Source organism: Pseudorca crassidens, unplaced genomic scaffold, assembly GCF_039906515.1.
Source record: "Pseudorca crassidens isolate mPseCra1 unplaced genomic scaffold, mPseCra1.hap1 Scaffold_48, whole genome shotgun sequence".
Lineage (NCBI taxonomy): Eukaryota > Metazoa > Chordata > Mammalia > Artiodactyla > Delphinidae > Pseudorca > Pseudorca crassidens.
The window spans coordinates 3,099,646-3,243,824 of NW_027136300.1; positions in this window are offsets into that span (position 1 = coordinate 3,099,646).

Genomic DNA, 144,179 nt, shown 5'->3' on the forward strand with positions numbered 1-144,179 from the left:
TTCTCGCTATTCCTGTTCATCTTCCGCAGAAATTGCAAACTGGGCCAAACAGGAGGTTAAAGGGACTGACTCTCCAAGTCGGGAGGGTGTTAGTAAAGCGTCTGGAATGTTGCATCCGAGTACCAGGGGAGGAAAACTGAGACATATTTGAACACGTCTCCCGATCACATGGTTGATCATACTCTAGGTTCCACATGCATGTTTTAGCTGAAGGAAGAATACCTTAAACCTGGGTAGTTGAAACCCGTGGAATGGGTACCATGCAATATGACTTCAAAGGGTCTTCATTTGCTCACCGAACCTCTCCAATCCTATCACTGCTGCGTTTATGCCCCTGTACACATGCTTGATTCTCTTTTGGAGACATAGCAATCCATAGGTTTTAAGATACTTACTAGTCAGGTACGTTCTTAGGCGTTTAATATGGGGTGTTGAGTCCATTTCGTTGAGCAAGGAGTAGCTCTTGTCTATTCCATATTTGGCTTAAGGAACTTTATCTGTGCTCATTTCAATGTCTGGTTTTATGCAGCACCCCAACTCACCTTTCCCCTTAAGCAAGCATAAGTTGGTTTTCTAAATTTGAGACCCTGTTCTGTTTTGGAATTCAGTTCCTGTGTAGCCAAGTTTACATTCCGTGTATTACTGATATCTTATGATGTTTCTTTTTCTGTGTGACTTATTTCAGTTAGAATCATCGTACCTGAATCCACTCATTATGCTGCTAAGGGCCTGATGACATAGATTTCATTGCTGAGTGATACTGCATTGTACGTAAGTACCACAAGTTCTTTATCCATTTTTCACTTTCTGTGATATTGAACTTGTACGGTAAATGAGGTTCTTGTAAACAGAGGCGTCCCAAACTTTGGGGTGGCTGTGTCTTTTTGATTTTAATTTCCCTAAGCTATAGGACCATAAGTGGAAGTGCCCTAGGCTCTGTTGCTTTGTTTTTTAGATGTTTCAGGAAACACCATACACTTCTCCCGAGTGTCTGTTGGCAATTTACATCCCGCCCATCAGCATAACAAGGCTCCCAGTTCTCCATGGCCTGTCCTGCCTTTCTGGATTTTACACTTTTTTCAGATGGCCCTTTTGACCGGGGGGAAGTGAGACTTCATTGTAGTGCAGATTTCCTTTGCAAGTTTGCTTGGTTGGCCAAAAAGGGCGTATGCGTTTTTTCCTGAATATATTCAGGAAAAAACGCATACGCCCTTTTTGGCCAAGTGCATCATTGTGGACGTTCTGCCTCTTTTCCTATGCTTTCAATGCAATTCCAGTCTACCTCCTGAAATCGGTTTCCTGCAATTCTGCCCCGCTTTCAAGTCCTCTTGGCAGCCTTACTTCAGTATATTTTTGGACGATAGCTGTCATTTATAACTCTGCAGGTTTGTGAATTACAGTGCCCCTGAGCTCCTTTCCTCAACTCGCTTTCTTTTGAGCTGGCCGCAACACCGCAGGATGGCTTCAGGCCCTAATCTGGTTCCGGCACGGCACGCTGAGCCTTTGGTTAATTGCTCTTCCTCGTGCGAAATGAGAGTTAAATTTGCCCGTCCAGACACCTCCAGCTAGTCTCTCATTGGTTCTCGCTATTCCTGTTCATCTTCCGCAGAAATTGCAAACTGGGCCAAACAGGAGGTTAAAGGGACTGACTCTCCAAGTCGGGAGGGTGTTAGTAAAGCGTCTGGAATGTTGCACCCGAGTACCAGGGGAGGAAAACTGAGACATATTTGAACACGTCTCCCGATCACATGGTTGATCATACTCTAGGTTCCACATGCATGTTTTAGCTGAAGGAAGAATACCTTAAACCTGGGTAGTTGAAGCCAGTGGAATGGGTACCATGCAATATGACTTCAAAGGGTCTTCATTTGCTCACCGAACCTCTCCAATCCTATCACTGCTGCGTTTATGCCCCTGTATACATGCTTGATTCTCTTTCGGAGACATAGCAATCCATAGGTTTTAAGATACTTACTAGTCAGGTACATTCTTAGGCGTTTAATATGCGGTGTTGAGTCCATTTCGTTGAGCAAGGAGTAGCTCTTGTCTATTCTATATTTGGCTTAAGGAACTTTATCTGTGCTCATTTCAATGTCTGGTTTTATGCAGCACCCCAACTCACCTTTACCCTTAAGCAAGCATAAGTTGGTTTTCTAAATTTGAGACCCTGTTCTGTTCTGTAATTCAGTTCCTGTGTAGCTAAGTTTACATTCCGTGTATTACTGATATCTTATGATGTTTCTTTTTCTGTGTGACTTATTTCAGTTAGAATCATCATACCTGAATCCAGTCATTATGCTGCTAAGGGCCTGATGACATAGATTTCATTGCTGAGTGATATTGCTTTGTAAGTAAATACCACAACTTCTTTATCCATTTTTCACTTTCTGCGATGTTGAACTTGTACTGTAAATGAGGTTCTTGTAAACAGAGGCGTCCCAAACTTTGGGGTGGCTGTGTCTTTTTGATTTTAATTTCCCTAATCTATAGGACCATAAGTGGAAGTGCCCTAGGCTCTGTTGCTTTTCTTTTTAGATGTTTCAGGAAACACCATACACTTCTTCCGAGTGTCTGTTGGCAATTTACATCCCGCCCATCAGCATAACAAGGCTCCAGGTTCTCCATGGCCTGTCCTGCCTTTCTGGATTTTACACTTTTTTCAGATGGCCCTTTTGACCGGGGGGAACTGAGACTTCATTGTAGTGCAGATTTCCTTTGCAAGCTTGCTTGGTTGGCCAAAAAGGGCGTATGCGTTTTTTCCTGAATATATTCAGGAAAAAGCGCATACGCCCTTTTTGGCCAAGTGCATCATGGTGGACGTTCTGCCTCTTTTCCTATGCTTTCAATGCAATTCCAGTCTACCTCCTGAAATCGGTTTCCTGCAATTCTGCCCCGCTTTCAAGCCCTCTTGGCAGCCTTACTTCAGTATATTTTTGGACGATAGCTGTCATTTATAAGTCTGCAGGTTTGTGAATTACAGTGCCCCTGAGCTCCTTTCTTCAACTCGCTTTCTTTTGAGCTGGCCGCAACACCGCAGGATGGCTTCAGTCCCTAATCTGGTTCCGGCACGGCACGCTGAGCCTTTGGTTATTTCCTCTTCCTGGTGGGAAATGAGAGTTAAATTTGCCCGTCCAGACACCTCCAGCTAGTCTCTCATTGGTTCTCCCTATTCCTGTTCATCTTCCGCAGAAATTGCAAACTGGGCCAAACAGGAGGTTAAAGGTGCTGAGTCTCCAAGTGGGGAGAGTGTTACTAAAGTGTCTGGAATGTTGCACCCGAGTACCAGGGGAGGAAAACTGAGACATATTTGAACACATCTCCCGATCACATGGTTGATCATACTCTGGGTTCCACATGCATGTTTTAGCTGAAGGAAGAATACCTTAAACCTGGAGAGTTGAGACCCGTGTAATGGGTACCATGCAATATGACTTCAAAGGGTCTTCATTTGCTCACCGAACCTCTCCAATCCTATCACTGCTGCGTTTATGCCCCTGTACACACGCTTGATTCTCTTTTGGAGACATAGCAATCCATAGGTTTTAAGATACTTACTAGTCAGGTACATTCTTAGGCGTTTAATATTGGGTGTTGAGTCCATTTCGTTGAGCAAGGAGTAGCTCTTGTCTATTCCATATTTGGCTTAAGGAACTTTATCTGTGCTCATTTCAATGTCTGGTTTTATGCAGCACCCCAACTCACCTTTCCCCTTAAGCAAGCATAAGTTGGTTTTCTAAATTTGAGACCCTGTTCTGTTTTGGAATTCAGTTCCTGTGTAGCCAAGTTTACATTCCGTGTATTAGTGATATCTTATGATGTTTCTTTTTCTGTGTGACTTATTTCAGTTAGAATCATCGTACCTGAATCCACTCATTATGCTGCTACGGGCCTGATGACATAGATTTCATTGCTGAGTGATACTGCATTGTACGTAAGTACCACAAGTTCTGTATCCATTTTTCACTTTCTGTGATATTGAACTTGTACGGTAAACGAGGTTCTTGTAAACAGAGGCGTCCCAAACTTTGGGGTGGCTGTGTCTTTTTGATTTTAATTTCCCTAAGCTATAGGACCATAAGTGGAAGTGCCCTAGGCTCTGTTGCTTTGTTTTTTAGATGTTTCAGGAAACACCATACACTTCTCCCGAGTGTCTGTTGGCAATTTACATCCCGCCCATCAGCATAACAAGGCTCCCAGTTCTCCATGGCCTGTCCTGCCTTTCTGGATTTTACACTTTTTTCAGATGGCCCTTTTGACCGGGGGGAAGTGAGACTTCATTGTAGTGCAGATTTCCTTTGCAAGTTTGCTTGGTTGGCCAAAAAGGGCGTATGCGTTTTTTCCTGAATATATTCAGGAAAAAACGCATACGCCCTTTTTGGCCAAGTGCATCATTGTGGACGTTCTGCCTCTTTTCCTATGCTTTCAATGCAATTCCAGTCTACCTCCTGAAATCGGTTTCCTGCAATTCTGCCCCGCTTTCAAGTCCTCTTGGCAGCCTTACTTCAGTATATTTTTGGACGATAGCTGTCATTTATAACTCTGCAGGTTTGTGAATTACAGTGCCCCTGAGCTCCTTTCTTCAACTCGCTTTCTTTTGAGCTGGCCGCAACACCGCAGGATGGCTTCAGGCCCTAATCTGGTTCCGGCACGGCACGCTGAGCCTTTGGTTATTTCCTCTTCCTGGTGGGAAATGAGAGTTAAATTTGCCCGTCCAGACACCTCCAGCTAGTCTCTCATTGGTTCTCCCTATTCCTGTTCATCTTCCGCAGAAATTGCAAACTGGGCCAAACAGGAGGTTAAAGGTGCTGACTCTCCAAGTGGGGAGAGTGTTACTAAAGTGTCTGGAATGTTGCACCCGAGTACCAGGGGAGGAAAACTGAGACATATTTGAACACATCTCCCGATCACATGGTTGATCATACTCTGGGTTCCACATGCATGTTTTAGCTGAAGGAAGAATACCTTAAACCTGGAGAGTTGAGACCCGTGGAATGGGTACCATGCAATATGACTTCAAAGGGTCTTCATTTGCTCACCGAACCTCTCCAATCCTATCACTGCTGCGTTTATGCCCCTGTACACACGCTTGATTCTCTTTTGGAGACATAGCAATCCATAGGTTTTAAGATACTTACTAGTCAGGTACATTCTTAGGCGTTTAATATTGGGTGTTGAGTCCATTTCGTTGAGCAAGGAGTAGCTCTTGTCTATTCCATATTTGGCTTAAGGAACTTTATCTGTGCTCATTTCAATGTCTGGTTTTATGCAGCACCCCAACTCACCTTTCCCCTTAAGCAAGCATAAGTTGGTTTTCTAAATTTGAGACCCTGTTCTGTTTTGGAATTCAGTTCCTGTGTAGCCAAGTTTACATTCCGTGTATTAGTGATATCTTATGATGTTTCTTTTTCTGTGTGACTTATTTCAGTTAGAATCATCGTACCTGAATCCACTCATTATGCTGCTACGGGCCTGATGACATAGATTTCATTGCTGAGTGATACTGCATTGTACGTAAGTACCACAAGTTCTGTATCCATTTTTCACTTTCTGTGATATTGAACTTGTACGGTAAACGAGGTTCTTGTAAACAGAGGCGTCCCAAACTTTGGGGTGGCTGTGTCTTTTTGATTTTAATTTCCCTAAGCTATAGGACCATAAGTGGAAGTGCCCTAGGCTCTGTTGCTTTGTTTTTTAGATGTTTCAGGAAACACCATACACTTCTCCCGAGTGTCTGTTGGCAATTTACATCCCGCCCATCAGCATAACAAGGCTCCCAGTTCTCCATGGCCTGTCCTGCCTTTCTGGATTTTACACTTTTTTCAGATGGCCCTTTTGACCGGGGGGAAGTGAGACTTCATTGTAGTGCAGATTTCCTTTGCAAGTTTGCTTGGTTGGCCAAAAAGGGCGTATGCGTTTTTTCCTGAATATATTCAGGAAAAAACGCATACGCCCTTTTTGGCCAAGTGCATCATTGTGGACGTTCTGCCTCTTTTCCTATGCTTTCAATGCAATTCCAGTCTACCTCCTGAAATCGGTTTCCTGCAATTCTGCCCCGCTTTCAAGTCCTCTTGGCAGCCTTACTTCAGTATATTTTTGGACGATAGCTGTCATTTATAACTCTGCAGGTTTGTGAATTACAGTGCCCCTGAGCTCCTTTCTTCAACTCGCTTTCTTTTGAGCTGGCCGCAACACCGCAGGATGGCTTCAGGCCCTAATCTGGTTCCGGCACGGCACGCTGAGCCTTTGGTTATTTCCTCTTCCTGGTGGGAAATGAGAGTTAAATTTGCCCGTCCAGACACCTCCAGCTAGTCTCTCATTGGTTCTCCCTATTCCTGTTCATCTTCCGCAGAAATTGCAAACTGGGCCAAACAGGAGGTTAAAGGTGCTAACTCTCCAAGTGGGGAGAGTTTTAGTAAAGCGTCTGGAATGTTGCACCAGAGTACCAGGGCAGGAAAACTGAGACATATTTGAACATGTCTCCCGTTCACATGGTTGATCATACTCTGGGTTCCACATGCATGTTTTAGCTGAAGGAAGAATACCTTAAACCTGGAGAGTTGAGAACCGTGTAATGGGTACCATGCAATATGACTTCAAAGGGTCTTCATTTGCTCGCCGAACCTCTCCAATCTTATCACTGCTGTGTTTATGCCCCTGTACACACGCTTGATTCTCTTTTGGAGACATAGTAATCCATAGGTTTTAAGATACTTACTAGTCAGGTACATTCTTAGGCGTTTAATATGGGGTGTTGAGTCCATTTCGTTGAGCAAGGAGTAGCTCTTGTCTATTCCATATTTGGCTTAAGGAACTTTATCTGTGCTCATTTCAATCTCTGGTTTTATGCAGCACCCCAACTCACCTTTCCCCTTAAGCAAGCATAAGTTGGTTTTCTAAATTTGAGACCCTGTTCTGTTCTGTAATTCTGTTCCTGTGTAGCCAAGTTTACATTCCGTGTATTACTGATATCTTATGATGTTTCTTTTTCTGTGTGACTTATTTCAGTTAGAATCATCGTACCTGAATCCACTCATTATGCTGCTACGGGCCTGATGACAGATTTCATTGCTGAGTGATACTGCATTGTACGTAAGTACCACAAGTTCTTTATCCATTTTTCACTTTCTGTGATATTGAACTTGTACGGTAAACGAGGTTCTTGTAAACAGAGGCGTCCCAAACTTTGGGGTGGCTGTGTCTTTTTGATTTTAATTTCCCTAAGCTATAGGACCATAAGTGGAAGTGCCCTAGGCTCTGTTGCTTTGTTTTTTAGATGTTTCAGGAAACACCATACACTTCTCCCGAGTGTCTGTTGGCAATTTACATCCTACCCATCAGCATAACAAGGCTCCCAGTTCTCCATGGCCTGTCCTGCCTTTCTGGATTTTACACTTTTTTCAGATGGCCCTTTTGACCGGGGGGAAGTGAGACTTCATTGTAGTGCAGATTTCCTTTGCAAGCTTGCTTGGTTGGCCAAAAAGGGCGTATGCGTTTTTTCCTGAATATATTCAGGAAAAAACGCATACGCCCTTTTTCGCCAAGTGCATCATTGTGGACGTTCTGCCTCTTTTCCTATGCTTTCAATGCAATTCCAGTCTACCTCCTGAAATCGGTTTCCTGCAATTCTGCCCCGCTTTCAAGTCCTCTTGGCAGCCTTACTTCAGTATATTTTTGGACGATAGCTGTCATTTATAACTCTGCAGGTTTGTGAATTACAGTGCCCCTGAGCTCCTTTCTTCAACTCGCTTTCTTTTGAGCTGGCCGCAACACCGCAGGATGGCTTCAGGCCCTAATCTGGTTCCGGCACGGCACGCTGAGCCTTTGGTTATTTCCTCTTCCTGGTGGGAAATGAGAGTTAAATTTGCCCGTCCAGACACCTCCAGCTAGTCTCTCATTGGTTCTCCCTATTCCTGTTCATCTTCCGCAGAAATTGCAAACTGGGCCAAACAGGAGGTTAAAGGTGCTAACTCTCCATTTGGGGAGAGTTTTAGTAAAGCGTCTGGAATGTTGCACCAGAGTACCAGGGCAGGAAAACTGAGACATATTTGAACACGTCTCCCGTTCACACGGTTGATCATACTCTGGGTTCCACATGCATGTTTTAGCTGAAGGAAGAATACCTTAAACCTGGAGAGTTGAGAACCGTGTAATGGGTACCATGCAATATGACTTCAAAGGGTCTTCATTTGCTCGCCGAACCTCTCCAATCTTATCACTGCTGTGTTTATGCCCCTGTACACACGCTTGATTCTCTTTTGGAGACATAGTAATCCATAGGTTTTAAGATACTTACTAGTCAGGTACATTCTTAGGCGTTTAATATGGGGTGTTGAGTCCATTTCGTTGAGCAAGGAGTAGCTCTTGTCTATTCCATATTTGGCTTAAGGAACTTTATCTGTTCTCATTTCAATCTCTGGTTTTATGCAGCACCCCAACTCACCTTTCCCCTTAAGCAAGCATAAGTTGGTTTTCTAAATTTGAGACCCTGTTCTGTTTTGGAATTCAGTTCCTGTGTAGCCAAGTTTACATTCCGTGTATTAGTGATATCTTATGATGTTTCTTTTTCTGTGTGACTTATTTCAGTTAGAATCATCGTACCTGAATCCACTCATTATGCTGCTACGGGCCTGATGACATAGATTTCATTGCTGAGTGATACTGCATTGTACGTAAGTACCACAAGTTCTTTATCCATTTTTCACTTTCTGTGATATTGAACTTGTACGGTAAACGAGGTTCTTGTAAACAGAGGCGTCCCAAACTTTGGGGTGGCTGTGTCTTTTTGATTTTAATTTCCCTAAGCTATAGGACCATAAGTGGAAGAGCCCTAGGCTCTGTTGCTTTCTTTTTTAGATGTTTCAGGAAACACCATACACTTCTCCCGAGTGTCTGTTGGCAATTTACATCCCGCCCATCAGCATAACAAGGCTCCCAGTTCTCCATGGCCTGTCCTGCCTTTCTGGATTTTACACTTTTTTCAGATGGCCCCTTTGACCGGGGGGAAGTGAGACTTCATTGTAGAGCAGATTTCCTTTGCAAGCTTGCTTGGTTGGCCAAAAAGGGCGTATGCGTTTTTTCCTGAATATATTCAGGAAAAAACGCATACGCCCTTTTTGGCCAAGTGCATCATTGTGGACGTTCTGCCTCTTTTCCTATGCTTTCAATGCAATTCTAGTCTACCCCCTGAAATCGGTTTCCTGCAATTCTGCCCCGCTTTCAAGTCCTCTTGGCAACCTTACTTCAGTATATTTTTGGACGATAGCTGTCATTTATAACTCTGCAGGTTTGTGAATTACAGTGCCCCTGAGCTCCTTTCTTCAACTCGCTTTCTTTTGAGCTGGCCGCAACACCGCAGGATGGCTTCAGGCCCTAATCTGGTTCTGGCACGGCACGCTGAGCCTTTGGTTATTTCCTCTTCCTGGTGGGAAATGAGAGTTAAATTTGCCCGTCCAGACACCTCCAGCTAGTCTCTCATTGGTTCTCCCTATTCCTGTTCATCTTCCGCAGAAATTGCAAACTGGGCCAAACAGGAGGTTAAAGGCGCTGACTCTCCAAGTGGGGAGAGTGTTAGTAAAGCGTCTGGAAAGTTGCACCCGAGTACCAGGGGAGGAAAACTGAGATATAATTGAACACGTGTCCTGTTCACACGGTTGATCATACTCTGGGTTCCACATGCAGGTTTTAGCTGAAGGAAGAATACCTTAAACCTGGAGAGTTGAGACCCGTGTAATGGGTACCATGCAATATGACTTCAAAGGGTCTTCATTTGCTCACCGAACCTCTCCAATCCTATCACTGCTGCGTTTATGCCCCTGTACACATGCTTGATTCTCTTTCGGAGACATAGCAATCCATAGGTTTTAAGATACTTACCCGTTAGGTACATTCTTAGGCGTTTAATATGGGGTGTTGAGTCCATTTCGTTGAGCAAGGAGTAGCTCTTTTCTATTCCATGTTTGGCTTAAGGAACTTTATCTGTGCTCATTTCAATCTCTGGTTTTATGCAGCACCCCAACTCACCTTTCCCCTTAAGCAAGCATAAGTTGGTTTTCTAAATTTGAGACCCTGTTCTGTTCTGTAATTCTGTTCCTGTATAGCCAAGTTTACATTCCGTGTATTACTGATATCTTATGATGTTTCTTTTTCTGTGTGACTTATTTCAGTTAGAATCATCATACCTGAATCCACTCATTGTGCTGCTACGGGCCTGATGACATAGATTTCATTGCTGAGTGATACTGCATTGTACGTAAGTACCACAAGTTCTTTATCCATTTTTCACTTTCTGCGATGTTGAACTTGTACTGTAAACGAGGTTCTTGTAAACAGAGGCGTCCCAAACTTTGGGGTGGCTGTGTCTTTTTGATTTTAATTTCCCTAAGCTATAGGACCATAAGTGGAAGTGCCCTAGGCTCTGTTGCTTTGTTTTTTATATGTTTCAGGAAACACCATACACTTCTCCCCAGTGTCTGTTGGCAATTTACATCCCGCCCATCAGCATAACAAGGCTCCCAGTTCTCCATGGCCTGTCCTGCCTTTCTGGATTTTACACTTTTTTCAGATGGCCCTTTTGACCAGGGGGAAGTGAGACTTCATTGTAGTGCAGATTTCCTTTGCAAGCTTGCTTGGTTGGCCAAAAAGGGTGTATGCGTTTTTTCCTGAATAAATTCAGGAAAAAAGACATACGCCCTTTTTGGCCAAGTGAATCATTGTGGACGTTCTGCCTCTTTTCCTATGCTTTAAATGCAATTCCTGTCTACCTCCTGAAATCGTTTTCCTGCAATTCTGCCTTGCTTTCCATGCCTCTTCATAGCCTTACCTCAATATATTTTTTGAAAATAGTTGGCCTTTATAACTCTGCAGGTTTTTGAATTGCAGTGACCCTTAGCTCCATTTTTCAGCTCTTATTTTTGTGATCTTGCCTCATACCACAGGATTCCTTCAGGCCCTATTCTTCTTCTGGGGCACCTTGCTGTGCCTTTGGTTTATTCTTCTTACTGATGTGAAATTAGAGTGACATGTGCCCATTGAAACCGCTACAGCTAGTTTCTCACTGGTTCCCCCTATTCCTATTCATCCTCCGCACTAACTGCAGACTGTGCGATACCAGAACTTAAAGGCATTGACTCTCCATGTGGGGATATTTTTGGTAAAGCGGCTGGAATGTCGATCCGGAGCCCCAGGAGAGGAAAAATGAGGTGCGTTTTAGAAACCTTTCCCGATCATATGGTATACCAGTCGCTGGGTTTCCCAAGCATGGTTTAGCTGTAGGAAGATTCCCTTCAACCTGGAGTGTTGGGACCCTTGGAATGAGTAGCATGAAGTATTGCATTAAACTTTTGGCAGTTGCTCACCAAAGCTCATCAATCCTCTCAGCCCCAAGTGTCCAGCCTTATGTCTTATCCAGCTGTGGGTTTATATGTGGTCAATCCAGGTTGCATCACAGCCCCTGAGCGAATTTTGTAAGAATTTTTCTCTCTTTCATTGTTTCTGCGTTTTGTTTTTAAAATTTATTTCTATAATGGGGTTTAGCTCATTTTCACTGCTGTGTTTGTGCCACTCTGCACACACTTGATTCCCTTATGGAGATATATCAATACATGGGTTGTAAGATTCTTATTACTCAGATATATTTCTCTGCGGTGTATAGGGTGTGTTGAGGCCAGTTCATTGAGCAAGGTGTAGATCTTGTCTAATACCTATTTGGTTTATTGAACGGTATCTGTGCTAATTTCAAACTCTGGTTTTATGCATCACCCCACCTCTCCTTTCCCCTTAAGCTGAAATAAGTGTGTTTTCTAAATGTGAGACACTGTTCTGTTCTGTAATTCATTTCTTGTGCAGCCATATTTACCCTCCCTCTATAAGTGATATCTTATGATATGTTTCTTTTTCTGTTTGACTTATTTCAAGTAGTATTATCGGACCTAAATCCACTCTTTATCCTTCTACTAGCCTTATTACATTGATTTCATGGTGAAGAGATATTCCATTGTACATAAGTACCACATCTTCTTTATCCATTGTTCTCTTTCCTGGGATATTTAAGGTATACTGAAGTTGAGGTTCTTGTAAACAGAGTAGCCCTAAACTGTGGTGTGCTTGTGTCTTGTTGATTTTTAGACTTCCCTAGATATACTCCCATGATTGGAAGTGTCCTATGCTCTGTAGCTCTGTTTTTTAGATGATTTAGGAACCACCATACACTTCTCCAGAGTGGCTCTCAGCAGTTCACACACTGCCCATCAGCGTATAAAGGCTCCCTGTTCTCCATGGCCTGTCCTGCATTTCTGGTTTTTACAATTTTTTAGGATGGCCCTTTTGACCAGTGGGAAATGAGACTTCTTTGTTGTGCACATTTGCATTGCTTGCTTGCTTCGTTGCCCATAAAGTGCGTATGCGTTTTTTCCTGGATATAATCAGGAAAAAACGCATACGCCCTTTTGGGCCAACTGCATCATTGTCGAAATTCTGCCGCTTTTCATGTGCTTTAAAGACGAGTCCAATCTATCTCTTGAAATCTGTTTCTTGCAATTCTGTCTTGCATTCAGATCCTCTTCTTTGCCTTACCTCAACATATTTTTGGACGTTAGTTTTCATTTATAACTCTGCAGGTTTGTGAATTGCAGTGACCCTGAGCTCCATTTTTTAAGTTGCTCTTTTGTGAGCTGGCCTCAAACCCGCAGGATTGCTTCAGGCCCTATTTTGGCTCAGGCGAGGCGGGCTGAGCCTTTTTTCAATTCTTATTCTTAATGGGAAATTAGAGTGATATGTGCCCGTCCAAACCCCTACAACTATTCTCTCATTGGTTCCCCGTTCATCCTCCTCACAATTTGCAAAATGTGTGAAACAGAAGTTGAAATGTGCTGATTCTCCAAGTGGGGAGATTCTAAGTAACGTGGCTGGAATGGTGAACAGGAGCACCAGGAGAGGATAAATGAGCTGCATTTTAGACACATCTCCCGATCACATGGTGTACAGTCCTCTGGGTTTTCCATGCATGTTTTAGCTGTAGGAAGATCCCTTGAACCTGCATATTTGGGACCCATTGAATGGGTACCAGGTAGTATTACTTTAAAGGGTGTGCATTTCCTCACCCAACCTCACATTTCTCTTAGCGCAAACAGTTTCCAGCCTTATGTCTCATCCTGCTGTGGGTCTAGATGTGTTCAATCCATGTTGCATCACCGGCCCTGAGGAAAAGTTGTAAGAGGTTTTCTCTGTCTCTCTGTCGTTTATTTTTTTCAATTTATTACTATATTGGTTACAGCTGATTTTCAAAGCTCTGTTTCTTGCTGCTGTACATCCACTTGATTCACGTACAGAGAGACATCAGTAAATTCTTTTTCAGATTCTTACCAGTCGTATATATTCTTTTCCGGTGACTTGAGTGTGCTGAGTGCAGTTCTTTTAGCTACCGTGTAGGCCTTGTTGATTATCAGTTTGGTATTTGGAATGGTATCTTTGCTAATTTCAACCTCCTGGGTGATGCCTCACCCCTCCCCACCTTTCCCGTTTAGCAGCCTTATGCGTGTTTTCTACATATTTGACTATGTTTTTGTTTTGTAATTTATTTCATGTGTAGCCATTTTGGATTCCACCTTTAAGTGATATCTTATGATATGTGTCTTTTTCTTTTTGAATTATGTCACTTAGAAAGATCATACGTAACTCCTCCGGAGTTGTTACAACTGGCCATATTTCATTGATTTCCAGGCTGAATAATATTCCACTCTACCTAAGTACCACATCTCTACCCATTTTTTCCCTCCAGAGACATTTAAGTTATATCCTAGTTGAGGATCTTTTAAACAGAGAGGGGGTAAACATTGGGGTGCCTGTGTCCTCTCGATTTTTGTTTTTCTCAAGATATACGCCCATGAGTGCAAGTGCCCTATGCTCTGTAGCTCATTTTTTAGATGCTTTAGTAAACACAATACACTTCTCCAGAATGGCCGTTGGCAATATACATTTCCACTATAAGTCTCACAGGGCTCCCTCTTCTCCTTGCCCTGTCCTGCATTTCTGTTGTTTACGCTTTATGAGGATGGCTCTTCTGACTGATGTGAAGTGATATCTTTTGTAGTATTGACTTCCAGTGCCCACCTGTTTGGTTGGCTAAAAAAGTGTATGCCCTTTTCTTGAATATATACAGAAAAAAACGCATACACCCTTTTTGGCCAACTGCAATGTTGGCAATGTTCAGCTCCTTTTCTTGTGCTTAATGGCGAGTCCTTTCTACCTCCTCAAATCCCTTTCCTGCCATTCTCCCTTGCTTACAAGTCCTTTTCTCTGACTTTCCTCAAGACATTTTTCAGTGATGGATATTTTCAACTCTGCAGTTTCGTGAATTTTACTGCCCCTGAGTTCCATTGTTCAACTTGTGTTTATGGGAACTGGCCACAAAGCAGCGGGATTTCCTCAAGCCCTATACTGTTTCCATGGGCAACCCTAGCCTTTGGTCAATTCGTCTTCCTGATTGGAAATTAGAGTGACATGTGCCTGTCTGAACACCTAGGACTTGTCTCTCATTGTTCCTCATCCTTCCGCTTCATCCTCTGGACAAATTCCAAACTGTACGTAACAGGATGTTGACAGTGCTGACATCTCCAAGTGGGGAGACTGTTAGTAAAGACGCTGGAGGGGTGAACCCGAGCACCAGGAGATGAGGAGATGAGATGCCTTTTCCAAACTCTTCCCGATCAGACGGTATACCATCCTCTGGGTGTGACAGACATGTTTTAGCAGTAGGAAGAGTCCCATTCATGTAAGGAGAACACCAGGGCTTTTTCAAAATCAGTGTCTCCCCGAAACCCAAACTGGGGAATTTTTTAAGCTACGGCTACACATATGTTCATTAAGGGCCTTGGGAAGTAGGCAGAGTCCAAACTTTAGATGATTGAAGTCTTCAGGGTCAGAAGCACTCACCACCAGCTTCCCTTAGGTTACACTTTAACTGTCATTGATAGATGATGTCAATAAAAATATCTATTCTTTTTCAGATTATTTCCCCTTATAGGTTATTGCAAAATGTTGAGTGTAGTTCCCTGTGCTATACAGTAGTTCCTTGTTGATGATCTATTTTATACATAGCAGTGTGTATGTGTTAATCCCAAACTGTTAATTTATCCCTCCTCCCACCTTTCCCCTTTGGTAATAATAAATTATAAGATTTTATACTTCTCAGAAATGGGGGAACTGAAAGAGAGGTATCATTTTCAATGGAAAAGCATTTAAAACAAGATTGAAGCTTTAACCAAGATTATTAGATGTACATCCTTGGAAAGAAATCACTTCGTTTCTCTAATATTGACCTGACAAATAAGACAAACCTTTTCACTGAACTTGCTTATAATAAAGTGATGGAAATATCAAATGGAAGTGTTAGAAACATCTTATTTTACCCGAGCCTTATACACTGTTCTATGTTAACTACAGTTTGGCTCACACATCTGTTCTTTGAGGTTACAATAGTCTCAATTTCTGTTACTGATCCTCCAGAGTGGACCCCAACAAGTGTCCCCCTGCCCAGTGTCATTGGGGCCAACAGATCGAGACTGAGTTTGGTTCACAAGCAAAGGAAACTTTACATTTTGATCAGAGAATGGAGAGGTGAGAGCATGCACTACCCCGTGGGCTGTGGGCTGGGCTGCTGTGTAGAGATCCTGTCAGAGTCAGTGGGAGGGAGGGGGCGGAGCTCTCGAGGGCCAGGTTGGCTGCAGCTCAGGCTCTATATCGTGGAGTCTGCACTGGGCCCCAGGAGCTGAGGTGTCGACCCAGCCATTCTGCACTAGGAAATCTGGTCTGAAGTGCCGGGTGTGGAACCTCTGCATGCGGGACCCTAGGAGCACGTGAAATTAGACAAAGCACAAAGGATAAAAAAGGTTAGACTTGACTTTATTGCCCAGATTCTATTTTTATCTCCCAGGGATTTTTAATGGGCTTTGCTGGGGACAAACCCCTCCTCTGCCTTTTGTCCCGTTCCTCATTCTTGGAGTGCTGAGGGTGCAGACACTTCTTCTGTAACTGCTGAGTGCTGAGTTGGGAACCCTAATACCCGGGGGCGAGGGTCAGAGCTTCTCCCCAGCAGCCTCCAGGTGACGTTGATTGTCCCCAGGCCCCCTGCCTCCCTGCTCGTCCACCTGAGCACCAGCATTGGAAGTGTTATAGATTCTAATGACCTTTAAGGGTCCAGGAAAGAGATGTGCAGAGACGCTGTGGGGGCCGGTTTCACCCCGCCCCACATTTGTTCGGCCACCTTAGGCTGACCGTTTCTGCCAGCCTAGATGCTCTGACCAGTAGTCTGCGCTTTCTTCAATTAGGCCCCTGAATTAACGTACAAACAGCACCAGGTGTCAGAGCCCTGCCCGCTCAACTCCCAGACAGTCCAGGGTCAGTGGTGATCAAGGACCATGATGACCACTGAGTCAACAGCCTTTTGAAGTAAACAGGAGTCCAGCCGGTCTTATTGGCCACCATCATCACGGTGTCTGTAGGCTTTTCTATGGTGACAGTGTGATATACGGTTCCCCCGCCAAGATTATTAGCTCCCCTCTGGGTGCAGTAAGTCCTGCAAGCAGTAGTCTACTCTTTTGGGACACACTCTTGTTGTTTTATGAGAGAAACTCCAGGTCAAGTGATGTTCACACGAATCGTCATGGTGCCCTGTTGCCCCCGGTTATCTCTCTGGATGTTGGAGTTGGAGGGCCTCCTCACTCGAGGTCGGTGTGCCCACGGAGCGAACCCTGCAACTTCAGGGCATGGTTGGTGGTTAGGATCACCACGTGGGGTCCTTTTCCCTTAGGAGGGAGGTGGCCCTTTGGGCTGCTGATTTCCAGGTTTTTAGATACCGCCAGTATCTTGGCCAGATGCGGCAGTGGGCCAAGCCCCTTGGTGACCGTAGTTTATCCTACCTGGATGGCATTCTTGCATTGTTCCATTTCAAGTGGTCCCAGTTTTTGCACTAATTCTCCAATGGCGATTCACCTTTCACCGGGAATGTAAAGGTCAAAGGGTTTAGCTAAATTAGGGAGTTCCAGGGCAAGGGTCTGAATTGACTGCTCTTTCCATTCTTGAAAGGCCACTTCTGGATTCTATTCAAAAGGATCATCATCTTTTCCTTTCAGTGTTTCATATAGAGGCCCAGCTAGTAGACTGTAGTTAGGGATCCAGAAGCAGCAAACCCTGGCCTCCCCAGGAACCCCTAAGCTGTCTTCTAGTTTTAGAAAGGGGTAAGGCTGCAAATGGTTTCTTCCCTTTCCTGGGATGGGCTTCTCCGACCTTCTGTGAGAATGAAGCCCAGGCAGGTCACCGCAGTCTGTGATATTTGAGCTTTTTCTTGGACAACTTCTATCCTTTATTGGCTTGGTAGTTCAGAGGCCTCCTTAGTAGGGCTGGCGATCAGAATGTCGTCTGCGTACTGAAGGAGGGTTTCCTTTTCCAGAGGTAGAACTTTTAGGTCTTTAGCTAAGCTTTCCCCAAAGATGGTGTGGGAATTTTTGCACCCTTGGGGCAAGACGGCCCGGAAGTATTGTTTTAGTTGTATGTTGAGTCCTGCCACTCACAAGCCAAAATTTCTTGTGACTCTGGGACTAATGGAATACAAAAGAAGGCATCATTGAAGACTAATACAGAATACCATGTCCTGGTGGTTGGTAGAATGACCAGCAGGGTGTAGGAATTAGGAGCAACTGGAGGTATATCCTCGGTGGCTTCACTGACTGTCCTGACATCCTTTACCAGGTCCCCAGCAGCCCATGGGGCTCTCGTGGTCAGACCAATCCCAGAATATGGAGCTCACCTGGGCAGGTACCCCACCCCCACCCCAGCCCACGGGGCTCTCGTGGTCAGGCCCTTCCCAGGATACAGAGCTACCCTTGCAGGTACCGTGGCAGGGCTGGGCACACAGGAACCGTGCACATAGCCCTCATTGCAGAGCACCCCCAGCTCACCTGTCAATCAGAGCTGGCACAGAGCACCTCAGAGCAGGACTTGAACTAACAAACAGCAGCTGCGACAGGTCTGTGACCCTGGGCATCACTCTGTGCGGCCTCCCTCCACCTGGTCTTCCAGAGACTTCCACTGCACCCGGGGCACCAGGCCTCTGTCTCCAACCACCACCCACCCCTCCTCTCCCTGACTCCTGGGTTCCTCTCATAAGGAGAGGGTTTTCTTGAAGTTGTCTCCCACTCATGGGCCAGATAAAATGATTAGAAAATAAGCCAAAGCTGCAGCCCCTTGTCTATCCTGACTCTCAGGAGCCCACACCGGTTCCTTGGACCTGGCCGGTTCAGCAAGTTCCATTTTCTGCAACTGTGAGCCCCTGAGGGGTGATGATTGGCTGACCTGGGCAGCCTTACCGTGCGGGCCAGCCCTCCCCAGGTGTGCCTGGGTTGAGATCAATATAAATACCACTCCAGGCAGCAAGAGCCCCTGCAGCCGTGCCTGACGCCATTTTCTCTGCCCTGTCAGCAGTCTCGGGGCTGGGCTGGTGGGAGGGAGTGAGAGGCCACGGCTTTGTGGGTGGCCCACTGTGAGTGGGGCTCTGCTGGACTTTCTGCAGCATTTGCCAGGCTGCCACCTGCTAAAGAAGAGGATGTGTCACCCATACCTGCTGCTGGAATTTCTCCCTGGGCAGAGGTGAGGAAGGAAAAAAGCAGTGGGGGCAGGGACAGGACGGGTATCTCAGGCAGGGAAATGGAAATCTTCCAGAAGAGCACCCAGGGCCAGGACCATCCTGGCTGGCCTGCAGGCACCAAGTCGGCCGGCATGCTGTCACTCGTGTGGCTCTATGGCCCTTCCTCTAGGCTTTCAAGTCCTTGTATATATTCAGGTGTTTTACCTGGGACGGGTGGGAATAGTTCAGCAGCAACTGGCCTGGGGCTCAGCTCACGTTTACTCACAGATGCCTCGGCACGGTGCCCCAGCTTTGCAATGAGGACGCTTGTTGCGTGGGGGCTGCTGGCTGAATGGGAGACGATTCCCCACCACTGGCCAACTTCAGAATTGTTTACAACTGGAGCAAGTGCCCTGATACGGTTTTCCTCTGTGGAACTGGTGGGTTCTGTGTTTTTTTTCTCTTTTTCGTTTTTGGTTCAAGGTAGATTTTATTCCTCTTTTTTGTATTTACAGATATAAGCATGGAAATAATTTATTCATATAAATACATGTATGTGAAGGGAATAATTGTTTTTTCTGTTTTATTTTTTAAATTTTATTTCTTTTTAATTTTGAATTTTATTTTATATTTTTATACAGCAGGTTCTTATTGGTTATCTATTTTATACATATAAATGTATACATGCCAATCCCAGTCTCTCAACTCCTCCCACCACCACCCCCCCAACAGCTTTCCCCCCTTGTTGTCCATACATTTGTTGTCTACATCTGTTGCTCTATTTATGCCTTGCAAAATGGTTAATCTGTACAGTTTTTCTAGGTTCCACATATATGCATGAATATACAAGATTTGTTTTTCTCTTTCTGACTTACTTCACTCTGTATGACAGTCTCTAGATCCATCGACGTCTCTACAAATGACCCAATTTCATTCCTTTTCATGGCTTAGTAATATTCCATTTTATATATGTACCACTGCTTTATGCATTCGTCTGTCTGTGGGCATTTAGGTTGATTCCATTACCTCGATATTGTAAATAGTGATGCAATGAACATTGCGGTGAATGTCTCGTTTTGATTTATGGTTTTGTCTGGGTATATGTCCAGTACTGGGATTGCTGTATCATATGGTAATTCTATTGTTAGTTTCTTAAGAAACTCCATATTGTTCTCCGTAGTGACTGTAACAATTTATATTCCCAACAATAGTGGAAGAGGGTTCCTTTTCTCCACACCCTTTCCAGCATTTTTGTTTGTAGATTTTCTCATGATGCTCATTCTATCAGGTGTGCGGTGATACCTCATTGTTGAGTCCATTTTGTTGAGCAAGGGGTAGGTCTTGTCTATTACATATTTGGCTTATTGAATGGTATCTGTGCTAATTTCAAACTCTGGTTTTATGCAGCACCCCAACTCACTTTCCCCCTTAAGCAAGCATAAGTTGGTTTTCTGAACTTGAGACCCTGTTCTGTTTTGTAATTTAGTTCATGTGTAGCCAAGTTCACATTCCGTGTATTAGTGATATCTTACGATGTTTCTTTTTCTGTGTGACTTATTTCAGTTAGAATCATAATACCTGAATCCACTCATTATGCTGCTACGGGCCTGATGACATAGATTTCATGGCTGAGTGATTTTGCATTGTACATAAGTACCACAACTTCTTTATCCATTTTTCACTTTCTGCGATATTGAACTTGTACTGTAAACAAGGTTCTTGTAAACAGAGGCGTCCCAAACTGTGGGGTGGCTGTGTCTTTTTGATTTTAATTTCCCTAAGCTATAGGACCATAAGTGGAAGTGCCCTAGGCTCTGTTGCTTTGTTTTTTAGATGTTTCAGGAAACACCATACACTTCTCCCGAGTGTCTGTTGGCAATTTACATCCCGCCCATCAGCATAACAAGGCTCCCAGTTCTCCATGGCCTGTCCTGCCTTTCTGGATTTTACACTTTCTTCAGATGGCCCTTTTGACCGGGGGGAAGTGAGACTTCATTGTAGTGCAGATTTCCTTTGCAAGCTTGCTTGGTTGGCCAAAAAGGGCGTATATTAGGAAAAAACACATACGCCCTTTTTGGCCAAGTGCATCATTGTGGACGTTCTCCCTCTTTTCCTATGCTTTCAATGCAATTCCAGTCTACCTCCTGAAATCGGTTTCCTGCAATTCTTCCCCGCTTTCAAGTCCTCTTGGCAACCTTACTTCAGTATATTTTTGAACGATAGCTGTCATTTATAAGTCTGCAGGTTTGTGAATTACAGTGCCCCTGAGCTCCTTTCTTCAACTCGCTTTCTTGTGAGCTGGCCGCAACACCACAGGATTGCTTCAGGGCCTAATCTGGTTCCGGCACGACATGCTGAGCCTTTGGTTAATTCCTCTTCCTGGTGGGAAATGAGAGTTAAATTTGCCCGTCCAGACACCTCCAGCTAGTCTCTCATTGGTTCTCCCTATTCCTGTTCATCTTCCGCAGAAATTGCAAACTGGGCCAAACAGGAGGTTAAAGGCACTGACTCTCCAAGTCGGGAGAGTGTTAGTAAAGCGTCTGGAATGTTGCACCCGAGTACCAGGGGACGAGAACTGAGACATATTGGAACACGTCTCCCGATCACATGGTTGATCATACTCTGGGTTCCACATGCATGTGTTAGCTGAAGGAAGAATCCCTGAAACCTGGAGAGTTGAGACCCGTGGAATGGGTACCATGCAATATTACTTCAAAGGGTCTTCATTTGCTCACCGAACCTCTCCAATCCTATCACTGCTACGTTTATGCCCCTGTACACACGCTTGGTTCCCTTTCGGAGACATAGCAATCCATAGCTTTTAAGATACTTACTAGTCAGGTACATTCTTAGGCATTTAATATGGGGTGTTGAGTCCATTTCGTTGAGCAAGGAGTAGCTCTTGTCTATTAAATATTTGGCTTAAGGAACTTTATCTGTGCTCATTTCAATCTCTGGTTTTATGCAGCACCCCAACTCACCTTTCCCCTTAAACAAGCATAAGTTGCTTTTCTAAATTTGAGACCCTTTTCTGTTTTGTAATTCAGTTCCTGTTAGCCAAGTTTACATTCCGTGTATTACTGATATCTTATGATGTTTCTTTTTCTGTGTGACTTATTTCAGTTAGAATCATCATACCTGAATCCACTCATTATGCTGCTACGGGCCTGATGACATAGATTTCATTGCTGAGTGATATTGCATTGTACGTAAGTACCACAACTTCTTTAGCCATTTTTCACTGTCTGCGATATTGAACTTGTACCGTAAACGAGGATCTTGTAAACAGAGGCGTCCCAAACTTTGGGGTGGCTGTGTCTTTTTGATTTTAATTTCCCTAAGCTATAGGACCATAAGTGGAAGTGCCCTAGGCTCTGTTGCTTTGTGTTTTACATGTTTCAGGAAACACCATACACTTCTCCCGAGTGTCTGTTGGCAATTTACATCCCGCCCATCAGCATAACAAGGCTCCCAGTTCTCCATGGCCTGTCCTGCCTTTCTGGATTTTACACTTTTTTCAGATGGCCCTTTTGACCGGGGGGAAGTGAGACATCATTGTAGTGCAGATTTCCTTTGCAAGCTTGCTTGGTTGGCCAAAAAGGGCGTATGCGTTTTTTCCTGAATATATTCAGGAAAAAACGAATACACCCTTTTTGGCCAAGTGCATCATTGTGGACGTTCTGCCTCTTTTCCTATGCTTTCAATGCAATTCCAGTCTACCTCCTGAAATCGGTTTCCTGCAATTCTGCCCCGCTTTCAAGTCCTCTTGGCAGCCTTACTTCAGTATATTTTTGGACGATAGCTGTCATTTATAACTCTGCAGGTTTGTGAATTACAGTGCCCCTGAGCTCCTTTCTTCAACTCGCTTTCTTGTGACCTGGCCGCAACACCGCAGGATTGCTTCAGGCCCTAATCTGGTTCCGGTATCACACGCTGAGCCTTTAGTTAATTCCTCTTTCTGGTGGGAAATGAGAGTTAAATTTGCCCGTCCAGACACCTCCAGCTAGTCTCTCATTGGTTCTCCCTATTCCTGTTCATCTTCCACAGAAATTGCAAACAGGGCCAAACAGGAGGTTAAAGGCACTGACTCTCCAATTGGGGAGAGTGTTAGTAAAGCGTCTGGAATGTTCCACCCGCGTACCAGGGGACGAAAACTGAGACATATTGGAACACGTCTCCCGATCACATGGTTGATCATACTCTGGGTTCCACATGCATGTTTTAGCTGAAGGAAGAATCCCTGAAACCTGGAGAGTTGAGACCCATGGAATAGGTACTATGCAATATGACTTCAAAGGGTCTTCATTTGCTCACCGAACCTCTCCAATCCTATCACTGCTGCGTTTATGCCCCTGTACGCACGCTTGATTCCCTTTTGGAGACATAGCAATCCATAGGTTTTAAGATACTTACTAGTCAGGTACATTCTTAGGCATTTAATATGGGGTGTTGAGTCCATTTCGTTAAGCAAGGAGTAGCTCTTGTCTATTACATATTTGGCTTAAGGAATTTTATCTGTGCTCATTTCAATCTCTGGTTTTATGCAGCACCCCTACTCACCTTTACCCTTAAGCAAGCATAAGTTGGTTTTCTAAATTTGAGACACTGTTCTGTTTTGTAATTCTGTTCCTGTGTAGCCAAGTTTACATTCCGTGTATTAGTGATATCTTATGATGTTTCTTTTTCTGTGTGACTTATTTCAGTTAGAATCATCGTACCTGAATCCACTCATTATGCTGCTACGGGCCTGATGACATAGATTTCATTGCTGAGTGATATTGCATTGTACGTAAGTACCACAACTTCTTTATCCATTTTTCACTGTCTGCGATATTGAACTTGTACCGTAAACGAGGTTCTTGTAAACAGAGCCGTCCCAAACTTTGGGGTGGCTGTATCTTTTTGATTTTAATTTCCCTAAGCTATAGGACCATAAGTGGAAGTGCCCTAGGCTCTGTTGCTTTGTTTTTTAGATGTTTCAGGAAACACCATACACTTCTCCCAAGTGTCTGTTGGCAATTTACATCCCGCCCATCAGCATAACAAGGCTCCCATTTCTCCATGGCCTGTCCTGCCTTTCTGGATTTTACACTTTTTTCAGATGGCCCTTTTGACCGGGGGGAAGTGAGACTTCATTGTAGTGCAGATTTCCTTTGCAAGCTTGCTTGGTTGGCCAAAAAGGGCGTATGCGTTTTTTCCTGAATATATTCAGGAAAAAACGCATACGCCCTTTTTGGCCAAGTACATCATTGTGGACGTTCTGCCTCTTTTACTATGTTTTCAATGCAATTCCAGTCTACCTCCTGAAATCGGTTTCCTGCAATTCTGCCCCGCTTTCAAGTTCTCTTGGCAGCCTTACTTCAGTATATTTTTGGACGATATCTGTCATTTATAAGTCTGCAGGTTTGTGAATTACAGTGCCCCTGAGCTCCTTTCTTCAACTCTCTTTCTTGTGAGCTGGCCGCAACACCGCAGGATTGCTTCAGGCCCTAATCTGGTTCCGGCACAGCACGCTGAGCCTTTGGTTAATTCTTCTTCCTGGTGGGAAATGAGAGTTAAATTTGCCCGTCCAGACACCTCCAGCTAGTCTCTCATTGGTTCTCCCTATTCCTGTTCATCTTCCGCAGAAATTGCAAACTGGGCCAAACAGGAGGTTAAAGGCACTGACTCTCTAAGTCGGGAAAGTGTTAGTAAAGCGTCTGGAATGTTGCACCCGAGTACCAGGGGACGAAACCTGAGACATATTGGAACACATCTCCCGATCACATTGTTGATCATACTCTGGGTTCCACATGAATGTTTTAGCTGAAGGAAGAATCCCTGAAACCTGGAGAGTTGAGACCCGTGGAATGGGTACCATGCAATATGACTTCAAAGGGTCTTCATTTGCTCACCGAACCTCTCTAATCCTATCACTGCTGCGTTTATGCCCCTGTACGCACGCTTGATTCTCTTTCAGAGACATAGCAATCCATAGGTTTTAAGATACTTACTAGTCAGGTACATTCTTAGGCGTTTAATATGGGGTTTTGAGTCCATTTCATTGAGCAAGGAGTAGCTCTTGACTATTCCATATTTGGCTTAAGGAACTTTATCTGTGCTCATTTCAATCTCTGGTTTTATGCAGCACCCCAACTCACCTTTCCCCTTAAGCAAGCATAAGTTGGTTTTCTAAATTTGAGACCCTGTTCTGTTTTGTAATTCAGTTCCTGTGTATCCAAGTTTACATTCCGTGTATTAGTGATATCTTATGATGTTTCTTTTCCTGTGTGACTTATTTCAGTTTGAATCATCATACCTGAATCCACTCATTATGCAGCTTCGGGTCTGATGACAGAGATTTCATTGCTGAGTGATATTGCATTGTACGTAAGTACCATAACTTGTTTATCCATTTTTCACTTTCTGCGATATTGAACTTGTACCGTAAACGTGGTTCTTGTAAACAGAGCCGTCCCAAACTTTGGGGTGGCTGTGTCTTTTTGATTTTAATTTCCCTAAGCTATAGGACCATAAGTGGAAGTGCCCTAGGCTCTGTTGCTTTGTTTTTTAGATGTTTCAGGAAACACCATACACTTCTCCCGAGTGGCTGTTGGCAATTTACATCCCACCCATCAGCATAACAAGGCTCCCAGTTCTCCATGGCCTGTCCTGCCTTTCTGGATTTTACACTTTTTTCAGATGGCCCCTTTGACCGGGGTGAAGTGAGACTTCATTGTAGTGCAGATTTCCTTTGCAAGCTTGCTTGGTTGGCCAAAAAGGGCGTATGCGTTTTTTCCTGAATATATTCAGGAAAAAACTTATACGCCCTTTTTGGCCAAGTGCATCATTGTGGACGTTCTGCCTCTTTTCCTATGCTTTCAGTGCAATTCGAGTCTACCTCCTGAAATCGGTTTCCTGCAATTCTGCCCCGCTTTCAAGTCCTCTTGGCAGCCTTACTTCAGTATACTTTTGGACGATAGCTGTCATTTATAAGTCTGCAGGTTTGTGAATTACAGTGCCCCTGAGCTCCTTTCCTCAACTGGCTTTCTTGTGAGCTGGCCACATCACCGCAGGATTGCTTCAGGCCACAATCTTGTTCTGGTACGGCACGCTGAACCTTTTGTTAATTCCTCTTCCTGGTGGGAAATGAGAGTTAAATTTGCCCGTCCAGAAACCTCCAGCTAGTCTCTCATTGGTTCTCCCTATTCCTGTTCATCTTCCACAGAAATTGCAAACTGGGCCAAACAGGAGGTTAAAGGGACTGACTCTCCAAGTGGGGAGAGTGTTAGTAAAGCGTCTGGAATGTTGCACCCGAGTACCAGGGCACGAAAACTGAGACATATTTGAACACGTCTCCTGATCACACGGTGGATCATACTCTGGGGTCCACATGCATGTTTTAGCTGAAGGAAGAATCCCTGAAACCTGGAGAGTTGAGACCCGTGGAATGGGTACCATGCAATATGACTTCAAAGGGTCTTCATTTGCTCACCGAACCTCTCCAATCCTATCACTGCTGCGTTTATGCCCCTGTACACATGCTTGATTCTCTTTCGGAGACATAGCAATCCATAGGTTTTAAGATACTTACTAGTCAGGTACATTCTTAGGCGTTTAATATGCGGTGTTGAGTCCATTTCGTTGAGCAAGGAGTAGCTCTTGTCTATTCCATATTTGGCTTAAGGAACTTTATCTGTGCTCATTTCAATCTCTGGTTTTATGCAGCACCCCAACTCACCTTTCCCCTTAATCAAGCATAAGTTGGTTTTCTAAATTTGAGACCCTGTTCTGTTTTGGAATTCAGTTCCTGTGTAGCCAAGTTTACATTCCGTGTATTAGTGATATCTTATGATGTTTCTTTTTCTGTGTGACTTATTTCAGTTAGAATCATTCTACCTGAATCCACTCATTATGCTGCTACGGGCCTGATGACATAGATTTCATTGCTGAGTGATATTGCATTGTACGTAAGTACCACAAGTTCTTTATCCATTTTTCACTTTCTGTGATATTGAACTTGTACGGTAAACGAGGTTCTTGTAAACAGAGGCGTCCCAAACTTTGGGGTGGCTGTGTCTTTTTGATTTTAATTTTCCTAAGCTATAGGACCATAAGTGGAAGTGCCCTAGGCTCTGTTGCTTTGTTTTTTAGATGTTTCAGGAAACACCATACACTTCTCCCGAGTGTCTGTTAGCAATTTACATCCTGCCCATCAGCATAACAAGGCTCCCAGTTCTCCATGGCTTGTCCTGCCTTTCTGGATTTTACACTTTTTTCAGATGGCCCTTTTGACCGGGGGGAAGTGAGACTTCATTGTAGTGCAGATTTCCTTTGCAAGTTTGCTTGGTTGGCCAAAAAGTGCGTATGCGTTTTTTCCTGAATATATTCAGGAAAAAACGCATACGCCCTTTTTGGCCAAGTCCATCATGGTGGACGTTCTGCCTCTTTTCCTATGCTTTCAATGCAATTCCAGTCTACCTCCTGAAATCGGTGTCCTGCAATTCTGCCATGCTTTCTAGTCCTCTTGGCCGCCTTACTTTAGTATAATTTTGGACGATAGCTGTCATTTATAACTCTGCAGGTTTGTGAATTACAGTGCCCCTGAGCTCCTTTCTTCAACTCGCTTTCTTGTGACCTGGCCGCAACACCGCAGGATGTCTTCAGGCCCTAATCTGGTTCCGGCTCGGCACGCTGAGCCTTTGGTTAATTCCTCTTCCTGGTGGGAATTGAGAGTTAAATTTGCCCGTCCAGACACCTCCAGCTAGTCTCTCATTGGTTCTCGCTATTCCTCTTCATCTTCCGCAGAAATTGCAAACTGGGCCAAACAGGAGGTTAAAGGGACTGACTCTCCAAGTCGGGAGAGTGTTAGTAAAGCGTCTGGAATGTTGCACCCGAGTACCAGGGTACGAAAACTGAGACATATTTGAACACGTCTCCCGATCACATGGTTGATCATACTCTAGGTTCCACATGCATGTTTTAGCTGAAGGAAGAATACCTTAAACCTGGGTAGTTGAAACCCTTGGAATGGGTACCATGCAATATGACTTCAAAGGGTATTCATTTGCTCACCAAACCTCTCCAATCCTATCACTGCTGCGTTTATGCCCCTGTACACACGCTTGATTCTCTTTTGGAGACATAGCAATCCATAGGTTTTAAGATACTTACTAGTCAGGTACATTCTTAGGCATTTAATATGGGGTGTTGAGTCCATTTCGTTGAACAAGGAGCAGCTCTTGTCTATTCCATATTTGGCTTAAGGAACTTTATCTGTGCTCATTTCAATCTCTGGTTTTATGCAGCACCCCAACTCACCTTTTCCCTTAAGCAAGCATAAGTTGGTTTTCTAAATTTGAGACCCTGTTCTGTTTTGGAATTCAGTTCCTGTGTAGCCAAGTTTACATTCCGTGTATTAGTGATATCTTATGATGTTTCTTTTTCTGTGTGACTTATTTCAGTTAGAATCATCGTAACTGAATCCACTCATTATGCTGCTATGGGCCTGATGACATAGATTTCATTGCTGAGTGATACTGCATTGTACGTAAGTACCACAAGTTCTTATCCATTTTTCACTTTCTGTGATATTGAACTTGTACGGTAAACGAGGTTCTTGTAAACAGAGGCGTCCCAAACTTTGGGGTGGCTGTGTCTTTTTGATTTTAATTTCCCTAAGCTATAGGACCATAAGTGGAAGTGCCCTAGGCTCTGTTGCTTTGTGTTTTAGATGTTTCAGGAAACACCATACACTTCTCCCGAGTGTCTGTTGGCAATTTACATCCCGCCCATCAGCATAACAAGGCTCCCAGTTCTCCATGGCCTGTCCTGCCTTTCTGGATTTTACACTTTTTTCAGATGGCCCCTTTGACCGGGGGGAAGTGAGACTTCATTGTAGTGCAGACTTCCTTTGCAAGCTTGCTTGGTTGGCCAAAAAGGGCGTATGCGTTTTTTCCTGAATATATTCAGGAAAAAACGCATACGCCCTTTTTGGCCAAGTGCATCATTGTGGACGTTCTGCCTCTTTTCCTATGCTTTCAATGCAATTCTAGTCTACCCCCTGAAATCGGTTTCCTGCAATTCTGCCCCACTTTCAAGTCCTCTTGGCAGCCTTACTTCAGTATATTTTTGGACGATAGCTGTCATTTATAACTCTGCAGGTTTGTGAATTACAGTGCCCCTGAGCTCCTTTCTTCAACTCGCTTTCTTTTGAGCTGGCCGCAACACCGCAGGATGGCTTCAGGCCCTAATCTGGTTCCGGCACGGCACGCTGAGCCTTTGGTTATTTCCTCTTCCTGGTGGGAAATGAGAGTTAAATTTGCCCGTCCAGACACCTCCAGCTAGTCTCTCATTGGTTCTCCCTATTCCTGTTCATCTTCCGCAGAAATTGCAAACTGGGCCAAACAGGAGGTTAAAGGCGCTGACTCTCCAAGTGGGGAGAGTGTTAGTAAAGCGTCTGGAATGTTGCACCCGAGTACCAGGGGAGGAAAACTGAGATATAATTGAACACGTGTCCTGTTCACACGGTTGATCATACTCTGGGTTCCACATGCAGGTTTTAGCTGAAGGAAGAATACCTTAAACCTGGAGAGTTGAGACCCGTGTAATGGGTACCATGCAATATGACTTCAAAGGGTCTTCATTTGCTCACCGAACCTCTCCAATCCTATCACTGCTGCGTTTATGCCCCTGTACACATGCTTGATTCTCTTTCGGAGACATAGCAATCCATAGGTTTTAAGATACTTACCCGTTAGGTACATTCTTAGGCGTTTAATATGGGGTGTTGAGTCCATTTCGTTGAGCAAGGAGTAGCTCTTTTCTATTCCATGTTTGGCTTAAGGAACTTTATCTGTGCTCATTTCAATCTCTGGTTTTATGCAGCACCCCAACTCACCTTTCCCCTTAAGCAAGCATAAGTTGGTTTTCTAAATTTGAGACCCTGTTCTGTTCTGTAATTCTGTTCCTGTGTAGCCAAGTTTACATTCCGTGTATTACTGATATATTATGATGTTTCTTTTTCTGTGTGACTTATTTCAGTTAGAATCATCATACCTGAATCCACTCATTGTGCTGCTAAGGGCCTGATGACATAGATTTCATTGCTGAGTGATATTGCTTTGTAAGTAAATACCACAACTTCTTTATCCATTTTTCACTTTCTGCGATGTTGAACTTGTACTGTAAACGAGGTTCTTTTAAACAGAGGCGTCCCAAACTTTGGGGTGGCTGTGTCTTTTTGATTTTAATTTCCCTAAGCTATAGGACCATAAGTGGAAGTGCCCTAGGCTCTGTTGCTTTGTTTTTTAGATGTTTCAGGAAACACCATACACTTCTCCCGAGTGTCTGTTGGCAATTTACATCCCGCCCATCAGCATAACAAGGCTCCCAGTTCTCCATGGCCTGTCCTGCCTTTCTGGATTTTACACTTTTTTCAGATGGCCCTTTTGACCGGGGGGAAGTGAGACTTCATTGTAGTGCAGATTTCCTTTGCAAGTTTGCTTGGTTGGCCAAAAAGGGCGTATGCGTTTTTTCCTGAATAAATTCAGGAAAAAAGGCATACGCCCTTTTTGGCCAAGTGAATCATTGTGTACGTTCTGCCTCTTTTCCTATGCTTTAAATGCAATTCCAGTCTACCTCCTGAAATCGTTTTCCTGCAATTCTGCCTTGCTTTCCATGCCTCTTCATAGCCTTACCTCAATATATTTTTTGAAAATAGTTGGCCTTTATAACTCTGCAGGTTTTTGAATTGCAGTGGCCCTTAGCTCCATTTTTCAGCTCTTATTTTTATGATCTTGCCTCATAACCACAGGATTCCTTCAGGCCCTATTCTTCTTCTGGGGCACCTTGCTGTGCCTTTGGTTTATTCTTCTTACTGATGTGAAATTAGAGTGACATGTGCCCATTGAAACCGCTACAGCTAATTTCTCACTGGTTCCCCCTATTCCTATTCATCCTCCGCACTAACTGCAGACTGTGCGATACCAGAACTTAAAGGCATTGACTCTCCATGTGGGGATATTTTTGGTAAAGCGGCTGGAATGTCGATCCGGAGCCCCAGGAGAGGAAAAATGAGGTGCGTTTTAGAAACCTTTCCCGATCATATGGTATACCAGTCGCTGGGTTTCCCAAGCATGGTTTAGCTGTAGGAAGATTCCCTTCAACCTGGAGTGTTGGGACCCTTGGAATGAGTAGCATGAAGTATTGCATTAAACTTTTGGCAGTTGCTCACCAAAGCTCATCAATCCTCTCAGCCCCAAGTGTCCAGCCTTATGTCTTATCCAGCTGTGGGTTTATATGTGGTCAATCCAGGTTGCATCACAGCCCCTGAGCGAATTTTGTAAGAATTTTTCTCTCTTTCATTGTTTCTGCGTTTTGTTTTTAAAATTTATTTCTATAATGGGGTTTAGCTCATTTTCACTGCTGTGTTTGTGCCACTCTGCACACACTTGATTCCCTTATGGAGATATATCAATACATGGGTTGTAAGATTCTTATTACTCAGATATATTTCTCTGCGGTGTATAGGGTGTGTTGAGGCCAGTTCATTGAGCAAGGTGTAGATCTTGTCTAATATCTATTTGGTTTATTGAACGGTATCTGTGCTAATTTCAAACTCTGGTTTTATGCATCACCCCACCTCTCCTTTCCCCTTAAGCTGAAATAAGTGTGTTTTCTAAATGTGAGACACTGTTCTGTTCTGTAATTCATTTCTTGTGCAGCCATATTTACCCTCCCTCTTTTTCAGATTCTTTTTCAGATTCTTACCAGTCGTATATATTCTTTTCCGGTGACTTGAGTGTGCTGAGTGCAGTTCTTTTAGCTACCGTGTAGGCCTTGTTGATTATCAGTTTGGTATTTGGAATGGTATCTTTGCTAATTTCAACCTCCTGGGTGATGCCTCACCCCTCCCCACCTTTCCCGTTTAGCAGCCTTATGCGTGTTTTCTACATATTTGACTATGTTTTTGTTTTGTAATTTATTTCATGTGTAGCCATTTTGGATTCCACCTTTAAGTGATATCTTATGATATGTTTCTTTTTCTGTTTGACTTATTTCAAGTAGTATTATCGGACCTAAATCCACTCTTTATCCTTCTACTAGCCTTATTACATTGATTTCATGGTGAAGAGATATTCCATTGTACATAAGTACCACATCTTCTTTATCCATTGTTCTCTTTCCTGGGATATTTAAGGTATACTGAAGTTGAGGTTCTTGTAAACAGAGTAGCCCTAAACTGTGGTGTGCTTGTGTCTTGTTGATTTTTAGACTTCCCTAGATATACTCCCATGATTGGAAGTGTCCTATGCTCTGTAGCTCTGTTTTTTAGATGATTTAGGAACCACCATACACTTCTCCAGAGTGGCTCTCAGCAGTTCACACACTGCCCATCAGCGTATAAAGGCTCCCTGTTCTCCATGGCCTGTCCTGCATTTCTGGTTTTTACAATTTTTTAGGATGGCCCTTTTGACCAGTGGGAAATGAGACTTCTTTGTTGTGCACATTTGCATTGCTTGCTTGCTTCGTTGCCCATAAAGTGCGTATGCGTTTTTTCCTGGATATAATCAGGAAAAAACGCATACGCCCTTTTGGGCCAACTGCATCATTGTCGAAATTCTGCCGCTTTTCATGTGCTTTAAAGACGAGTCCAATCTATCTCTTGAAATCTGTTTCTTGCAATTCTGTCTTGCATTCAGATCCTCTTCTTTGCCTTACCTCAACATATTTTTGGACGTTAGTTTTCATTTATAACTCTGCAGGTTTGTGAATTGCAGTGACCCTGAGCTCCATTTTTTAAGTTGCTCTTTTGTGAGCTGGCCTCAAACCCGCAGGATTGCTTCAGGCCCTATTTTGGCTCGGGCGAGGCGGGCTGAGCCTTTTTTCAATTCTTATTCTTAATGGGAAATTAGAGTGATATGTGCCCGTCCAAACCCCTACAACTATTCTCTCATTGGTTCCCCGTTCATCCTCCTCACAATTTGCAAAATGTGTGAAACAGAAGTTGAAATGTGCTGATTCTCCAAGTGGGGAGATTCTAAGTAACGTGGCTGGAATGGTGAACAGGAGCACCAGGAGAGGATAAATGAGCTGCATTTTAGACACATCTCCCGATCACATGGTGTACAGTCCTCTGGGTTTTCCATGCATGTTTTAGCTGTAGGAAGATCCCTTGAACCTGCATATTTGGGACCCATTGAATGGGTACCAGGTAGTATTACTTTAAAGGGTGTGCATTTCCTCACCCAACCTCACATTTCTCTTAGCGCAAACAGTTTCCAGCCTTATGTCTCATCCTGCTGTGGGTCTAGATGTGTTCAATCCATGTTGCATCACCGGCCCTGAGGAAAAGTTGTAAGAGGTTTTCTCTGTCTCTCTGTCGTTTATTTTTTTCAATTTATTACTATATTGGTTACAGCTGATTTTCAAAGCTCTGTTTCTTGCTGCTGTACATCCACTTGATTCACGTACAGAGAGACATCAGTAAATTCTTTTTCAGATTCTTACCAGTCGTATATATTCTTTTCCGGTGACTTGAGTGTGCTGAGTGCAGTTCTTTTAGCTACCGTGTAGGCCTTGTTGATTATCAGTTTGGTATTTGGAATGGTATCTTTGCTAATTTCAACCTCCTGGGTGATGCCTCACCCCTCCCCACCTTTCCCGTTTAGCAGCCTTATGCGTGTTTTCTACATATTTGACTATGTTTTTGTTTTGTAATTTATTTCATGTGTAGCCATTTTGGATTCCACCTTTAAGTGATATCTTATGATATGTGTCTTTTTCTTTTTGAATTATGTCACTTAGAAAGATCATACGTAACTCCTCCGGAGTTGTTACAACTGGCCATATTTCATTGATTTCCAGGCTGAATAATATTCCACTCTACCTAAGTACCACATCTCTACCCATTTTTTCCCTCCAGAGACATTTAAGTTATATCCTAGTTGAGGATCTTTTAAACAGAGAGGGGGTAAACATTGGGGTGCCTGTGTCCTCTCGATTTTTGTTTTTCTCAAGATATACGCCCATGAGTGCAAGTGCCCTATGCTCTGTAGCTCATTTTTTAGATGCTTTAGTAAACACAATACACTTCTCCAGAATGGCCGTTGGCAATATACATTTCCACTATAAGTCTCACAGGGCTCCCTCTTCTCCTTGCCCTGTCCTGCATTTCTGTTGTTTACGCTTTATGAGGATGGCTCTTCTGACTGATGTGAAGTGATATCTTTTGTAGTATTGACTTCCAGTGCCCACCTGTTTGGTTGGCTAAAAAAGTGTATGCCCTTTTCTTGAATATATACAGAAAAAAACGCATACACCCTTTTTGGCCAACTGCAATGTTGGCAATGTTCAGCTCCTTTTCTTGTGCTTAATGGCGAGTCCTTTCTACCTCCTCAAATCCCTTTCCTGCCATTCTCCCTTGCTTACAAGTCCTTTTCTCTGACTTTCCTCAAGACATTTTTCAGTGATGGATATTTTCAACTCTGCAGTTTCGTGAATTTTACTGCCCCTGAGTTCCATTGTTCAACTTGTGTTTATGGGAACTGGCCACAAAGCAGCGGGATTTCCTCAAGCCCTATACTGTTTCCATGGGCAACCCTAGCCTTTGGTCAATTCGTCTTCCTGATTGGAAATTAGAGTGACATGTGCCTGTCTGAACACCTAGGACTTGTCTCTCATTGTTCCTCATCCTTCTGCTTCATCCTCTGGACAAATTCCAAACTGTACGCAACAGGATGTTGACAGTGCTGACATCTCCAAGTGGGGAGACTGTTAGTAAAGACGCTGGAGGGGTGAACCCGAGCACCAGGAGATGAGGAGATGAGATGCCTTTTCCAAACTCTTCCCGATCAGACGGTATACCATCCTCTGGGTGTGACAGACATGTTTTAGCAGTAGGAAGAGTCCCATTCATGTAAGGAGAACACCAGGGCTTTTTCAAAATCAGTGTCTCCCCGAAACCCAAACTGGGGAATTTTTTAAGCTACGGCTACACATATGTTCATTAAGGGCCTTGGGAAGTAGGCAGAGTCCAAACTTTAGATGATTGAAGTCTTCAGGGTCAGAAGCACTCACCACCAGCTTCCCTTAGGTTACACTTTAACTGTCATTGATAGATGATGTCAATAAAAATATCTATTCTTTTTCAGATTATTTCCCCTTATAGGTTATTGCAAAATGTTGAGTGTAGTTCCCTGTGCTATACAGTAGTTCCTTGTTGATGATCTATTTTATACATAGCAGTGTGTATGTGTTAATCCCAAACTGTTAATTTATCCCTCCTCCCACCTTTCCCCTTTGGTAATAATAAATTATAAGATTTTATACTTCTCAGAAATGGGGGAACTGAAAGAGAGGTATCATTTTCAATGGAAAAGCATTTAAAACAAGATTGAAGCTTTAACCAAGATTATTAGATGTACATCCTTGGAAAGAAATCACTTCGTTTCTCTAATATTGACCTGACAAATAAGACAAACCTTTTCACTGAACTTGCTTATAATAAAGTGATGGAAATATCAAATGGAAGTGTTAGAAACATCTTATTTTACCCGAGCCTTATACACTGTTCTATGTTAACTACAGTTTGGCTCACACATCTGTTCTTTGAGGTTACAATAGTCTCAATTTCTGTTACTGATCCTCCAGAGTGGACCCCAACAAGTGTCCCCCTGCCCAGTGTCATTGGGGCCAACAGATCGAGACTGAGTTTGGTTCACAAGCAAAGGAAACTTTATATTTTGATCAGAGAATGGAGAGGTGAGAGCATGCACTACCCCGTGGGCTGTGGGCTGGGCTGCTGTGTAGAGATCCTGTCAGAGTCAGTGGGAGGGAGGGGGCGGAGCTCTCGAGGGCCAGGTTGGCTGCAGCTCAGGCTCTATATCGTGGAGTCTGCACTGGGCCCCAGGAGCTGAGGTGTCGACCCAGCCATTCTGCACTAGGAAATCTGGTCTGAAGTGCCGGGTGTGGAACCTCTGCATGCGGGACCCTAGGAGCACGTGAAATTAGACAAAGCACAAAGGATAAAAAAGGTTAGACTTGACTTTATTGCCCAGATTCTATTTTTATCTCCCAGGGATTTTTAATGGGCTTTGCTGGGGACAAACCCCTCCTCTGCCTTTTGTCCCGTTCCTCATTCTTGGAGTGCTGAGGGTGCAGACACTTCTTCTGTAACTGCTGAGTGCTGAGTTGGGAACCCTAATACCCGGGGGCGAGGGTCAGAGCTTCTCCCCAGCAGCCTCCAGGTGACGTTGATTGTCCCCAGGCCCCCTGCCTCCCTGCTCGTCCACCTGAGCACCAGCATTGGAAGTGTTATAGATTCTAATGACCTTTAAGGGTCCAGGAAAGAGATGTGCAGAGACGCTGTGGGGGCCGGTTTCACCCCGCCCCACATTTGTTCGGCCACCTTAGGCTGACCGTTTCTGCCAGCCTAGATGCTCTGACCAGTAGTCTGCGCTTTCTTCAATTAGGCCCCTGAATTAACGTACAAACAGCACCAGGTGTCAGAGCCCTGCCCGCTCAACTCCCAGACAGTCCAGGGTCAGTGGTGATCAAGGACCATGATGACCACTGAGTCAACAGCCTTTTGAAGTAAACAGGAGTCCAGCCGGTCTTATTGGCCACCATCATCACGGTGTCTGTAGGCTTTTCTATGGTGACAGTGTGATATACGGTTCCCCCGCCAAGATTATTAGCTCCCCTCTGGGTGCAGTAAGTCCTGCAAGCAGTAGTCTACTCTTTTGGGACACACTCTTGTTGTTTTATGAGAGAAACTCCAGGTCAAGTGATGTTCACACGAATCGTCATGGTGCCCTGTTGCCCCCGGTTATCTCTCTGGATGTTGGAGTTGGAGGGCCTCCTCACTCGAGGTCGGTGTGCCCACGGAGCGAACCCTGCAACTTCAGGGCATGGTTGGTGGTTAGGATCACCACGTGGGGTCCTTTTCCCTTAGGAGGGAGGTGGCCTTTTGGGCTGCTGATTTCCAGGTTTTTAGATACCGCCAGTATCTTGGCCAGATGCGGCAGTGGGCCAAGCCCCTTGGTGACCGTAGTTTATCCTACCTGGATGGCATTCTTGCATTGTTCCATTTCAAGTGGTCCCAGTTTTTGCACTAATTCTCCAATGGCGATTCACCTTTCACCGGGAATGTAAAGGTCAAAGGGTTTAGCTAAATTAGGGAGTTCCAGGGCAAGGGTCTGAATTGACTGCTCTTTCCATTCTTGAAAGGCCACTTCTGGATTCTATTCAAAAGGATCATCATCTTTTCCTTTCAGTGTTTCATATAGAGGCCCAGCTAGTAGACTGTAGTTAGGGATCCAGAAGCAGCAAACCCTGGCCTCCCCAGGAACCCCTAAGCTGTCTTCTAGTTTTAGAAAGGGGTAAGGCTGCAAATGGTTTCTTCCCTTTCCTGGGATGGGCTTCTCCGACCTTCTGTGAGAATGAAGCCCAGGCAGGTCACCGCAGTCTGTGATATTTGAGCTTTTTCTTGGACAACTTCTATCCTTTATTGGCTTGGTAGTTCAGAGGCCTCCTTAGTAGGGCTGGCGATCAGAATGTCGTCTGCGTACTGAAGGAGGGTTTCCTTTTCCAGAGGTAGAACTTTTAGGTCTTTAGCTAAGCTTTCCCCAAAGATGGTGTGGGAATTTTTGCACCCTTGGGGCAAGACGGCCCAGAAGTATTGTTTTAGTTGTATGTTGAGTCCTGCCACTCACAAGCCAAAATTTCTTGTGACTCTGGGACTAATGGAATACAAAAGAAGGCATCATTGAAGACTAATACAGAATACCATGTCCTGGTGGTTGGTAGAATGACCAGCAGGGTGTAGGAATTAGGAGCAACTGGAGGTATATCCTCGGTGGCTTCACTGACTGTCCTGACATCCTTTACCAGGTCCCCAGCAGCCCATGGGGCTCTCGTGGTCAGACCAATCCCAGAATATGGAGCTCACCTGGGCAGGTACCCCACCCCCACCCCAGCCCACGGGGCTCTCGTGGTCAGGCCCTTCCCAGGATACAGAGCTACCCTTGCAGGTACCGTGGCAGGGCTGGGCACACAGGAACCGTGCACATAGCCCTCATTGCAGAGCACCCCCAGCTCACCTGTCAATCAGAGCTGGCACAGAGCACCTCAGAGCAGGACTTGAACTAACAAACAGCAGCTGTGACAGGTCTGTGACCCTGGGCATCACTCTGTGCGGCCTCCCTCCACCTGGTCTTCCAGAGACTTCCACTGCACCCGGGGCACCAGGCCTCTGTCTCCAACCACCACCCACCCCTCCTCTCCCTGACTCCTGGGTTCCTCTCATAAGGAGAGGGTTTTCTTGAAGTTGTCTCCCACTCATGGGCCAGATAAAATGATTAGAAAATAAGCCAAAGCTGCAGCCCCTTGTCTATCCTGACTCTCAGGAGCCCACACCGGTTCCTTGGACCTGGCCGGTTCAGCAAGTTCCATTTTCTGCAACTGTGAGCCCCTGAGGGGTGATGATTGGCTGACCTGGGCAGCCTTACCGTGCGGGCCAGCCCTCCCCAGGTGTGCCTGGGTTGAGATCAATATAAATACCACTCCAGGCAGCAAGAGCCCCTGCAGCCGTGCCTGACGCCATTTTCTCTGCCCTGTCAGCAGTCTCGGGGCTGGGCTGGTGGGAGGGAGTGAGAGGCCACGGCTTTGTGGGTGGCCCACTGTGAGTGGGGCTCTGCTGGACTTTCTGCAGCATTTGCCAGGCTGCCACCTGCTAAAGAAGAGGATGTGTCACCCATACCTGCTGCTGGAATTTCTCCCTGGGCAGAGGTGAGGAAGGAAAAAAGCAGTGGGGGCAGGGACAGGACGGGTATCTCAGGCAAGGAAATGGAAATCTTCCAGAAGAGCACCCAGGGCCAGGACCATCCTGGCTGGCCTGCAGGCACCAAGTCGGCCGGCATGCTGTCACTCGTGTGGCTCTATGGCCCTTCCTCTAGGCTTTCAAGTCCTTGTATATATTCAGGTGTTTTACCTGGGACGGGTGGGAATAGTTCAGCAGCAACTGGCCTGGGGCTCAGCTCACGTTTACTCACAGATGCCTCGGCACGGTGCCCCAGCTTTGCAATGAGGACGCTTGTTGCGTGGGGGCTGCTGGCTGAATGGGAGACGATTCCCCACCACTGGCCAACTTCAGAATTGTTTACAACTGGAGCAAGTGCCCTGATACGGTTTTCCTCTGTGGAACTGGTGGGTTCTGTGTTTTTTTTCTCTTTTTCGTTTTTGGTTCAAGGTAGATTTTATTCCTCTTTTTTGTATTTACAGATATAAGCATGGAAATAATTTATTCATATAAATACATGTATGTGAAGGGAATAATTGTTTTTTCTGTTTTATTTTTTAAATTTTATTTCTTTTTAATTTTGAATTTTATTTTATATTTTTATACAGCAGGTTCTTATTGGTTATCTATTTTATACATATAAATGTATACATGCCAATCCCAGTCTCTCAACTCCTCCCACCACCACCCCCCCAACAGCTTTCCCCCCTTGTTGTCCATACATTTGTTGTCTACATCTGTTGCTCTATTTATGCCTTGCAAAATGGTTAATCTGTACAGTTTTTCTAGGTTCCACATATATGCATGAATATACAAGATTTGTTTTTCTCTTTCTGACTTACTTCACTCTGTATGACAGTCTCTAGATCCATCGACGTCTCTACAAATGACCCAATTTCATTCCTTTTAATGGCTTAGTAATATTCCATTTTATATATGTACCACAGCTTTATGCATTCGTCTGTCTGTGGGCATTTAGGTTGCTTCCATTACCTCGATATTGTAAATAGTGATGCAATGAACATTGCGGTGAATGTCTCGTTTTGATTTATGGTTTTGTCTGGGTATATGTCCAGTACTGGGATTGCAGTATCATATGGTAATTCTATTGTTAGTTTCTTAAGAAACTCCATATTGTTCTCCGTAGTGACTGTATCAATTTATATTCCCAACAATAGTGGAAGAGGGTTCCTTTTCTCCACACCCTTTCCAGCATTTTTGTTTGTAGATTTTCTCATGATGCCCATTCTATCAGGTGTGCGGTGATACCTCATTGTTGAGTCCATTTTGTTGAGCAAGGGGTAGGTCTTGTCTATTACATATTTGGCTTATTGAATGGTATCTGTGCTAATTTCAAACTCTGGTTTTATGCAGCACCCCAACTCACTTTCCCCCTTAAGCAAGCATAAGTTGGTTTTCTGAACTTGAGACCCTGTTCTGTTTTGTAATTTAGTTCATGTGTAGCCAAGTTCACATTCCGTGTATTAGTGATATCTTATGATGTTTCTTTTTCTGTGTGACTTATTTCAGTTAGAATCATCATACCTGAATCCACTCATTGTGCTGCTACGGGCCTGATGACATAGATTTCATTGCTGAGTGATACTGCATTGTACGTAAGTACCACAAGTTCTTTATCCATTTTTCACTTTCTGTGATATTGAACTTGTACGGTAAATGAGGTTCTTGTAAACAGAGGCGTCCCAAACTGTGGGGTGGCTGTGTCTTTTTTATTTTAATTTCCCTAAGCTATAGGACCATAAGTGGAAGTGCCCTAGGCTCTGTTGCTTTGTTTTTTAGATGTTTCAGGAAACACCATACACTTCTCCCGAGTGTCTGTTGGCAATTTACATCCCGCCCATCAGCATAACAAGGCTCCCAGTTCTCCATGGCCTGTCCTGCCTTTCTGGATTTTACACTTTTCTCAGATGGCCCTTTTGACCGGGGGACGTGAGACTTCATTGTAGTGCAGATTTCCTTTGCAAGCTTGCTTGGTTGGCCAAAAAGGGCGTATATTAGGAAAAAACACATACGCCCTTTTTGGCCAAGTGCATCATTGTGGACGTTCTGCCTCTTTTCCTATGCTTTCAATGCAATTCCAGTCTACCTCCTGAAATCGGTTTCCTGCAATTCTTCCCCGCTTTCAAGTCCTCTTGGAAACCTTACTTCAGTATATTTTTGAACAATAGCTGTCATTTATAAGTCTGCAGGTTTGTGAATTACAGTGCCCCTGAGCTCCTTTCTTCAACTCGCTTTCTTGTGAGCTGGCCGCAACACCGCAGGATTGCTTCAGGGCCTAATCTGGTTCCGGCACGACATGCTGAGCCTTTGGTTAATTCCTCTTCCTGGTGGGAAATGAGAGTTAAATTTGCCCGTCCAGACACCTCCAGCTAGTCTCTCATTGGTTCTCCCTATTCCTGTTCATCTTCCAAAGAAATTGCAAACTGGGCCAAACAGGAGGTTAAAGGCACTGACTCTCCAAGTCGGGAGAGTGTTAGTAAAGCGTCTGGAATGTTGCACCCGAGTACCAGGGGACGAGAACTGAGACATATTGGAACACGTCTCCCGATCACATGGTTGATCATACTCTGGGTTCCACATGCATGTGTTAGCTGAAGGAAGAATCCCTGAAACCTGGAGAGTTGAGACCCGTGGAATGGGTACCATGCAATATTACTTCAAAGGGTCTTCATTTGCTCACCGAACCTCTCCAATCCTATCACTGCTACGTTTATGCCCCTGTACACACGCTTGGTTCCCTTTCGGAGACATAGCAATCCATAGCTTTTAAGATACTTACTAGTCAGGTACATTCTTAGGCATTTAATATGGGGTGTTGAGTCCATTTCGTTGAGCAAGGAGTAGCTCTTGTCTATTCCATATTTGGCTTAAGGAACTTTATCTGTGCTCATTTCAATCTCTGGTTTTATGCAGCACCCCAACTCACCTTTCCCCTTAAGCAAGCATAAGTTGCTTTTCTAAATTTGAGACCCTTTTCTGTTTTGTAATTCAGTTCCTGTTAGCCAAGTTTACATTCCGTGTATTACTGATATCTTATGATGTTTCTTTTTCTGTGTGACTTATTTCAGGTAGAATCATCATACCTGAATCCACTCATTATGCTGCTACGGGCCTGATGACATAGATTTCATTGCTGAGTGATATTGCATTGTACGTAAGTACCACAAATTCTTTATCCATTTTTCACTGTCTGCGATATTGAACTTGTACCGTAAACGAGGTTCTTGTAAACAGAGGCGTCCCAAACTTTGGGGTGGCTGTGTCTTTTTGATTTTAATTTCCCTAAGCTATAGGACCATAAGTGGAAGTGCCCTAGGCTCTGTTGCTTTGTGTTTTACATGTTTCAGGAAACACCATACACTTCTCCCGAGTGTCTGTTGGCAATTTACATCCCGCCCATCAGCATAACAAGGCTCCCAGTTCTCCATGGCCTGTCCTGCCTTTCTGGATTTTACACTTATTTCAGGTGGCCCTTTTGACCGGGGGGAAGTGAGACTTCATTGTAGTGCAGATTTCCTTTGCAAGCTTGCTTGGTTGGCCAAAAAGGGCGTATGCGTTTTTTCCTCAATATATTCAGGAAAAAACGCATACGCACTTTTTGGCCAAGTGCATCATTGTGGACGTTCTGCCTCTTTTCCTATGCTTTCAATGCAATTCCAGTCTACCTCCTGAAATCGGTTTCCTGCAATTCTGCCCCGCTTTCAAGTCCTCTTGGCAGCCTTACTTCAGTATATTTTTGGACGATAGCTGTCATTTATAACTCTGCAGGTTTGTGAATTACAGTGCCCCTGAGCTCCTTTCTTCAACTCGCTTTCTTGTGAGCTGGCCGCAACACCGCAGGATTGCTTCAGGCCCTAATCTGGTTCCGGCACAGCACGCTGAGCCTTTGGTTAATTCTTCTTCCTGGTGGGAAATGAGAGTTAAATTTGCCCGTCCAGACACCTCCAGCTAGTCTCTCATTGGTTCTCCCTATAACTGTTCATCTTCCGCAGAAATTGCAAACTGGGCCAAACAGGAGGTTAAAGGCACTGACTCTCTAAGTCGGGAAAGTGTTAGTAAAGCGTCTGGAATGTTGCACCCGAGTACCAGGGGACGAAACCTGAGACATATTGGAACACATCTCCCGATCACATTGTTGATCATACTCTGGGTTCCACATGCATGTTTTAGCTGAAGGAAGAATCCCTGAAGCCTGGAGAGTTGAGACCCGTGGAATGGGTATCATGCAATATGACTTCAAAAGTTCTTCATTTGCTCACCGAACCTCTCTAATCCTATCACTGCTGCGTTTATGCCCCTGTACGCACGCTTGATTCTCTTTCAGAGACATAGCAATCCATAGGTTTTAAGATACTTACTAGTCAGGTACATTCTTAGGCGTTTAATATGGGGTTTTGAGTCCATTTCATTGAGCAAGGAGTAGCTCTTGTCTATTCCATATTTGGCTTAAGGAACTTTATCTGTGCTCATTTCAATCTCTGGTTTTATGCAGCACCCCAACTCACCTTTCCCCTTAAGCAAGCATAAGTTCGTTTTCTAAATTTGAGACCCTGTTCTGTTCTGTAATTCAGTTCCTGTGTAGCCAAGTTTACATTCCGTGTATTACTGATATCTTATGATGTTTCTTTTTCTGTGTGACTTATTTCAGTTAGAATCATCATACCTGAATCCACTCATTGTGCTGCTAAGGGCCTGATGACATAGATTTCATTGCTGAGTGATATTGCTTTGTAAGTAAATACCACAACTTCTTTATCCATTTTTCACTTTCTGCGATGTTGAACTTGTACTGTAAACGAGGTTCTTGTAAACAGACGCGTCCCAAACTTTGGGGTGGCTCTGTCTTTTTTATTTTAATTTCCCTAAGCTATAGGACCATAAGTGGAAGTGCCCTAGGCTCTGTTGCTTTGTTTTTTAGATGTTTCAGGAAACACCATACACTTCTCCCCAGTGTCTGTTGGCAATGTACATCCCGCCCATCAGCATAACAAGGCTCCCAGTTCTCCAGGGCCTGTCCTGCCTTTCTGAATTTTACACTTTTTTCAGATGGCCCTTTTGACCGGGGGGAAGTGAGACTTCATTGTAGTGCAGATTTCCTTTGCAAGCTTGCTTGGTTGGCCAAAAAGGGCGTATGCATTTTTTCCTGAATATATTCAGGAAAAAACGCATACGCCCTTTTTGGCCAAGTGCATCATTGTGGACGTTCTGCCTCTTTTCCTATGCTTTCAATGCAATTCCAGTCTACCTCCTGAAATCGGTTTCCTGCAATTCTGCCCCGCTTTCAAGTCCTCTTGGCAGCCTTACTTCAGTATATTTTTGGACGATAGCTGTCATTTATAACTCTGCAGGTTTGTGAATTACAGTGCCCCTGAGCTCCTTTCTTCAACTCGCTTTCTTTTGAGCTGGCTGCAACACCGCAGGATTGCTTCAGGCCCTAATCTGGTTCCGGCACAGCACGCTGAGCCTTTGGTTAATTCCTCTTCCTGGTGGGAAATGAGAGTTAAATTTGCCCGTCCAGACACCTCCAGCTAGTCTCTCATTGGTTCTCGCTATTCCTGTTCATCTTCCGCAGAAATTGCAAACTGGGCCAAACAGGAGGTTAAAGGGACTGACTCTCCAAGTCGGGAGAGTGTTAGTAAAGCGTCTGGAATGTTGCACCCGAGTACCAGGGTACGAAAACTGAGACATATTTGAACACGTCTCCCGTTCACACGGTTGATCATACTCTGGGTTCCACATGCATGTTTTAGCTGAAGGAAGAATACCTTAAACCTGGGTAGTTGAAGCCAGTGGAATGGGTACCATGCAATATGACTTCAAAGGGTCTTCATTTGCTCACCGAACCTCTCCAATCCTATCACTGCTGCGTTTATGCCCCTGTACACATGCTTGATTCTCTTTTGGAGACATAGCAATCCATAGGTTTTAAGATACTTACTAGTCAGGTACATTCTTAGGCGTTTAATATGGGGTGTTGAGTCCATTTCATTGAGCAAGGAGTAGCTCTTGTCTATTCCATATTTGGCTTAAGGAACTTTATCTGTGCTCATTTCAATCTCTGGTTTTATGCAGCACCCCAACTCACCTTTCCCCTTAAGCAAGCATAAGTTTCTTTTCTAAATTTGAGACCCTTTTCTGTTTTGTAATTCAGTTCCTGTTAGCCAAGTTTACATTCCGTGTATTACTGATATCTTATGATGTTTCTTTTTCTGTGTGACTTATTTCAGTTAGAATCATCATACCTGAATCCACTCATTATGCTGCTACGGGCCTGATGACATAGATTTCATTGCTGAGTGATATTGCATTGTACGTAAGTACCACAACTTCTTTATCCATTTTTCACTGTCTGCGATATTGAACTTGTACCGTAAACGGGGTTCTTGTAAACAGAGGCGTCCCAAACTTTGGGGTGGCTGTGTCTTTTTGATTTTAATTTCCCTAAGCTATAGGACCATAAGTGGAAGTGCCCTAGGCTCTGTTGCGTTGTGTTTTACATGTTTCAGGAAACACCATACACTTCTCCCGAGTGTCTGTTGGCAATTTACATCCCGCCCATCAGCATAACAAGGCTCCCAGTTCTCCATGGCCTGTCCTGCCTTTCTGGATTTTACACTTATTTCAGGTGGCCCTTTTGACCGGGGGGAAGTGAGACTTCATTGTAGTGCAGATTTCCTTTGCAAGCTTGCTTGGTTGGCCAAAAAGGGCGTATGCGTTTTTTCCTGAATATATTCAGGAAAAAATGCATACGCCCTTTTTGGCCAAGTGCATCATTGTGGACGTTCTGCCTCTTTTCCTATGCTTTCAATGCAATTCCAGTCTACCTCCTGAAATCGGTTTCCTGCAATTCTGCCCCGCTTTCAAGTCCTCTTGGCAGCCTTACTTCAGTATATTTTTGGACGATAGCTGTCATTTATAACTCTGCAGGTTTGTGAATTACAGTGCCCCTGAGATCCTTTCTTCAACTCGCTTTCTTTTTAGCTGGCCGCAACACCGCAGGATTGCTTCAGGCCCTAATCTTGTTCCGGCACAGCACGCTGAGCCTTTGGTTAACTCTTCTTCCTGGTGGGAAATGAGAGTTAAATTTGCCCGTCCAGACACCTCCAGCTAGTCTCTCATTGGTTCTCCCTATAACTGTTCATCTTCCGCAGAAATTGCAAACTGGGCCAAACAGGAGGTTAAAGGCACTGACTCTCTAAGTCGGGAAAGTGTTAGTAAAGCGTCTGGAATGTTGCACCCGAGTACCAGGGGACGAAACCTGAGACATATTGGAACACATCTCCCGATCACATTGTTGATCATACTCTGGGTTCCACATGCATGTTTTAGCTGAAGGAAGAATCCCTGAAACCTGGAGAGTTGAGACCCGTGGAATGGGTATCATGCAATATGACTTCAAAAGTTCTTCATTTGCTCACCGAACCTCTCTAATCCTATCACTGCTGCGTTTATGCCCCTGTACGCACGCTTGATTCTCTTTCAGAGACATAGCAATCCATAGGTTTTAAGATACTTACTAGTCAGGTACATTCTTAGGCGTTTAATATGCGGTGTTGAGTCCATTTCATTGAGCAAGGAGTAGCTCTTGTCTATTCCATATTTGGCTTAAGGAACTTTATCTGTGCTCATTTCAATCTCTGGTTTTATGCAGCACCCCAACTCATCTTTACCCTTAAGCAAGCATAAGTTGCTTTTCTAAATTTGAGACCCTGTTCTGTTCTGTAATTCAGTTCCTGTGTAGCCAAGTTTACATTCCGTGTATTACTGATATCTTATGATGTTTCTTTTTCTGTGTGACTTATTTCAGTTAGAATCATCATACCTGAATCCACTCATTGTGCTGCTAAGGGCCTGATGACATAGATTTCATTGCTGAGTGATATTGCTTTGTAAGTAAATACCACAACTTCTTTATCCATTTTTCACTTTCTGCAATGTTGAACTTGTACTGTAAACGAGGTTCTTGTAAACAGAGGCGTCCCAAACTTTGGGGTGGCTGTGTCTTTTTGATTTTAATTTCCCTAATCTATAGGACCATAAGTGGAAGAGCCCTAGGCTCTGTTGCTTTGTTTTTTAGATGTTTCAGGAAACACCATACACTTCTCCCGAGTGTCTGTTGGCAATTTACATCCCGCCCATCAGCATAACAAGGCTCCCAGTTCTCCATGGCCTGTCCTGCCTTTCTGGATTTTACACATTTTTCAGATGGCCCTTTTGACCGGGGGGAAGTGAGACTTCATTGTAGTGCAGATTTCCTTTGCAAGCTTGCTTGGTTGGCCAAAAAGTGCGTATGCGTTTTTTCCTGAATATATTCAGGAAAAAACGCATACGCCCTTTTTGGCCAAGTGCATCATTGTGGACGTTCTGCCTCTTTTCCTATGCTTTCAATGCAATTCCAGTCTACCTCCTGAAATCGGTTTCCTGCAATTCTGCCCCGCTTTCAAGTCCTCTTGGCAGCCTTACTTCAGTATATTTTTGGACGATAGCTGTCATTTATAACTCTGCAGGTTTGTGAATTACAGTGCCCCTGAGCTCCTTTCTTCAACTCGATTTCTTGTGACCTGGCCGCAACACCGCATGATGGCTTCAGGCCCTAATCTGGTTCCGGCACGGCACGCTGAGCCTTTGGTTAATTCCTCTTCCTAGTGGGAAATGAGAGTTAAATTTGCCCGTCCAGACACCTCCACCTAGTCTCTCATTGGTTCTCGCTATTCCTGTTCATCTTCCGCAGAAATTGCAAACTGGGCCAAACAGGAGGTTAAAGGCGCTGACTCTCCAAGTGGGGAGAGTGTTAGTAAAGCGTCTGGAATGTTGCACCCGAGTACCAGGGGAGGAAAACTGAGACATATTTGAACACGTCTCACGTTCACATAGTTGATCATACTCTGGGTTCCACATGCATGTTTTAGGTGAAGGAAGAATACCTTAAACCTGGGTAGTTGAAACCCGTGGAATGGGTACCATGCAATATGACTTCAAAGGGTCTTCATTTGCTCACCGAACCTCTCCAATCCTATCACTGCTGCGTTTATGCCCCTGTACACACGCTTGATTCTCGTTTGGAGACATAGCAATCCACAGGTTTTAAGATACTTACTAGTCAGGTACATTCTTAGGCGTTTAATATGGGGTGTTGAGTCCATTTCATTGAGCAAGGAGTAGCTCTTGTCTATTCCATATTTGGCTTAAGGAACTTTATCTGTGCTCATTTCGATCTCTGGTTTTATGCAGCACCCCAACTCACCTTTACCCTTAAGCAAGCATAAGTTGGTTTTCTAAATTTGAGACTCTGTTCTGTTCTGTAATTCAGTTCCTGTGTAGCCAAGTTTACATTCCGTGTATTACTAACATCTTATGATGGTTCATTTTCTGTGTGACTTATTTCAGTTAGAATCATCATACCTGAATCCACTCATTGTGCTGCTAAGGGTCTGATGACATAGATTTCATTGCTGAGTGATACTGCATTGTACGTAAGTACCACAAGTTCTTTATCCATTTTTCACTTTCTGTGATATTGAACTTGTACGGTAAACGAGGTTCTTGTAAACAGAGGCATCCCAAACTTTGGGGAGGCTGTGTCTCTTTGATTTTAATTTCCCTAAGCTATAGGACCATAAGTGGAAGTGCCCTAGGCTCTGTTGCTTTGTTTTTTAGATGTTTCAGGAAACACCATACACTTCTCCCGAGTGTCTGTTGGCAATTTACATCCCACCCATCAGCATAACAAGGCTCCCAGTTCTCCATGGCCTGTCCTGCCTTTCTGGATTTTACACTTTTTTCAGATGGCCCTTTTGACCGGGGGAAAGTGAGACTTCATTGTAGTGCAGATTTCCTTTGCAAGTTTGCTTGGTTGGCCAAAAAGGGCGTATGCGTTTTTTCCTGAATATATTCAGGAAAAAACGCATACGCCCTTTTTGGCCAAGTGCATCATTGTGGACGTTCTGCCTCTTTTCCTATGCTTTCAATGCAATTCCAGTCTACCTCCTGAAATCGGTTTCCTGCAATTCTGCCCCGCTTTCAAGTCCTCTTGGCAGCCTTACTTCAGTATATTTTTGGACGATAGCTGTCATTTATAACTCTGCAGGTTTGTGAATTACAGTGCCCCTGAGCTCCTTTCTTCAACTCGCTTTCTTGTGACCTGGCCGCAACACCGCAGGATGGCTTCAGGCCCTAATCTGATTCCGGCACGGCACGTTGAGCCTTTGGTTATTTCCTCTTCCTGGTGGGAAATGAGAGTTAAATTTGCCCGTCCAGACACCTCCAGCTAGTCTCTCATTGGTTCTCCCTATTCCTGTTCATCTTCCACAGAAATTGCAAACTGGGCCATACAGGAGTTTAAAGACGCTGACTCTCCAAGTGGGGAGAGTGTTAGTAAAGTGTCAGGAATGTTGCACCCGAGTACCAGGGGACCAAAACTGAGACATATTTGAACACGTCTCCCGTTCACACGGTTGATCATACTCTGGGTTCCACATGCATGTTTTAGCTGAAGGAAGAATACCTTAAACCTGGAGAGTTGAGACCCGTGGAATGGGTACCATGCAATATGACTTCAAAGGGTCTTTATTTGCTCACCGAACCTCTCCAATCCTATCACTGCTGCGTTTATGCCCCTGTACACATGCTTGATTCTCTTTTGGAGACATAGCAATCCATAGGTTTTAAGATACTTACTAGTCAGGTACATTCTCAGGCGTTTAATATGGGGTGTTGAGTCCATTTCGTTGAGCAAGGAGTAGCTCTTGTCTATTCCATATTTGGCTTAAGGAAATTTATCTGTGCTCATTTCAATCTCTGGTTTTATGCAGCACCCCAACTCGCCTTTCCCCTAAAGCAAGCATAAGTTGGTTTTCTAAATTTGAGACCCTGTTCTGTTCTGTAATTCAGTTCCTGTGTAGCCAAGTTTACATTCCGTGTATTACTGATATCTTATGATGTTTCTTTTTCTGTGTGACTTATTTCAGTTAGAATCATCATACCTGAATCCACTCATTGTGCTGCTAATGGCCTGATGACATAGATTTCATTGCTGAGTGATATTGCTTTGTAAGTAAATACCACAACTTCTTTATCCATTTTTCACTTTCTGCGATGTTGAACTTGTACTGTAAACGAGGTTCTTGTAAACAGAGGCGTCCCAAACTTTGGGGTGGCTGTGTCTTTTTGATTTTAATTTCCCTAAGCTATAGGACCATAAGTGGAAGTGCCCTAGGCTCTGTTGCTTTGTTTTTTAGATGTTTCAGGAAACACCATACACTTCTCCCGAGTGTCTGTTGGCAATTTACATCCCGCCCATCAGCATAACAAGGCTCCCAGTTCTTCATGGCCTGTCCTGCCTTTCTGGATTTTACACTTTTTTCAGATGGCCCTTTTGACCGGGGGGAAGTGAGACTTCATTGTAGTGCAGATTTCCTTTGCAAGCCTGCTTGGTTGGCCAAAAAGGGCGTATGCGTTTTTTCCTGAATATATTCAGGAAAAAACGCATACGCCCTTTTTGGCCAAGTGTATCATTGTGGACGTTCTGCCTCTTTTCCTATGCTTTCAATGCAATTCCAGTCTACCTCCTGAAATCGGTTTCCTGCAATTCTGCCCCGCTTTCAAGTCCTCTTGGCAGCCTTACTTCAGTATATTTTTGGACGATAGCTGTCATTTATAACTCTGCAGGTCTGTGAATTACAGTGCCCCTGAGCTCCTTTCTTCAACTCGCTTTCTTGTGACCTGGCCGCAACACCGCAGGATGGCTTCAGGCCCTAATCTGGTTCCGGCACGGCACGCTGAGCCTTTCGTTATTTCCTCTTCCTGGTGGGAAATGAGAGTTAAATTTGCCCGTCCAGACACCTCCAGCTAGTCTCTCATTGGTTCTCCCTATTCCTGTTCATCTTCCGCAGAAATTGCAAACTGGGCCAAACAGGAGGTTAAAGGCGCTGACTCTCCAAGTGGGGAGAGTGTTAGTAAAGCGTCTGGAATGTTGCACCCGAGTACCAGGGGAGGAAAACTGAGACATATTTGAACACGTCTCCCGTTCACACGGTTGATCATACTCTGGGTTCCACATGCATGTTTTAGCTGAAGGAAGAATACCTTAAACCTGGAGAGTTGAGACCCGTGTAATGGGTACCATGCAATATGACTTCAAAGGGTCTTCATTTGCTCACCGAACCTCTCCAATCCTATCACTGCTGCGTTTATGCCCCTGTACACACGCTTGATTCTCTTTTGGAGACATAGCAATCCATAGGTTTTAAGATACTTAATAGTCAGGTACATTCTTAGGCGTTTAATATGGGGTGTTGAGTCCATTTCGTTGAGCAAGGAGTAGCTCTTGTCTATTCCATATTTGGCTTAAGGAACTTTATCTGTGCTCATTTCAATCTCTGGTTTTATGCAGCACCCCAACTCACCTTTCCCCTTAAGCAAGCATAAGTTGCTTTTCTAAATTTGAGACCCTGTTCTGTTTTGTAATTCAGTTCCTGTGTAGCCAAGTTTACATTCCGTGTATTAGTGATATCTTATGATGTTTCTTTTTCTGTGTGACTTATTTCAGTTAGAATCATCGTACCTGAATCCACTCATTATGCTGCTATGGGCCTGATGACATAGATTTCATTGCTGAGTGATACTGCATTGTACGTAAGTACCACAAGTTCTTTATCCATTTTTCACTTTCTGTGATATTGAACTTGTACGGTAAACGAGGTTCCTGTAAACAGAGGCATCCCAAACTTTGGGGAGGCTGTGTCTCTTTGATTTTAATTTCCCTAAGCTATAGGACCATAAGTGGAAGTGCCCTAGGCTCTGTTGCTTTGTTTTTTAGATGTTTCAGGAAACACCATACACTTCTCCCCAGTTTCTGTTGGGAATTTTCATCCCGCCCATCAGCATAACAAGGCTCCCAGTTCTCCATGGCCTGTCCTGCCTTTCTGGATTTTACACTTTTTTCAGATGGCCCTTTTGACCGGGGGGAAGTGAGACTTCATTGTAGTGCAGATTTCCTTTGCAAGTTTGCTTGGTTGGCCAAAACGTGCGTATGCGTTTTTTCCTGAATATATTCAGGAAAAAACGCATATGCCCTTTTTGGCCAAGTGTATCATTGTGGACGTTCTGCCTCTTTTCCTATGCTTTCAATGCAATTCCAGTCTACCTCCTGAAATTGGTTTCCTGCAATTCTGCCCCACTTTCAAGTCCTCTTGGCAGCCTTACTTCAGTATATTTTTGGACGATAGCTGTCATTTATAACTCTGCAGGTTTGTGAATTACAGTGTCCCTGAGCTCCTTTCTTCAACTCGCTTTCTTGTGACCTGGCCGCAACACCGCAGGATGGCTTCAGGCCCTAATCTGGTTCCGGCACGGCACGCTGAGCCTTTGGTTATTTCCTCTTCCTGGTGGGAAATGAGAGTTAAATTTGCCCGTCCAGACACCTCCAGCTAGTCTCTCATTGGTTCTCCCTATTCCTGTTCATCTTCCGCAGAAATTGCAAACTGGGCCAAACAGGAGGTTAAAGGCGCTGACTCTCCTAGTGGGGAGAGTGTTAGTAAAGCGTCTGGAATGTTGCACCCGAGTACCAGGGGAGGAAAACTGAGACATATTTGAACACGTCTCCCGTTCACATGGTTGATCATACTCTGGGTTCCACATGCATGTTTTAGCTGAAGGAAGAATACCTTAAACCTGGAGAGTTGAGACCCGTGTAATGGGTACCATGCAATATGACTTCAAAGGGTCTTCATTTGCTCACCGAACCTCTCCAATCCTATCACTGCTGCGTTTATGCCCCTGTACACACGCTTGATTCTCTTTTGGAGACATAGCAATCCGTAGGTTTTAAGATACTTACTAGTCAGGTACATTCTTAGGCGTTTAATATGCGGTGTTGAGTCCATTTCTTTGAGCAAGGAGTAGCTCTTGTCTATTCCATATTTGGCTTAAGGAACTTTATCTGTGCTCATTTCAATCTCTGGTTTTATGCAGCACCCCAACTCACCTTTCCCCTTAAGCAAGCATAAGTTGCTTTTCTAAATTTGAGACCCTGTTCTGTTCTGTAATTCAGTTCCTGTGTAGCCAAGTTTACATTCCGTGTATTACTGATATCTTATGATGTTTCTTTTTCTGTGTGACTTATTTCAGTTAGAATCATCATACCTGAATCCACTCATTGTGCTGCTAAGGGCCTGATGACATAGATTTCATTGCTGAGTGATATTGCTTTGTAAGTAAATACCACAACTTCTTTATCCATTTTTCACTTTCTGCGATGTTGAACTTGTACTGTAAACGAGGTTCTTGTAAACAGAGGCGTCCCAAACTTTGGGGTGGCTGTGTCTTTTTGATTTTAATTTCCCTAAGCTATAGGACCATAAGTGGAAGTGCCCTAGGCTCTGTTGCTTTGTTTTTTAGATGTTTCAGGAAACACCATACACTTCTCCCGAGTGTCTGTTGGCAATTTACATCCCGCCCATCAGCATAACAAGGCTCCCAGTTCTCCATGGCCTGTCCTGCCTTTCTGGATTTTACACTTTTTTCAGATGGCCCTTTTGACCGGGGGGAAGTGAGACTTCATTGTAGTGCAGATTTCCTTTGCAAGTTTGCTTGGTTGGCCAAAAAGGGCGTATGCGTTTTTTCCTGAATATATTCAGGAAAAAACGCATACGCCCTTTTTGGCCAAGTGCATCATTGTGGACGTTCTGCCTCTTTTCCTATGCTTTCAATGCAATTCCAGTCTACCTCCTGAAATCGGTTTCCTGCAATTCTGCCCCGCTTTCAAGTCCTCTTGGCAGCCTTACTTCAGTATATTTTTGGACGATAGCTGTCATTTATAACTCTGCAGGTTTGTGAATTACAGTGCCCCTGCGCTCCTTTCTTCAACTCGCTTTCTTTTGAGCTGGCCGCAACACCGCAGGATGGCTTCAGGCCCTAATCTGGTTCCAGCACGGCACGCTGAGCCTTTGGTTAATTCCTCTTCCTGGTGGGAAATGAGAGTTAAATTTGCCCGTCCAGACACCTCCAGCTAGTCTCTCATTGGTTCTCCCTATTCCTGTTCATCTTCCGCAGAAATTGCAAACTGGGCCAAACAGGAGGTTAAAGGCGCTGACTCTCCAAGTGGGGAGAGTGTTAGTAAAGCGTCTGGAATGTTGCACCCGAGTACCAGGGGAGGAAAACTGAGACATATTTGAACACGTCTCCCGTTCACACGGTTGATCATACTCTGGGTTCCACATGCATGTTTTAGCTGAAGGAAGAATCCCTTAAACCTGGAGAGTTGAGACCCGTGTAATGGGTACCATGCAATATGACTTCAAAGGGTCTTCATTTGCTCACCGAACCTCTCCAATCCTATCACTGCTGCGTTTATGCCCCCGTACACACGCTTGATTCTCTTTTGGAGACATAGCAATCCATAGGTTTTAAGATACTTACTAGTCAGGTACATTCTTAGGCGTTTAATATGCGGTGTTGAGTCCATTTCGTTGAGCAAGGAGTAGCTCTTGTCTATTCCATATTTGGCTTAAGGAACTTTATCTGTGCTCATTTCAATCTCTGGTTTTATGCAGCACCCCAACTCACCTTTCCCCTTAAGCAAGCATAAGTTGGTTTTCTAAATTTGAGACCCTGTTCTGTTTTGGAATTCAGTTCCTGTGTAGCCAAGTTTACATTCCGTGTATTAGTGATATCTTATGATGTTTCTTTTTCTGTGTGACTTATTTCAGTTAGAATCATCGTACCTGAATCCACTCATTATGCTGCTACGGGCCTGATGACATAGATTTCATTGCTGAGTGATACTGCATTGTACGTAAGTACCACAAGTTCTTTATCCATTTTTCACTTTCTGTGATATTGAACTTGTACGGTAAACGAGGTTCTTGTAAACAGAGGCGTCCCAAACATTGGGGTGGCTGTGTCTTTTTGATTTTAATTTCCCTAAGCTATAAGACCATAAGTGGAAGTTCCCTAGGCTCTGTTGCTTTGTTTTTTAGATGTTTCAGGAAACACCATACACTTCTCCCGAGTGTCTGTTGGCAATTTACATCCCGCCCATCAGCATAACAAGGCTCCCAGTTCTCCATGGCCTGTCCTGCCTTTCTGGATTTTACACTTTTTTCAGATGGCCCTTTTGACCGGGGGGAAGTGAGACTTCATTGTAGTGCAGATTTCCTTTGCAAGTTTGCTTGGTTGGCCAAAAAGGGCGTATGCGTTTTTTCCTGAATATATTCAGGAAAAAACGCATACGCCCTTTTTGGCCAAGTGTATCATTGTGGACGTTCTGCCTCTTTTCCTATGCTTTCAATGCAATTCCAGTCTACCTCCTGAAATCGGTTTCCTGCAATTCTGCCCCGCTTTCAAGTCCTCTTGGAAGCCTTACTTCAGTATATTTTTGGACGATAGCTGTCATTTATAACTCTGCAGGTTTGTGAATTACAGTGCCCCTGAGCTCCTTTCTTCAACTCGCTTTCTTGTGACCTGGCCGCAACACCGCAGGATGGCTTCAGGCCCTAATCTGGTTCCGGCACGGCACGCTGAGCCTTTGGTTATTTCCTCTTCCTGGTGGGAAATGAGAGTTAAATTTGCCCGTCCAGACACCTCCAGCTAGTCTCTCATTGGGTCTCCCTATTCCTGTTCATCTTCCGCAGAATTTGCAAACTGGGCCAAACAGGAGGTTAAAGGTGCTGACTCTCCAAGTGGGGAGAGTGTTAGTAAAGCGTCTGGAATGTTGCACCCGAGTACCAGGGGAGGAAAACTGAGACATATTTGAACACGTCTCCCGTTCACACGGTTGATCATACTCTGGGTTCCACATGCATGTTTTAGCTGAAGGAAGAATACCTTAAACCTGGAGAGTTGAGACCCGTGTAATGGGTACCATGCAATATGACTTCAAAGGGTCTTCATTTGCTCACCGAACCTCTCCAATCCTATCACTGCTGCGTTTATGCCCCTGTACACACGCTTGATTCTCTTTTGGAGACATAGCAATCCATAGGTTTTAAGATACTTACTAGTCAGGTACATTCTTAGGCGTTTAATATGGGGTGTTGAGTCCATTTCGTTGAGCAAGGAGTAGCTCTTGTCTATTCCATATTTGGCTTAAGGAACTTTATCTGTGCTCATTTCAATCTCTGGTTTTATGCAGCACCCCAACTCACCTTTCCCCTTAAGCAAGCATAAATTGCTTTTCTAAATTTGAGACCCTGTTCTGTTCTGTAATTCAGTTCCTGTGTAGCCAAGTTTACATTCCGTGTATTACTGATATCTTATGATGTTTCTTTTTCTGTGTGACTTATTTCAGTTAGAATCATCATACCTGAATCCACTCATTGTGCTGCTAAGGGCCTGATGACATAGATTTCATTGCTGAGTGATATTGCTTTGTAAGTAAATACCACAACTTCTTTATCCATTTTTCACTTTCTGCGATGTTGAACTTGTACTGTAAACGAGGTTCTTGTAAACAGAGGCGTCCCAAACTTTGGGGTGGCTGTGTCTTTTTGATTTTAATTTCCCTAAGCTATAGGACCATAAGTGGAAGTGCCCTAGGCTCTGTTGCTTTGTTTTTTAGATGTTTCAGGAAACACCATACACTTCTCCCGAGTGTCTGTCGGCAATTTACATCCCGCCCATCAGCATAACAAGGCTCCCAGTTCTCCATGGCCTGTCCTGCCTTTCTGGATTTTACACTTTTTTCAGATGGCCCTTTTGACCGGGGGGAAGTGAGACTTCATTGTAGTGCAGATTTCCTTTGCAAGTTTGCTTGGTTGGCCAAAAAGGGCGTATGCGTTTTTTCCTGAATATATTCAGGAAAAAACGCATACGCCCTTTTTGGCCAAGTGCATCATTGTGGACGTTCTGCCTCTTTTCCTATGCTTTCAATGCAATTCCAGTCTACCTCCTGAAATCGGTTTCCTGCAATTCTGCCCCGCTTTCAAGTCCTCTTGGCAGCCTTACTTCAGTATATTTTTGGACGATAGCTGTCATTTATAACTCTGCAGGTTTGTGAATTACAGTGCCCCTGCGCTCCTTTCTTCAACTCGCTTTCTTTTGAGCTGGCCGCAACACCGCAGGATGGCTTCAGGCCCTAATCTGGTTCCGGCACGGCACGCTGAGCCTTTGGTTAATTCCTCTTCCTGGTGGGAAATGAGAGTTAAATTTGCCCGTCCAGACACCTCCAGCTAGTCTCTCATTGGTTCTCCCTATTCCTGTTCATCTTCCGCAGAAATTGCAAACTGGGCCAAACAGGAGGTTAAAGGCGCTGACTCTCCAAGTGGGGAGAGTGTTAGTAAAGCGTCTGGAATGTTGCACCCGAGTACCAGGGGAGGAAAACTGAGACATATTTGAACACGTCTCCCGTTCACACGGTTGATCATACTCTGGGTTCCACATGCATGTTTTAGCTGAAGGAAGAATCCCTTAAACCTGGAGAGTTGAGACCCGTGTAATGGGTACCATGCAATATGACTTCAAAGGGTCTTCATTTGCTCACCGAACCTCTCCAATCCTATCACTGCTGCGTTTATGCCCCCGTACACACGCTTGATTCTCTTTTGGAGACATAGCAATCCATAGGTTTTAAGATACTTACTAGTCAGGTACATTCTTAGGCGTTTAATATGCGGTGTTGAGTCCATTTCGTTGAGCAAGGAGTAGCTCTTGTCTATTCCATATTTGGCTTAAGGAACTTTATCTGTGCTCATTTCAATCTCTGGTTTTATGCAGCACCCCAACTCACCTTTCCCCTTAAGCAAGCATAAGTTGGTTTTCTAAATTTGAGACCCTGTTCTGTTTTGGAATTCAGTTCCTGTGTAGCCAAGTTTACATTCCGTGTATTAGTGATATCTTATGATGTTTCTTTTTCTGTGTGACTTATTTCAGTTAGAATCATCGTACCTGAATCCACTCATTATGCTGCTACGGGCCTGATGACATAGATTTCATTGCTGAGTGATACTGCATTGTACGTAAGTACCACAAGTTCTTTATCCATTTTTCACTTTCTGTGATATTGAACTTGTACGGTAAACGAGGTTCTTGTAAACAGAGGCGTCCCAAACATTGGGGTGGCTGTGTCTTTTTGATTTTAATTTCCCTAAGCTATAAGACCATAAGTGGAAGTTCCCTAGGCTCTGTTGCTTTGTTTTTTAGATGTTTCAGGAAACACCATACACTTCTCCCGAGTGTCTGTTGGCAATTTACATCCCGCCCATCAGCATAACAAGGCTCCCAGTTCTCCATGGCCTGTCCTGCCTTTCTGGATTTTACACTTTTTTCAGATGGCCCTTTTGACCGGGGGGAAGTGAGACTTCATTGTAGTGCAGATTTCCTTTGCAAGTTTGCTTGGTTGGCCAAAAAGGGCGTATGCGTTTTTTCCTGAATATATTCAGGAAAAAACGCATACGCCCTTTTTGGCCAAGTGTATCATTGTGGACGTTCTGCCTCTTTTCCTATGCTTTCAATGCAATTCCAGTCTACCTCCTGAAATCGGTTTCCTGCAATTCTGCCCCGCTTTCAAGTCCTCTTGGAAGCCTTACTTCAGTATATTTTTGGACGATAGCTGTCATTTATAACTCTGCAGGTTTGTGAATTACAGTGCCCCTGAGCTCCTTTCTTCAACTCGCTTTCTTGTGACCTGGCCGCAACACCGCAGGATGGCTTCAGGCCCTAATCTGGTTCCGGCACGGCACGCTGAGCCTTTGGTTATTTCCTCTTCCTGGTGGGAAATGAGAGTTAAATTTGCCCGTCCAGACACCTCCAGCTAGTCTCTCATTGGGTCTCCCTATTCCTGTTCATCTTCCGCAGAATTTGCAAACTGGGCCAAACAGGAGGTTAAAGGTGCTGACTCTCCAAGTGGGGAGAGTGTTAGTAAAGCGTCTGGAATGTTGCACCCGAGTACCAGGGGAGGAAAACTGAGACATATTTGAACACGTCTCCCGTTCACACGGTTGATCATACTCTGGGTTCCACATGCATGTTTTAGCTGAAGGAAGAATACCTTAAACCTGGAGAGTTGAGACCCGTGTAATGGGTACCATGCAATATGACTTCAAAGGGTCTTCATTTGCTCACCGAACCTCTCCAATCCTATCACTGCTGCGTTTATGCCCCTGTACACACGCTTGATTCTCTTTTGGAGACATAGCAATCCATAGGTTTTAAGATACTTACTAGTCAGGTACATTCTTAGGCGTTTAATATGGGGTGTTGAGTCCATTTCGTTGAGCAAGGAGTAGCTCTTGTCTATTCCATATTTGGCTTAAGGAACTTTATCTGTGCTCATTTCAATCTCTGGTTTTATGCAGCACCCCAACTCACCTTTCCCCTTAAGCAAGCATAAATTGCTTTTCTAAATTTGAGACCCTGTTCTGTTCTGTAATTCAGTTCCTGTGTAGCCAAGTTTACATTCCGTGTATTACTGATATCTTATGATGTTTCTTTTTCTGTGTGACTTATTTCAGTTAGAATCATCATACCTGAATCCACTCATTGTGCTGCTAAGGGCCTGATGACATAGATTTCATTGCTGAGTGATATTGCTTTGTAAGTAAATACCACAACTTCTTTATCCATTTTTCACTTTCTGCGATGTTGAACTTGTACTGTAAACGAGGTTCTTGTAAACAGAGGCGTCCCAAACATTGGGGTGGCTGTGTCTTTTTGATTTTAATTTCCCTAAGCTATAGGACCATAAGTGGAAGTGCCCTAGGCTCTGTTGCTTTGTTTTTTAGATGTTTCAGGAAACACCATACACTTCTCCCGAGTGTCTGTTGGCAATTTACATCCCGCCCATCAGCATAACAAGGCTCCCTATTCTCCATGGCCTGTCCTGCCTTTCTGGATTTTACACTTTTTTCAGATGGCCCTTTTGACCGGGGGGAAGTGAGACTTCATTGTAGTGCAGATTTCCTTTTCAAGCTTGCTTGGTTGGCCAAAAAGGGCGTATGCGTTTTTTCCTGAATATATTCAGGAAAAAACGCATACGCCCTTTTTGGCCAAGTGCATCATTGTGGACGTTCTGCCTCTTTTCCTATGCTTTCAATGCAATTCCAGTCTACCTCCTGAAATCGGTTTCCTGCAATTCTGCCCCGCCTTCAAGTCCTCTTGGCAGCCTTACTTCAGTATATTTTTGGACGATAGCTGTCATTTATAACTCTGCAGGTTTGTGAATTACAGTGCCCCTGAGCTCCTTTCTTCAACTCGCTTTCTTGTGACCTGGCCGCAACACCGCAGGATGGCTTCAGGCTCTAATCTGGTTCCGGCACGGCACGCTGAGCCTTTGGTTAATTCCTCTTCCTGGTGGGAAATGAGAGTTAAATTTGCCCGTCCAGACACCTCCAGCTAGTCTCTCATTGGTTCTCGCTATTCCTGTTCATCTTCCGCAGAAATTGCAAACTGGGCCAACCAGGAGGTTAAAGAGACTGACTCTCCAAGTCGGGAGAGTGTTAGTAAAGCGTCTGGAATGTTGCACCTGAGTACCAGGGTACGAAAACTGAGACATATTTGAACACGTCTCCCGATCACACGGTTGATCATACTCTAGGTTCCACATGCATGTTTTAGCTGAAGGAAGAATACCTTAAACCTGGGTAGTTGAAACCCGTGGAATGGGTACCATGCAATATGACTTCAAAGGGTCTTCATTTGCTCACCGAACCTCTCCAATCCTATCACTGCTGCGTTTATGCCCCTGTACACATGCTTGATTCTCTTTCGGAGACATAGCAATCCATAGGTTTTAAGATACTTACTAGTCAGGTACATTCTTAGGTGTTTAATATGTGGTGTTGAGTCCATTTCGTTGAGCAAGCAGTAGCTCTTGTCTATTCCATATTTGGCTTAAGGAACTTTATCTGTGCTCATTTCAATGTCTGGTTTTATGCAGCACCCCAACTCACCTTTCCCCTTAAGCAAGCATAAGTTGGTTTTCTAAATTTGAGACCCTGTTCTGTTTTGGAATTCAGTTCCTGTGTAGCCAAGTTTACATTCCGTGTATTAGTGATATCTTATGATGTTTCTTTTTCTGTGTGACTTATTTCAGTTAGAATCATCATACCTGAATCCACTCATTGTGCTGCTAAGGGCCTGATTACATAGATTTCATTGCTGAGTGATATTGCTTTGTAAGTAAATACCACAACTTCTTTATCCATTTTTCACTTTCTGCGATGTTGAACTTGTACTGTAAATGAGGTTCTTGTAAACAGAGGCGTCCCAAACTTTGGGGTGGCTGTGTCTTTTTGATTTCCCTAAGCTATAGGACCATAAGTGGAAGTGCCCTAGGCTCTGTTGCTTTGTTTTTTAGATGTTTCAGGAAACACCATACACTTCTCCCGAGTGTCTGTTGGCAATTTACATCCTACCCATCAGCATAACAAGGCTCCCAGTTCTCCATGGCCTGTCCTGCCTTTCTGGATTTTACACTTTTTTCAGATGGCCCTTTTGACCGGGGGGAAGTGAGACTTCATTGTAGTGCAGATTTCCTTTGCAAGCTTGCTTGGTTGGCCAAAAAGTGCGTATGCGTTTTTTCCTGAATATATTCAGGAAAAAACGCATATGCCCTTTTTAGCCAAGTGCATCATTGTGGACGTTCTGCCTCTTTTCCTATGCTTTCAATGCAATTCCAGTCTACCTCCTGAAATCGGTTTCCTGCAATTCTGCCCCGCTTTCAAGTCCTCTTGGCAGCCTTACTTCAATATATTTTTGGACGATAGCTGTCATTTACAACTCTGCAGGTTTGTGAATTACAGTGCCCCTGAGCTCCTTTCTTCAACTCGCTTTCTTTTGAGCTGGCCGCAACACCGCAGGATGGCTTCAGGCCCTAATCTGGTTCCGGCACGGCACGCTGAGCCTTTGGTTATTTCCTCTTCCTGGTGGGAAATGAGAGTTAAATTTGCCCGTCCAGACACCTCCAGCTAGTCTTTCATTGGTTCTCCCTATTCCTGTTCATCTTCCGCAGAAATTGCAAACTGGGCCAAACAGGAGGTTAAAGGCGCTGACTCTCCAAGTGGGGAGAGTGTTAGTAAAGCGTCTGGAATGTTGCACCCGAGTACCAGGGGAGGAAATCTAAGACATATTTGAACACGTCTCCCGTTCACATGGTTGATCATACTCTGGGTTCCACATGCATGTTTTAGATGAAGGAAGAATACCTTAAACCTGGAGAGTTGAGACCCGTGGAATGGGTACCATGCAATATGACTTCACAGGGTCTTCATTTGCTCACCGAACCTCTCCAATCCTATCACTGCTGCGTTTATGCCCCTGTACACACGCTTGATTCTCTTTTGGAAACATAGCAATCCATAGGTTTTAAGATACTTACTAGTCAGGTACATTCTTAGGCGTTTAATATGGGGTGTTGAGTCCATTTCGTTGAGCAAGGAGTAGCTCTTGTCTATTCCATATTTGGCTTAAGGAACTTTATCTGTGCTCATTTCAATCTCTGGTTTTATGCAGCACCCCAACTCACCTTTCCCCTTAAGCAAGCATAAGTTGGTTTTCTAAATTTGAGACCCTGTTCTGTTCTGTAATTCAGTTCCTGTGTAGCCAAGTTTACATTCCGTGTATTAGTGATATCTTATGATGTTTCTTTTTCTGTGTGACTTATTTCAGTTAGAATCATCGTACCTGAATCCACTCATTATGCTGCTACGGGCCTGATGACATAGATTTCATTGCTGAGTGATACTGCATTGTACGTAAGTACCACAAGTTCTTTATCCATTTTTCACTTTCTGTGATATTGAACTTGTACGGTAAACGAGGTTCTTGTAAACAGAGGCGTCCCAAACTTTGGGGTGGCTGTGTCTTTTTGATTTTAATTTCCCTAAGCTATAGGACCATAAGTGGAAGTGCCCTAGGCTCTGTTGCTTTCTTTTTTAGATGTTTCAGGAAACACCATACACTTCTCCCGAGTGTCTGTTGGCAATTTACATCCCGCCCATCAGCATAACAAGGCTCCCAGTTCTCCATGGCCTGTCCTGCCTTTCTGGATTTTACACTTTTTTCAGATGGCCCTTTTGACCGGGGGGAAGTGAGACTTCATTGTAGTGCAGATTTCCTTTGCAAGCTTGCTTGGTTGGCCAAAAAGGGCGTATGCGTTTTTTCCTGAATACATTCAGGAAAAAACGCATATGCCCTTTTTGGCCAAGTGCATCATTGTGGACGTTCTGCCTCTTTTCCTATGCTTTCAATGCAATTCCAGTCTACCTCCTGAAATCGGTTTCCTGCAATTCTGCCCCGCTTTCAAGTCCTCTTGGCAGCCTTACTTCAGTATATTTTTGGACGATAGCTGTCATTTATAACTCTGCAGGTTTGTGAATTACAGTGCCCCTGAGCTCCTTTCTTCAACTCGCTTTCTTGTGAACTGGCTGCAACACTGCAGGATGGCTTCAGGCCCTAATCTGGTTCTGGCACGGCACGCTGAGCCTTTGGTTAATTCCTCTTCCTGGTGGGAAATGAGAGTTAAATTTGCCCGTCCAGACACCTCCAGCTAGTCTCTCATTGGTTCTCGCTATTCCTGTTCATCTTCCGCAGAAATTGCAAACTGGGCCAAACAGGAGGTTAAAGGGACTGACTCTCCAAGTCGGGAGGGTGTTAGTAAAGCGTCTGGAATGTTGCACCCGAGTACCAGGGTACGAAAACTGAGACATATTTGAACACATCTCCCGATCACATGGTTGATCATACTCTAGGTTCCACATGCATGTTTTAGCTGAAGGAAGAATACCTTAAACCTGGGTAGTTGAAACCCGTGGAATGGGTACCATGCAATATGACTTCAAAGGGTCTTCATTTGCTCACCGAACCTCTCCAATCCTATCACTGCTGCGTTTATGCCCCTGTACACACGCTTGATTCTCTTTTGGAGACATAGCAATCCATAGGTTTTAAGATACTTACTAGTCAGGTACGTTCTTAGGCGTTTAATATGGGGTGTTGAGTCCATTTCATTGAGCAAGGAGTAGCTCTTGTCTATTCCATATTTGGCTTAAGGAACTTTATCTGTGCTCATTTCAATGTCTGGTTTTATGCAGCACCCCAACTCACCTTTCCCCTTAAGCAAGCATAAGTTGGTTTTCTAAATTTGAGACCCTGTTCTGTTTTGGAATTCAGTTCCTGTGTAGCCAAGTTTACATTCCGTGTATTAGTGATATCTTATGATGTTTCTTTTTCTGTGTGACTTATTTCAGTTAGAATCATCGTACCTGAATCCACTCATTATGCTGCTACGGGCCTGATGACATAGATTTCATTGCTGAGTGATACTGCATTGTACGTAAGTACCACAAGTTCTTTATCCATTTTTCACTTTCTGTGATATTGAACTTGTACGGTAAACGAGGTTCTTGTAAACAGAGGCGTCCCAAACTTTGGGGTGGCTGTGTCTTTTTGATTTTAATTTCCCTAAGCTATAGGACCATAAGTGGAAGTGCCCTAGGCTCTGTTGCTTTCTTTTTTAGATGTTTCAGGAAACACCATACACTTCTCCCGAGTGTCTGTTGGCAATTTACATCCCGCCCATCAGCATAACAAGGCTCCCAGTTCTCCATGGCCTGTCCTGCCTTTCTGGATTTTACACTTTTTTCAGATGGCCCTTTTGACCGGGGGGAAGTGAGACTTCATTGTAGTGCAGATTTCCTTTGCAAGTTTGCTTGGTTGGCCAAAAAGGGCGTATGCGTTTTTTCCTGAATATATTCAGGAAAAAACGCATACGCCCTTTTTGGCCAAGTGTATCATTGTGGACGTTCTGCCTCTTTTCCTATGCTTTCAATGCAATTCCAGTCTACCTCCTGAAATCGGTTTCCTGCAATTCTGCCCCGCTTTCAAGTCCTCTTGGCAGCCTTACTTCAGTATATTTTTGGACGAAAGCTGTCATTTATAACTCTGCAGGTTTGTGAATTACAGTGCCCCTGAGCTCCTTTCTTCAACTCACTTTCTTGTGACCTGGCCGCAACACCGCAGGATGGCTTCAGGCCCTAATCTGGTTCCGGCACGGCACGCTGAGCCTTTGGTTAATTCCTCTTCCTGGTGGGAAATGAGAGTTAAATTTGCCCGTCCAGACACCTCCAGCTAGTCTCTCATTGGTTCCGCTATTCCTGTTCATCTTCCGCAGAAATTGCAAACTGGGCCAAACAGGAGGTTAAAGGGACTCACTCTCCAAGTCGGGAGGGTGTTAGTAAAGCGTCTGGAATGTTGCACCCGAGTACCAGGGTACGAAAACTGAGACATATTTGAACACGTCTCCCGATCACATGGTTGATCATACTCTAGGTTCCACATGCATGTTTTAGCTGAAGGAAGAATACCTTAAACCTGGGTAGTTGAAACCCGTGGAATGGGTACCATGCAATATGACTTCAAAGGGTCTTCATTTGCTCACCGAACCTCTCCAATCCTATCACTGCTGCGTTTATGCCCCTGTACACACGCTTGATTCTCTTTCGGAGACATAGCAATACATAGGTTTTAAGATACTTACTAGTCAGGTACATACTTAGGCGTTTAATATGTGGTGTTGAGTCCATTTCGTTGAGCAAGGAGTAGCTCTTGTCTATTCCATATTTGGCTTAAGGAACTTTATCTGTGCTCATTTCAATCTCTGGTTTTATGCAGCACCCCAACTCACCTTTCCCCTTAAGCAAGCATAAGTTGGTTTTCTAAATTTGAGACCCTGTTCTGTTTTGGAATTCAGTTCCTGTGTAGCCAAGTTTACATTCCGTGTATTAGTGATATCTTATGATGTTTCTTTTTCTGTGTGACTTATTTCAGTTAGAATCATCGTACCTGAATCCACTCATTATGCTGCTACGGGCCTGATGACATAGATTTCATTGCTGAGTGATACTGCATTGTACGTAAGTACCACAAGTTCTTTATCCATTTTTCACTTTCTGTGATATTGAACTTGTACGGTAAACGAGGTTCTTGTAAACAGAGGCGTCCCAAACTTTGGGGTGGCTGTGTCTTTTTGATTTTAATTTCCCTAAGCTATAGGACCATAAGTGGAAGTGCCCTAGGCTCTGTTGCTTTCTTTTTTAGATGTTTCAGGAAACACCATACACTTCTCCCGAGTGTCTGTTGGCAATTTACATCCCGCCCATCAGCATAACAAGGCTCCCAGTTCTCCATGGCCTGTCCTGCCTTTGTGGATTTTACACTTTTTTCAGATGGCCCTTTTGACCGGGGGGAAGTGAGACTTCATTGTAGTGCAGATTTCCTTTGCAAGCTTGCTTGGTTGGCCAAAAAGGGCGTATGCGTTTTTTCCTGAATACATTCAGGAAAAAACGCATACGCCCTTTTTGGCCAAGTGCATCATTGTGGACTTTCTGCCTCTTTTCCTATGCTTTCAATGCAATTCCAGTCTACCTCCTGAAATCGGTTTCCTGCAATTCTGCCCCGCTTTCAAGTCCTCTTGGCAGCCTTACTTCAGTATATTTTTGGACGATAGCTGTCATTTATAACTCTGCAGGTTTGTGAATTACAGTGCCCCTGAGCTCCTTTCTTCAACTCGCTTTCTTGTGAACTGGCTGCAACACTGCAGGATGGCTTCAGGCCCTAATCTGGTTCCGGCACGGCACGCTGAGCCTTTGGTTAATTCCTCTTCCTGGTGGGAAATGAGAGTTAAATTTGCCCGTCCAGACACCTCCAGCTAGTCTCTCATTGGTTCTCGCTATTCCTGTTCATCTTCCGCAGAAATTGCAAACTGGGCCAAACAGGAGGTTAAAGGCACTGACTCTCCAAGTCGGGAGGGTGTTAGTAAAGCGTCTGGAATGTTGCACCCGAGTACCAGGGTAAGAAAACTGAGACATATTTGAACACATCTCCCGATCACATGGTTGATCATACTCTAGGTTCCACATGCATGTTTTAGCTGAAGGAAGAATACCTTAAACCTGGGTAGTTGAAACCCGTGGAATGGGTACCATGCAATATGACTTCAAAGGGTCTTCATTTGCTCACCGAACCTCTCCAATCCTATCACTGCTGCGTTTATGCCCCTGTACACACGCTTGATTCTCTTTTGGAGACATAGCAATCTGTAGGTTTTAAGATACTTACTAGTCAGGTACGTTCTTAGGCGTTTAATATGGGGTGTTGAGTCCATTTCATTGAGCAAGGAGTAGCTCTTGTCTATTCCATATTTGGCTTAAGGAACTTTATCTGTGCTCATTTCAATGTCTGGTTTTATGCAACACCCCAACTCACCTTTCCCCTTAAGCAAGCATAAGTTGGTTTTCTAAATTTGAGACCCTGTTCTGTTTTGGAATTCAGTTCCTGTGTAGCCAAGTTTACATTCCGTGTATTAGTGATATCTTATGATGTTTCTTTTTCTGTGTGACTTATTTCAGTTAGAATCATCGTACCTGAATCCACTCATTATGCTGCTACGGGCCTGATGACATAGATTTCATTGCTGAGTGATACTGCATTGTACGTAAGTACCACAAGTTCTTTATCCATTTTTCACTTTCTGTGATATTGAACTTGTACGGTAAACGAGGTTCTTGTAAACAGAGGCGTCCCAAACTTTGGGGTGGCTGTGTCTTTTTGATTTTAATTTCCCTAAGCTATAGGACCATAAGTGGAAGTGCCCTAGGCTCTGTTGCTTTCTTTTTTAGATGTTTCAGGAAACACCATACACTTCTCCCGAGTGTCTGTTGGCAATTTACATCCCACCCATCAGCATAACAAGGCTCCCAGTTCTCCATGGCCTGTCCTGCCTTTCTGGATTTTACACTTTTTTCAGATGGCCCTTTTGACCGGGGGGAAGTGAGACTTCATTGTAGTGCAGATTTCCTTTGCAAGCTTGCTTGGTTGGCCAAAAAGGGCGTATGCGTTTTTTCCTGAATACATTCAGGAAAAAACGCATATGCCCTTTTTGGCCAAGTGCATCATTGTGGACGTTCTGCCTCTTTTCCTATGCTTTCAATGCAATTCCAGTCTACCTCCTGAAATCGGTTTCCTGCAATTCTGCCCCGCTTTCAAGTCCTCTTGGCAGCCTTACTTCAGTATATTTTTGGACGATAGCTGTCATTTATAACTCTGCAGGTTTGTGAATTACAGTGCCCCTGAGCTCCTTTCTTCAACTCGCTTTCTTGTGAACTGGCTGCAACACCGCAGGATGGCTTCAGGCCCTAATCTGGTTCTGGCACGGCACGCTGAGCCTTTGGTTAATTCCTCTTCCTGGTGGGAAATGAGAGTTAAATTTGCCCGTCCAGACACCTCCAGCTAGTCTCTCATTGGTTCTCGCTATTCCTGTTCATCTTCCGCAGAAATTGCAAACTGGGCCAAACAGGAGGTTAAAGGGACTGACTCTCCAAGTCGGGAGGGTGTTAGTAAAGCGTCTGGAATGTTGCACCCGAGTACCAGGGTACGAAAACTGAGACATATTTGAACACATCTCCCGATCACATGGTTGATCATACTCTAGGTTCCACATGCATGTTTTAGCTGAAGGAAGAATACCTTAAACCTGGGTAGTTGAAACCCGTGGAATGGGTACCATGCAATATGACTTCAAAGGGTCTTCATTTGCTCACCGAACCTCTCCAATCCTATCACTGCTGCGTTTATGCCCCTGTACACACGCTTGATTCTCTTTTGGAGACATAGCAATCCATAGGTTTTAAGATACTTACTAGTCAGGTACGTTCTTAGGCGTTTAATATGGGGTGTTGAGTCCATTTCATTGAGCAAGGAGTAGCTCTTGTCTATTCCATATTTGGCTTAAGGAACTTTATCTGTGCTCATTTCAATGTCTGGTTTTATGCAGCACCCCAACTCACCTTTCCCCTTAAGCAAGCATAAGTTGGTTTTCTAAATTTGAGACCCTGTTCTGTTTTGGAATTCAGTTCCTGTGTAGCCAAGTTTACATTCCGTGTATTAGTGATATCTTATGATGTTTCTTTTTCTGTGTGACTTATTTCAGTTAGAATCATCGTACCTGAATCCACTCATTATGCTGCTACGGGCCTGATGACATAGATTTCATTGCTGAGTGATACTGCATTGTACGTAAGTACCACAAGTTCTTTATCCATTTTTCACTTTCTGTGATATTGAACTTGTACGGTAAACGAGGTTCTTGTAAACAGAGGCGTCCCAAACTTTGGGGTGGCTGTGTCTTTTTGATTTTAATTTCCCTAAGCTATAGGACCATAAGTGGAAGTGCCCTAGGCTCTGTTGCTTTCTTTTTTAGATGTTTCAGGAAACACCATACACTTCTCCCGAGTGTCTGTTGGCAATTTACATCCCGCCCATCAGCATAACAAGGCTCCCAGTTCTCCATGGCCTGTCCTGCCTTTCTGGATTTTACACTTTTTTCAGATGGCCCTTTTGACCGGGGGGAAGTGAGACTTCATTGTAGTGCAGATTTCCTTGGCAAGCTTGCTTGGTTGGCCAAAAAGGGCGTATGCGTTTTTTCCTGAATACATTCAGGAAAAAACGCATACGCCCTTTTTGGCCAAGTGCATCATTGTGGACGTTCTGCCTCTTTTCCTATGCTTTCAATGCAATTCCAGTCTACCTCCTGAAATCGGTTTCCTGCAATTCTGCCCCGCTTTCAAGTCCTCTTGGCAGCCTTACTTCAGTATATTTTTGGACGATAGCTGTCATTTATAACTCTGCAGGTTTGTGAATTACAGTGCCCCTGAGCTCCTTTCTTCAACTCGCTTTCTTGTGAACTGGCTGCAACACTGCAGGATGGCTTCAGGCCCTAATCTGGTTCCGGCACGGCACGCTGAGCCTTTGGTTAATTCCTCTTCCTGGTGGGAAATGAGAGTTAAATTTGCCCGTCCAGACACCTCCAGCTAGTCTCTCATTGGTTCTCGCTATTCCTGTTCATCTTCCGCAGAAATTGCAAACTGGGCCAAACAGGAGGTTAAAGGGACTGACTCTCCAAGTCGGGAGGGTGTTAGTAAAGCGTCTGGAATGTTGCACCCGAGTACCAGCGTACGAAAACTGAGACATATTTGAACACGTCTCCCGATCACATGGTTGATCATACTCTAGGTTCCACATGCATGTTTTAGCTGAAGGAAGAATACCTTAAACCTGGGTAGTTGAAACCCGTGGAATGGGTACCATGCAATATGACTTCAAAGGGTCTTCATTTGCTCACCGAACCTCTCCAATCCTATCACTGCTGCGTTTATGCCCCTGTACACACGCTTGATTCTCTTTTGGAGACATAGCAATCTGTAGGTTTTAAGATACTTACTAGTCAGGTACGTTCTTAGGCGTTTAATATGGGGTGTTGAGTCCATTTCATTGAGCAAGGAGTAGCTCTTGTCTATTCCATATTTGGCTTAAGGAACTTTATCTGTGCTCATTTCAATGTCTGGTTTTATGCAACACCCCAACTCACCTTTCCCCTTAAGCAAGCATAAGTTGGTTTTCTAAATTTGAGACCCTGTTCTGTTTTGGAATTCAGTTCCTGTGTAGCCAAGTTTACATTCCGTGTATTAGTGATATCTTATGATGTTTCTTTTTCTGTGTGACTTATTTCAGTTAGAATCATCGTACCTGAATCCACTCATTATGCTGCTACGGGCCTGATGACATAGATTTCATTGCTGAGTGATACTGCATTGTACGTAAGTACCACAAGTTCTTTATCCATTTTTCACTTTCTGTGATATTGAACTTGTACGGTAAACGAGGTTCTTGTAAACAGAGGCGTCCCAAACTTTGGGGTGGCTGTGTCTTTTTGATTTTAATTTCCCTAAGCTATAGGACCATAAGTGGAAGTGCCCTAGGCTCTGTTGCTTTCTTTTTTAGATGTTTCAGGAAACACCATACACTTCTCCCGAGTGTCTGTTGGCAATTTACATCCCGCCCATCAGCATAACAAGGCTCCCAGTTCTCCATGGCCTGTCCTGCCTTTCTGGATTTTACACTTTTTTCAGATGGCCCTTTTGACCGGGGGGAAGTGAGACTTCATTGTAGTGCAGATTTCCTTTGCAAGCTTGCTTGGTTGGCCAAAAAGGGCGTATGCGTTTTTTCCTGAATACATTCAGGAAAAAACGCATATGCCCTTTTTGGCCAAGTGCATCATTGTGGACGTTCTGCCTCTTTTCCTATGCTTTCAATGCAATTCCAGTCTACCTCCTGAAATCGGTTTCCTGCAATTCTGCCCCGCTTTCAAGTCCTCTTGGCAGCCTTACTTCAGTATATTTTTGGACGATAGCTGTCATTTATAACTCTGCAGGTTTGTGAATTACAGTGCCCCTGAGCTCCTTTCTTCAACTCGCTTTCTTGTGACATGGCCGCAACACCGCAGGATGGCTTCAGGCCCTAATCTGGTTCCGGCACGGCATGCTGAGCCTTTGGTTAATTCCTCTTCCTGGTGGGAAATGAGAGTTAAATTTGCCCGTCCAGACACCTCCAGCTAGTCTCTCATTGGTTCTCGCTATTCCTGTTCATCTTCTGCAGAAATTGCAAACTGGACCAAACAGGAGGTTAAAGGGACTGACTCTCCAAGTCGGGAGGGTGTTAGTAAAGCGTCTGGAATGTTGCACCCGAGTACCAGGGTAAGAAAACTGAGACATATTTGAACACATCTCCCGATCACATGGTTGATCATACTCTAGGTTCCACATGCATGTTTTAGCTGAAGGAAGAATACCTTAAACCTGGGTAGTTGAAACCCGTGGAATGGGTACCATGCAATATGACTTCAAAGGGTCTTCATTTGCTCACCAAACCTCTCCAATCCTATCACTGCTGCGTTTATGCCCCTGTACACACGCTTGATTCTCTTTCGGAGACATAGCAATACATAGGTTTTAAGATACTTACTAGTCAGGAACATACTTAGGCGTTTAATATGGGGTGTTGAGTCCATTTCTTTGAGCAAGGAGTAGCTCTTGTCTATTCCATATTTGGCTTAAGGAACTTTATCTGTGCTCATTTCAATCTCTGGTTTTATGCAGCACCCCAACTCACCTTTCCCCTTAAGCAAGCATAAGTTGGTTTTCTAAATTTGAGACCCTGTTCTGTTTTGGAATTCAGTTCCTGTGTAGCCAAGTTTACATTCCGTGTATTAGTGATATCTTATGATGTTTCTTTTTCTGTGTGACTTATTTCAGTTAGAATCATCGTACCTGAATCCACTCATTATGCTGCTACGGGCCTGATGACATAGATTTCATTGCTGAGTGATACTGCATTGTACGTAAGTACCACAAGTTCTTTATCCATTTTTCACTTTCTGTGATATTGAACTTGTACGGTAAACGAGGTTCTTGTAAACAGAGGCGTCCCAAACTTTGGGGTGGCTGTGTCTTTTTGATTTTAATTTCCCTAAGCTATAGGACCATAAGTGGAAGTGCCCTAGGCTCTGTTGCTTTCTTTTTTAGATGTTTCAGGAAACACCATACACTTCTCCCGAGTGTCTGTTGGCAATTTACATCCCGCCCATCAGCATAACAAGGCTCCCAGTTCTCCATGGCCTGTCCTGCCTTTCTGGATTTTACACTTTTTTCAGATGGCCCTTTTGACCGGGGGGAAGTGAGACTTCATTGTAGTGCAGATTTCCTTTGCAAGCTTGCTTGGTTGGCCAAAAAGGGCGTATGCGTTTTTTCCTGAATACATTCAGGAAAAAACGCATATGCCCTTTTTGGCCAAGTGCATCATTGTGGACGTTCTGCCTCTTTTCCTATGCTTTCAAAGCAATTCCAGTCTACCTCCTGAAATCGGTTTCCTGCAATTCTGCCCCGCTTTCAAGTCCTCTTGGCAGCCTTACTTCAGTATATTTTTGGACGATAGCTGTCATTTATAACTCTGCAGGTTTGTGAATTACAGTGCCCCTGAGCTCCTTTCTTCAACTCGCTTTCTTGTGACATGGCCGCAACACCGCAGGATGGCTTCAGGCCCTAATCTGGTTCCGGCACGGCACGCTGAGCCTTTGGTTAATTCCTCTTCCTGGTGGGAAATGAGAGTTAAATTTGCCCGTCCAGACACCTCCAGCTAGTCTCTCATTGGTTCTCGCTATTCCTGTTCATCTTCCGCAGAAATTGCAAACTGGGCCAAACAGGAGGTTAAAGGGACTGACTCTCCAAGTCGGGAGGGTGTTAGTAAAGCGTCTGGAATGTTGCACCCGAGTACCAGGGTAAGAAAACTGAGACATATTTGAACACATCTCCCGATCACATGGTTGATCATACTCTAGGTTCCACATGCATGTTTTAGCTGAAGGAAGAATACCTTAAACCTGGGTAGTTGAAACCCGTGGAATGGGTACCATGCAATATGACTTCAAAGGGTCTTCATTTGCTCACCAAACCTCTCCAATCCTATCACTGCTGCGTTTATGCCCCTGTACACACGCTTGATTCTCTTTCGGAGACATAGCAATACATAGGTTTTAAGATACTTACTAGTCAGGAACATACTTAGGCGTTTAATATGGGGTGTTGAGTCCATTTCTTTGAGCAAGGAGTAGCTCTTGTCTATTCCATATTTGGCTTAAGGAACTTTATCTGTGCTCATTTCAATCTCTGGTTTTATGCAGCACCCCAACTCACCTTTCCCCTTAAGCAAGCATAAGTTGGTTTTCTAAATTTGAGACCCTGTTCTGTTTTGGAATTCAGTTCCTGTGTAGCCAAGTTTACATTCCGTGTATTAGTGATATCTTATGATGTTTCTTTTTCTGTGTGACTTATTTCAGTTAGAATCATCGTACCTGAATCCACTCATTATGCTGCTACGGGCCTGATGACATAGATTTCATTGCTGAGTGATACTGCATTGTACGTAAGTACCACAAGTTCTTTATCCATTTTTCACTTTCTGTGATATTGAACTTGTACGGTAAACGAGGTTCTTGTAAACAGAGGCGTCCCAAACTTTGGGGTGGCTGTGTCTTTTTGATTTTAATTTCCCTAAGCTATAGGACCATAAGTGGAAGTGCCCTAGGCTCTGTTGCTTTGTTTTTTAGATGTTTCAGGAAACACCATACACTTCTCCCGAGTGTCTGTTGGCAATTTACATCCCGCCCATCAGCATAACAAGGCTCCCAGTTCTCCATGGCCTGTCCTGCCTTTCTGGATTTTACACTTTTTTCAGATGGCCCTTTTGACCGGGGGGAAGTGAGACTTCATTGTAGTGCAGATTTCCTTTGCAAGTTTGCTTGGTTGGCCAAAAAGGGCGTATGCGTTTTTTCCTGAATATATTCAGGAAAAAACGCATACGCCCTTTTTGGCCAAGTGTATCATTGTGGACGTTCTGCCTCTTTTCCTATGCTTTCAATGCAATTCCAGTCTACCTCCTGAAATCGGTTTCCTGCAATTCTGCCCCGCTTTCAAGTCCTCTTGGCAGCCTTACTTCAGTATATTTTTGGACGATAGCTGTCATTTATAACTCTGCAGGTCTGTGAATTACAGTGCCCCTGAGCTCCTTTCTTCAACTCGCTTTCTTGTGACCTGGCCGCAACACCGCAGGATGGCTTCAGGCCCTAATCTGGTTCCGGCACGGCACGCTGAGCCTTTGGTTATTTCCTCTTCCTGGTGGGAAATGAGAGTTAAATTTGCCCGTCCAGACACCTCCAGCTAGTCTCTCATTGGTTCTCGCTATTCCTGTTCATCTTCCGCAGAAATTGCAAACTGGGCCAAACAGGAGGTTAAAGGGACTGACTCTCCAAGTCGGGAGAGTGTTAGTAAAGCGTCTGGAATGTTGCACCCGAGTACCAAGGTAAGAAAACTGAGACATATTTGAACACGTCTCCCGATCACATGGTTGATCATACTCTAGGTTCCACATCCATGTTTTAGCTGAAGGAAGAATACCTTAAACCTGGGTAGTTGAAACCCGTGGAATGGGTACCATGCAATATGACTTCAAAGGGTCTTCATTTGCTCACCGAACCTCTCCAATCCTATCACTGCTGCGTTTATGCCCCTGTACACACGCTTGATTCTCTTTTGGAGACATAGCAATCCATAGGTTTTAAGATACTTACTAGTCAGGTACGTTCTTAGGCGTTTAATATGGGGTGTTGAGTCCATTTCATTGAGCAAGGAGTAGCTCTTGTCTATTCCATATTTGGCTTAAGGAACTTTAGCTGTGCTCATTTCAATGTCTGGTTTTATGCAGCACCCCAACTCACCTTTCCCCTTAAGCAAGCATAAGTTGGTTTTCTAAATTTGAGACCCTGTTCTGTTTTGGAATTCAGTTCCTGTGTAGCCAAGTTTACATTCCGTGTATTAGTGATATCTTATGATGTTTCTTTTTCTGTGTGAATTATTTCAGTTAGAATCATCGTACCTGAATCCACTCATTATGCTGCTACGGGCCTGATGACATAGATTTCATTGCTGAGTGATACTGCATTGTACGTAAGTACCACAAGTTCTTTATCCATTTTTCACTTTCTGTGATATTGAACTTGTACGGTGAACGAGGTTCTTGTAAACAGAGGCGTCCCAAACTTTGGGGTGGCTGTGTCTTTTTGATTTTAATTTCCCTAAGCTATAGGACCATAAGTGGAAGTGCCCTAGGCTCTGTTGCTTTGTTTTTTAGATGTTTCAGGAAACACCATACACTTCTCCCGAGTGTCTGTTGGCAAATTACATCCCGCCCATCAGCATAACAAGGCTCCCAGTTCTCCATGGCCTGTCCTGCCTTTCTGGATTTTACACTTTTTTCAGATGGCCCTTTTGACCGGGGGGAAGTGAGACTTCATTGTAGTGCAGATTTCCTTTGCAAGCTTACTTGGTTGGCCAAAAAGGGCGTATGCGTTTTTTCCTGAATATATTCAGGAAAAAACGCATACGCCCTTTTTGGCCAAGTGCATCATTGTGGACGTTCTGCCTCTTTTCCTATGCTTTCAATGCAATTCCAGTCTACCTCCTGAAATCGGTTTCCTGCAATTCTGCCCCGCTTTCAAGTCCTCTTGGCAGCCTTACTTCAGTATATTTTTGGACGATAGCTGTCATTTATAACTCTGCAGGTCTGTGAATTACAGTGCCCCTGAGCTCCTTTCTTCAACTCGCTTTCTTGTGACATGGCCGCAACACCGCAGGATGGCTTCAGGCCCTAATCTGGTTCCGGCACGGCACGCTGAGCCTTTGGTTATTTCCTCTTCCTGGTGGGAAATGAGAGTTAAATTTGCCCGTCCAGACACCTCCAGCTAGTCTCTCATTGGTTCTCGCTATTCCTGTTCATCTTCCACAGAAATTGCAAACTGGGCCAAACAGGAGGTTAAAGGGACTGACTCTCCAAGTCGGGAGAGTGTTAGTAAAGCGTCTGGAATGTTGCACCCGAGTACCACGGTACGAAAACTGAGACATATTTGAACACGTCTCCCGATCACATGGTTGATCATACTCTAGGTTCCACATCCATGTTTTAGCTGAAGGAAGAATACCTTAAACCTGGGTAGTTGAAACCCGTGGAATGGATACCATGCAATATGACTTCAAAGGGTCTTCATTTGCTCACCGAACCTCTCCAATCCTATCGCTGCTGCTTTTATGCCCCTGTACACATGCTTGATTCTCTTACGGAGACATAGCAATCCGTAGGTTTTAAGATACTTACTAGTCAGGTACGTTCTTAGGCGTTTAATATGGGGTGTTGAGTCCATTTCGTTGAGCAAGGAGTAGCTCTTGTCTATTCCATATTTGGCTTAAGGAACTTTATCTGTGCTCATTTCAATCTCTGGTTTTATGCAGCACCCCAACTCACCTTTCCTCTTAAGCAAGTATAAGTTGGTTTTCTAAATTTGAGACCCTGTTCTGTTTTGGAATTCAGTTCCTGTGTAGCCAAGTTTACATTCCGTGTATTAGTGATATCTTATGATGTTTCTTTTTCTGTGTGACTTATTTCAGTTAGAATCATCGTACCTGAATCCACTCATTATGCTGCTACGGGCCTGATGACATAGATTTCATTGCTGAGTGATACTGCATTGTACGTAAGTACCACAAGTTCTTTATCCATTTTTCACTTTCTGTGATATTGAACTTGTACGGTAAACGAGGTTCTTGTAAACAGAGGCGTCCCAAACTTTGGGGTGGCTGTGTCTTTTTGATTTTAATTTCCCTAAGCTATAGGACCATAAGTGGAAGTGCCCTAGGCTCTGTTGCTTTGCTTTTTAGATGTTTCAGGAAACACCATACACTTCTCCCGAGTGTCTGTTGGCAATTTACATCCCGCCCATCAGCATAACAAGGCTCCCAGTTCTCCATGGCCTGTCCTGCCTTTCTGGATTTTACACTTTTTTCAGATGGCCCTTTTGACCGGGGGGAAGTGAGACTTCATTGTAGTGCAGATTTCCTTTGCAAGTTTGCTTGGTTGGCCAAAAAGGGCGTATGCGTTTTTTCCTAAATATATTCAGGAAAAAACGCATACGCCCTTTTTGGCCAAGTGCATCATTGTGGACGTTCTGCCTCTTTTCCTATGCTTTCAATGTAATTCCAGTCTACCTCCTGAAATTGGTTTCCTGCAATTCTGCCCTGCTTTCAAGTCCTCTTGGCAGCCTTACTTCAGTATATTTTTGGACGATAGCTGTCATTTATAAGTCTGCAGGTTTGTGAATTACAGTGCCCCTGAGCTCCTTTCTTCAACTCGCTTTCTTGTCACCTGGCCACAACACCGCAGGATGGCTTCAGGCCCTAATCTAGTTCCGGCACGGCACACTGAGCCTTTGGTTAATTCCTCTCCCTGGTGGGAAATGAGAGTTAAATTTGCCCGTCCAGACACCTCCAGCTAGTCTCTCATTGGTTCTCGCTATTCCTGTTTATCTTCCGCAGAAATTGCAAACTGGGCCAAACAGGAGGTTAAAGGGACTGACTCTCCAAGTCGGGAGAGTGTTAGTAAAGCGTCTGGAATGTTGCACCCGAGTACCAGGGTATGAAAACTGAGACATATTTGAACACGTTTCCCGATCACATGGTTGATCATACTCTAGGTTCCACATGCATGTTTTAGCTGAAGGAAGAATAACTTAAACCTGGGTAGTTGAAACCCATGGAAAGGGTACCATGCAATATGACTTCAAAGGGTCTTCATTTGCTCACCGAACCTCTCCAATCCTATCACTGCTGCGTTTATGCCCCTGTACACATGCTTGATTCTCTTTCGGAGACATAGCAATCTGTAGGTTTTATGATACCTACTAGTCAGGTAAATTCTTAGGCGTTTAATATGGGGTGTTGAGTCCATTTCGTTGAGCTAGGAGTAGCTCTTGTCTATTCCATATTTGGCTTAAGGAACTTTATCTGTGCTCATTTCAATCTCTGGTTTTATGCAGCACCCCAACTCACCTTTCCTCTTAAGCAAGCATAAGTTGGTTTTCTAAATTTGAGACCCTGTTCTGTTTTGGAATTCAGTTCCTGTGTAGCCAAGTTTACATTCCGTGTATTAGTGATATCTTATGATGTTTCTTTTTCTGTGTGACTTATTTCAGTTAGAATCATCGTACCTGAATCCACTCATTATGCTGCTACGGGCCTGATGACATAGATTTCATTGCTGAGTGATACTGCATTGTACGTAAGTACCACAAGTTCTTTATCCATTTTTCACTTTCTGTGATATTGAACTTGTACGGTAAACGAGGTTCTTGTAAACAGAGGCGTCCCAAACTTTGGGGTGGCTGTGTCTTTTTGATTTTAATTTCCCTAAGCTATAGGACCATAAGTGGAAGTGCCCTAGGCTCTGTTGCTTTGCTTTTTAGATGTTTCAGGAAACACCATACACTTCTCCCGAGTGTCTGTTGGCAATTTACATCCCGCCCATCAGCATAACAAGGCTCCCAGTTCTCCATGGCCTGTCCTGCCTTTCTGGATTTTACACTTTCTTCAGATGGCCCTTTTGACTGGGGGGAAGTGAGACTTCATTGTAGTGCAGATTTCCTTTGCAAGTTTGCTTGGTTGGCCAAAAAGGGCGTATGCGTTTTTTCCTGAATATATTCAGGAAAAAACGCATACGCCCTTTTTGGCCAAGTGCATCATTGTGGACGTTCTGCCTCTTTTCCTATGCTTTCAATGCAATTCCAGTCTACCTCCTGAAATCGGTTTCCTGCAATTCTGCCCCGCTTTCAAGTCCTCTTGGCAGCCTTACTTCAGTATATTTTTGGACGATAGCTGTCATTTATAACTCTGCAGGTTTGTGAATTACAGTGCCCCTGAGCTCCTTTCTTCAACTCGCTTTCTTTTGAGCTGGCCGCAACACCGCAGGATGGCTTCAGGCCCTAATCTGGTTCCGGCATGGCACGCTGAGCCTTTGGTTAATTCCTCTTCCTGGTGGGAAATGAGAGTTAAATTTGCCCGTCCAGACACCTCCAGCTAGTCTCTCATTGGTTCTCGCTATTCCTGTTCATCTTCCGCAGAAATTGCAAACTGGGCCAAACAGGAGGTTAAAGGGACTGACTCTCCAAGTCGGGAGGTTGTTAGTAAAGCGTCTGGAATGTTGCACCCGAGTACCAGGGGAGGAAAACTGAGACATATTTGAACACGTCTCCCGATCACATGGTTGATCATACTCTAGGTTCCACATGCATGTTTTAGCTGAAGGAAGAATACCTTAAAACTGGAGAGTTGAGACCCGTGGAATGGGTACCATGCAATATGACTTCAAAGGGTCTTCATTTGCTCACCGAACCTCTCCAATCCTATCACTGCTGCGTTTATGCCCCTGTACACACGCTTGATTCTCTTTTGGAGACATAGCAATCCATAGGTTTTAAGATACTTACTAGTCAGGTACATTCTTAGGCGTTTAATATGGGGTGTTGAGTCCATTTCGTTGAGCAAGGAGTAGCTCTTGTCTATTCCATATTTGGCTTAAGGAACTTTATCTGTGCTCATTTCAATCTCTGGTTTTATGCAGCACCCCAACTCACCTTTCCCCTTAAGCAAGCATAAGTTGCTTTTCTAAATTTGAGACCCTGTTCTGTTTTGGAATTCAGTTCCTGTGTAGCCAAGTTTACATTCCGTGTATTAGTGATATCTTATGATGTTTCTTTTTCTGTGTGACTTATTTCAGTTAGAATCAACGTACCTGAATCCACTCATTATGCTGCTACGGGCCTGATGACATAGATTTCATTGCTGAGTGATACTGCATTGTACGTAAGTACCACAAGTTCTTTATCCATTTTTCACTTTCTGTGATATTGAACTTGTACGGTAAACGAGGTTCTTGTAAACAGAGGCGTCCCAAACTTTGGGGTGGCTGTGTCTTTTTGATTTTAATTTCCCTAAGCTATAGGACCATAAGTGGAAGTGCCCTAGGCTCTGTTGCTTTCTTTTTTAGATGTTTCAGGAAACACCATACACTTCTCCCGAGTGTCTGTTGGCAATTTACATCCCGCCCATCAGCATAACAAGGCTCCCAGTTCTCCATGGCCTGTCCTGCCTTTCTGGATTTTACACTTTTTTCAGATGGCCCTTTTGACCGGGGGGAAGTGAGACTTCATTGTAGTGCAGATTTCCTTTGCAAGTTTGCTTGGTTGGCCAAAAAGGGCGTATGCGTTTTTTCCTGAATATATTCAGGAAAAAACGCATACGCCCTTTTTGGCCAAGTGCATCATTGTGGACGTTCTGCCTCTTTTCCTATGCTTTCAATGCAATTCCAGTCTACCTCCTGAAATCGGTTTCCTGCAATTCTGCCCCGCTTTCAAGTCCTCTTGGCAGCCTTACTTCAGTATATTTTTGGACGATAGCTGTCATTTATAACTCTGCAGGTTTGTGAATTACAGTGCCCCTGAGCTCCTTTCTTCAACTCGCTTTCTTGTGACCTGGCCGCAACACCGCAGGATGGCTTCAGGCCCTAATCTGCTTCCGGCACGGCACGCTGAGCCTTTGGTTATTTCCTCTTCCTGGTGGGAAATGAGAGTTAAATTTGCCCGTCCAGACACCTCCAGCTAGTCTCTCATTGGTTCTCCCTATTCCTGTTCATCTTCCGCAGAAATTGCAAACTGGGCCAAACAGGAGGTTAAAGGCGCTGACTCTCCAAGTGGGGAGAGTGTTAGTAAAGCGTCTGGAATGTTGCACCCGAGTACCAGGGGAGGAAAACTGAGACATATTTGAACACGTCTCCCGTTCACACGGTTGATCATACTCTGGGTTCCACATGCATGTTTTAGCTGAAGGAAGAATACCTTAAACCTGGAGAGTTGAGACCCGTGGAATGGGTACCATGCAATATGACTTCAAAGGGTCTTCATTTGCTCACCGAACCTCTCCAATCCTATCACTGCTGCGTTTATGCCCCTGTACACACGCTTGATTCTCTTTTGGAGACATAGCAATCCATAGGTTTTAAGATACTTACTAGTCAGGTACATTCTTAGGCGTTTAATATGGGGTGTTGAGTCCATTTCGTTGAGCAAGGAGTAGCTCTTGTCTATTCCATATTTGGCTTAAGGAACTTTATCTGTGCTCATTTCAATCTCTGGTTTTATGCAGCACCCCAACTCACCTTTCCCCTTAAGCAAGCATAAGTTGCTTTTCTAAATTTGAGACCCTGTTCTGTTTTGGAATTCAGTTCCTGTGTAGCCAAGTTTACATTCCGTGTATTAGTGATATCTTATGATGTTTCTTTTTCTGTGTGACTTATTTCAGTTAGAATCATTCTACCTGAATCCACTCATTATGCTGCTACGGGCCTGATGACATAGATTTCATTGCTGAGTGATACTGCATTGTACGTAAGTACCACAAGTTCTTTATCCATTTTTCACTTTCTGTGATATTGAACTTGTACGGTAAACGAGGTTCATGTAAACAGAGGCATCCCAAACTTTGGGGTGGCTGTGTCTTTTTGATTTTAATTTCCCTAAGCTATAGGACCATAAGTGGAAGTGCCCTAGGCTCTGTTGCTTTCTTTTTTAGATGTTTCAGGAAACACCATACACTTCTCCCGAGTGTCTGTTGGCAATTTACATCCCGCCCATCAGCATAACAAGGCTCCCAGTTCTCCATGGCCTGTCCTGCCTTTCTGGATTTTACACTTTTTTCAGATGGCCCTTTTGACCGGGGGGAAGTGAGACTTCATTGTAGTGCAGATTTCCTTTGCAAGTTTGCTTGTTTGGCCAAAAAGGGCGTATGCGTTTTTTCCTGAATATATTCAGGAAAAAACGCATACGCCCTTTTTGGCCAAGTGTATCATTGTGGACGATCTACCTCTTTTCCTATGCTTTCAATGCAATTCCAGTCTACCTCTTGAAATCGGTTTCCTGCAATTCCGCCCCGCATTCAAGTCCTCTTGGCAGCCTTACTTCAGTATATTTTTGGACGATAGCTGTCATTTATAACTCTGCAGGTTTGTGAATTACAGTGCCCCTGAGCTCCTTTCTTCAACTCGCTTTCTTTTGAGCTGGCCGCAACACCGCAGGATGGCTTCAGGCCCTAATCTGGTTCCGGCACGGCACGCTGAGCCTTTGGTTAATTCCTCTTCCTGGTAGGAAATGAGAGTTAAATTTGCCCGTCCAGACACCTCCAGCTAGTCTCTCATTGGTTCTCGCTATTCCTGTTCATCTTCCGCAGAAATTGCAAACTGGGCCAAACAGGAGGTTAAAGGGACTGACTCTCCAAGTCAGGAGGGTGTTAGTAAAGCGTCTGGAATGTTGCATCCGAGTACCAGGGGAGGAAAACTGAGACATATTTGAACACGTCTCCTGATCACATGGTTGATCATACTCTAGGTTCCACATGCATGTTTTAGCTGAAGGAAGAATACCTTAAACCTTGGTAGTTGAAACCCGTGGAATGGGTACCATGCAATATGACTTCAAAGGGTCTTCATTTGTTCACCGAACCTCTCCAATCCTATCACTGCTGCGTTTATGCCCCTGTACACACGCTTGATTCTCTTTTGGAGACATAGCAATCCATAGGTTTTAAGATACTTACTAGTCAGGTACGTTCTTAGGCGTTTAATATGGGGTGTTGAGTCCATTTCGTTGAGCAAGGAGTAGCTCTTGTCTATTCCATATTTGGCTTAAGGAACTTTATCTGTGCTCATTTCAATGTCTGGTTTTATGCAGCACCCCAACTCACCTTTCCCCTTAAGCAAGCATAAGTTGGTTTTCTAAATTTGAGACCCTGTTCTGTTTTGGAATTCAGTTCCTGTGTAGCCAAGTTTACATTCCGTGTATTACTGATATCTTATGATGTTTCTTTTTCTGTGTGACTTATTTCAGTTAGAATCATCGTACCTGAATCCACTCATTATGCTGCTACGGGCCTGATGACATAGATTTCATTGCTGAGTGATACTGCATTGTACGTAAGTACCACAAGTTCTTTATCCATTTTTCACTTTCTGTGATATTGAACTTGTACGGTAAACGAGGTTCTTGTAAACAGAGGCGTCCCAAACTTTGGGGTGGCTGTGTCTTTTTGATTTTAATTTCCCTAAGCTATAGGACCATAAGTGGAAGTGCCCTAGGCTCTGTTGCTTTGTTTTTTAGATGTTTCAGGAAACACCATACACTTCTCCCGAGTGTCTGTTGGCAATTTACATCCCGCCCATCAGCATAACAAGGCTCCCAGTTCTCCATGGCCTGTCCTGCCTTTCTGGATTTTACACTTTTTTCAGATGGCCCTTTTGACCGGGGGGAAGTGAGACTTCATTGTAGTGCAGATTTCCTTTGCAAGCTTGCTTGGTTGGCCAAAAAGGGCGTATGCGTTTTTTCCTGAATATATTCAGGAAAAAACGCATACGCCCTTTTTGGCCAAGTGCCTCATTGTGGACGTTCTGCCTCTTTTCCTATGCTTTCAATGCAATTCCAGTCTACCTCCTGAAATCGGTTTCCTGCAATTCTGCCCCGCTTTCAAGTCCTCTTGGCAGCCTTACTTCAGTATATTTTTGGACGATAGCTGTCATTTATAACTCTGCAGGTTTGTGAATTACAGTGCCCCTGAGCTCCTTTCTTCAACTCGCTTTCTTTTGAGCTGGCCGCAACACCGCAGGATGGCTTCAGGCCCTAATCTGGTTCCGGCACGGCACGCTGAGCCTTTGGTTATTTCCTCTTCCTGGTGGGAAATGAGAGTTAAATTTGCCCGTCCAGACACCTCCAGCTAGTCTCTCATTGCTTCTCCCTATTCCTGTTCATCTTCCGCAGAAATTGCAAAGTGGGCCAAACAGGAGGTTAAAGGCGCTGACTCTCCAAGTGGGGAGAGTGTTAGTAAAGCGTCTGGAATGTTGCACCCGAGTACCAGGGCAGAAAAACTGAGACATATTTGAACACGTCTCCCGTTCACACGGTTGATCATACTCTGGGTTCCACATGCATGTTTTAGCCGAAGGAAGAATACCTTAAACCTGGAGAGTTGAGACCCGTGTAATGGGTACCATGCAATATGACTTCAAAGGGTCTTCATTTGCTCGCCGAACCTCTCCAATCCTATCACTTCTGTGTTTATGCCCCTGTACACACGCTTGATTCTCTTTTGGAGACATAGCAATCCATAGGTTTTAAGATACTTACTAGTCAGGTACATTCTTAGGCGTTTAATATGGGGTGTTGAGTCCATTTCGTTGAGCAAGGAGTAGCTCTTGTCTATTCCATATTTGGCTTAAGGAACTTTATCTGTGCTCATTTCAATGTCTGGTTTTATGCAGCACCCCAACTCACCTTTCCCGTTAAGCAAGCATAAGTTGGTTTTCTAAATTTGAGACCCTGTTCTGTTCTGTAATTCAGTTCCTGTGTAGCTAAGTTTACATTTCGTGTATTACTGATATCTTATGATGTTTCTTTTTCTGTGTGACTTATTTCAGTTAGAATCATCATACCTGAATCCAGTCATTATGCTGCTAAGGGCCTGATGACATAGATTTCATTGCTGAGTGATATTGCTTTGTAAGTATATACCACAACTTCTTTATCCATTTTTCACTTTCTGCGATGTTGAACTTGTACTGTAAATGAGGTTCTTGTAAACAGAGGCGTCCCAAACTTTGGGGTGGCTGTGTCTTTTTGATTTTAATTTCCCTAAGCTATAGGACCATAAGTGGAAGTGCCCTAGGCTCTGTTGCTTTGCTTTTTAGATGTTTCAGGAAACACCATACACTTCTTCCAAGTGTCTGTTGGCAATTTACATCCCGCCCATCAGCATAACAAGGCTCCAGGTTCTCCATGGCCTGTCCTGCCTTTCTGGATTTTACACTTTCTTCAGATGGCCCTTTTGACCGGGGGGAAGTGAGACTTCATTGTAGTGCAGATTTCCTTTGCAAGTTTGCTTGGTTGGCCAAAAAGGGCGTATGCGTTTTTTCCTGAATATATTCAGGAAAATACGCATACGCCCTTTTTGGCCAAGTGCATCATTGTGGACGTTCTGCCTCTTTTCCTATGCTTTCAATGCAATTCCAGTCTACCTCTTGAAATCGGTTTCCTGCAATTCTGCCCCGCTTTCAAGTCCTCTTGGCAGCCTTACTTCAGTATATTTTTGGACGATAGCTGTCATTTATAACTCTGCAGGTTTGTGAATTACAGTGCCCCTGAGCTCCTTTTTTCAACTCGCTTTCTTTTGAGCTGGCCGCAACACCGCAGGATGGCTTCAGGCCCTACTCTGCTTCCGGCACGGCACGCTGAGCCTTTGGTTATTTCCTCTTCTTGGTGGGAAATGAGAGTTAAATTTGCCCGTCCAGACACCTCCAGCTAGTCTCTCATTGGTTCTCCCTATTCCTGTTCATCTTCCGCAGAAATTGCAAACTGGGCCAAACAGGAGGTTAAAGGGACTGACTCTCCAAGTCGGGAGGGTGTTAGTAAAGCGTCTGGAATGTTGCATCCGAGTACCAGGGGAGGAAAACTGAGACATATTTGAACACGTCTCCCGATCACATGGTTGATCATACTCTAGGTTCCACATGCATGTTTTAGCTGAAGGAAGAATACCTTAAACCTTGGTAGTTGAAACCCGTGGAATGGGTACCATGCAATATGACTTCAAAGGGTCTTCATTTGCTCACCGAACCTCTCCAATCCTATCACTGCTGCGTTTATGCCCCTGTACACACGCTTGATTCTCTTTTGGAGACATAGCAATCCATAGGTTTTAAGATACTTACTAGTCAGGTACGTTCTTAGGCGTTTAATATGGGGTGTTGAGTCCATTTCGTTGAGCAAGGAGTAGCTCTTGTCTATTCCATATTTGGCTTAAGGAACTTTATCTGTGCTCATTTCAATCTCTGGTTTTATGCAGCACCCCAACTCACCTTTCCCCTTAAGCAAGCATAAGTTGGTTTTCTAAATTTGAGACCCTGTTCTGTTCTGTAATTCAGTTCCTGTGTAGCCAAGTTTACATTCCGTGTATTAGTGATATCTTATGATGTTTCTTTTTCTGTGTGACTTATTTCAGTTAGAATCATCGTACCTGAATCCACTCATTATGCTGCTACGGGCCTGATGACATAGATTTCATTGCTGAGTGATACTGCATTGTACGTAAGTACCACAAGTTCTTTATCCATTTTTCACTTTCTGTGATATTGAACTTGTACGGTAAACGAGGTTCTTGTAAACAGAGGCGTCCCAAACTTTGGGGTGGCTGTGTCTTTTTGATTTTAATTTCCCTAAGCTATAGGACCATAAGTGGAAGTGCCCTAGGCTCTGTTGCTTTGTTTTTTAGATGTTTCAGGAAACACCATACACTTCTCCCGAGTGTCTGTTGGCAATTTACATCCCGCCCATCAGCATAACAAGGCTCCCAGTTCTCCATGGCCTGTCCTGCCTTTCTGGATTTTACACTTTTTTCAGATGGCCCTTTTGACCGGGGGGAAGTGAGACTTCATTGTAGTGCAGATTTCCTTTGCAAGCTTGCTTGGTTGGCCAAAAAGGACGTATGCGTTTTTTCCTGAATACATTCAGGAAAAAACGCATACGCCCTTTTTGGCCAAGTGCATCATTGTGGACGTTCTGCCTCTTTTCCTATGCTTTCAATGCAATTCCAGTCTACCTCCTGAAATCGGTTTCCTGCAATTCTGCCCCACTTTCAAGTCCTCTTGGCAGCCTTACTTCAGTATATTTTTGGACGATAGCTGTCATTTATAAGTCTGCAGGTTTGTGAATTACAGTGCCCCAGAGCTCCTTTCTTCAACTCGCTTTCTTGTGACCTGGCCGCAACACCGCAGGATGGCTTCAGGCCCTAATCTAGTTCCGGCACGGCACACTGAGCCTTTGGTTAATTCCTCTTCCTGGTGGGAAATGAGAGTTAAATTTGCCCGTCCAGACACCTCCAGCTAGTCTCTCATTGGTTCTCGCTATTCCTGTTCATCTTCCGCAGAAATTGCAAACTGGGCCAAACAGGAGGTTAAAGGGACTGACTCTCCAAGTCGGGAGAGTGTTAGTAAAGCGTCTGGAATGTTGCACCCGAGTACCAGGGTATGAAAACTGAGACATATTTGAACACGTCTCCCAATCACATGGTTGATCATACTCTAGGTTCCACATGCATGTTTTAGCTGAAGGAAGAATACCTTAAACCTGTGCAGTTGAAACCCATGGAATGGGTACCATGCAATATGACTTCAAAGGGTCTTCATTTGCTCACCGAACCTCTCCAATCCTATCACTGCTGCGTTTATGCCCCTGTACACATGCTTGATTCTCTTTCGGAGACATAGCAATCTGTAGGTTTTACGATACCTACTAGTCAGGTACATTCTTAGGCGTTTAATATGGGGTGTTGAGTCCATTTCGTTGAGCTAGGAGTAGCTCTTGTCTATTCCATATTTGGCTTAAGGAACTTTATCTGTGCTCATTTCAATCTCTGGTTTTATGCAGCACCGCAACTCACCTTTCCTCTTAAGCAAGCATAAGTTGGTTTTCTAAATTTGAGACCCTGTTCTGTTTTGGAATTCAGTTCCTGTGTAGCCAAGTTTACATTCCGTGTATTAGTGATATCTTATGATGTTTCTTTTTCTGTGTGACTTATTTCAGTTAGAATCATCGTACCTGAATCCACTCATTATGCTGCTACGGGCCTGATGACATAGATTTCATTGCTGAGTGATACTGCATTGTACGTAAGTACCACAAGTTCTTTATCCATTTTTCACTTTCTGTGATATTGAACTTGTACTGTAAACGAGGTTCTTGTAAACAGAGGCGTCCCAAACATTGGGGTGGCTGTGTCTTTTTGATTTTAATTTCCCTAAGCTATAGGACCATAAGTGGAAGTGCCCTAGGCTCTGTTGCTTTGCTTTTTAGATGTTTCAGGAAACACCATACACTTCTCCCGAGTGTCTGTTGGCAATTTACATCCCGCCCATCAGCATAACAAGGCTCCCAGTTCTCCATGGCCTGTCCTGCCTTTCTGGATTTTACACTTTCTTCAGATGGCCCTTTTGACTGGGGGGAAGTGAGACTTCATTGTAGTGCAGATTTCCTTTGCAAGTTTGCTTGGTTGGCCAAAAAGGGCGTATGCGTTTTTTCCTGAATATATTCAGGAAAAAACGCATACGCCCTTTTTGGCCAAGTGCATCATTGTGGACGTTCTGCCTCTTTTCCTATGTTTTCAATGCAATTCCAGTCTACCTCCTGAAATCGGTTTCCTGCAATTCTGCCCCGCTTTCAAGTCCTCTTGGCAGCCTTACTTCAGTATATTTTTGGACGATAGCTGTCATTTATAACTCTGCAGGTTTGTGAATTACAGTGCCCCAGAGCTCCTTTCTTCAACTCGCTTTCTTGTCACCTGGCCGCAACACCGCAGGATGGCTTCAGGCCCTAATCTGGTTCCGGCACGGCACGCTGAGCCTTTGGTTAATTCCTCTTCCTGGTGGGAAATGAGAGTTAAATTTGCCCGTCCAGACACCTCCAGCTAGTCTCTCATTGGTTCTCGCTATTCCTGTTCATCTTCCGCAGAAATTGCAAACTGGGCCAAACAGGAGGTTAAAGGCGCTGACTCTCCAAGTGGGGAGAGTGTTAGTAAAGCGTCTAGAATGTTGCACCCGAGTACCAGGGGAGGAAAACTGAGACATATTTGAACACGTCTCCCGTTCACACGGTTGATCCTACTCTGGGTTCCACATGCATGTTTTAGCTGAAGGAAGAATACCTTAAACCTGGAGAGTTGAGAACCGTGGAATGGGTACCATGCAATATGACTTCAAAGGGTCTTCATTTGCTCACCGAACCTCTCCAATCCTATCACTGCTGCGTTTATGCCCCTGTACACACACTTGATTCTCTTTTGGAGACATAGCAATCCATAGGTTTTAAGATACTTACTAGTCAGGTACATTCCTAGGCGTTTAATATGGGGTGTTGAGTCCATTTCGTTGAGCAAGGAGTAGCTCTTGTCTATTCCATATTTGGCTTAAGGAATTTTATCTGTGCTCATTTCAATCTCTGGTTTTATGCAACACCCCAACTCACCTTTCCTCTTAAGCAAGCATAAGTTGGTTTTCTAAATTTGAGACCCTGTTCTGTTTTGGAATTCAGTTCCTGTGTAGCCAAGTTTACATTCCGTGTATTAGTGATATCTTATGATGTTTCTTTTTCTGTGTGACTTATTTCAGTTAGAATCATCGTACCTGAATCCACTCATTATGCTGCTACGGGCCTGATGACATAGATTTCATTGCTGAGTGATACTGCATTGTAAGTAAGTACCACAATTTCTTTATCCATTTTTCACTTTCTGTGATATTGAACTTGTACGGTAAACGAGGTTCTTGTAAACAGAGGCGTCGCAAACTTTGGGGTGGCTGTGTCTTTTTGATTTTAATTTCCCTAAGCTATAGGACCATAAGTGGAAGTGCCCTAGGCTCTGTTGCTTTGTTTTTTAGATGTTTCAGGAAACACCATACACTTCTCCCGAGTGTCTGTTGGCAATTTACATCCCGCCCATCAGCATAACAAGGCTCCCAGTTCTCCATGGCCTGTCCTGCCTTTCTGGATTTTACACTTTTTTCAGATGGCCCTTTTGACCGGGGGGAAGTGAGACTTCATTGTAGTGCAGATTTCCTTTGCAAGATTGCTTGGTTGGCCAAAAAGGGCGTATGCGTTTTTTCCTGAATATATTCAGGAAAAAACGCATACGCCCTTTTTGGCCAAGTGTATCATTGTGGACGTTCTGCCTCTTTTCCTATGCTTTCAATGCAATTCCAGTCTACCTCCTGAAATCGGTTTCCTGCAATTCTGCCCCGCTTTCAAGTCCTCTTGGCAGCCTTACTTCAGTATATTTTTGGACGATAGCTGTCATTTATAACTCTGCAGGTTTGTGAATTACAGTGCCCCTGAGCTCCTTTCTTCAACTCGCTTTCTTGTGACCTGGCCGCAACACCGCAGGATGGCTTCAGGCCCTAATCTGGTTACGGCACGGCACGCTGAGCCTTTGGTTAATTCCTCTTCCTGGTGGGAAATGAGAGTTAAATTTGCCCGTCCAGACACCTCCAGCTAGTCTCTCATTGGTTCCGCTATTCCTGTTCATCTTCCGCAGAAATTGCAAACTGGGCCAAACAGGAGGTTAAAGGGACTCACTCTCCAAGTCGGGAGGGTGTTAGTAAAGCGTCTGGAATGTTGCACCCGAGTACCAGGGTACGAAAACTGAGACATATTTGAACACGTCTCCCGATCACATGGTTGATCATACTCTAGGTTCCACATGCATGTTTTAGCTGAAGGAAGAATACCTTAAACCTGGGTAGTTGAAACCCGTGGAATGGGTACCATGCAATATGACTTCAAAGGGTCTTCATTTGCTCACCGAACCTCTCCAATCCTATCACTGCTGCGTTTATGCCCCTGTACACACGCTTGATTCTCTTTCGGAGACATAGCAATACATAGGTTTTAAGATACTTACTAGTCAGGTACATACTTAGGCGTTTAATATGGGGTGTTGAGTCCATTTCGTTGAGCAAGGAGTAGCTCTTGTCTATTCCATATTTGGCTTAAGGAACTTTATCTGTGCTCATTTCAATCTCTGGTTTTATGCAGCACCCCAACTCACCTTTCCCCTTAAGCAAGCATAAGTTGGTTTTCTAAATTTGAGACCCTGTTCTGTTTTGGAATTCAGTTCCTGTGTAGCCAAGTTTACATTCCGTGTATTAGTGATATCTTATGATGTTTCTTTTTCTGTGTGACTTATTTCAGTTAGAATCATCGTACCTGAATCCACTCATTATGCTGCTACGGGCCTGATGACATAGATTTCATTGCTGAGTGATACTGCATTGTACGTAAGTACCACAAGTTCTTTATCCATTTTTCACTTTCTGTGATATTGAACTTGTACGGTAAACGAGGTTCTTGTAAACAGAGGCGTCCCAAACTTTGGGGTGGCTGTGTCTTTTTGATTTTAATTTCCCTAAGCTATAGGACCATAAGTGGAAGTGCCCTAGGCTCTGTTGCTTTGTTTTTTAGATGTTTCAGGAAACACCATACACTTCTCCCGAGTGTCTGTTGGCAATTTACATCCCGCCCATCAGCATAACAAGGCTCCCAGTTCTCCATGGCCTGTCCTGCCTTTCTGGATTTTACACTTTTTTCAGATGGCCCTTTTGACCGGGTGGAAGTGAGACTTCATTGTAGTGCAGATTTCCTTTGCAAGTTTGCTTGGTTGGCCAAAAAGGGCGTATGCGTTTTTTCCTGAATATATTCAGGAAAAAACGCATACGCCCTTTTTGGCCAAGTGTATCATTGTGGACGATCTACCTCTTTTCCTATGCTTTCAATGCAATTCCAGTCTACCTCTTGAAATCGGTTTCCTGCAATTCTGCCCCGCTTTCAAGTCCTCTTGGCAGCCTTACTTCAGTATATTTTTGGACGATAGCTGTCATTTATAACTCTGCAGGTTTGTGAATTACAGTGCCCCTGAGCTCCTTTCTTCAACTCGCTTTCTTGTGACCTGGCCTCAACACCGCAGGATGGCTTCAGGCCCTAATCTGGTTCCGGCACGGCACGCTGAGCCTTTGGTTAATTCCTCTTCCTGGTGGGAAATGAGAGTTAAATTTGCGCGTCCAGACACCTCCAGCTAGTCTCTCATTGGTTCCGCTATTCCTGTTCATCTTCCGCAGAAATTGCAAACTGGGCCAAACAGGAGGTTAAAGGGACTCACTCTCCAAGTCGGGAGGGTGTTAGTTAAGCGTCTGGAATGTTGCACCCGAGTACCAGGGTACGAAAACTGAGACATATTTGAACACGTCTTCCGATCACATGGTTGATCATACTCTAGGTTCCACATGCATGTTTTAGCTGAAGGAAGAATACCTTAAACCTGGGTAGTTGAAACCCGTGGAATGGGTACCATGCAATATGACTTCAAAGGGTCTTCATTTGCTCACCGAACCTCTCCAATCCTATCACTGCTGCGTTTATGCCCCTGTACACACGCTTGATTCTCTTTCGGAGACATAGCAATACATAGGTTTTAAGATACTTACTAGTCAGGTACATACTTAGGCGTTTAATATGGGGTGTTGAGTCCATTTCTTTGAGCAAGGAGTAGCTCTTGTCTATTCCATATTTGGCTTAAGGAACTTTATCTGTGCTCATTTCAATGTCTGGTTTTATGCAGCACCCCAACTCACCTTTACCCTTAAGCAAGCATAATTTGGTTTTCTAAATTTGAGACCCTGTTCTGTTTTGGAATTCAGTTCCTGTGTAGCCAAGTTTACATTCCGTGTATTAGTGATATCTTATGATGTTTCTTTTTCTGTGTGACTTATTTCAGTTAGAATCATCGTACCTGAATCCACTCATTATGCTGCTACGGGCCTGATGACATAGATTTCATTGCTGAGTGATACTGCATTGTACGTAAGTACCACAAGTTCTTTATCCATTTTTCACTTTCTGTGATATTGAACTTGTACGGTAAACGAGGTTCTTGTAAACAGAGGCGTCCCAAACTTTGGGGTGGCTGTGTCTTTTTGATTTTAATTTCCCTAAGCTATAGGACCATAAGTGGAAGTGCCCTAGGCTCTGTTGCTTTGTTTTTTAGATGTTTCAGGAAACACCATACACTTCTCCCGAGTGTCTGTTGGCAATTTACATCCCACCCATCAGCATAACAAGGCTCCCAGTTCTCCATGGCCTGTCCTGCCTTTCTGGATTTTACACTTTTTTCAGATGGCCCTTTTGACCGGGGGGAAGTGAGACTTCATTGTACTGCAGATTTCCTTTGCAAGTTTGCTTGGTTGGCCAAAAAGGGCGTATGCGTTTTTTCCTGAATATATTCAGGAAAAAACGCATACGCCCTTTTTGGCCAAGTGTATCATTGTGGACGTTCTGCCTCTTTTCCTATGCTTTCAATGCAATTCCAGTCTACCTCCTGAAATCGGTTTCCTGCAATTCTGCCCCGCTTTCAAGTCCTCTTGGCAGCCTTACTTCAGTATATTTTTGGACGATAGCTGTCATTTATAACTCTGCAGGTCTGTGAATTACAGTGCCCCTGAGCTCCTTTCTTCAACTCGCTTTCTTGTGACATGGCCACAACACCGCAGGATGGCTTCAGGCCCTAATCTGGTTCCGGCACGGCACCCTGAGCCTTTGGTTATTTCCTCTTCCTGGTGGGAAATGAGAGTTAAATTTGCCCGTCCAGACACCTCCAGCTAGTCTCTCATTGGTTCTCGCTATTCCTGTTCATCTTCCGCAGAAATTGCAAACTGGGCCAAACAGGAGGTTAAAGGGACTGACTCTCCAAGTCGGGAGAGTGTTAGTAAAGCGTGTGGAATGTTGCACCCGAGTACCAGGTTATGAAAACTGAGACATATTTGAACACGTCTCCCGATCACATGGTTGATCATACTCTAGGTTCCACATGCATGTTTTAGCTGAAGGAAGAATAACTTAAACCTGGGTAGTTGAAACCCATGGAAAGGGTACCATGCAATATGACTTCAAAGGGTCTTCATTTGCTCACCGAACCTCTCCAATCCTATCACTGCTGCCGTTATGCCCCTGTACACATGCTTGATTCTCTTTCGGAGACATAGCAATCTGTAGGTTTTATGATACCTACTAGTCAGGTAAATTCTTAGGCGTTTAATATGGGGTGTTGAGTCCATTTCGTTGAGCTAGGAGTAGCTCTTGTCTATTCCATATTTGGCTTAAGGAACTTTATCTGTGCTCATTTCAATCTCTGGTTTTATGCAGCACCCCAACTCACCTTTACCCTTAAGCAAGCATAAGTTGGTTTTCTAAATTTGAGACCCTGTTCTGTTTTGGAATTCAGTTCCTGTGTAGCCAAGTTTACATTCCGTGTATTAGTGATATCTTATGATGTTTCTTTTTCTGTGTGACTTATTTCAGTTAGAATCATCGTACCTGAATCCACTCATTATGCTGCTACGGGCCTGATGACATAGATTTCATTGCTGAGTGATACTGCATTGTACGTAAGTACCACAAGTTCTTTATCCATTTTTCACTTTCTGTGATATTGAACTTGTACGGTAAACGAGGTTCTTGTAAACAGAGGCGTCCCAAACTTTGGGGTGGCTGTGTCTTTTTGATTTTAATTTCCCTAAGCTATAGGACCATAAGTGGAAGTGCCCTAGGCTCTGTTGCTTTTCTTTTTAGATGTTTCAGGAAACACCATACACTTCTCCCGAGTGTCTGTTGGCAATTTACATCCCGCCCATCAGCATAACAAGGCTCCCAGTTCTCCATGGCCTGTCCTGCCTTTCTGGATTTTACACTTTCTTCAGATGGCCCATTTGACTGGGCGGAAGTGAGACTTCATTGTATTGCAGATTTCCTTTGCAAGTTTGCTTGGTTGGCCAAAAAGGGCGTATGCGTTTTTTCCTGAATATATTCAGGAAAAAACGCATACGCCCTTTTTGGCCAAGTGCATCATTGTGGACGTTCTGCCTCTTTTCCTATGCTTTCAATGCAATTCCAGTCTACCTCCTGAAATCGGTTTCCTGCAATTCTGCCCCGCTTTCAAGTCCTCTTGGCAGCCTTACTTCAGTATATTTTTGGACGATAGCTGTCATTTATAACTCTGCAGGTTTGTGAATTACAGTGCCCCTGAGCTCCTTTCTTCAACTCGCTTTCTTGTGACCTGGCCGCAACACCGCAGGATGGCTTCAGGCCCTAATCTGGTTACGGCACGGCACGCTGAGCCTTTGGTTAATTCCTCTTCCTGGTGGGAAATGAGAGTTAAATTTGCCCGTCCAGACACCTCCAGCTAGTCTCTCATTGGTTCCGCTATTCCTGTTCATCTTCCGCAGAAATTGCAAACTGGGCCAAACAGGAGGTTAAAGGGACTCACTCTCCAAGTCGGGAGGGTTTTAGTAAAGCGTCTGGAATGTTGCACCCGAGTACCAGGGTACGAAAACTGAGACATATTTGAACACGTCTCCCGATCACATGGTTGATCATACTCTAGGTTCCACATGCATGTTTTAGCTGAAGGAAGAATACCTTAAACCTGGGTAGTTGAAACCCGTGGAATGGGTACCATGCAATATGACTTCAAAGGGTCTTCATTTGCTCACCGAACCTCTCCAATCCTATCACTGCTGCGTTTATGCCCCTGTACACACGCTTGATTCTCTTTCGGAGACATAGCAATACATAGGTTTTAAGATACTTACTAGTCAGGTACATACTTAGGCGTTTAATATGGGGTGTTGAGTCCATTTCGTTGAGCAAGGAGTAGCTCTTGTCTATTCCATATTTGGCTTAAGGAACTTTATCTGTGCTCATTTCAATCTCTGGTTTTATGCAGCACCCCAACTCACCTTTCCCCTTAAGCAAGCATAAGTTGGTTTTCTAAATTTGAGACCCTGTTCTGTTTTGGAATTCAGTTCCTGTGTAGCCAAGTTTACATTCCGTGTATTAGTGATATCTTATGATGTTTCTTTTTCTGTGTGACTTATTTCAGTTAGAATCATCGTACCTGAATCCACTCATTATGCTGCTACGGGCCTGATGACATAGATTTCATTGCTGAGTGATACTGCATTGTACGTAAGTACCACAAGTTCTTTATCCATTTTTCACTTTCTGTGATATTGAACTTGTACGGTAAACGAGGTTCTTGTAAACAGAGGCGTCCCAAACTTTGGGGTGGCTGTGTCTTTTTGATTTTAATTTCCCTAAGCTATAGGACCATAAGTGGAAGTGCCCTAGGCTCTGTTGCTTTGTTTTTTAGATGTTTCAGGAAACACCATACACTTCTCCCGAGTGTCTGTTGGCAATTTACATCCCGCCCATCAGCATAACAAGGCTCCCAGTTCTCCATGGCCTGTCCTGCCTTTCTGGATTTTACACTTTTTTCAGATGGCCCTTTTGACCGGGTGGAAGTGAGACTTCATTGTAGTGCAGATTTCCTTTGCAAGTTTGCTTGGTTGGCCAAAAAGGGCGTATGCGTTTTTTCCTGAATATATTCAGGAAAAAACGCATACGCCCTTTTTGGCCAAGTGTATCATTGTGGACGATCTACCTCTTTTCCTATGCTTTCAATGCAATTCCAGTCTACCTCTTGAAATCGGTTTCCTGCAATTCTGCCCCGCTTTCAAGTCCTCTTGGCAGCCTTACTTCAGTATATTTTTGGACGATAGCTGTCATTTATAACTCTGCAGGTTTGTGAATTACAGTGCCCCTGAGCTCCTTTCTTCAACTCGCTTTCTTGTGACCTGGCCTCAACACCGCAGGATGGCTTCAGGCCCTAATCTGGTTCCGGCACGGCACGCTGAGCCTTTGGTTAATTCCTCTTCCTGGTGGGAAATGAGAGTTAAATTTGCGCGTCCAGACACCTCCAGCTAGTCTCTCATTGGTTCCGCTATTCCTGTTCATCTTCCGCAGAAATTGCAAACTGGGCCAAACAGGAGGTTAAAGGGACTCACTCTCCAAGTCGGGAGGGTGTTAGTTAAGCGTCTGGAATGTTGCACCCGAGTACCAGGGTACGAAAACTGAGACATATTTGAACACGTCTTCCGATCACATGGTTGATCATACTCTAGGTTCCACATGCATGTTTTAGCTGAAGGAAGAATACCTTAAACCTGGGTAGTTGAAACCCGTGGAATGGGTACCATGCAATATGACTTCAAAGGGTCTTCATTTGCTCACCGAACCTCTCCAATCCTATCACTGCTGCGTTTATGCCCCTGTACACACGCTTGATTCTCTTTCGGAGACATAGCAATACATAGGTTTTAAGATACTTACTAGTCAGGTACATACTTAGGCGTTTAATATGGGGTGTTGAGTCCATTTCTTTGAGCAAGGAGTAGCTCTTGTCTATTCCATATTTGGCTTAAGGAACTTTATCTGTGCTCATTTCAATGTCTGGTTTTATGCAGCACCCCAACTCACCTTTACCCTTAAGCAAGCATAATTTGGTTTTCTAAATTTGAGACCCTGTTCTGTTTTGGAATTCAGTTCCTGTGTAGCCAAGTTTACATTCCGTGTATTAGTGATATCTTATGATGTTTCTTTTTCTGTGTGACTTATTTCAGTTAGAATCATCGTACCTGAATCCACTCATTATGCTGCTACGGGCCTGATGACATAGATTTCATTGCTGAGTGATACTGCATTGTACGTAAGTACCACAAGTTCTTTATCCATTTTTCACTTTCTGTGATATTGAACTTGTACGGTAAACGAGGTTCTTGTAAACAGAGGCGTCCCAAACTTTGGGGTGGCTGTGTCTTTTTGATTTTAATTTCCCTAAGCTATAGGACCATAAGTGGAAGTGCCCTAGGCTCTGTTGCTTTGTTTTTTAGATGTTTCAGGAAACACCATACACTTCTCCCGAGTGTCTGTTGGCAATTTACATCCCACCCATCAGCATAACAAGGCTCCCAGTTCTCCATGGCCTGTCCTGCCTTTCTGGATTTTACACTTTTTTCAGATGGCCCTTTTGACCGGGGGGAAGTGAGACTTCATTGTACTGCAGATTTCCTTTGCAAGTTTGCTTGGTTGGCCAAAAAGGGCGTATGCGTTTTTTCCTGAATATATTCAGGAAAAAACGCATACGCCCTTTTTGGCCAAGTGTATCATTGTGGACGTTCTGCCTCTTTTCCTATGCTTTCAATGCAATTCCAGTCTACCTCCTGAAATCGGTTTCCTGCAATTCTGCCCCGCTTTCAAGTCCTCTTGGCAGCCTTACTTCAGTATATTTTTGGACGATAGCTGTCATTTATAACTCTGCAGGTCTGTGAATTACAGTGCCCCTGAGCTCCTTTCTTCAACTCGCTTTCTTGTGACATGGCCACAACACCGCAGGATGGCTTCAGGCCCTAATCTGGTTCCGGCACGGCACGCTGAGCCTTTGGTTATTTCCTCTTCCTGGTGGGAAATGAGAGTTAAATTTGCCCGTCCAGACACCTCCAGCTAGTCTCTCATTGGTTCTCGCTATTCCTGTTCATCTTCCGCAGAAATTGCAAACTGGGCCAAACAGGAGGTTAAAGGGACTGACTCTCCAAGTCGGGAGAGTGTTAGTAAAGCGTGTGGAATGTTGCACCCGAGTACCAGGTTATGAAAACTGAGACATATTTGAACACGTCTCCCGATCACATGGTTGATCATACTCTAGGTTCCACATGCATGTTTTAGCTGAAGGAAGAATAACTTAAACCTGGGTAGTTGAAACCCATGGAAAGGGTACCATGCAATATGACTTCAAAGGGTCTTCATTTGCTCACCGAACCTCTCCAATCCTATCACTGCTGCCGTTATGCCCCTGTACACATGCTTGATTCTCTTTCGGAGACATAGCAATCTGTAGGTTTTATGATACCTACTAGTCAGGTAAATTCTTAGGCGTTTAATATGGGGTGTTGAGTCCATTTCGTTGAGCTAGGAGTAGCTCTTGTCTATTCCATATTTGGCTTAAGGAACTTTATCTGTGCTCATTTCAATCTCTGGTTTTATGCAGCACCCCAACTCACCTTTACCCTTAAGCAAGCATAAGTTGGTTTTCTAAATTTGAGACCCTGTTCTGTTTTGGAATTCAGTTCCTGTGTAGCCAAGTTTACATTCCGTGTATTAGTGATATCTTATGATGTTTCTTTTTCTGTGTGACTTATTTCAGTTAGAATCATCGTACCTGAATCCACTCATTATGCTGCTACGGGCCTGATGACATAGATTTCATTGCTGAGTGATACTGCATTGTACGTAAGTACCACAAGTTCTTTATCCATTTTTCACTTTCTGTGATATTGAACTTGTACGGTAAACGAGGTTCTTGTAAACAGAGGCGTCCCAAACTTTGGGGTGGCTGTGTCTTTTTGATTTTAATTTCCCTAAGCTATAGGACCATAAGTGGAAGTGCCCTAGGCTCTGTTGCTTTTCTTTTTAGATGTTTCAGGAAACACCATACACTTCTCCCGAGTGTCTGTTGGCAATTTACATCCCGCCCATCAGCATAACAAGGCTCCCAGTTCTCCATGGCCTGTCCTGCCTTTCTGGATTTTACACTTTCTTCAGATGGCCCATTTGACTGGGCGGAAGTGAGACTTCATTGTATTGCAGATTTCCTTTGCAAGTTTGCTTGGTTGGCCAAAAAGGGCGTATGCGTTTTTTCCTGAATATATTCAGGAAAAAACGCATACGCCCTTTTTGGCCAAGTGCATCATTGTGGACGTTCTGCCTCTTTTCCTATGCTTTCAATGCAATTCCAGTCTACCTCCTGAAATCGGTTTCCTGCAATTCTGCCCCGCTTTCAAGTCCTCTTGGCAGCCTTACTTCAGTATATTTTTGGACGATAGCTGTCATTTATAACTCTGCAGGTTTGTGAATTACAGTGCCCCTGAGCTCCTTTCTTCAACTCGCTTTCTTGTGACCTGGCCGCAACACCGCAGGATGGCTTCAGGCCCTAATCTGGTTCCGGCACGGCACGCTGAGCCTTTGGTTATTTCCTCTTCCTGGTGGGAAATGAGAGTTAAATTTGCCCGTCCAGACGCCTCCAGCTAGTCTCTCATTGGTTCTCCCTATTCCTGTTCATCTTCCGCAGAAATTGCAAACTGGGCCAAACAGGAGGTTAAAGGCGCTGACTCTCCAAGTGGGGAGAGTGTTAGTAAAGCGTCTGGAATGTTGCACCCGAGTACCAGGGGAGGAAAACTGAGACATATTTGAACACGTCTCCCGTTCACACGGTTGATCATACTCTGGGTTCCACATGCATGTTTTAGCTGAAGGAAGAATACCTTAAACCTGGAGAGTTGAGACCCGTGTAATGGGTACCATGCAATATGACTTCAAAGGGTCTTCATTTGCTCACCGAACCTCTCCAATCCTATCACTGCTGCGTTTATGCCCCTGTACACACGCTTGATTCTCTTTTGGAGACATAGCAATCCATAGGTTTTAAGATACTTACTAGTCAGGTACGTTCTTAGGCGTTTAATATGGGGTGTTGAGTCCATTTCGTTGAGCAAGGAGTAGCTCTTGTCTATTCCATATTTGGCTTAAGGAACTTTATCTGTGCTCATTTCAATGTCTGGTTTTATGCAGCACCCCAACTCACCTTTCCCCTTAAGCAAGCATAAGTTGGTTTTCTAAATTTGAGACCCTGTTCTGTTTTGGAATTCAGTTCCTGTGTAGCCAAGTTTACATTCCGTGTATTACTGATATCTTATGATGTTTCTTTTTCTGTGTGACTTATTTCAGTTAGAATCATCGTACCTGAATCCACTCATTATGCTGCTACGGGCCTGATGACATAGATTTCATTGCTGAGTGATACTGTATTGTACGTAAGTACCACAAGTTCTTTATCCATTTTTCACTTTCTGTGATATTGAACTTGTACGGTAAACGAGGTTCTTGTAAACAGAGGCGTCCCAAACTTTGGGGTGGCTGTGTCTTTTTGATTTTAATTTCCCTAAGCTATAGGACCATAAGTGGAAGTGCCCTAGGCTCTGTTGCTTTGTTTTTTAGATGTTTCAGGAAACACCATACACTTCTCCCGAGTGTCTGTTGGCAATTTACATCCCGCCCATCAGCATAACAAGGCTCCCAGTTCTCCATGGCCTGTCCTGCCTTTCTGGATTTTACACTTTTTTCAGATGGCCCTTTTGACCGGGGGGAAGTGAGACTTCATTGTAGTGCAGATTTCCTTTGCAAGCTTGCTTGGTTGGCCAAAAAGTGCGTATGCATTTTTTCCTGAATATATTCAGGAAAAAACGCATACGCCCTTTTTGGCCAAGTGCATCATTGTGGACGTTCTGCCTCTTTTCCTATGCTTTCAATGCAATTCCAGTCTACCTCCTGAAATCGATTTCCTGCAATTCTGCCCCGCTTTCAAGTCCTCTTGGCAGCCTTACTTCAGTATATTTTTGGACGATAGCTGTCATTTATAACTCTGCAGGTTTGTTAATTACAGTGCCCCTGAGCTCCTTTCTTCAACTCGCTTTCTTTTGAGCTGGCCGCAACACCGCAGGATGGCTTCAGGCCCTAATCTGGTTCCGGCACGGCACGCTTAGCCTTTGGTTATTTCCTCTTCCTGGTGGGAAATGAGAGTTAAATTTGCCCGTCCAGACACCTCCAGCTAGTCTCTCATTGGTTCTCCCTATTCCTGTTCATCTTCCGCAGAAATTGCAAAATGGTCCAAACAGGAGGTTAAAGGGACTGACTCTCCAAGTCGGGAGGGTGTTAGTAAAGCGTCTCGAATGTTGCACCCGAGTACCAGGGGAGGAAAACTGAGACATATTTGAACACGTCTCCCGATCACATGGTTGATCATACTCTAGGTTCCACATGCATGTTTTAGCTGAAGGAAGAATACCTTAAACCTGGGTAGTTGAAGCCAGTGGAATGGGTACCATGCAATATGACTTCAAAGGGTCTTCATTGGCTCACCGAACCTCTCCAATCCTACCACTGCTGCGTTTATGCCCCTGTATACATGCTTGATTCTCTTTCGGAGACATAGCAATCCATAGGTTTTAAGATACTTACTAGTCAGGTACATTCTTAGGCGTTTAATATGCGGTGTTGAGTCCATTTCGTTGAGCAAGGAGTAGCTCTTGTCTATTCCATATTTGGCTTAAGGAACTTTATCTGTGCTCATTTCAATGTCTGGTTTTATGCAGCACCCCAACTCACGTTTACCCTTAAGCAAGCATAAGTTGGTTTTCTAAATTTGAGACCCTGTTCTGTTCTGTAATTCAGTTCCTGTGTAGCTAAGTTTACATTCCGTGTATTACTGATATCTTATGATGTTTCTTTTTCTGTGTGACTTATTTCAGTTAGAATCATCATACCTGAATCCAGTCATTATGCTGCTAAGGGCCTGATGACATAGATTTCATTGCTGAGTGATATTGCTTTGTAAGTAAATACCACAACTTCTTTATCCATTTTTCACTTTCTGCGATGTTGAACTTGTACCGTAAATGAGGTTCTTGTAAAAAGAGGCGTCCCAAACTTTGGGGTGGCTGTGTCTTTTTGATTTTAATTTCCCTAATCTATAGGACCATAAGTGGAAGTGCCCTAGGCTCTGTTGCTTTTCTTTTTAGATGTTTCAGGAAACACCATACACTTCTTCCGAGTGTCTGTTGGCAATTTACATCCCGCCCATCAGCATAACAAGGCTCCAGGTTCTCCATGGCCTGTCCTGCCTTTCTGGATTTTACACTTTTTTCAGATGGCCCTTTTGACCGGGGGGAAGTGAGACTTCATTGTAGTGCAGATTTCCTTTGCAAGCTTGCTTGGTTGGCCAAAAAGGGCGTATGCGTTTTTTCCTGAATATATTCAGGAAAAAGCGCATACGCCCTTTTTGGCCAAGTGCATCATGGTGGACGTTCTGCCTCTTTTCCTATGCTTTCAATGCAATTCCAGTCTACCTCCTGAAATCGGTTTCCTGCAATTCTGCCCCGCTTTCAAGCCCTCTTGGCAGCCTTACTTCAGTATATTTTTGGACGATAGCTGTCATTTATAAGTCTGCAGGTTTGTGAATTACAGTGCCCCTGAGCTCCTTTCTTCAACTCGCTTTCTTTTGAGCTGGCCGCAACACCGCAGGATGGCTTCAGTCCCTAATCTGGTTCCGGCACGGCACGCGGAGCCTTTGGTTATTTCCTCTTCCTGGTGGGAAATGAGAGTTAAATTTGCCCGTCCAGACACCTCCAGCTAGTCTCTCATTGGTTCTCCCTATTCCTGTTCATCTTCCGCAGAAATTGCAAACTGGGCCAAACAGGAGGTTAAAGGTGCTGACTCTCCAAGTGGGGAGAGTGTTAGTAAAGCGTCTGGAATGTTGCACCTGAGTACCAGGGTATGAAAACTGAGACATATTTGAACACGTCTCCCTTTCACACGGTTGATCATACTCTGGGTTCCACATGCATGTTTTAGCTGAAGGAAGAATACCTTAAACCTTGGTAGTTGAAACCCGTGGAATGGGTACCATGCAATATGACTTCAAAGGGTCTTCATTTGCTCACCGAACCTCTCCAATCCTATCACTGCTGCGTTTATGCCCCTGTACACACGCTTGATTCTCTTTTGGAGACATAGCAATCCATAGGTTTTAAGATACTTACTAGTCAGGTACGTTCTTAGGCGTTTAATATGGGGTGTTGAGTCCATTTCGTTGAGCAAGGAGTAGCTCTTGTCTATTCCATATTTGGCTTAAGGAACTTTATCTGTGCTCATTTCAATGTCTGGTTTTATGCAGCACCCCAACTCACCTTTCCCCTTAAGCAAGCATAAGTTGGTTTTCTAAATTTGAGACCCTGTTCTGTTTTGGAATTCAGTTCCTTTGTAGCCAAGTTTACATTCCTTGTATTACTGATATCTTATGATGTTTCTTTTTCTGTGTGACTTATTTCAGTTAGAATCATCGTACCTGAATCCACTCATTATGCTGCTACGGGCCTGATGACATAGATTTCATTGCTGAGTGATACTGCATTGTACGTAAGTACCACAAGTTCTTTATCCATTTTTCACTTTCTGTGATATTGAACTTGTACGGTAAACGAGGTTCTTGTAAACAGAGGCGTCCCAAACTTTGGGGTGGCTGTGTCTTTTTGATTTTAATTTCCCTAAGCTATAGGACCATAAGTGGAAGTGCCCTAGGCTCTGTTGCTTTGTTTTTTAGATGTTTCAGGAAACACCATACACTTCTCCCGAGTGTCTGTTGGCAATTTACATCCCGCCCATCAGCATAACAAGGCTCCCAGTTCTCCATGGCCTGTCCTGCCTTTCTGGATTTTACACTTTTTTCAGATGGCCCTTTTGACCGGGGGGAAGTGAGACTTCATTGTACTGCAGATTTCCTTTGCAAGCTTGCTTGGTTGGCCAAAAAGTGCGTATGCATTTTTTCCTGAATATATTCAGGAAAAAACGCATACGCCCTTTTTGGCCAAGTGCATCATTGTGGACGTTCTGCCTCTTTTCCTATGCTTTCAATGCAATTCCAGTCTACCTCCTGAAATCGGTTTCCTGCAATTCTGCCCCGCTTTCAAGTCCTCTTGGCAGCCTTACTTCAGTATATTTTTGGACGATAGCTGTCATTTATAACTCTGCAGGTTTGTTAATTACAGTGCCCCTGAGCTCCTTTCTTCAACTCGCTTTCTTTTGAGCTGGCCGCAACACCGCAGGATGGCTTCAGGCCCTAATCTGGTTCCGGCACGGCACGCTGAGCCTTTGGTTATTTCCTCTTCCTGGTGGGAAATGAGAGTTAAATTTGCCCGTCCAGACACCTCCAGCTAGTCTCTCATTGGTTCTCCCTATTCCTGTTCATCTTCCGCAGAAATTGCAAAATGGTCCAAACAGGAGGTTAAAGGGACTGACTCTCCAAGTCGGGAGGGTGTTAGTAAAGCGTCTCGAATGTTGCACCCGAGTACCAGGGGAGGAAAACTGAGACATATTTGAACACGTCTCCCGATCACATGGTTGATCATACTCTAGGTTCCACATGCATGTTTTAGCTGAAGGAAGAATACCTTAAACCTGGGTAGTTGAAGCCAGTGGAATGGGTACCATGCAATATGACTTCAAAGGGTCTTCATTTGCTCACCGAACCTCTCCAATCCTATCACTGCTGCGTTTATGGCCCTGTATACATGCTTGATTCTCTTTCGGAGACATAGCAATCCATAGGTTTTAAGATACTTACTAGTCAGGTACATTCTTAGGCGTTTAATATGCGGTGTTGAGTCCATTTCGTTGAGCAAGGAGTAGCTCTTGTCTATTCCATATTTGGCTTAAGGAACTTTATCTGTGCTCATTTCAATGTCTGGTTTTATGCAGCACCCCAACTCACCTTTCCCCTTAAGGAAGCATAAGTTGGTTTTCTAATTTTGAGACCCTGTTCTGTTCTGTAATTCAGTTCCTGTGTAGCCAAGTTTACATTCCGTGTATTAGTGATATCTTATGATGTTTCTTTTTCTGTGTGACTTATTTCAGTTAGAATCATCATACCTGAATCCACTCATTGTGCTGCTACGGGCCTGATGACATAGATTTCATTGCTGAGTGATACTGCATTGTACGTAACTACCACAAGTTCTTTATCCATTTTTAACTTTCTGCGATGTTGAACTTGTACTGTAAACGAGGTTCTTGTAAACAGAGGCGTCCCAAACTTTGGGGTGGCTGTGTCTTTTTGATTTTAATTTCCCTAAGCTATAGGACCATAAGTGGAAGTGCCCTAGGCTCTGTTGCTCTGTTTTTTAGATGTTTCAGGAAACACCATACACTTCTCCCGAGTGTCTGTTGGCAATTTACATCCCGCCCATCAGCATAACAAGGCTCCCAGTTCTCCATGGCCTGTCCTGCCTTTCTGGATTTTACACTTTTTTCAGATGGCCCTTTTGACCGGGGGGAAGTGAGACTTCATTGTAGTGCAGATTTCCTTTGCAAGTTTGCTTGGTTGGCCAAAAAGGGCGTATGCGTTTTTTCCTGAATATATTCAGGAAAAAACGCATACGCCCTTTTTGGCCAAGTGTATCATTGTGGACGATCTACCTCTTTTCCTATGCTTTCAATGCAATTCCAGTCTACCTCTTGAAATCTGTTTCCTGCAATTCTGCCCCGCTTTCAAGTCCTCTTGGCAGCCTTACTTCAGTATATTTTTGGACGATAGCTGTCATTTATAACTCTGCAGGTTTGTGAATTACAGTGCCCCTGAGCTCCTTTCTTCAACTCGCTTTCTTTTGAGCTGGCCGCAACACCGCAGGATGGCTTCAGGCCCTAATCTGGTTCCGGCATGGCACGCTGAGCCTTTGGTTAATTCCTCTTCCTGGTGGGAAATGAGAGTTAAATTTGCCCGTCCAGACACCTCCAGCTAGTCTCTCATTGGTTCTCGCTATTCCTGTTCATCTTCCGCAGAAATTGCAAACTGGGCCAAACAGGAGGTTAAAGGCGCTGACTCTCCAAGTTGGGAGGGTGTTAGTAAAGCGTCTGGAATGTTGCATCCGAGTACCAGGGGAGGAAAACTGAGACATATTTGAACACGTCTCCCGATCACATGGTTGATCATACTCTAGGTTCCACATGCATGTTTTAGCTGAAGGAAGAATACCTTAAACCTTGGTAGTTGAAACCCGTGGAATGGGTACCATGCAATATGACTTCAAAGGGTCTTCATTTGCTCACCGAACCTCTCCAATCCTATCACTGCTGCGTTTATGCCCCTGTACACACGCTTGATTCTCTTTTGGAGACATAGCAATCCATAGGTTTTAAGATACTTACTAGTCAGGTACGTTGTTAGGCGTTTAATATGGGGTGTTGAGTCCATTTCGTTGAGCAAGGAGTAGCTCTTGTCTATTCCATATTTGGCTTAAGGAACTTTATCTGTGCTCATTTCAATGTCTGGTTTTATGCAGCACCCCAACTCACCTTTCCCCTTAAGCAAGCATAAGTTGGTTTTCTAAATTTGAGACCCTGTTCTGTTTTGGAATTCAGTTCCTTTGTAGCCAAGTTTACATTCCTTGTATTATTGATATCTTATGATGTTTCTTTTTCTGTGTGACTTATTTCAGTTAGAATCATCGTACCTGAATCCACTCATTATGCTGCTACGGGCCTGATGACATAGATTTCATTGCTGAGTGATACTGCATTGTACGTAAGTACCACAAGTTCTTTATCCATTTTTCACTTTCTGTGATATTGAACTTGTACGGTAAACGAGGTTCTTGTAAACAGAGGCGTCCCAAACTTTGGGGTGGCTGTGTCTTTTTGATTTTAATTTCCCTAAGCTATAGGACCATAAGTGGAAGTGCCCTAGGCTCTGTTGCTTTGTTTTTTAGATGTTTCAGGAAACACCATACACTTCTCCCGAGTGTCTGTTGGCAATTTACATCCCGCCCATCAGCATAACAAGGCTCCCAGTTCTCCATGGCCTGTCCTGCCTTTCTGGATTTTACACTTTTTTCAGATGGCCCTTTTGACCGGGGGGAAGTGAGACTTCATTGTAGTGCAGATTTCCTTTGCAAGCTTGCTTGGTTGGCCAAAAAGTGCGTATGCATTTTTTCCTGAATATATTCAGGAAAAAACGCATACACCCTTTTTGGCCAAGTGCATCATTGTGGACGTTCTGCCTCTTTTCCTATGCTTTCAATGCAATTCCAGTCTACCTCCTGAAATCGGTTTCCTGCAATTCTGCCCCGCTTTCAAGTCCTCTTGGCAGCCTTACTTCAGTATATTTTTGGACGATAGCTGTCATTTATAACTCTGCAGGTTTGTTAATTACAGTGCCCCTGAGCTCCTTTCTTCAACTCGCTTTCTTTTGAGCTGGCCGCAACACCGCAGGATGGCTTCAGGCCCTAATCTGGTTCCGGCACGGCACGCTGAGCCTTTGGTTATTTCCTCTTCGTGGTGGGAAATGAGAGTTAAATTTGCCCGTCCAGACACCTCCAGCTAGTCTCTCATTGGTTCTCCCTATTCCTGTTCATCTTCCGCAGAAATTGCAAAATGGTCCAAACAGGAGGTTAAAGGGACTGACTCTCCAAGTCGGGAGGGTGTTAGTAAAGCGTCTCGAATGTTGCACCCGAGTACCAGGGGAGGAAAACTGAGACATATTTGAACACGTCTCCCGATCACATGGTTGATCATACTCTAGGTTCCACATGCATGTTTTAGCTGAAGGAAGAATACCTTAAACCTGGGTAGTTGAAGCCAGTGGAATGGGTACCATGCAATATGACTTCAAAGGGTCTTCATTTGCTCACCGAACCTCTCCAATCCTATCACTGCTGCGTTTATGGCCCTGTATACATGCTTGATTCTCTTTCGGAGACATAGCAATCCATAGGTTTTAAGATACTTACTAGTCAGGTACATTCTTAGGCGTTTAATATGCGGTGTTGAGTCCATTTCGTTGAGCAAGGAGTAGCTCTTGTCTATTCCATATTTGGCTTAAGGAACTTTATCTGTGCTCATTTCAATGTCTGGTTTTATGCAGCACCCCAACTCACCTTTACCCTTAAGCAAGCATAAGTTGGTTTTCTAAATTTGAGACCCTGTTCTGTTCTGTAATTCAGTTCCTGTGTAGCTAAGTTTACATTCCGTGTATTACTGATATCTTATGATGTTTCTTTTTCTGTGTGACTTATTTCAGTTAGAATCATCATACCTGAATCCAGTCATTATGCTGCTACGGGCCTGATGACATAGATTTCATTGCTGAGTGATATTGCTTTGTAAGTAAATACCACAACTTCTTTATCCATTTTTCACTTTCTGCGATGTTGAACTTGTACTGTAAATGAGGTTCTTGTAAACAGAGGCGTCCCAAACTTTGGGGTGGCTGTGTCTTTTTGATTTTAATTTCCCTAATCTATAGGACCATAAGTGGAAGTGCCCTAGGCTCTGTTGCTTTTCTTTTTAGATGTTTCAGGAAACACCATACACTTCTTCCGAGTGTCTGTTGGCAATTTACATCCCGCCCATCAGCATAACAAGGCTCCAGGTTCTCCATGGCCTGTCCTGCCTTTCTGGATTTTACACTTTTTTCAGATGGCCCTTTTGACCGGGGGGAACTGAGACTTCATTGTAGTGCAGATTTCCTTTGCAAGCTTGCTTGGTTGGCCAAAAAGGGCGTATGCGTTTTTTCCTGAATATATTCAGGAAAAAGCGCATACGCCCTTTTTGGCCAAGTGCATCATGGTGGACGTTCTGCCTCTTTTCCTATGCTTTCAATGCAATTCCAGTCTACCTCCTGAAATCGGTTTCCTGCAATTCTGCCCCGCTTTCAAGCCCTCTTGGCAGCCTTACTTCAGTATATTTTTGGACGATAGCTGTCATTTATAAGTCTGCAGGTTTGTGAATTACAGTGCCCCTGAGCTCCTTTCTTCAACTCGCTTTCTTTTGAGCTGGCCGCAACACCGCAGGATGGCTTCAGTCCCTAATCTGGTTCCGGCACGGCACGCTGAGCCTTTGGTTATTTCCTCTTCCTGGTGGGAAATGAGAGTTAAATTTGCCCGTCCAGACACCTCCAGCTAGTCTCTCATTGGTTCTCCCTATTCCTGTTCATCTTCCGCAGAAATTGCAAACTGGGCCAAACAGGAGGTTAAAGGTGCTGACTCTCCAAGTGGGGAGAGTGTTAGTAAAGCGTCTGGAATGTTGCACCTGAGTACCAGGGTATGAAAACTGAGACATATTTGAACACGTCTCCCTTTCACACGGTTGATCATACTCTGGGTTCCACATGCATGTTTTAGCTGAAGGAAGAATACCTTAAACCTGGAGAGTTGAGACCCGTGAAATGGGTACCATGCAATATGACTTCAAAGGGTCTTCATTTGCTCACCGAACCTCTCCAATCCTATCACTGCTGCATTTATGGCCCTGTACACATGCTTGATTCTCTTTTGGAGACATAGCAATCCATAGGTTTTAAGATACTTACTAGTCAGGTACATTCTTAGGCGTTTAATATGCTGTGTTGAGTCCATTTCGTTGAGCAAGGAGTAGCTCTTGTCTATTCCATATTTGGCTTAAGGAACTTTATCTGTGCTCATTTCAATCTCTGGTTTTATGCAGCACCCCAACTCACCTTTCCCCTTAAGGAAGCATAAGTTGGTTTTCTAATTTTGAGACCCTGTTCTGTTCTGTAATTCAGTTCCTGTGTAGCCAAGTTTACATTCCGTGTATTACTGATATCTTATGATGTTTCTTTTTCTGTGTGACTTATTTCAGTTAGAATCATCGTACCTGAATCCACTCATTATGCTGCTACGGGCCTGATGACATAGATTTCATTGCTGAGTGATACTGCATTGTACGTAAGTACCACAAGTTCTTTATCCATTTTTCACTTTCTGTGATATTGAACTTGTACGGTAAACGAGGTTCTTGTAAACAGAGGCGTCCCAAACTTTGGGGTGGCTGTGTCTTTTTGATTTTAATTTCCCTAAGCTATAGGACCATAAGTGGAAGTGCCCTAGGCTCTGTTGCTTTGTTTTTTAGATGGTTCAGGAAACACCATACACTTCTCCCGAGTGTCTGTTGGCAATTTACATCCCGCCCATCAGCATAACAAGGCTCCCAGTTCTCCATGGCCTGTCCTGCCTTTCTGGATTTTACACTTTTTTCAGATGGCCCTTTTGACCGGGGGGAAGTGAGACTTCATTGTAGAGCAGATTTCCTTTGCAAGTTTGCTTGGTTGGCCAAAAAGGGCGTATGCGTTTTTTCCTGAATATATTCAGGAAAAAACGCATACGCCCTTTTAGGCCAAGTGTATCATTGTGGACGTTCTGCCTCTTTTCCTATGCTTTCAATGCAATTCCAGTCTACCTCCTGAAATCGGTTTCCTGCAATTCTGCCCCGCTTTCTAGTCTTCTTGGCAGCCTTACTTCAGTATATTTTTGGACGATAGCTGTCATTTATAAGTCTGCAGGTTTGTGAATTACAGTGCCCCTGAGCTCCTTTCCTCAACTCGCTTTCTTTTGAGCTGGCCGCAACACCGCAGGATGGCTTCAGGCCCTAATCTGGTTCCGGCACGGCACGCTGAGCCTTTGGTTAATTCCTCTTCCTCGTGGGAAATGAGAGTTAAATTTGCCCGTCCAGACACCTCCAGCTAGTCTCTCATTGGTTCTCGCTATTCCTGTTCATCTTCCGCAGAAATTGCAAACTGGGCCAAACAGGAGGTTAAAGGGACTGACTCTCCAAGTCGGGAGGGTGTTAGTAAAGCGTCTGGAATGTTGCACCCGAGTACCAGGGGAGGAAAACTGAGACATATTTGAACACGTCTCCCGATCACATGGTTGATCATACTCTAGGTTCCACATGCATGTTTTAGCTGAAGGAAGAATACCTTAAACCTGGGTAGTTGAAGCCAGTGGAATGGGTACCATGCAATATGACTTCAAAGGGTCTTCATTTGCTCACCGAACCTCTCCAATCCTATCACTGCTGCGTTTATGCCCCTGTACACACGCTTGATTCTCTTTTGGAGACATAGCAATCCATAGGTTTTAAGATACTTACTAGTCAGGTACATTCTTAGGCGTTTAATATGCGGTGTTGAGTCCATTTCGTTGAGCAAGGAGTAGCTCTTGTCTATTCTATATTTGGCTTAAGGAACTTTATCTGTGCTCATTTCAAAGTCTGGTTTTATGCAGCACCCCAACTCACCTTTACCCTTAAGCAAGCATAAGTTGGTTTTCTAAATTTGAGACCCTGTTCTGTTCTGTAATTCAGTTCCTGTGTAGCTAAGTTTACATTCCGTGTATTACTGATATCTTATGATGTTTCTTTTTCTGTGTGACTTATTTCAGTTAGAATCATCATACCTGAATCCAGTCATTATGCTGCTAAGGGCCTGATGACATAGATTTCATTGCTGAGTGATATTGCTTTGTAAGTAAATACCACAACTTCTTTATCCATTTTTCACTTTCTGCGATGTTGAACTTGTACTGTAAATGAGGTTCTTGTAAACAGAGGCGTCCCAAACTTTGGGGTGGCTGTGTCTTTTTGATTTTAATTTCCCTAATCTATAGGACCATAAGTGGAAGTGCCCTAGGCTCTGTTGCTTTTCTTTTTAGATGTTTCAGGAAACACCATACACTTCTTCCGAGTGTCTGTTGGCAATTTACATCCCGCCCATCAGCATAACAAGGCTCCAGGTTCTCCATGGCCTGTCCTGCCTTTCTGGATTTTACACTTTCTTCAGATGGCCCTTTTGACTGGGGGGAAGTGAGACTTCATTGTAGTGCAGATTTCCTTTGCAAGTTTGCTTGGTTGGCCAAAAAGGGCGTATGCGTTTTTTCCTGAATATATTCAGGAAAATACGCATACGCCCTTTTTGGCCAAGTGCATCATTGTGGACGTTCTGCCTCTTTCCCTATGCTTTCAATGCAATTCCAGTCTACCTCCTGAAATCGGTTTCCTGCAATTCTGCCCCGCTTTCAAGTCCTCTTGGCAGCCTTACTTCAGTATATTTTTGGACGATAGCTGTCATTTATAACTCTGCAGGTTTGTGAATTACAGTGCCCCTGAGCTCCTTTTTTCAACTCGCTTTCTTTTGAGCTGGCCGCAACACCGCAGGATGGCTTCAGGCCCTACTCTGCTTCCGGCACGGCACGCTGAGCCTTTGGTTATTTCCTCTTCTTGGTGGGAAATGAGAGTTATATTTGCCCGTCCAGACACCTCCAGCTAGTCTCTCATTGGTTCTCCCTATTCCTGTTCATCTTCCGCAGAAATTGCAAACTGGGCCAAACAGGAGGTTAAAGGTGCTGACTCTCCAAGTGGGGAGAGTGTTAGTAAAGCGTCTGGAATGTTGCACCTGAGTACCAGGGTATGAAAACTGAGACATATTTGAACACGTCTCCCTTTCACACGGTTGATCATACTCTAGGTTCCACATGCATGTTTTAGCTGAAGGAAGAATACCTTAAACCTGGAGAGTTGAGACCCGTGAAATGGGTACCATGCAATATGACTTCAAAGGGTCTTCATTTGCTCACCGAACCTCTCCAATCCTATCACTGCTGCGTTTATGGCCCTGTACACATGCTTGATTCTCTTTTGGAGACATAGCAATCCATAGGTTTTAAGATACTTACTAGTCAGGTACGTTCTTAGGCGTTTAATATGCTGTGTTGAGTCCATTTCGTTGAGCAAGGAGTAGCTCTTGTCTATTCCATATTTGGCTTAAGGAACTTTATCTGTGCTCATTTCAATCTCTGGTTTTATGCAGCACCCCAACTCACCTTTCCCCTTAAGGAAGCATAAGTTGGTTTTCTAATTTTGAGACCCTGTTCTGTTCTGTAATTCAGTTCCTGTGTAGCCAAGTTTACATTCCGTGTATTACTGATATCTTATGATGTTTCTTTTTCTGTGTGACTTATTTCAGTTAGAATCATCATACCTGAATCCAGTCATTATGCTGCTACGGGCCTGATGACATAGATTTCATTGCTGAGTGATATTGCTTTGTAAGTAAATACCACAACTTCTTTATCCATTTTTCACTTTCTGCGATGTTGAACTTGTACTGTAAATGAGGTTCTTGTAAACAGAGGCGTCCCAAACTTTGGGGTGGCTGTGTCTTTTTGATTTTAATTTCCCTAATCTATAGGACCATAAGTGGAAGTGCCCTAGGCTCTGTTGCTTTTCTTTTTAGATGTTTCAGGAAACACCATACACTTCTTCCGAGTGTCTGTTGGCAATTTACATCCCGCCCATCAGCATAACAAGGCTCCAGGTTCTCCATGGCCTGTCCTGCCTTTCTGGATTTTACACTTTTTTCAGATGGCCCTTTTGACCGGGGGGAAGTGAGACTTCATTGTAGTGCAGATTTCCTTTGCAAGCTTGCTTGGTTGGCCAAAAAGGGCGTATGCGTTTTTTCCTGAATATATTCAGGAAAAAGCGCATACGCCCTTTTTGGCCAAGTGCATCATGGTGGACGTTCTGCCTCTTTTCCTATGCTTTCAATGCAATTCCAGTCTACCTCCTGAAATCGGTTTCCTGCAATTCTGCCCCGCTTTCAAGCCCTCTTGGCAGCCTTACTTCAGTATATTTTTGGACGATAGCTGTCATTTATAAGTCTGCAGGTTTGTGAATTACAGTGCCCCTGAGCTCCTTTCTTCAACTCGCTTTCTTTTGAGCTGGCCGCAACACCGCAGGATGGCTTCAGTCCCTAATCTGGTTCCGGCACGGCACGCTGAGCCTTTGGTTATTTCCTCTTCCTGGTGGGAAATGAGAGTTAAATTTGCCCGTCCAGACACCTCCAGCTAGTCTCTCATTGGTTCTCCCTATTCCTGTTCATCTTCCGCAGAAATTGCAAACTGGGCCAAACAGGAGGTTAAAGGTGCTGACTCTCCAAGTGGGGAGAGTGTTAGTAAAGCGTCTGGAATGTTGCACCTGAGTACCAGGGTATGAAAACTGAGACATATTTGAACACGTCTCCCTTTCACACGGTTGATCATACTCTGGGTTCCACATGCATGTTTTAGCTGAAGGAAGAATACCTTAAACCTGGAGAGTTGAGACCCGTGAAATGGGTACCATGCAATATGACTTCAAAGGGTCTTCATTTGCTCACCGAACCTCTCCAATCCTATCACTGCTGCGTTTATGGCCCTGTACACATGCTTGATTCTCTTTTGGAGACATAGCAATCCATAGGTTTTAAGATACTTACTAGTCAGGTACATTCTTAGGCGTTTAATATGCTGTGTTGAGTCCATTTCGTTGAGCAAGGAGTAGCTCTTGTCTATTCCATATTTGGCTTAAGGAACTTTATCTGTGCTCATTTCAATCTCTGGTTTTATGCAGCACCCCAACTCACCTTTCCCCTTAAGGAAGCATAAGTTGGTTTTCTAATTTTGAGACCCTGTTCTGTTCTGTAATTCAGTTCCTGTGTAGCCAAGTTTACATTCCGTGTATTACTGATATCTTATGATGTTTCTTTTTCTGTGTGACTTATTTCAGTTAGAATCATCGTACCTGAATCCACTCATTATGCTGCTACGGGCCTGATGACATAGATTTCATTGCTGAGTGATACTGCATTGTACGTAAGTACCACAAGTTCTTTATCCATTTTTCACTTTCTGTGATATTGAACTTGTACGGTAAACGAGGTTCTTGTAAACAGAGGCGTCCCAAACTTTGGGGTGGCTGTGTCTTTTTGATTTTAATTTCCCTAAGCTATAGGACCATAAGTGGAAGTGCCCTAGGCTCTGTTGCTTTGTTTTTTAGATGGTTCAGGAAACACCATACACTTCTCCCGAGTGTCTGTTGGCAATTTACATCCCGCCCATCAGCATAACAAGGCTCCCAGTTCTCCATGGCCTGTCCTGCCTTTCTGGATTTTACACTTTTTTCAGATGGCCCTTTTGACCGGGGGGAAGTGAGACTTCATTGTAGAGCAGATTTCCTTTGCAAGTTTGCTTGGTTGGCCAAAAAGGGCGTATGCGTTTTTTCCTGAATATATTCAGGAAAAAACGCATACGCCCTTTTAGGCCAAGTGTATCATTGTGGACGTTCTGCCTCTTTTCCTATGCTTTCAATGCAATTCCAGTCTACCTCCTGAAATCGGTTTCCTGCAATTCTGCCCCGCTTTCTAGTCTTCTTGGCAGCCTTACTTCAGTATATTTTTGGACGATAGCTGTCATTTATAAGTCTGCAGGTTTGTGAATTACAGTGCCCCTGAGCTCCTTTCCTCAACTCGCTTTCTTTTGAGCTGGCCGCAACACCGCAGGATGGCTTCAGGCCCTAATCTGGTTCCGGCACGGCACGCTGAGCCTTTGGTTAATTCCTCTTCCTCGTGGGAAATGAGAGTTAAATTTGCCCGTCCAGACACCTCCAGCTAGTCTCTCATTGGTTCTCGCTATTCCTGTTCATCTTCCGCAGAAATTGCAAACTGGGCCAAACAGGAGGTTAAAGGGACTGACTCTCCAAGTCGGGAGGGTGTTAGTAAAGCGTCTGGAATGTTGCACCCGAGTACCAGGGGAGGAAAACTGAGACATATTTGAACACGTCTCCCGATCACATGGTTGATCATACTCTAGGTTCCACATGCATGTTTTAGCTGAAGGAAGAATACCTTAAACCTGGGTAGTTGAAGCCAGTGGAATGGGTACCATGCAATATGACTTCAAAGGGTCTTCATTTGCTCACCGAACCTCTCCAATCCTATCACTGCTGCGTTTATGCCCCTGTACACACGCTTGATTCTCTTTTGGAGACATAGCAATCCATAGGTTTTAAGATACTTACTAGTCAGGTACATTCTTAGGCGTTTAATATGCGGTGTTGAGTCCATTTCGTTGAGCAAGGAGTAGCTCTTGTCTATTCTATATTTGGCTTAAGGAACTTTATCTGTGCTCATTTCAAAGTCTGGTTTTATGCAGCACCCCAACTCACCTTTACCCTTAAGCAAGCATAAGTTGGTTTTCTAAATTTGAGACCCTGTTCTGTTCTGTAATTCAGTTCCTGTGTAGCTAAGTTTACATTCCGTGTATTACTGATATCTTATGATGTTTCTTTTTCTGTGTGACTTATTTCAGTTAGAATCATCATACCTGAATCCAGTCATTATGCTGCTAAGGGCCTGATGACATAGATTTCATTGCTGAGTGATATTGCTTTGTAAGTAAATACCACAACTTCTTTATCCATTTTTCACTTTCTGCGATGTTGAACTTGTACTGTAAATGAGGTTCTTGTAAACAGAGGCGTCCCAAACTTTGGGGTGGCTGTGTCTTTTTGATTTTAATTTCCCTAATCTATAGGACCATAAGTGGAAGTGCCCTAGGCTCTGTTGCTTTTCTTTTTAGATGTTTCAGGAAACACCATACACTTCTTCCGAGTGTCTGTTGGCAATTTACATCCCGCCCATCAGCATAACAAGGCTCCAGGTTCTCCATGGCCTGTCCTGCCTTTCTGGATTTTACACTTTCTTCAGATGGCCCTTTTGACTGGGGGGAAGTGAGACTTCATTGTAGTGCAGATTTCCTTTGCAAGTTTGCTTGGTTGGCCAAAAAGGGCGTATGCGTTTTTTCCTGAATATATTCAGGAAAATACGCATACGCACTTTTTGGCCAAGTGCATCATTGTGGACGTTCTGCCTCTTTCCCTATGCTTTCAATGCAATTCCAGTCTACCTCCTGAAATCGGTTTCCTGCAATTCTGCCCCGCTTTCAAGTCCTCTTGGCAGCCTTACTTCAGTATATTTTTGGACGATAGCTGTCATTTATAACTCTGCAGGTTTGTGAATTACAGTGCCCCTGAGCTCCTTTTTTCAACTCGCTTTCTTTTGAGCTGGCCGCAACACCGCAGGATGGCTTCAGGCCCTACTCTGCTTCCGGCACGGCACGCTGAGCCTTTGGTTATTTCCTCTTCTTGGTGGGAAATGAGAGTTATATTTGCCCGTCCAGACACCTCCAGCTAGTCTCTCATTGGTTCTCCCTATTCCTGTTCATCTTCCGCAGAAATTGCAAACTGGGCCAAACAGGAGGTTAAAGGTGCTGACTCTCCAAGTGGGGAGAGTGTTAGTAAAGCGTCTGGAATGTTGCACCTGAGTACCAGGGTATGAAAACTGAGACATATTTGAACACGTCTCCCTTTCACACGGTTGATCATACTCTAGGTTCCACATGCATGTTTTAGCTGAAGGAAGAATACCTTAAACCTGGAGAGTTGAGACCCGTGAAATGGGTACCATGCAATATGACTTCAAAGGGTCTTCATTTGCTCACCGAACCTCTCCAATCCTATCACTGCTGCGTTTATGGCCCTGTACACATGCTTGATTCTCTTTTGGAGACATAGCAATCCATAGGTTTTAAGATACTTACTAGTCAGGTACGTTCTTAGGCGTTTAATATGCTGTGTTGAGTCCATTTCGTTGAGCAAGGAGTAGCTCTTGTCTATTCCATATTTGGCTTAAGGAACTTTATCTGTGCTCATTTCAATCTCTGGTTTTATGCAGCACCCCAACTCACCTTTCCCCTTAAGGAAGCATAAGTTGGTTTTCTAATTTTGAGACCCTGTTCTGTTCTGTAATTCAGTTCCTGTGTAGCCAAGTTTACATTCCGTGTATTACTGATATCTTATGATGTTTCTTTTTCTGTGTGACTTATTTCAGTTAGAATCATCATACCTGAATCCACTCATTGTGCTGCTACGGGCCTGATGACATAGATTTCATTGCTGAGTGATACTGCATTGTACGTAACTACCACAAGTTCTTTATCCATTTTTCACTTTCTGCGATGTTGAACTTGTACTGTAAATGAGGTTCTTGTAAACAGAGGCGTCCCAAACTTTGGGGTGGCTGTGTCTTTTTGATTTTAATTTCCCTAAACTATAGGACCATAAGTGGAAGTGCCCTAGGCTCTGTTGCTTTGTTTTTTAGATGTTTCAGGAAACACCATACACTTCTCCCGAGTGTCTGTTGGCAATTTACATCCCGCCCATCAGCATAACAAGGCTCCCAGTTCTCCATGGCCTGTCCTGCCTTTCTGGATTTTACACTTTTTTCAGATGGCCCTTTTGACCGGGGGGAAGTGAGACTTCATTGTAGTGCAGATTTCCTTTGCAAGTTTGCTTGGTTGGCCAAAAAGGGCGTATGCGTTTTTTCCTGAATATATTCAGGAAAAAACGCATACGCCCTTTTTGGCCAAGTGTATCATTGTGGACGATCTACCTCTTTTCCTATGCTTTCAATGCAATTCCAGTCTACCTCTTGAAATCGGTTTCCTGCAATTCTGCCCCGCATTCAAGTCCTCTTGGCAGCCTTACTTCAGTATATTTTTGGACGATAGCTGTCATTTATAACTCTGCAGGTTTGTGAATTACAGTGCCCCTGAGCTCCTTTCTTCAACTCGCTTTCTTTTGAGCTGGCCGCAACACCGCAGGATGGCTTCAGGCCCTAATCTGGTTCCGGCATGGCACGCTGAGCCTTTGGTTAATTCCTCTTCCTGGTGGGAAATGAGAGTTAAATTTGCCCGTCCAGACACCTCCAGCTAGTCTCTCATTGGTTCTCGCTATTCCTGTTCATCTTCCGCAGAAATTGCAAACTGGGCCAAACAGGAGGTTAAAGGGACTGACTCTCCAAGTCGGGAGGGTGTTAGTAAAGCGTCTGGAATGTTGCACCCGAGTACCAGGGGAGGAAAACTGAGACATATTTGCACACGTCTCCCGATCACATGGTTGATCATACTCTAGGTTCCACATGCATGTTTTAGCTGAAGGAAGAATACCTTAAACCTTGGTAGTTGAAACCCGTGGAATGGGTACCATGCAATATGACTTCAAAGGGTCTTCATTTGCTCACCGAACCTCTCCAATCCTATCACTGCTGCGTTTATGCCCCTGTACACACGCTTGATTCTCTTTTGGAGACATAGCAATCCATAGGTTTTAAGATACTTACTAGTCAGGTACGTTCTTAGGCGTTTAATATGGGGTGTTGAGTCCATTTCGTTGAGCAAGGAGTAGCTCTTGTCTATTCCATATTTGGCTTAAGGAACTTTATCTGTGCTCATTTCAATGTCTGGTTTTATGCAGCACCCCAACTCACCTTTCCCCTTAAGCAAGCATAAGTTGGTTTTCTAAATTTGAGACCCTGTTCTGTTTTGGAATTCAGTTCCTTTGTAGCCAAGTTTACATTCCTTGTATTACTGATATCTTATGATGTTTCTTTTTCTGTGTGACTTATTTCAGTTAGAATCATCGTACCTGAATCCACTCATTATGCTGCTACGGGCCTGATGACATAGATTTCATTGCTGAGTGATACTGCATTGTACGTAAGTACCACAAGTTCTTTATCCATTTTTCACTTTCTGTGATATTGAACTTGTACGGTAAACGAGGTTCTTGTAAACAGAGGCGTCCCAAACTTTGGGGTGGCTGTGTCTTTTTGATTTTAATTTCCCTAAGCTATAGGACCATAAGTGGAAGTGCCCTAGGCTCTGTTGCTTTGTTTTTTAGATGTTTCAGGAAACACCATACACTTCTCCCGAGTGTCTGTTGGCAATTTACATCCCGCCCATCAGCATAACAAGGCTCCCAGTTCTCCATGGCCTGTCCTGCCTTTCTGGATTTTACACTTTTTTCAGATGGCCCTTTTGACCGGGGGGAAGTGAGACTTCATTGTAGTGCAGATTTCCTTTGCAAGCTTGCTTGGTTGGCCAAAAAGTGCGTATGCATTTTTTCCTGAATATATTCAGGAAAAAACGCATACGCCCTTTTTGGCCAAGTGCATCATTGTGGACGTTCTGCCTCTTTTCCTATGCTTTCAATGCAATTCCAGTCTACCTCCTGAAATCGGTTTCCTGCAATTCTGCCCCGCTTTCAAGTCCTCTTGGCAGCCTTACTTCAGTATATTTTTGGACGATAGCTGTCATTTATAACTCTGCAGGTTTGTTAATTACAGTGCCCCTGAGCTCCTTTCTTCAACTCGCTTTCTTTTGAGCTGGCCGCAACACCGCAGGATGGCTTCAGGCCCTAATCTGGTTCCGGCACGGCACGCTGAGCCTTTGGTTATTTCCTCTTCCTGGTGGGAAATGAGAGTTAAATTTGCCCGTCCAGACACCTCCAGCTAGTCTCTCATTGGTTCTCCCTATTCCTGTTCATCTTCCGCAGAAATTGCAAAATGGTCCAAACAGGAGGTTAAAGGGACTGACTCTCCAAGTCGGGAGGGTGTTAGTAAAGCGTCTCGAATGTTGCACCCGAGTACCAGGGGAGGAAAACTGAGACATATTTGAACACGTCTCCCGATCACATGGTTGATCATACTCTAGGTTCCACATGCATGTTTTAGCTGAAGGAAGAATACCTTAAACCTGGGTAGTTGAAGCCAGTGGAATGGGTACCATGCAATATGACTTCAAAGGGTCTTTATTTGCTCACCGAACCTCTCCAATCCTATCACTGCTGCGTTTATGGCCCTGTATACATGCTTGATTCTCTTTCGGAGACATAGCAATCCATAGGTTTTAAGATACTTACTAGTCAGGTACATTCTTAGGCGTTTAATATGCGGTGTTGAGTCCATTTCGTTGAGCAAGGAGTAGCTCTTGTCTATTCCATATTTGGCTTAAGGAACTTTATCTGTGCTCATTTCAATGTCTGGTTTTATGCAGCACCCCAACTCACCTTTCCCCTTAAGGAAGCATAAGTTGGTTTTCTAATTTTGAGACCCTGTTCTGTTCTGTAATTCAGTTCCTGTGTAGCCAAGTTTACATTCCGTGTATTAGTGATATCTTATGATGTTTCTTTTTCTGTGTGACTTATTTCAGTTAGAATCATCATACCTGAATCCACTCATTGTGCTGCTACGGGCCTGATGACATAGATTTCATTGCTGAGTGATACTGCATTGTACGTAACTACCACAAGTTCTTTATCCATTTTTAACTTTCTGCGATGTTGAACTTGTACTGTAAACGAGGTTCTTGTAAACAGAGGCGTCCCAAACTTTGGGGTGGCTGTGTCTTTTTGATTTTAATTTCCCTAAGCTATAGGACCATAAGTGGAAGTGCCCTAGGCTCTGTTGCTCTGTTTTTTAGATGTTTCAGGAAACACCATACACTTCTCCCGAGTGTCTGTTGGCAATTTACATCCCGCCCATCAGCATAACAAGGCTCCCAGTTCTCCATGGCCTGTCCTGCCTTTCTGGATTTTACACTTTTTTCAGATGGCCCTTTTGACCGGGGGGAAGTGAGACTTCATTGTAGTGCAGATTTCCTTTGCAAGTTTGCTTGGTTGGCCAAAAAGGGCGTATGCGTTTTTTCCTGAATATATTCAGGAAAAAACGCATACGCCCTTTTTGGCCAAGTGTATCATTGTGGACGATCTACCTCTTTTCCTATGCTTTCAATGCAATTCCAGTCTACCTCTTGAAATCTGTTTCCTGCAATTCTGCCCCGCTTTCAAGTCCTCTTGGCAGCCTTACTTCAGTATATTTTTGGACGATAGCTGTCATTTATAACTCTGCAGGTTTGTTAATTACAGTGCCCCTGAGCTCCTTTCTTCAACTCGCTTTCTTTTGAGCTGGCCGCAACACCGCAGGATGGCTTCAGGCCCTAATCTGGTTCCGGCATGGCACGCTGAGCCTTTGGTTAATTCCTCTTCCTGGTGGGAAATGAGAGTTAAATTTGCCCGTCCAGACACCTCCAGCTAGTCTCTCATTGGTTCTCGCTATTCCTGTTCATCTTCCGCAGAAATTGCAAACTGGGCCAAACAGGAGGTTAAAGGCGCTGACTCTCCAAGTTGGGAGGGTGTTAGTAAAGCGTCTGGAATGTTGCATCCGAGTACCAGGGGAGGAAAACTGAGACATATTTGAACACGTCTCCCGATCACATGGTTGATCATACTCTAGGTTCCACATGCATGTTTTAGCTGAAGGAAGAATACCTTAAACCTTGGTAGTTGAAACCCGTGGAATGGGTACCATGCAATATGACTTCAAAGGGTCTTCATTTGCTCACCGAACCTCTCCAATCCTATCACTGCTGCGTTTATGCCCCTGTACACACGCTTGATTCTCTTTTGGAGACATAGCAATCCATAGGTTTTAAGATACTTACTAGTCAGGTACGTTGTTAGGCGTTTAATATGGGGTGTTGAGTCCATTTCGTTGAGCAAGGAGTAGCTCTTGTCTATTCCATATTTGGCTTAAGGAACTTTATCTGTGCTCATTTCAATGTCTGGTTTTATGCAGCACCCCAACTCACCTTTCCCCTTAAGCAAGCATAAGTTGGTTTTCTAAATTTGAGACCCTGTTCTGTTTTGGAATTCAGTTCCTTTGTAGCCAAGTTTACATTCATTGTATTATTGATATCTTATGATGTTTCTTTTTCTGTGTGACTTATTTCAGTTAGAATCATCGTACCTGAATCCACTCATTATGCTGCTACGGGCCTGATGACATAGATTTCATTGCTGAGTGATACTGCATTGTACGTAAGTACCACAAGTTCTTTATCCATTTTTCACTTTCTGTGATATTGAACTTGTACGGTAAACGAGGTTCTTGTAAACAGAGGCGTCCCAAACTTTGGGGTGGCTGTGTCTTTTTGATTTTAATTTCCCTAAGCTATAGGACCATAAGTGGAAGTGCCCTAGGCTCTGTTGCTTTGTTTTTTAGATGTTTCAGGAAACACCATACACTTCTCCCGAGTGTCTGTTGGCAATTTACATCCCGCCCATCAGCATAACAAGGCTCCCAGTTCTCCATGGCCTGTCCTGCCTTTCTGGATTTTACACTTTTTTCAGATGGCCCTTTTGACCGGGGGGAAGTGAGACTTCATTGTAGTGCAGATTTCCTTTGCAAGCTTGCTTGGTTGGCCAAAAAGTGCGTATGCATTTTTTCCTGAATATATTCAGGAAAAAACGCATACACCCTTTTTGGCCAAGTGCATCATTGTGGACGTTCTGCCTCTTTTCCTATGCTTTCAATGCAATTCCAGTCTACCTCCTGAAATCGGTTTCCTGCAATTCTGCCCCGCTTTCAAGTCCTCTTGGCAGCCTTACTTCAGTATATTTTTGGACGATAGCTGTCATTTATAACTCTGCAGGTTTGTTAATTACAGTGCCCCTGAGCTCCTTTCTTCAACTCGCTTTCTTTTGAGCTGGCCGCAACACCGCAGGATGGCTTCAGGCCCTAATCTGGTTCCGGCACGGCACGCTGAGCCTTTGGTTATTTCCTCTTCCTGGTGGGAAATGAGAGTTAAATTTGCCCGTCCAGACACCTCCAGCTAGTCTCTCATTGGTTCTCCCTATTCCTGTTCATCTTCCGCAGAAATTGCAAAATGGTCCAAACAGGAGGTTAAAGGGACTGACTCTCCAAGTCGGGAGGGTGTTAGTAAAGCGTCTCGAATGTTGCACCCGAGTACCAGGGGAGGAAAACTGAGACATATTTGAACACGTCTCCCGATCACATGGTTGATCATACTCTAGGTTCCACATGCATGTTTTAGCTGAAGGAAGAATACCTTAAACCTGGGTAGTTGAAGCCAGTGGAATGGGTACCATGCAATATGACTTCAAAGGGTCTTCATTTGCTCACCGAACCTCTCCAATCCTATCACTGCTGCGTTTATGGCCCTGTATACATGCTTGATTCTCTTTCGGAGACATAGCAATCCATAGGTTTTAAGATACTTACTAGTCAGGTACATTCTTAGGCGTTTAATATGCGGTGTTGAGTCCATTTCGTTGAGCAAGGAGTAGCTCTTGTCTATTCCATATTTGGCTTAAGGAACTTTATCTGTGCTCATTTCAATCTCTGGTTTTATGCAGCACCCCAACTCACCTTTACCCTTAAGCAAGCATAAGTTGGTTTTCTAAATTTGAGACCCTGTTCTGTTCTGTAATTCAGTTCCTGTGTAGCTAAGTTTACATTCCGTGTATTACTGATATCTTATGATGTTTCTTTTTCTGTGTGACTTATTTCAGTTAGAATCATCATACCTGAATCCAGTCATTATGCTGCTACGGGCCTGATGACATAGATTTCATTGCTGAGTGATATTGCTTTGTAAGTAAATACCACAACTTCTTTATCCATTTTTCACTTTCTGCGATGTTGAACTTGTACTGTAAATGAGGTTCTTGTAAACAGAGGCGTCCCAAACTTTGGGGTGGCTGTGTCTTTTTGATTTTAATTTCCCTAATCTATAGGACCATAAGTGGAAGTGCCCTAGGCTCTGTTGCTTTTCTTTTTAGATGTTTCAGGAAACACCATACACTTCTTCCGAGTGTCTGTAGGCAATTTACATCCCGCCCATCAGCATAACAAGGCTCCAGGTTCTCCATGGCCTGTCCTGCCTTTCTGGATTTTACACTTTTTTCAGATGGCCCTTTTGACCGGGGGGAACTGAGACTTCATTGTAGTGCAGATTTCCTTTGCAAGCTTGCTTGGTTGGCCAAAAAGGGCGTATGCGTTTTTTCCTGAATATATTCAGGAAAAAGCGCATACGCCCTTTTTGGCCAAGTGCATCATGGTGGACGTTCTGCCTCTTTTCCTATGCTTTCAATGCAATTCCAGTCTACCTCCTGAAATCGGTTTCCTGCAATTCTGCCCCGCTTTCAAGCCCTCTTGGCAGCCTTACTTCAGTATATTTTTGGACGATAGCTGTCATTTATAAGTCTGCAGGTTTGTGAATTACAGTGCCCCTGAGCTCCTTTCTTCAACTCGCTTTCTTTTGAGCTGGCCGCAACACCGCAGGATGGCTTCAGTCCCTAATCTGGTTCCGGCACGGCACGCTGAGCCTTTGGTTATTTCCTCTTCCTGGTGGGAAATGAGAGTTAAATTTGCCCGTCCAGACACCTCCAGCTAGTCTCTCATTGGTTCTCCCTATTCCTGTTCATCTTCCGCAGAAATTGCAAACTGGGCCAAACAGGAGGTTAAAGGTGCTGACTCTCCAAGTGGGGAGAGTGTTAGTAAAGCGTCTGGAATGTTGCACCTGAGTACCAGGGTATGAAAACTGAGACATATTTGAACACGTCTCCCTTTCACACGGTTGATCATACTCTGGGTTCCACATGCATGTTTTAGCTGAAGGAAGAATACCTTAAACCTGGAGAGTTGAGACCCGTGAAATGGGTACCATGCAATATGACTTCAAAGGGTCTTCATTTGCTCACCGAACCTCTCCAATCCTATCACTGCTGCGTTTATGGCCCTGTACACATGCTTGATTCTCTTTTGGAGACATAGCAATCCATAGGTTTTAAGATACTTACTAGTCAGGTACATTCTTAGGCGTTTAATATGCTGTGTTGAGTCCATTTCGTTGAGCAAGGAGTAGCTCTTGTCTATTCCATATTTGGCTTAAGGAACTTTATCTGTGCTCATTTCAATCTCTGGTTTTATGCAGCACCCCAACTCACCTTTCCCCTTAAGGAAGCATAAGTTGGTTTTCTAATTTTGAGACCCTGTTCTGTTCTGTAATTCAGTTCCTGTGTAGCCAAGTTTACATTCCGTGTATTACTGATATCTTATGATGTTTCTTTTTCTGTGTGACTTATTTCAGTTAGAATCATCGTACCTGAATCCACTCATTATGCTGCTACGGGCCTGATGACATAGATTTCATTGCTGAGTGATACTGCATTGTACGTAAGTACCACAAGTTCTTTATCCATTTTTCACTTTCTGTGATATTGAACTTGTACGGTAAACGAGGTTCTTGTAAACAGAGGCGTCCCAAACTTTGGGGTGGCTGTGTCTTTTTGATTTTAATTTCCCTAAGCTATAGGACCATAAGTGGAAGTGCCCTAGGCTCTGTTGCTTTGTTTTTTAGATGGTTCAGGAAACACCATACACTTCTCCCGAGTGTCTGTTGGCAATTTACATCCCGCCCATCAGCATAACAAGGCTCCCAGTTCTCCATGGCCTGTCCTGCCTTTCTGGATTTTACACTTTTTTCAGATGGCCCTTTTGACCGGGGGGAAGTGAGACTTCATTGTAGAGCAGATTTCCTTTGCAAGTTTGCTTGGTTGGCCAAAAAGGGCGTATGCGTTTTTTCCTGAATATATTCAGGAAAAAACGCATACGCCCTTTTAGGCCAAGTGTATCATTGTGGACGTTCTGCCTCTTTTCCTATGCTTTCAATGCAATTCCAGTCTACCTCCTGAAATCGGTTTCCTGCAATTCTGCCCCGCTTTCTAGTCTTCTTGGCAGCCTTACTTCAGTATATTTTTGGACGATAGCTGTCATTTATAAGTCTGCAGGTTTGTGAATTACAGTGCCCCTGAGCTCCTTTCCTCAACTCGCTTTCTTTTGAGCTGGCCGCAACACCGCAGGATGGCTTCAGGCCCTAATCTGGTTCCGGCACGGCACGCTGAGCCTTTGGTTAATTCCTCTTCCTCGTGGGAAATGAGAGTTAAATTTGCCCGTCCAGACACCTCCAGCTAGTCTCTCATTGGTTCTCGCTATTCCTGTTCATCTTCCGCAGAAATTGCAAACTGGGCCAAACAGGAGGTTAAAGGGACTGACTCTCCAAGTCGGGAGGGTGTTAGTAAAGCGTCTGGAATGTTGCACCCGAGTACCAGGGGAGGAAAACTGAGACATATTTGAACACGTCTCCCGATCACATGGTTGATCATACTCTAGGTTCCACATGCATGTTTTAGCTGAAGGAAGAATACCTTAAACCTGGGTAGTTGAAGCCAGTGGAATGGGTACCATGCAATATGACTTCAAAGGGTCTTCATTTGCTCACCGAACCTCTCCAATCCTATCACTGCTGCGTTTATGCCCCTGTACACACGCTTGATTCTCTTTTGGAGACATAGCAATCCATAGGTTTTAAGATACTTACTAGTCAGGTACATTCTTAGGCGTTTAATATGCGGTGTTGAGTCCATTTCGTTGAGCAAGGAGTAGCTCTTGTCTATTCTATATTTGGCTTAAGGAACTTTATCTGTGCTCATTTCAAAGTCTGGTTTTATGCAGCACCCCAACTCACCTTTACCCTTAAGCAAGCATAAGTTGGTTTTCTAAATTTGAGACCCTGTTCTGTTCTGTAATTCAGTTCCTGTGTAGCTAAGTTTACATTCCGTGTATTACTGATATCTTATGATGTTTCTTTTTCTGTGTGACTTATTTCAGTTAGAATCATCATACCTGAATCCAGTCATTATGCTGCTAAGGGCCTGATGACATAGATTTCATTGCTGAGTGATATTGCTTTGTAAGTAAATACCACAACTTCTTTATCCATTTTTCACTTTCTGCGATGTTGAACTTGTACTGTAAATGAGGTTCTTGTAAACAGAGGCGTCCCAAACTTTGGGGTGGCTGTGTCTTTTTGATTTTAATTTCCCTAATCTATAGGACCATAAGTGGAAGTGCCCTAGGCTCTGTTGCTTTTCTTTTTAGATGTTTCAGGAAACACCATACACTTCTTCCGAGTGTCTGTTGGCAATTTACATCCCGCCCATCAGCATAACAAGGCTCCAGGTTCTCCATGGCCTGTCCTGCCTTTCTGGATTTTACACTTTCTTCAGATGGCCCTTTTGACTGGGGGGAAGTGAGACTTCATTGTAGTGCAGATTTCCTTTGCAAGTTTGCTTGGTTGGCCAAAAAGGGCGTATGCGTTTTTTCCTGAATATATTCAGGAAAATACGCATACGCACTTTTTGGCCAAGTGCATCATTGTGGACGTTCTGCCTCTTTCCCTATGCTTTCAATGCAATTCCAGTCTACCTCCTGAAATCGGTTTCCTGCAATTCTGCCCCGCTTTCAAGTCCTCTTGGCAGCCTTACTTCAGTATATTTTTGGACGATAGCTGTCATTTATAACTCTGCAGGTTTGTGAATTACAGTGCCCCTGAGCTCCTTTTTTCAACTCGCTTTCTTTTGAGCTGGCCGCAACACCGCAGGATGGCTTCAGGCCCTACTCTGCTTCCGGCACGGCACGCTGAGCCTTTGGTTATTTCCTCTTCTTGGTGGGAAATGAGAGTTATATTTGCCCGTCCAGACACCTCCAGCTAGTCTCTCATTGGTTCTCCCTATTCCTGTTCATCTTCCGCAGAAATTGCAAACTGGGCCAAACAGGAGGTTAAAGGTGCTGACTCTCCAAGTGGGGAGAGTGTTAGTAAAGCGTCTGGAATGTTGCACCTGAGTACCAGGGTATGAAAACTGAGACATATTTGAACACGTCTCCCTTTCACACGGTTGATCATACTCTAGGTTCCACATGCATGTTTTAGCTGAAGGAAGAATACCTTAAACCTGGAGAGTTGAGACCCGTGAAATGGGTACCATGCAATATGACTTCAAAGGGTCTTCATTTGCTCACCGAACCTCTCCAATCCTATCACTGCTGCGTTTATGGCCCTGTACACATGCTTGATTCTCTTTTGGAGACATAGCAATCCATAGGTTTTAAGATACTTACTAGTCAGGTACGTTCTTAGGCGTTTAATATGCTGTGTTGAGTCCATTTCGTTGAGCAAGGAGTAGCTCTTGTCTATTCCATATTTGGCTTAAGGAACTTTATCTGTGCTCATTTCAATCTCTGGTTTTATGCAGCACCCCAACTCACCTTTCCCCTTAAGGAAGCATAAGTTGGTTTTCTAATTTTGAGACCCTGTTCTGTTCTGTAATTCAGTTCCTGTGTAGCCAAGTTTACATTCCGTGTATTACTGATATCTTATGATGTTTCTTTTTCTGTGTGACTTATTTCAGTTAGAATCATCATACCTGAATCCACTCATTGTGCTGCTACGGGCCTGATGACATAGATTTCATTGCTGTGTGATACTGCATTGTACGTAACTACCACAAGTTCTTTATCCATTTTTCACTTTCTGCGATGTTGAACTTGTACTGTAAATGAGGTTCTTGTAAACAGAGGCGTCCCAAACTTTGGGGTGGCTGTGTCTTTTTGATTTTAATTTCCCTAAACTATAGGACCATAAGTGGAAGTGCCCTAGGCTCTGTTGCTTTGTTTTTTAGATGTTTCAGGAAACACCATACACTTCTCCCGAGTGTCTGTTGGCAATTTACATCCCGCCCATCAGCATAACAAGGCTCCCAGTTCTCCATGGCCTGTCCTGCCTTTCTGGATTTTACACTTTTTTCAGATGGCCCTTTTGACCGGGGGGAAGTGAGACTTCATTGTAGTGCAGATTTCCTTTGCAAGTTTGCTTGGTTGGCCAAAAAGGGCGTATGCGTTTTTTCCTGAATATATTCAGGAAAAAACGCATACGCACTTTTTGGCCAAGTGTATCATTGTGGACGATCTACCTCTTTTCCTATGCTTTCAATGCAATTCCAGTCTACCTCTTGAAATCGGTTTCCTGCAATTCTGCCCCGCATTCAAGTCCTCTTGGCAGCCTTACTTCAGTATATTTTTGGACGATAGCTGTCATTTATAACTCTGCAGGTTTGTGAATTACAGTGCCCCTGAGCTCCTTTCTTCAACTCGCTTTCTTTTGAGCTGGCCGCAACACCGCAGGATGGCTTCAGGCCCTAATCTGGTTCCGGCATGGCACGCTGAGCCTTTGGTTAATTCCTCTTCCTGGTGGGAAATGAGAGTTAAATTTGCCCGTCCAGACACCTCCAGCTAGTCTCTCATTGGTTCTCGCTATTCCTGTTCATCTTCCGCAGAAATTGCAAACTGGGCCAAACAGGAGGTTAAAGGGACTGACTCTCCAAGTCGGGAGGGTGTTAGTAAAGCGTCTGGAATGTTGCACCCGAGTACCAGGGGAGGAAAACTGAGACATATTTGCACACGTCTCCCGATCACATGGTTGATCATACTCTAGGTTCCACATGCATGTTTTAGCTGAAGGAAGAATACCTTAAACCTGGGTAGTTGAAACCCATGGAAAGGGTACCATGCAATATGACTTCAAAGGGTCTTCATTTGCTCACCGAACCTCTCCAATCCTATCACTGCTGCGTTTATGCCCCTGTACACACGCTTGATTCTCTTTTGGAGACATAGCAATCCATAGGTTTTAAGATACTTACTAGTCAGGTACGTTCTTAGGCGTTTAATATGGGGTGTTGAGTCCATTTCGTTGAGCAAGGAGTAGCTCTTGTCTATTCCATATTTGGCTTAAGGAACTTTATCTGTGCTCATTTCAATGTCTGGTTTTATGCAGCACCCCAACTCACCTTTCCCCTTAAGCAAGCATAAGTTGCTTTTCTAAATTTGAGACCCTGTTCTGTTTTGGAATTCAGTTCCTGTGTAGCCAAGTTTACATTCCGTGTATTAGTGATATCTTATGATGTTTCTTTTTCTGTGTGACTTATTTCAGTTAGAATCATCGTACCTGAATCCACTCATTATGCTGCTACGGGCCTGATGACATAGATTTCATTGCTGAGTGATACTGCATTGTACGTAAGTACCACAAGTTCTTTATCCATTTTTCACTTTCTGTGATATTGAACTTGTACGGTAAACGAGGTTCTTGTAAACAGAGGCGTCCCAAACTTTGGGGTGGCTGTGTCTTTTTGATTTTAATTTCCCTAAGCTATAGGACCATAAGTGGAAGTGCCCTAGGCTCTGTTGCTTTGTTTTTTAGATGTTTCAGGAAACACCATACACTTCTCCCGAGTGTCTGTTGGCAATTTACATCCCGCCCATCAGCATAACAAGGCTCCCAGTTCTCCATGGCCTGTCCTGCCTTTCTGGATTTTACACTTTTTTCAGATGGCCCTTTTGACCGGGGGGAAGTGAGACTTCATTGTAGTGCAGATTTCCTTTGCAAGTTTGCTTGGTTGGCCAAAAAGGGCGTATGCGTTTTTTCCTGAATATATTCAGGAAAAAACGCATACGCCCTTTTTGGCCAAGTGTATCATTGTGGACGTTCTGCCTCTTTTCCTATGCTTTCAATGCAATTTCAGTCTACCTCCTGAAATCGGTTTCCTGCAATTCTGCCCCGCTTTCAAGTCTTCTTGGCAGCCTTACTTCAGTATATTTTTGGACGATAGCTGTCATTTATAAGTCTGCAGGTTTGTGAATTACAGTGCCCCTGAGCTCCTTTCCTCAACTCGCTTTCTTTTGAGCTGGCCGCAACACCGCAGGATGGCTTCAGGCCCTAATCTGGTTCCGGCACGGCACGCTGAGCCTTTGGTTAATTCCTCTTCCTCGTGGGAAATGAGAGTTAAATTTGCCCGTCCAGACACCTCCAGCTAGTCTCTCATTGGTTCTCGCTATTCCTGTTCATCTTCCGCAGAAATTGCAAACTGGGCCAAACAGGAGGTTAAAGGGACTGACTCTCCAAGTCGGGAGGGTGTTAGTAAAGCGTCTGGAATGTTGCACCCGAGTACCAGGGTACGAAAACTGAGACATCTTTGAACACGTCTCCCGATCACATGGTTGATCATACTCTAGGTTCCACATGCATGTTTTAGCTGAAGGAAGAATACCTTAAACCTGGGTAGTTGAAGCCAGTGGAATGGGTACCATGCAATATGACTTCAAAGGGTCTTCATTTGCTCACCGAACCTCTCCAATCCTATCACTGCTGCGTTTATGCCCCTGTATACATGCTTGATTCTCTTTCGGAGACATAGCAATCCATAGGTTTTAAGATACTTACTAGTCAGGTACATTCTTAGGCGTTTAATATGCGGTGTTGAGTCCATTTCGTTGAGCAAGGAGTAGCTCTTGTCTATTCTATATTTGGCTTAAGGAACTTTATCTGTGCTCATTTCAATGTCTGGTTTTATGCAGCACCCCAACTCACCTTTACCCTTAAGCAAGCATAAGTTGGTTTTCTAAATTTGAGACCCTGTTCTGTTCTGTAATTCAGTTCCTGTGTAGCTAAGTTTACATTCCGTGTATTACTGATATCTTATGATGTTTCTTTTTCTGTGTGACTTATTTCAGTTAGAATCATCATACCTGAATCCAGTCATTATGCTGCTAAGGGCCTGATGACATAGATTTCATTGCTGAGTGATATTGCTTTGTAAGTAAATACCACAACTTCTTTATCCATTTTTCACTTTCTGCGATGTTGAACTTGTACTGTAAATGAGGTTCTTGTAAACAGAGGCGTCCCAAACTTTGGGGTGGCTGTGTCTTTTTGATTTTAATTTCCCTAATCTATAGGACCATAAGTGGAAGTGCCCTAGGCTCTGTTGCTTTTCTTTTTAGATGTTTCAGGAAACACCATACACTTCTTCCGAGTGTCTGTTGGCAATTTACATCCCGCCCATCAGCATAACAAGGCTCCAGGTTCTCCATGGCCTGTCCTGCCTTTCTGGATTTTACACTTTCTTCAGATGGCCCTTTTGACCGGGGGGAAGTGAGACTTCATTGTAGTGCAGATTTCCTTTGCAAGTTTGCTTGGTTGGCCAAAAAGGGCGTATGCGTTTTTTCCTGAATATATTCAGGAAAATACGCATACGCACTTTTTGGCCAAGTGCATCATTGTGGACGTTCTGCCTCTTTCCCTATGCTTTCAATGCAATTCCAGTCTACCTCCTGAAATCGGTTTCCTGCAATTCTGCCCCGCTTTCAAGTCCTCTTGGCAGCCTTACTTCAGTATATTTTTGGACGATAGCTGTCATTTATAACTCTGCAGGTTTGTGAATTACAGTGCCCCTGAGCTCCTTTTTTCAACTCGCTTTCTTTTGAGCTGGCCGCAACACCGCAGGATGGCTTCAGGCCCTACTCTGCTTCCGGCACGGCACGCTGAGCCTTTGGTTATTTCCTCTTCTTGGTGGGAAATGAGAGTTAAATTTGCCCGTCCAGACACCTCCAGCTAGTCTCTCATTGGTTCTCCCTATTCCTGTTCATCTTCCGCAGAAATTGCAAACTGGGCCAAACAGGAGGTTAAAGGTGCTGACTCTCCAAGTGGGGAGAGTGTTAGTAAAGCGTCTGGAATGTTGCACCTGAGTACCAGGGTATGAAAACTGAGACATATTTGAACACGTCTCCCTTTCACACGGTTGATCATACTCTGGGTTCCACATGCATGTTTTAGCTGAAGGAAGAATACCTTAAACCTGGAGAGTTGAGACCCGTGAAATGGGTACCATGCAATATGACTTCAAAGGGTCTTCATTTGCTCACCGAACCTCTCCAATCCTATCACTGCTGCGTTTATGGCCCTGTACACATGCTTGATTCTCTTTTGGAGACATAGCAATCCATAGGTTTTAAGATACTTACTAGTCAGGTACATTCTTAGGCGTTTAATATGGGGTGTTGAGTCCATTTCGTTGAGCAAGGAGTAGCTCTTGTCTATTCCATATTTGGCTTAAGGAACTTTATCTGTGCTCATTTCAATCTCTGGTTTTATGCAGCACCCCAACTCACCTTTCCTCTTAAGAAAGCATAAGTTGGTTTTCTAATTTTGAGACCCTGTTCTGTTCTGTAATTCAGTTCCTGTGTAGCCAAGTTTACATTCCGTGTATTACTGATATCTTATGATGTTTCTTTTTCTGTGTGACTTATTTCAGTTAGAATCATCATACCTGAATCCACTCATTGTGCTGCTACGGGCCTGATGACATAGATTTCATTGCTGAGTGATACTGCATTGTACGTAAGTACCACAAGTTCTTTATCCATTTTTCACTTTCTGCGATATTGAACTTGTACGGTAAACGAGGTTCTTGTAAACAGAGGCGTCCCAAACTTTGGGGTGGCTGTGTCTTTTTGATTTTAATTTCCCTAAGCTATAGGACCATAAGTGGAAGTGCCCTAGGCTCTGTTGCTTTGTTTTTTAGATGTTTCAGGAAACACCATACACTTCTCCCGAGTGTCTGTTGGCAATTTACATCCCGCCCATCAGCATAACAAGGCTCCCAGTTCTCCATGGCCTGTCCTGCCTTTCTGGATTTTACACTTTTTTCAGATGGCCCTTTTGACTGGGGGGAAGTGAGACTTCATTGTAGTGCAGATTTCCTTTGCAAGTTTGCTTGGTTGGCCAAAAAGAGCGTATGCGTTTTTTCCTGAATATATTCAGGAAAAAACGCATACGCACTTTTTGGCCAAGTGTATCATTGTGGTCGATCTACCTCTTTTCCTATGCTTTCAATGCAATTCCAGTCTACCTCTTGAAATCGGTTTCCTGCAATTCTGCCCCGCTTTCAAGTCCTCTTGGCAGCCTTACTTCAGTATATTTTTGGACGATAGCTGTCATTTATAACTCTGCAGGTTTGTGAATTACAGTGCCCCTGAGCTCCTTTCTTCAACTCGCTTTCTTTTGAGCTGGCCGCAACACCGCAGGATGGCTTCAGGCCCTAATCTGGTTCCGGCATGGCACGCTGAGCCTTTGGTTAATTCCTCTTCCTGGTGGGAAATGAGAGTTAAATTTGCCCGTCCAGACACCTCCAGCTAGTCTCTCATTGGTTCTCGCTATTCCTGTTCATCTTCCGCAGAAATTGCAAACTGGGCCAAACAGGAGGTTAAAGGGACTGACTCTCCAAGTCGGGAGAGTGTTAGTAAAGCGTCTGGAATGTTGCACCCGAGTACCAGGGGAGGAAAACTGAGACATATTTGAACACGTCTCCCGATCACATGGTTGATCATACTCTAGGTTCCACATGCATGTTTTAGCTGAAGGAAGAATACCTTAAACCTTGGTAGTTGAAACCCGTGGAATGGGTACCATGCAATATGACTTCAAAGGGTCTTCATTTGCTCACCGAACCTCTCCAATCCTATCACTGCTGCGTTTATGCCCCTGTACACACGCTTGATTCTCTTTTGGAAACATAGCAATCCATAGGTTTTAAGATACTTACTAGTCAGGTACGTTCTTAGGCGTTTAATATGGGGTGTTGAGTCCATTTCGTTGAGCAAGGAGTAGCTCTTGTCTATTCCATATTTGGCTTAAGGAACTTTATCTGTGCTCATTTCAATGTCTGGTTTTATGCAGCACCCCAACTCACCTTTCCCCTTAAGCAAGCATAAGTTGCTTTTCTAAATTTGAGACCCTGTTCTGTTTTGGAATTCAGTTCCTGTGTAGCCAAGTTTACATTCCGTGTATTACTGATATCTTATGATGTTTCTTTTTCTGTGTGACTTATTTCAGTTAGAATCATCGTACCTGAATCCACTCATTATGCTGCTACGGGCCTGATGACATAGATTTCATTGCTGAGTGATACTGCATTGTACGTAAGTACCACAAGTTCTTTATCCATTTTTCACTTTCTGTGATATTGAACTTGTACGGTAAACGAGGTTCTTGTAAACAGAGGCGTCCCAAACTTTGGGGTGGCTGTGTCTTTTTGATTTTAATTTCCCTAAGCTATAGGACCATAAGTGGAAGTGCCCTAGGCTCTGTTGCTTTGTTTTTTAGATGTTTCAGGAAACACCATACACTTCTCCCGAGTGTCTGTTGGCAATTTACATCCCGCCCATCAGCATAACAAGGCTCCCAGTTCTCCATGGCCTGTCCTGCCTTTCTGGATTTTACACTTTTTTCAGATGGCCCTTTTGACCGGGGGGAAGTGAGACTTCATTGTAGTGCAGATTTCCTTTGCAAGTTTGCTTGGTTGGCCAAAAAGGGCGTATGCGTTTTTTCCTGAATATATTCAGGAAAAAACGCATACGCCCTTTTTGGCCAAGTGTATCATTGTGGACGTTCTGCCTCTTTTCCTATGCTTTCAATGCAATTCCAGTCTACCTCCTGAAATCGGTTTCCTGCAATTCTGCCCCGCTTTCAAGTCTTCTTGGCAGCCTTACTTCAGTATATTTTTGGACGATAGCTGTCATTTATAAGTCTGCAGGTTTGTGAATTACAGTGCCCCTGAGCTCCTTTCCTCAACTCGCTTTCTTTTGAGCTGGCCGCAACACCGCAGGATGGCTTCAGGCCCTAATCTGGTTCCGGCACGGCACGCTGAGCCTTTGGTTAATTCCTCTTCCTCGTGGGAAATGAGAGTTAAATTTGCCCGTCGAGACACCTCCAGCTAGTCTCTCATTGGTTCTCGCTATTCCTGTTCATCTTCCGCAGAAATTGCAAACTGGGCCAAACAGGAGGTTAAAGGGACTGACTCTCCAAGTCGGGAGGGTGTTAGTAAAGCGTCTGGAATGTTGCACCCGAGTACCAGGGTACGAAAACTGAGACATCTTTGAACACGTCTCCCGATCACATGGTTGATCATACTCTAGGTTCCACATGCATGTTTTAGCTGAAGGAAGAATACCTTAAACCTGGGTAGTTGAAGCCAGTGGAATGGGTACCATGCAATATGACTTCAAAGGGTCTTCATTTGCTCACCGAACCTCTCCAATCCTATCACTGCTGCGTTTATGCCCCTGTATACATGCTTGATTCTCTTTCGGAGACATAGCAATCCATAGGTTTTAAGATACTTACTAGTCAGGTACATTCTTAGGCGTTTAATATGCGGTGTTGAGTCCATTTCGTTGAGCAAGGAGTAGCTCTTGTCTATTCTATATTTGGCTTAAGGAACTTTATCTGTGCTCATTTCAATGTCTGGTTTTATGCAGCACCCCAACTCACCTTTACCCTTAAGCAAGCATAAGTTGGTTTTCTAAATTTGAGACCCTGTTCTGTTCTGTAATTCAGTTCCTGTGTAGCTAAGTTTACATTCCGTGTATTACTGATATCTTATGATGTTTCTTTTTCTGTGTGACTTATTTCAGTTAGAATCATCATACCTGAATCCAGTCATTATGCTGCTAAGGGCCTGATGACATAGATTTCATTGCTGAGTGATATTGCTTTGTAAGTAAATACCACAACTTCTTTATCCATTTTTCACTTTCTGCGATGTTGAACTTGTACTGTAAATGAGGTTCTTGTAAACAGAGGCGTCCCAAACTTTGGGGTGGCTGTGTCTTTTTGATTTTAATTTCCCTAATCTATAGGACCATAAGTGGAAGTGCCCTAGGCTCTGTTGCTTTGCTTTTTAGATGTTTCAGGAAACACCATACAGTTCTTCCGAGTGTCTGTTGGCAATTTACATCCCGCCCATCAGCATAACAAGGCTCCAGGTTCTCCATGGCCTGTCCTGCCTTTCTGGATTTTACACTTTCTTCAGATGGCCCTTTTGACCGGGGGGAAGTGAGACTTCATTGTAGTGCAGATTTCCTTTGCAAGTTTGCTTGGTTGGCCAAAAAGGGCGTATGCGTTTTTTCCTGAATATATTCAGGAAAATACGCATACGCACTTTTTGGCCAAGTGCATCATTGTGGACGTTCTGCCTCTTTCCCTATGCTTTCAATGCAATTCCAGTCTACCTCCTGAAATCGGTTTCCTGCAATTCTGCCCCGCTTTCAAGTCCTCTTGGCAGCCTTACTTCAGTATATTTTTGGACGATAGCTGTCATTTATAACTCTGCAGGTTTGTGAATTACAGTGCCCCTGAGCTCCTTTTTTCAACTCGCTTTCTTTTGAGCTGGCCGCAACACCGCAGGATGGCTTCAGGCCCTACTCTGCTTCCGGCACGGCACGCTGAGCCTTTGGTTATTTCCTCTTCTTGGTGGGAAATGAGAGTTAAATTTGCCCGTCCAGACACCTCCAGCTAGTCTCTCATTGGTTCTCCCTATTCCTGTTCATCTTCCGCAGAAATTGCAAACTGGGCCAAACAGGAGGTTAAAGGTGCTGACTCTCCAAGTGGGGAGAGTGTTAGTAAAGCGTCTGGAATGTTGCACCTGAGTACCAGGGTATGAAAACTGAGACATATTTGAACACGTCTCCCTTTCACACGGTTGATCATACTCTGGGTTCCACATGCATGTTTTAGCTGAAGGAAGAATACCTTAAACCTGGAGAGTTGAGACCCGTGAAATGGGTACCATGCAATATGACTTCAAAGGGTCTTCATTTGCTCACCGAACCTCTCCAATCCTATCACTGCTGCGTTTATGGCCCTGTACACATGCTTGATTCTCTTTTGGAGACATAGCAATCCATAGGTTTTAAGATACTTACTAGTCAGGTACATTCTTAGGCGTTTAATATGGGGTGTTGAGTCCATTTCGTTGAGCAAGGAGTAGCTCTTGTCTATTCCATATTTGGCTTAAGGAACTTTATCTGTGCTCATTTCAATCTCTGGTTTTATGCAGCACCCCAACTCACCTTTCCTCTTAAGAAAGCATAAGTTGGTTTTCTAATTTTGAGACCCTGTTCTGTTCTGTAATTCAGTTCCTGTGTAGCCAAGTTTACATTCCGTGTATTACTGATATCTTATGATGTTTCTTTTTCTGTGTGACTTATTTCAGTTAGAATCATCATACCTGAATCCACTCATTGTGCTGCTACGGGCCTGATGACATAGATTTCATTGCTGAGTGATACTGCATTGTACGTAAGTACCACAAGTTCTTTATCCATTTTTCACTTTCTGCGATATTGAACTTGTACGGTAAACGAGGTTCTTGTAAACAGAGGCGTCCCAAACTTTGGGGTGGCTGTGTCTTTTTGATTTTAATTTCCCTAAGCTATAGGACCATAAGTGGAAGTGCCCTAGGCTCTGTTGCTTTGTTTTTTAGATGTTTCAGGAAACACCATACACTTCTCCCGAGTGTCTGTTGGCAATTTACATCCCGCCCATCAGCATAACAAGGCTCCCAGTTCTCCATGGCCTGTCCTGCCTTTCTGGATTTTACACTTTTTTCAGATGGCCCTTTTGACTGGGGGGAAGTGAGACTTCATTGTAGTGCAGATTTCCTTTGCAAGTTTGCTTGGTTGGCCAAAAAGAGCGTATGCGTTTTTTCCTGAATATATTCAGGAAAAAACGCATACGCACTTTTTGGCCAAGTGTATCATTGTGGTCGATCTACCTCTTTTCCTATGCTTTCAATGCAATTCCAGTCTACCTCTTGAAATCGGTTTCCTGCAATTCTGCCCCGCTTTCAAGTCCTCTTGGCAGCCTTACTTCAGTATATTTTTGGACGATAGCTGTCATTTATAACTCTGCAGGTTTGTGAATTACAGTGCCCCTGAGCTCCTTTCTTCAACTCGCTTTCTTTTGAGCTGGCCGCAACACCGCAGGATGGCTTCAGGCCCTAATCTGGTTCCGGCATGGCACGCTGAGCCTTTGGTTAATTCCTCTTCCTGGTGGGAAATGAGAGTTAAATTTGCCCGTCCAGACACCTCCAGCTAGTCTCTCATTGGTTCTCGCTATTCCTGTTCATCTTCCGCAGAAATTGCAAACTGGGCCAAACAGGAGGTTAAAGGGACTGACTCTCCAAGTCGGGAGAGTGTTAGTAAAGCGTCTGGAATGTTGCACCCGAGTACCAGGGGAGGAAAACTGAGACATATTTGAACACGTCTCCCGATCACATGGTTGATCATACTCTAGGTTCCACATGCATGTTTTAGCTGAAGGAAGAATACCTTAAACCTTGGTAGTTGAAACCCGTGGAATGGGTACCATGCAATATGACTTCAAAGGGTCTTCATTTGCTCACCGAACCTCTCCAATCCTATCACTGCTGCGTTTATGCCCCTGTACACACGCTTGATTCTCTTTTGGAAACATAGCAATCCATAGGTTTTAAGATACTTACTAGTCAGGTACGTTCTTAGGCGTTTAATATGGGGTGTTGAGTCCATTTCGTTGAGCAAGGAGTAGCTCTTGTCTATTCCATATTTGGCTTAAGGAACTTTATCTGTGCTCATTTCAATGTCTGGTTTTATGCAGCACCCCAACTCACCTTTCCCCTTAAGCAAGCATAAGTTGCTTTTCTAAATTTGAGACCCTGTTCTGTTTTGGAATTCAGTTCCTGTGTAGCCAAGTTTACATTCCGTGTATTACTGATATCTTATGATGTTTCTTTTTCTGTGTGACTTATTTCAGTTAGAATCATCGTACCTGAATCCACTCATTATGCTGCTACGGGCCTGATGACATAGATTTCATTGCTGAGTGATACTGCATTGTACGTAAGTACCACAAGTTCTTTATCCATTTTTCACTTTCTGTGATATTGAACTTGTACGGTAAACGAGGTTCTTGTAAACAGAGGCGTCCCAAACTTTGGGGTGGCTGTGTCTTTTTGATTTTAATTTCCCTAAGCTATAGGACCATAAGTGGAAGTGCCCTAGGCTCTGTTGCTTTGTTTTTTAGATGTTTCAGGAAACACCATACACTTCTCCCGAGTGTCTGTTGGCAATTTACATCCCGCCCATCAGCATAACAAGGCTCCCAGTTCTCCATGGCCTGTCCTGCCTTTCTGGATTTTACACTTTTTTCAGATGGCCCTTTTGACCGGGGGGAAGTGAGACTTCATTGTAGTGCAGATTTCCTTTGCAAGTTTGCTTGGTTGGCCAAAAAGGGCGTATGCGTTTTTTCCTGAATATATTCAGGAAAAAACGCATACGCCCTTTTTGGCCAAGTGTATCATTGTGGACGTTCTGCCTCTTTTCCTATGCTTTCAATGCAATTCCAGTCTACCTCCTGAAATCGGTTTCCTGCAATTCTGCCCCGCTTTCAAGTCTTCTTGGCAGCCTTACTTCAGTATATTTTTGGACGATAGCTGTCATTTATAAGTCTGCAGGTTTGTGAATTACAGTGCCCCTGAGCTCCTTTCCTCAACTCGCTTTCTTTTGAGCTGGCCGCAACACCGCAGGATGGCTTCAGGCCCTAATCTGGTTCCGGCACGGCACGCTGAGCCTTTGGTTAATTCCTCTTCCTCGTGGGAAATGAGAGTTAAATTTGCCCGTCGAGACACCTCCAGCTAGTCTCTCATTGGTTCTCGCTATTCCTGTTCATCTTCCGCAGAAATTGCAAACTGGGCCAAACAGGAGGTTAAAGGGACTGACTCTCCAATTCGGGAGAGTGTTAGTAAAGCGTCTGGAATGTTGCACCCGAGTACCAGGGGAGGAAAACTGAGACATATTTGAACACGTCTCCCGATCACATGGTTGATCATACTCTAGGTTCCACATGCATGTTTTAGCTGAAGGAAGAATACCTTAAACCTTGGTAGTTGAAACCCGTGGAATGGGTACCATGCAATATGACTTCAAAGGGTCTTCATTTGCTCACCGAACCTCTCCAATCCTATCACTGCTGCGTTTATGCCCCTGTACACACGCTTGATTCTCTTTTGGAGACATAGCAATCCATAGGTTTTAAGATACTTACTAGTCAGTTACGTTCTTAGGCTTTTAATATGGGGTGTTGAGTCCATTTCGTTGAGCAAGGAGTAGCTCTTGTCTATTCCATATTTGGCTTAAGGAACTTTATCTGTGCTCATTTCAATGTCTGGTTTTATGCAGCACCCCAACTCACCTTTCCCCTTAAGCAAGCATAAGTTGGTTTTCTAAATTTGAGACCCTGTTCTGTTTTGGAATTCAGTTCCTTTGTAGCCAAGTTTACATTCCGTGTATTACTGATATCTTATGATGTTTCTTTTTCTGTGTGACTTATTTCAGTTAGAATCATCGTACCTGAATCCACTCATTATGCTGCTACGGGCCTGATGACATAGATTTCATTGCTGAGTGATACTGCATTGTACGTAAGTACCACAAGTTCTTTATCCATTTTTCACTTTCTGTGATATTGAACTTGTACGGTAAACGAGGTTCTTGTAAACAGAGGCGTCCCAAACTTTGGGGTGGCTGTGTCTTTTTGATTTTAATTTCCCTAATCTATAGGACCATAAGTGGAAGTGCCCTAGGCTCTGTTGCTTTACTTTTTAGATGTTTCAGGAAACACCATACACTTCTTCCGAGTGTCTGTTGGCAATTTACATCCCGCCCATCAGCATAACAAGGCTCCAGGTTCTCCATGGCCTGTCCTGCCTTTCTGGATTTTACACTTTCTTCAGATGGCCCTTTTGACCGGGGGGAAGTGAGACTTCATTGTAGTGCAGATTTCCTTTGCAAGTTTGCTTGGTTGGCCAAAAAGGGCGTATGCGTTTTTTCCTGAATATATTCAGGAAAATACGCATATGCACTTTTTGGCCAAGTGCATCATTGTGGACGTTCTGCCTCTTTCCCTATGCTTTCAATGCAATTCCAGTCTACCTCCTGAAATCGGTTTCCTGCAATACTGCCCCGCTTTCAAGTCCTCTTGGCAGCCTTACTTCAGTATATTTTTGGACGATAGCTGTCATTTATAACTCTGCAGGTTTGTGAATTACAGTGCCCCTGAGCTCCTTTTTTCAACTCGCTTTCTTTTGAGCTGGCCGCAACACCGCAGGATGGCTTCAGGCCCTACTCTGCTTCCGGCACGGCACGCTGAGCCTTTGGTTATTTCCTCTTCTTGGTGGGAAATTAGAGTTAAATTTGCCCGTCCAGACACCTCCAGCTAGTCTCTCATTGGTTCTCCCTATTCCTGTTCATCTTCCGCAGAAATTGCAAGCTGGGCCAAACAGGAGGTTAAAGGTGCTGACTCTCCAAGTGGGGAGAGTGTTAGTAAAGCGTCTGGAATGTTGCACCTGAGTACCAGGGTATGAAAACTGAGACATATTTGAACACGTCTCCCTTTCACACGGTTGATCATACTCTGGGTTCCACATGCATGTTTTAGCTGAAGGAAGAATACCTTAAACCTGGAGAGTTGAGACACGTGAAATGGGTACCATGCAATATGACTTCAAAGGGTCTTCATTTGCTCACCGAACCTCTCCAATCCTATCACTGCTGCGTTTATGGCCCTGTACACATGCTTGATTCTCTTTTGGAGACATAGCAATCCATAGGTTTTAAGATACTTACTAGTCAGGTACATTCTTAGGCGTTTAATATGGGGTGTTGAGTCCATTTCGTTGAGCAAGGAGTAGCTCTTGTCTATTCCATATTTGGCTTAAGGAACTTTATCTGTGCTCATTTCAATCTCTGGTTTTATGCAGCACCCCAACTCACCTTTCCCCTTAAGAAAGCATAAGTTGGTTTTCTAAATTTGAGACCCTGTTCTGTTTTGGAATTCAGTTCCTGTGTAGCCAAGTGTACATTCCGTGTATTAGTGATATCTTATGATGTTTCTTTTTCTGTGTGACTTATTTCAGTTAGAATCATCGTACCTGAATCCACTCAATATGCTGCTATGGGCCTGATAACATAGATTTCATTGCTGAGTGATACTGCATTGTATGTAAGTACCACAAGTTCTTTATCCATTTTTCACTTTCTGTGATATTGAACTTGTACGGTAAATGAGGTTCTTGTAAACAGAGGCGTCCCAAACTTTGGGGTGGCTGTGTCTTTTTGATTTTAATTTCCCTAAGCTATAGGACCATAAGTGGAAGTGCCCTAGGCTCTGTTGCTTTGTTTTTTAGATGTTTCAGGAAACACCATACACTTCTCCCTAGTGTCTGTTGGCAATTTACATCCCGCCCATCAGCATAACAAGGCTCCCAGTTCTCCATGGCCTGTCCTGCCTTTCTGGATTTTACACTTTTTTCAGATGGCCCTTTTGACCGGGGGGAAGTGAGACTTCATTGTAGTGCTGATTTCCTTTGCAAGTTTACTTGGTTGGCCAAAAAGTGCGTATGCGTTTTTTCCTGAATATATTCAGGAAAAAACGCATACGCCCTTTTTGGCCAAGTGTATCATTGTGGACGTTCTGCCTCTTTTCCTATGCTTTCAATGCAATTCCAGTCTACCTCCTGAAATCGGTTTCCTGCAATTCTGCCCCGCTTTCAAGCCCTCTTGGCAGCCTTACTTCAGTATATTTTTGGACGATAGCTGTCATTTATAAGTCTGCAGGTTTGTGAATTACAGTGCCCCTGAGCTCCTTTCTTCAACTCGCTTTCTTTTGAGCTGGCCGCAACACCGCAGGATGGCTTCAGGCCCTAATCTGGTTCCGGCACGGCATGCTGAGCCTTTGGTTAATTCCTCTTCCTGGTGGGAAATGAGAGTTAAATTTGCCCGTCCAGACACCTCCAGCTAGTCTCTCATTGGTTCTCGCTATTCCTGTTCATCTTCCGCAGAAATTGCAAACTGGGCCAAACAGGAGGTTAAAGGGACTGACTCTCCAAGTCGGGAGAGTGTTAGTAAAGCGTCTGGAATGTTGCACCCGAGTACCAGGGGAGGAAAACTGAGACATATTTGAACACGTCTCCCGATCACATGGTTGATCATACTCTAGGTTCCACATGCATGTTTTAGCTGAAGGAAGAATACCTTAAACCTGGGTAGTTGAAGCCCGTGTAATGGGTACCATGCAATATGACTTCAAAGGGTCTTCATTTGCTCACCGAACCTCTCCAATCCTATCACTGCTGCGTTTATGCCCCTGTATACATGCTTGATTCTCTTTCGGAGACATAGCAATCCATAGGTTTTAAGATACTTACTAGTCAGGTACATTCTTAGGCGTTTAATATGCGGTGTTGAGTCCATTTCGTTGAGCAAGGAGTAGCTCTTGTCTATTCCATATTTGGCTTAAGGAACTTTATCTGTGCTCATTTCAATGTCTGGTTTTATGCAGCACCCCAACTCACCTTTACCCTTAAGCAAGCATAAGTTGGTTTTCTAAATTTGAGACCCTGTTCTGTTCTGTAATTCAGTTCCTGTGTAGCTAAGTTTACATTCCGTGTATTACTGATATTTTATGATGTTTCATTTTCTGTGTGACTTATTTCAGTTAGAA